The following is a 144,179-nucleotide window of genomic DNA, read 5'->3' as shown; positions in this document are numbered from 1 at the left end:
AAATCTTAGAAGCATGGTGTCTAACCAGATCGTTACTCTGGATGGCATTCCCTGATCTCTAGTAATACTGTGAGAAATCTTGGAGTCATTTTTGATCAGGATATGTCATTCAAAGTGCATATTAAACAATTATGTAGGACTGCCTTTTTGCATTTACGCAATATCTCTAAAATCAGAAAGGTCTTGTCTCAGAGTGATGCTGAAAAACTAATTCATGCATTTATTTCCTCTAGGCTGGACTATTGTAATTCATTATTATCAGGTTGTCCTAAAAGTTCCCTAAAAAGCCTTCAGTTGGTTCAGAATGCTGCAGCTAGAGTACTGACGGGGACTAGCAGGAGAGAGCATATCTCACCCGTGTTGGCCTCTCTTCATTGGCTTCCTGTTAATTCTAGAATAGAATTTAAAATTCTTCTTCTTACTTATAAGGTTTTGAATAATCAGGTCCCATCTTATCTTAGGGACCTCGTAGTACCATATTACCCCATTAGAGCGCTTCGCTCTCAGACTGCGGGCTTACTTGTGGTTCCTAGGGTTTGTAAGAGTAGAATGGGAGGCAGAGCCTTCAGCTTTCAGGCTCCTCTCCTGTGGAACCAGCTCCCAATTCAGATCAGGGAGACAGATACCCTCTCTACTTTTAAGATTAGGCTTAAAACTTTCCTTTTCGCTAAGGCTTATAGTTAGGGCTGGATCGGGTGACCCTGGACCATCCCTTGGTTATGTTGCTTTAGACGTAGACTGTGGGGGGGTTCCCATGATGCACTGTTTCTTTCTCTTTTTGCTCCGTATGCATCACTCTGCATTTAATCATTAGTGATCGATCTCTGCCCCCCTTCACGGCATGTCTTTTTCCTGGTTTTTTCCCTCAGCCCCAACCAGTCTCAGCAGAAGACTGCCCCTCCCTGAGCCTGGTTCTGCTGGAGGTTTCTTCCTGTTAAAAGGGAGTTTTTCCTTCCCACTGTTGCCAAGTGCTTGCTCATAGGGGGTCGTTTTGACCGTTGGGGTTTTTCATAATTATTGTATGGCCTTGCCTTACAATATGGAGTGCCTTGGGGCAACTGTTTCTTGTGATTTGGCGCTATATAAGAAAAAAGTTGATTAATTGATTGATTGAAGTCGATCACCATTTACTGGGGTTGAGACACAAGTGGTTGTGCTCACACCAGTCCAGAAAGTCTGTGATGACCGACCGGTACTCCAGCTCGTTCCCCTCTGACACACGACCCACAATGGCGGAGTCATCAGAGAACTTCTGGAGATGGCAGCTGTCCGTGTTGTAGGTGAAGTCCGACGTGTAAAGAGTGAAGAGGAAAGGCCCTGGGGGGCCCCAGTGCTGCACCTTACCACCTCAGACTGACAGCCACGCAGCCCCACGTACTGCGGGGCTGTCAGAGTCACAGCTCTTTTCAGGTTTGAACAGACCTTGATCGATCAGGGCGTTTGATGAGCGCACCAACATGCAGTGAGTGCGATTTTATTTTAAAGTCACAGGTCTGATCAGACACACACAGAGAGAGAGAAGAGAGAGAGAGAGAGAGAGAGAGAGAGAGAGAGAGAGAGAGAGAGAGAGAGAGAGAGAGTGAGGGAGCAACCGCCTTGCTGTTTCTGTTGTGTTTCTGGATTTCTGAGTTGAGGTTCGATTCCCTGTTCTGAACACACAGGTGCTGTGGGCTGTGCTCTCATGTTCTCCAGCTGACGCACTCAGTTTTTGGCTGTGTACAGAAGTGCAGTGTTCCACAGACTTGCATGCAGTAACGCTGTGCTGTGCAGACCTGCTTAAGACTGTCCAGCCCTCTACGCTGAATTAAACATGTTTAATTTCTTCCGTCCTACGCACGTAGCCCTCAACATACTGCTGCGCAGGGAGCAAAAACTCGACGTAGAGCTGCTGAAAGTGGGTGTAGAGCTGCTCAACTCAGTGTACGATACACTGCAATGAAAAGCTCTACGAATACGCCAATGTGAAAGGGGCTTAAGCCTCTCTCGCTCTCACTCGTAAAGTGCCATTTACACATATGAATGAAAGAAGGGGGAGGTGTGTTAACAGGGCCTCAAACTGTGAAGATAGGTTGTTTGCAGTGCAGGAACACATTCCAAGAGGGAGTCAAATCCATGGAAGTAAAAAGTTTGTGTTGTAAGCCTTTGTGTAATAGCAGACAGACATTGCTGTGAGATGTGGCATAAAGACAAACAAAACGCATAGACCATTTTGTATATATTGTTTAAAATGTGCATTTGTGTTTGTTAGAACCTTTATTTTGTACAAGAGCCCAAATTACCTTAATAAAGTGTCAAAATAGTTGTTTGTTATGGTTTGCTGTGTGTTTTGAATATATGTGTGAAAATTATTTTCCACTTTATTTTTTTCCTCATTTCTGGTTGTAAACCTTTATTACACTTATAAAACACCACTATAGCATATATATTCTGAAAGTACAGGTCGTCATGAAAAACGAGATATACCACTTGATTGTGGGATGCAGGGTGAGCTTGTAACAGCAATAATAAAACATTTATGCCAGGCGAGTGAACTGTCCAAAAAATGCCCTGGGACCCCAGAGGGTTAAAAAAAAAGCCATTTGCAAAAGTCAAGTTGTGATGAGACAACTGTCTGATATAACCGGAGAGAAAATACGATAACAGTTGTAAATGAACATTATACAACCAAAATGTACATTTTTATTTCTTTTCATCAGCTGCAGCAAGAGACTGCAACAAGTCTGTGGCGTGCAAAGGTATATGAGATATCTCAATACTTAGGGCAAATACTGCCATGAACACTACTGGCCAGTAGATGGCAGTAGAGACTGTGAAAACTTGCCAAAACAAATATTCCATATATATAATCGGTGTCTGCTACATTTAAGTTACGAGGAATTTAATAAACGCAAACTGAATATTAGACATCTTATATATATTACTCTGGAACAAAGACAACAGACAGTGTTTGATATAAGCAGGATGTTAAAGTGCAAACAGAAAGTGATTGCAGCTCACAATGATTCAAATTGAAAATAATGGAGAAGTAACCTAAGACAGTTTTAGGCACAATATACAAAGAGTTTAATGCTGTTGTCCGTGTGGAGCCTGATCAGAGCGTCTCAAATGCATTTCTCATGTCATGAATGTACTGAGATTACCCATAATGCACTTTGTGGAGACAGTATGTCCACACTAAAACCTTCAAAATTAATGCATTATTTTAAAACTAAAACATATATCTGATATTTTCACTTTATAAAACTTCAGATGTGACGTTAATTTAAATAACTTATCCGAAATTAGTTTGGTTAAAATTTTAACCATAACAATCTGTAACAATCTTTTTTTTTCTTTCTTTCTTTGCTTGTTTGTTTTTTAATTATATAATGTTATTTCAAACAGGTGATTGTAATAATGATTTGGTACAAAAGCAGTATTCAACAAAAGGATGGATCTACTGGGAGCAACTAGGGGATTAAGGACAATGCCCGTAGTGATTTTCCCGTCTGGCTGGGTTATGAACCAAAGATCCTCTGGTCTGAAATTTAACACTGAACCACTCGACCATCACTTCACCTTGACAAGAAGCAGAACGTTTGACCACATTACCCCAATCTTGACCTTGCTTCATTGCTTTCTGTCTCATTGAAGTCTGATTTTAAGGTTTTCTTGCTAAGTAGAGAAGCTTGAATATTCGACTGGACTGGGTTGCTTGACGCGAGGCCATTTCACTTCTAATCGCAGAAGCTTCCTCAGCTAAATTTCTTGTTGTGGTAGTCTGACTTCTGTCTTGACTCATCAGACAACAGCACACTTTTCCACTTTGCGTCCGTCCATTTCAAATAAGCTCGGGGCCAGAGAAGGCGGCAGCGTTTCTGGATGTTGTTGATGTATGGCTTTCGCTTTGCATGTAGAGTTTTAACTTGCACTTGTAGATGTAGCGACGAAATGTGTTAACTGACAATGGTTTTCTAAAGTGTTCTTGAGCCCATGCGGTAAGAACCTTTACACAACGATGTCGGTTTTTAATGCCGTGCTGCCTGAGGGATCGAAGGTCACGGGCATTCAATGTTGGTTTTTGGCCTTGCCACTTAAGTGTAGAACATTCTCCAGATTCTCTGAATCTTCTGATTATATTATGGACTGTAGATGATGGAATCCCTAAATTCCTTGCAACTGAACATTGAGAAACATTGTTTGTAAACTGTTAGACTATTTTTCAAGCAGTTGTTCACAAAGTGGTGATCCTCACCCCATCCTTGCTTGTGAATGGCTGAGCCTTTTGGGGATGTTCCTTTTATACCCAATCATGACACTCACAACTAGTGTCCTCAGTTCCCAAATGCTTGAGTGTTGTTAGAAGGAAAGGTGATGTGACACAGTGGTAAACATACCACTGTCCCAACTTTTTGGAAATGTGTTGCCAGCATCCATTTCAAAATGAGCAAATATTTGCACAAAAACAATAAAATGTATCAGTTTGAACATTAAATATCTTGTCTTTGTGGTGTATTCAAATGAATATAGGTTAAAGAGGATTTGCAAATCATTGTATTCTGTTTTTATTTACATTTCACACAACGTCCCAACTTCAGTGCAATTGGGGTTGTACACTAACCAACAGTTTTATAGTATCATCACCTGTGTGCGTTTGATACAGTGTTGATTTATAGACACTCTATTATACACTAACCAACAGTTTAATAGTATCATCACCTGTGTGCATTTGATAGTGTTGATTTACAGACACGCTGTTATACACATACCCACAGTTTAATAGTATCACTTGTGTGCGCTTGATAGTGTTGATTTACAGACATTCTATTATACACTAACCAACAGTTTAATAGTATCATCACCTGTGTGCATTTGATAAAGTATTGATTTCTAGACACTCTATTATACACTAACCAACAGTTTAATAGTATCATCACCTGCATGCGTTTTATAGAGTGTTGATTTACAGACACTCTATTATACACTATCCAACAGTTTAATAGTATCATCACCTGTGTGCGCTTAACAGAATGTTGATTTACAGACACTCTGTTATACACTAACCATCATTTGAGGCCGCCACCAAGCCTGTAGCAACAGCTAGCTCTTACTAGCCCCGCAGCTAGCACCTAGCCGATGGAGCTAGCCACAGACAAAATGCCACCCAAACAGAGAAATACTGAGGAGGAGTATGTATCTTTGACTCAGGTAAATGAGTTGCTGCATCAACAGAAGGACATGTTTACTGCTCTGTTACAGCAGCAGTAGCAAATTTTTAAATTGAATTAATTTAATTAAAGTTATCATGGACTCAACCAACACCAGAGTTGATGCTTTATCTAAATAAATTCAAGCTTTGAAAGCCAGCATCCAATACACTCAGAAATGGATGCCTGCAACACATTTCAAAAAAGCTGGGACAAAACGTTCATGGAATCTCCAGTCCATTATATAATCAGAAGATTCAGAGAATCTGGAAAACTTTGTACACATACAACCCCTGGCAATAATTATGGAATCACCGGCCTTGGAGGATGTTCATTCAGTTGTTTAATTTTGTAGAAAAAAAGCAGATCACAGACATCACACAAAACTAAAGTCATTTCAAATGGCAACTTTCTGGCTTTAAGAAACACTATAAGAAATCAGGAAAAATAATTGTGGCAATCAGTAACAGTTACTTTTTTAGACCAAGCAGAGGGAAAAAAATATGGACTCACTCAATTCTGAGGAATAAATTATGGAATCACCCTGTAAATTTTCATCCCCCAAACTAACACCTGCATCATCAGATCTGCTCATTAGTCTGCATCTAAAAAGGAGTGATCACACCTTGGAGAGCTGTTGCACCAAGTGGCCTGACATGAATCATGGCTCCAACACGAGAGATGTCAATTGAAACAAAGGAGAGGATTATCAAACGCTTAAAAGAGGGTAAATCATCACGCAATGTTGCAAAAGATGTTGGTTGTTCACAGTCAGCTGTGTCTAAACTCTGGACCAAATACAAACAACATGGGAAGGTTATTAAAGGCAAACATACTGGTAGGCCAAGGAAGACATGTCTTGTCTTGACAAAGCGTCAAGACAGAAAACTTAAAGCAATATGTCTCAAAAATCGAAAATGCACAACAAAACAAATGAGGAACGAATGGGAGGAAACTGGAGTCAACGTCTGTGACCGAACTGTAAGATACCGCCTAAAGGAAATGGGATTTACATACAGAAAAGCTAAACGAAAGCCATCATTAACACCTAAACAGAAAAAAACAAGGTTACAATGGGCTAAGGAAAAGCAATCGTGGACTGTGGATGACTGGATGAAAGTCATATACAGTGATGAATCTCGAATCTGCATTGGGCAAGGTGATGATGCTGGAACTTTTGTTTGGTGCCGTTCCAATGAGATTTATAAAGATGACTGCCTGAAGAGAACATGTAAATTTCCACAGTCATTGATGATATGGGGCTGCATGTCAGGTAAAGGCACTGGGGAGATGGCTGTCATTACATCATCAATAAATGCACAAGTTTACGTTGATATTTTGGACACTTTTCTTATCCCATCAATTGAAAGGATGTTTGGGGATGATGACATTTTTCAAGATGATAATGCATCTTGCCATAGAGCAAAAACTGTAAAAACATTCCTTGCAAAAAGACACATAGGGTCAATGTCATGGCCTGCAAAAAGTCCGGATCTTAATCCAATTGAAAATCTTTGGTGGAAGTTGAAGAAAATGGTCCATGACAAGGCTCCACCCTGCAAAGCTGATCTGGCAACAGCAACCAGAGAAAGTTGGAGCCAGATTGATGAAGAGTACTGTTTGTCACTCATGAAGTCCATGCCTCAGAGACTGCAAGCTGTTATAAAAGCCAGAGGTGGTGCAACAAAATACTAGTGATGTGTTGGAGCATTCCTTGGTTTTTCATGATTCCATAATTTTTTCCTCAGAATTGAGTGATTCCATATTTTTTCCCTCTGCTTCGTCTAAAAAAGTAACCGTTACTGACTGCCACAATTTTTTTTCCTGATTTCTTATAGTGTTTCTTAAAGCCAGAAAGTTGCCATTTGAAATGAGTTTAGTTTTGTGTCATGTCTGTGATTTGCTTTTTTTCTACAAAATTAAACAACTGAATGAACATCCTCCGAGGCTGGTGATTCCATAATTTTTGCCAGGGGTTGTAAGCGGCAAGGCCGAAAACCAGCACTGAATGCCCAGGACCTTCGACCCCTCAGGTGGCATGGCATTAAAAAACAAAATCTTACCATGTGGGCTCAGGAACACTTCAGAAAACCATTGTCAGTTAACACAGTTTGTCGCTACATTTACAAATGCAAGTTAAAACTCTATCATGCAAAGCGAAAGCCATACATCAACATCCAGAAACACCGCCGCCTTCTCTGGGCCCGAGCTCATTTGAAATGGACAGATGCAAAGTGGAAAAGTGTGCTGTGGTCTGAGTCCACATTTCAAATTGTTTTTGGAAATCATGGACGTCGTGTCCTCTGGACAAAAGAGGAAAAAGACCATCCAGACTGTTACCAGCGCAAAGTTCAAAAGCAAGCATCTGTGATGGTATGGGGGTGTGTTAGTGACCATATCATGGGCAACTTACACATCTGTGATGGAACCATCAATGCTGAAAGGTACATCCAGGTTTTGGAGCAACACATGCTGCCATCCAAGCAATGTCTGTTTCAGGGACGTCCCTGATTATTTCAGCAAGACAATGCCAAGCCACATTCTGCACATGTTACAACAGCATGGCTTCGTAGTAAAAGAGTGTGGGTACTAGACTGGCCTACCTGCAGTCCAGACCTGTCGCCCATTGAAAATTTGTGGCGCATTATGAAGCGCAAATTATGATGGACTGTTGAACAATTGAAGTCGTACATCAAGCAAGAATGGGAAAGAATTTGTGTCCTCAATTCCCAAATGCTTACTGAGTGTTGTTAGAAGGAAAGGTGATGTAACACAGTGGTAAACATACCGCTGTCCCAGCTTTTTTGAAACGTGTTACAGGCATCCATTTCAAAATGAGCAAATATTTGCACTAAAACAAGAAAGTTTCTCAGTTTGAACATGAAATATCTTGTGTTTGTGGTGTATTCAATTGAATATAGGTTGGAAAGGATTGGCAAACCATTGTATTCTGTTTTTATTTACATTTTACACAACGTCCCAACTTCATTGGAATTGGGGTTGTATTTGCCTCACTGTACTTGTGGTCAGTTATCCATAGGAATGGACAGTGTGGTAGAGGGTACAGGGCAGGATGGGGTAAGTAGATAAAGGTGGCAGGAGTGAACAATTCTTTCAATTCCAGTCCACAGCTTTGCACACTTCCAGGAGTGCTGCACAGTAGCACGATTCCACTGTGATCCACATCCCATTTGGTAATTCATTTCAATTTATTTAATTTATGTAGTGCCAAATCACAACAAAGCTGCCTCAAGGCGCTTCACACAAGTAAAGTCTAACCTTACCAACCCCCAGAGTAAGCAGACAGATGACAGTGGTAAGGAAAAACTCCCTCTGATCTGAGGAAGAAACCTCAAGCAGACCAAACTCAAAGGGGTGATCCTTTGCTTGGGCCATGCTACTGACACAATTGACAAAGTGAATATACAGGAAATTTTTGGAGTCCATGCACAGGATGGGAGGCTTGCAGAAGAAGACACCCTCCCATCTCTGGACGGAGCCGTACCTCAAACAGAGAGAAAAAAACTGAATCAAGCATCAGAAAGACAACAAGTACAGTATAACTTGTCAGCATTAAGCAACAAAAAAACAGAATAAATACTAAGGTGATAGTTGGCCACTAGCCCTAAGCTTCACTAAAAGACCCAGACTTTAGATAAATTTGAGGCTGTGGCCCACTCTGTTTACTAATAAAATGAACTGGTAAAAAGCATAGTAACATACTATTCCAGTATGCTAGCCATATGAAAGGGAAAATAAGTGTATCTTCAGTCTGGACTTAAAAGTCTCTACAGAATCTGACTGTTTTATTGATGCAGGGAGATAATTCCACAGAACAGGGGTATGATAAGGGAAAGCTCTGTGACCCACAGACTTTTTATTCACCCTAGGGACACAAAGTAGTCCTGTACCCTGAGAACGCAGAGCCCGGGCCGGTACATAGGGTTTAATTAGGTCAGCTAAATAGGGACGTGCTAGTCCATGAATAATTTTATAGGTTTGAAGCAGAACCTTAAAATCTGATCTCACAGGGACAGGAAGCCCGTGAAGAGACACCAAAATGGGTGTAATGTGGTCAAACCTTCTGCTTCATGTCAAAGGTCTGGCAGCAGCATTTTGAACCAATTGGAGACCCCTAATGCTGGACAGCGGTAAACCAGAAAACAGAACATTGCAGTATTCCAATCTAGAAGAAACAAATGCATGAATCAGAGTCTCAGCTTCAGCCATAGACAGGATGGGATGAATCTTCACTATATGTACGACAGCGTCAGCCCCAGAGGGTTAATTCACTTAAAATGTCTACTTCATTTCCATGCAAAGTTATATATAATAGTATAGTATATAATAGTTACAAGAAAGATTTATTTCACTTTTTAATTCACTCTCAAATTTTCAGTGGGTCAAAGGTTTGCATACACCAAGAAGAACAGCACTTCAAACTGCATAGAAGACTCCAGTAATTAACGGAATTACTTTCGTAAAAGCGTCTGAGTGGCTATTTGGTATAATTAGGAGTTAACTGGGTAACCTTTGGCTGCACTTACGTGCCGGGCTGTAGAACTCATCTGTGTCTGTGCGACTTCAAACAATGTCTTGGTGTTAGTCATCCTGTTTGACACGAGGCATTTTTACCCGAGGAAAACATATGGCCATCATGTATTGCGAAGACCTGGCATCCGTCTGTCTGTGTTCAGCATAAGTCCAGTTCTACTACTGCCACAGTCTTCAAATTCACAGGGAACATTGTTGGGACACAGACCTTGGACAAGTTAAAAAATGGCTAACCTTGACATATTTCAAGAGGTATTTTCAGATGTTAAACAGTCGCATTCTGTACCTAATTTTATGGCAACTGTGAAACTAAAATGATAAATATTGCTTTGCTTTTATGTTTTACTAAATGTTCTGTTTGACCGCCTGTAACCTTTCTGTTAGCTAAATGTTAAGACATGCTCAGTGTGAAAGGCACCTGATAAGCAGCCTTGTTGTAGCACATATGATAAAATCATCCCTTGAGGTCGCCTTATCACACAAATGATCTCTGAGTGACACTGCAAAAATCTGATCAATCACAATGCAAGAAAAAGACACTGTCTTAAATAGACAAGTGTCACAGTGGACGTTGTTCATAACCTCCAAGTGACCTCGGATCCTCGCCATGATAGAAAAGACAACCTCCCAGCCTCCCAGAGACACTGAAACCCCAGATGGCTGCTGTATTCGTGTAACCACTGGCCCATGCATTAAAAAAAAACAGTTATTTGACAAAGAGTCAATGTCTTGACTCATTCTTTCCACAGACAGCCTGAAAATCCTTCGGCCTCCACACATGATCTTGCAGACTTCAGTGTGGTGACGTCACATGCTTCTAGCTAGGTGGAAACTCCATTTCGTTTGAGTGTAAATATAACCACTTTGTCATAACTCAGTCACCTTAACCTTAACTCTGTCACTTTATCATTTTATCACAGGTCACTTTAGACAATGTACTTTGGTTTTAATTGCACTCCTCCCACTGCACTGTTCTGTTTTTCTGTTGCACACAGCCTTTCATATTTCATATGTCATTTTTTATCATATTTCGTCTTATTTTGGCACATATTGTATATTTTATCTTAGCATTTTATATTGCTCTCTGCTTAATGTTGCACCATTATATCGAAGCAAATTCCTAGTCTGTGAATCCTGTTCATTGGCAATGGCAATAAACTTCTTCTGATTCTGATTCTGATATATTATGTAAAAGCTAGTGAGAAATAAACACTTCCCAAACTGAAAATGCAGTTTTTAGAACCTAATAATACTTCTGAAGTGATTTAAAAGACATTTAGCAGATGTTAGAGTTCAGTTTAGTTTTTGAGTGGCGGGGGTGACAGCCAGTCAGAGTAGAGCTGCACCATGACGTCACAGTCTGGTTGAGAGCTGCAAACTCAGTTTTGTGTTGTGGTTGATTCTCTGAATTTGCTGCACTTTGGGTTCTCTGATTACTGAAAAATTTACCACACAAATTTGTTTCTCTGAACATTGTACCTGATGGACTATTTGAACCTCTGCGAAAATACATTTTCCCACCTTAGGCATGAAATCCCAAAGATTATTAGGAATTTCTTTGTCACTTAGCTTGCTTTACATTCAACCCTGTAAGAGGGCAATTTGATTCTTGTATAATTCTAAAACATATTCAAACTAATTCTTATAGCGCCTTGGTGATCACCTGTCCCTTGTGTAAAATAACTTATTGTAAGTATATTTTATTGCCATTAAATAATGATAATTTGACTGTCAGTTAGGATACAGAAACTTAATGTACAATCAGTCTTCATAAATCATGAAAATATACTTTAACATAAACATTAGATTATTCTTTCATATATTTTCTACTTTTCCTCTAAAGTGTGCATACAATTCAACAAACATTTATCAAATATTTTTTTATTATTATCAAAAATGTATGACAAAGTATCAAATTACAGGGCTGAATAAATGACACATTTAATCAAACTGGAATTGACTTTAATTATTTCATTAAAAATAAAGAACATAAATTCACCATTAGGCATGCAATATTTAACATTGACTAAAAATAACAACACATTTAGATTCAACGGATCTGGCCTATGAGAAAAACAAACAAACTGTTGTGTGTTGGGGGGGTGTGGCTGGACATTTTGGTGTTCTTTTCTTTTCTTTGCTCTCCAGGTGGTATGAAAACTGATTTGTCTGTGGAGAAGGTGCTGGCTGAAGAGTCCTTCACCCTCATCAACATTATGTGCAGCACCTGTGGATGGTGCTCACATGCAACCTTAAAGACTTTCAGCTGAAGCAGATAATTAGATGGCGTTCTGCATTTAAGCCATGTGTGATTCAAGCAGAATTGCCGGGAACTCGACCTTGTGATGTTCGTTTGTGAGACGCTGAGGACCGCGCCTGGGTTTGACACATCGTGCCTGTGAAGCAGGAAGGGTGAGGGACACATGCTGTCAGCACACATCAGAGGTGATTAATTGTTTGACTACTTGTTGATAGTAACTTGGTATTTTGTTACGCAGTATATTTAAATTGTGATGAGAATTGTGCAGCTCGCTTCTCACTGCTGTGGCGTGCGGACAACTGATCCTCCACCTGTTGTGAGAAGCTGCTCATTTACATAAAGCTTAAATACAAACCTGAATGTGTTGCTGATAGTGTGTGCCTTTTGAAGGATATTGCTTGTAACTGCTGACTTACCTCACCTCTTCTATCCTTCGTAGAGAGTCGGTTTGTCGTGTCCACCTGGGGGGTGTTTGGCGGTAAAGTGAGTCCAGAAGCGCCGGGCTTCAATCCTTTTAGGCGCTGGAGAGCGTGCCAGCCTTCACTCCACCAGACTGACGCATCTTTTGTTTATACACTTTGTTTTGCACCAGAGGTGAAAGAAATAAATTGTTTTGTTATTGGAACCGCTTTCTGGTTATTTTAGTGCTGGGTTCCGTCAGACGCAGGTCCGCTCCTCAACCCGCGTCGACACATAACAGTAGTTCCCGGCCATTCCATAATGGACCCAGTGGCAGAGGCGGTTCCTTTCACCGAAAAAGTTCAAGAACACTTGGAGAAAATATGGGAGCAATTACAGCATCTCGCAAACCAAATTAAACAAACAGACGCCCGTGTTACGGAGCTTGCAGCGCAAGCCGTTCCGCTTCCTGCTGCTCCAGCTGCGGCACCATCGATACCGGTGCAGATAACTCCGTCACCCAGAGATTCGGCGTCCGAACCGATTATTTGTCATCCGGAGCCTTATGCAGGAGACGTTGAAGCCTGTGCTTCGTTTTTGATGCAATGTTCTCTGGTTTTTGCTCAGCGACCGGCTTCCTTCTCTTCTGATGGGAGCCGTGTTTCATATGTGACAAATTTGCTCCGAGGTGACGCCTTAGCTTGGGTCACAGCGTTGTGGAGTAACAACTCGCCATTGTTAGGATCCTTTAAGGATTTCTCCCGGGAGTTCCGACTGGTTTTTGACCATCCGGTGAAAACGAATACCGTTGCCCAACGGTTGCTGAATCTCAGGCAGGGGAGGCGGAGTGCGGCGGAGTATTCCGTGGACTTCCGGATTTTTTCTGCTCAGTCAGGTTGGAACGCCGCAGCTTTACGAGGAGTGTTTGTAGATGGGTTAAATGAGTCATTAAAAGACGAGCTGGCAGTCCGTGACGAGCCAAACGATTTAGATGAGCTAATATCGTTGGTGATTCGTCTAGATGATCGGATGAAGGAGCGTGGACGCGAGAGAGGGCGGCCATCAGAGCGGGTTTTTTCGTCTCGGGGCTTTCCCCGACACAGATCTGGGCCGCCTCTTCTTCGCCCCACTGAGGCTCCTCCGACGGGACCTCTGGCTCCTCTTGCAGACGAGCCCATGCAGCTCGGACGAGCAGAGACCACTGTATTGCCCCGACATATAAGCGTCAAGAAAAATAATGGTGACGTATCTCCAGGTGTTCTGGGACAGGCGAAATAATACACACACACACAAAAAAAAAAAAACTTGTATGGGTTAATGTTTTGGTTTTTTTTGAATAGGGGTTATAATTTGTTTGGGGAGTCAGAGGCGTGTCTGGTGGAGTGAACGTTAGGCGGTTAGAAGCCCGTCTGGGCTCACTTGATCGTTATTTTTTATGTGTATTTAGGTATTTTCTGTTTGGGTTTTGGGGTCGTTTTGTTTTGTTGTTTTTTATTTCCCTACATCCCTAACCCCAACCTCACTTACCCCAAGACCGTTCGTCTTGTGGGTTGTGGGGTGGTGCAGGTTGGTCACGCTGAGCGTTCTCAGAAGACCTTTGCACCTGGGGGGGGGGGGGGTTGTTAGGGGCGTTTTCTTGGTTTGGTTAGGGCCCGGTTCCACTCCAGCCTCAGTGAGCCTTTGTACCGTTCGTCATTGGTGTTGCCGGGGTGTGGTGCAGCGGGAACATACCTCAGTCGGAGGGGTGGGCCGATCTGTTGCCGTTCGCCATTTCGGTAGTTCCACCCCTCCCGAGAGTCTGGGGTATGGTCGAGTTGGGGCACCGGACGTATTTCCGGTTTTCCGCTGCGCCTTGGGGTTGGGGCTGGGTTAGTTTTTCCTGTTCCCTTCCCCGGCTTAATGTTTTGAGCCGTTCGCCAAAATTGAGCCGCCGAGGGGCTCTGGGAGGGACCTGGGGTCTTTCGGGGTGCCGGGGAAGGTAACAGGGTTTACGGTTGTTTTATTTGCCCCTGGGGTTGTTTAAGGTAGTCCTCCGGGGGTTGGACTTTGATTTTGTTTTGTTTCCTTCCGGGTTCCACCTCCAGGGTTGATGGGACGGTCCTCTGGGGGGGAATTGGCTTGTGGGGCCGACTAGCCAGGTGTGGCCGGGTCTGGGGTTCCGGGGTTGTGGGGAGGGTGCCTACTGGGGTTTGATGGTACGGTCCTCTGGGGGGCGTCGTTTGCTCCATGTATACCTGGGGACCTTTGTGGGATTCCCGTTCTGGCTATTCCTCCTGGAACCGGCGGTAAAGGCCTTCTGGGGGGGGGGGGGGGGGGGTTGGGCTCTGCAGGTCGTTCTGGGGGGGTTGTTTGTTATTTTTCTTTTATGCATTTATGTTTGTATTGTGTTTGTGGGGCTGTGTTGGGTTTTTGCGTTTGGGAGTTTTTCTTTTCTTCCCGGGGTTGGATGGGACGGTCCCCTGGGGAGGTTTTGGGTGGGTTTTATGTTTTTTCTAGTGTGTTGGATTGTACTGGGGACTGTTTTGGGGTTTTTGTTGATGCCAGCCGGCCTTCCAGCTGCGGTGCCCTGTCCTGCTGTCTGTGGTGGACCTTGGGAGCGTTGTGCTGTCTGCTTCCTGACGAGGACCCCGGAGGGAGGTGCTGTTCTCGGGCCTGGTCTGTTCGGTCGCCGGGAGGCTTCCCGTTAAAGGGGGGGTACTGTTGTGTGTTGGGCGGGTGTGGCTGGACATTTTGGTGTTCTTTTCTTTTCTTTGCTCTCCAGGTGGTATGAAAACTGATTTGTCTGTGGAGAAGGTGCTGGCTGAAGAGTCCTTCACCCTCATCAACATTATGTGCAGCACCTGTGGATGGTGCTCACATGCAACCTTAAAGACTTTCAGCTGAAGCAGATAATTAGATGGCGTTCTGCATTTAAGCCATGTGTGATTCAAGCAGAATTGCCGGGAACTTGACCTTGTGATGTTCGTTTGTGAGACGCTGAGGACCACGCCTGGGTTTGACACATCGTGCCTGTGAAGCAGGAAGGGTGAGGGACACATGCTGTCAGCACACATCAGAGGTGATTAATTGTTTGACTACTTGTTGATAGTAACTTGGTATTTTGTTACACAGTATATTTGAATTGTGATGAGAATTGTGCAGCTCGCTTCTCACTGCTGTGGCGTGCGGACAACTGATCCTCCACCTGTTGTGAGAAGCTGCTCATTTACATAAAGCTTAAATACAGACCTGAATGTGTTGCTGATAGTGTGTGCCTTTTGAAGGATATTGCTTGTAACTGCTGACTTACCTCACCTCTTCTATCCTTCGCAGAGAGTCGGTTTGTTGTGTCCACCTGGGGGGTGTTTGGCGGTAAAGTGAGTCCCGAAGCGCCGGGCTTCGATCCTTTTAGGCGCTGGAGAGCGTGCCAGCCTTCACTCCACCAGACTGACGCATCTTTTGTTTATACACTTTGTTTTGCACCAGAGGTGAAAGAAATAAATTGTTTTGTTATTGGAACCGCTTTCTGGTTATTTTAGCGCTGGGTTCCGTCAGACGCAGGTCCGCTCCTCAACCCGCGTCGACACATAACACAAACAAACAAAAAAAAAAAAACAAGAATGACAGCATAGGCTGAGTGCTGGAAACAAAATCTATCTCACCAAAATCAGTTTCACAATGCAATAGCTGACATCGCAACAAAGTTACTCTTAATTATAGATATTAACATTAAAAGCATTTCGCATCTTCCTTACAAACTTTAACAGAATTATTGTGTCATCTGCCCTATTGGTAGTAAAAAAAACAATGACACATTGCTGTAAAAAATGCTCTAAATATAGTATTGAACGTTCTTAGAACTCTTAACTATTATGTTTGATCAAATCAAATCAATTTTATTTATATAGCGCCAAATCACAACAAACAGCTGCCCCAAGGCGCTTTATATTGTAAGGCAAGGCCATATGCCATGCTGTGCATTCTTTGATGAATGAATGTGAATAGGGATGGTCTCTTTTCTTATCCAGTATGGGTTTTTTTTTGTTTTGTTTTGTTTTGTTTTTTTGCTATTTATCATTCTTTCATCCTTTAGTCAGACAGTCTATCCTTCTCTTTATGAATTTACATGTGATGGAAATCATGTCTTGTCATGGGCTCAGGAGGCGAGATGAGCTTAAGCACATCATCAAATGGATACCACAGTACAGGAACCTGTTTTTGGTTATTCAGGCATGGTGCATGCATTTGATTTGAACATCATTTTCGTCTGTGGCATGGATTATTCCTGGGTACAATACTTTATCATAAATGAATACACACCACTCCCTTATTACCTCTGGGTCATCCCAGTTAAATTGTTACTGTCCTTGTGCTACAGCTTTCCTTTTCTGTCTTTCTTTAGCCTTCCACCTCTACTTGTGCTTATATCTTTGAGCTCTCTTACTTAGGTCATTCATTGATTTCTTTTTCCCTGCTTCTGTACCACTTTTCCATCGCTCACGCTCTTTCCTCAGGTATTCTTCCATCTCTGTGGATCTGCATTTCTTCTTGCCCTGTGTTCTCTTTGACTCTGCACATTTGATTTAGCCATCTGTTGCATCCTCTCTGGAAATAATGAACATGAAAAAAATATTTTAAGAAAAGGGTCTGTCTGGCTTTAAAACCAGTGCAACATTCAACCCATGAATCAAACCCATACCAGTGTTCTTTGTTATGGGGTTGAATGTTACAGGGTTGAAGAATTTAGCCACAAGTCCACATTTGCTAGGGTATGTAGCAGTATATGGCCTGAGTAAAACAAGAAATTAGTACATTTTCCCAAAACAATTATTTGCTTTTTCCCAAAACAATAGTCAATATAATTCATGCATGTAACAGTGTTGAAAGATTGAGCTTGGTGATGTTAATCTGACGATAAAAACAATGAAATATAGGTAAAAAATAAAAATAAAATACTAACACCTCTGTTTGTGTGGGAAAAGGCTTGCGTGATGTCACTTTCTGGATGCTGTGGAAGTTGGACTGAATCACTATTTTTTTAAAAACGGGAGATCAGTGTGCTGTTACGGGGTTGAACAAAACAGCACTATTTTATGAATAATTTATGTATTTTTCATATATTTCTTCTATTTATATTAAAGTAGACAGGCAAATGATTATAATCTTGGAAAATACTTGCGGTTACTGGCTATTTTTATTTGTTTTATATTAACTCAAATCAAATCAAATCAAATCAATTTTATTTATATAGCGCCAAATCACAACAAACAGCTGCCCCAAGGCACTTTATATTGTAAGGCAAGGCCATACAATAATTACGGAAAAACCCCAACGGTCAACACGACCCCCTGTGAGCAAGCACGTGGCAACAGTGGGAAGGAAAAACTCCCTTTTAACAGGAAGAAACCTCCAGCAGAACCAGGCTCAGGGAGAGGCAGTCTTCTGCTGGGACTGGTTGGGGCTGAGGAAGAGAACCAGGAAAAAGACATGCTGTGGAAGAGAGCAGAGATCAATCACTAATGATTAAATGCAGAGTGGTGCATACAGAGCAAAAAGAGAAAGAAACACTCAGTGCATCATGAGAACCCCCCAGCAGTCTAAGTCTATAGCAGCATAACTAAGGGATAGTTCAGGGTCACCTGATCCAGCCCTAACTATAAGCTTTAGCAAAAAGGAAAGTTTTAAGCCTAATCTTAAAAGTAGAGAGGGTGTCTGTCTCCCTGATCTGAATTGGGAGCTGGTTCCACAGGAGAGGAGCCTGAAAGCTGAAGGCTCTGCCTCCCATTCCACTCTTACAAACCCTAGGAACTACAAGTAAGGCTGCAGTCTGAGAGCGAAACGCTCTATTGGGGTGATATGGTACTATGAGGTCCCTAAGATAAGATAGGACCTGATTATTCAAAACCTTATAAGTAAGAAGAAGAATTTTAAATTCTATTCTAGAATAAACAGGAAGCCAATGAAGAGAGGCCAATATGGGTGAAATATGCTCTCTCCTTCTAGTCCCCGTCAGTACTCTAGCTGCAGCATTTTGAATTAATTGAAGGCTGTTCAGGGAACCTTTAGGACAACCTGATAATAATGAATTACAGTAGTCCAGCCTAGAGGAAATAAATGCATTAATTAGTTTTTCAGCATCACTCTGAGACAAGAACTTTCTAATTTTAGAGATATTGTGCAAATGCAAAAAAGCAGCCCTACATATTTGCTTAATATGCGCATTGAAGGACATATCCTGATCAAAAATGACTCCAAGATTTCTCAGAGTATTACTAGAGGTCAGGGTAATGCCATCCAGAGTAAGGATCTGGTTAGACACCATGTTTCTAAGATTTGTGGGGCCAAGTACAATAACTTCAGTTTTATCTGAGTTTAAAAGCAGGAAATTAGAGGTCATCCATGTCTTTATGTCTGTAAGACAATCCTGCAGTTTAGCTAATTGGTGTGTGTCCTCTGGCTTCATGGATAGATAAAGCTGGGTATCATCTGCGTAACAATGAAAATTTAAGCAATGCTGTCTAATAATACTGCCTAAGGGAAACATGTATAAAGTGAATAAAATTGGTCATAGCACAGAACCCTGGGGAACTCCATAATTAACCTTAGTCTGTGAAGAAGATTCCCCATTTACATGAACAAATTGTAATCTATTAGATAAATATGATTCAAACCACTGCAGTGCAGTGCCTTTAATACCTATGGCATGCTCTAATCTCTGTAATAAAATTTTATGGTCAACAGTATCAAAAGCAGCACTGAGGTCTAACAGAACAAGCACAGAGATGAGTCCACTGTCTGAGGCCATCAAGATCATTTGTAACCTTCACTAATGCTGTTTCTGTACTATGATGAATTCTAAAACCTGACTGAAACTCTTCAAATAGACCATTCCTCTGCAGATGATCAGTTAGCTGTTTTACAACTACCCTTTCAAGAATTTTTGAGAGAAAAGGAAGGTTGGAGATTGGCCTATAATTAGCTAAGATAGCTGGGTCAAGTGATGGCTTTTTAAGTAATGATTTAATTACTGCCACCTTAAAAGCCTGTGGTACATAGCCAACTAATAAAGATAGATTGATCATATTTAAGATCGAAGCATTAATTAATGGTAGGGCTTCCTTGAGCAGCCTGGTAGGAATGGGGTCTGTTGATGGTTTGGAGGAAGTAACTAATGAAAATAGACAGAACAATCAGAGAGAAAGAGTCTAACCAAATACCGGCATCACTGAAAGCAGCCAAAGATAACGATATGTCTTTGGGATGGTTATGAGTAATTTTTTCTCTAATAGTTAGAATTTTATTAGCAAAGAAAGTCATGAAGTCATTACTAGTTAAAGTTAAAGGAATAGTCGGCTCAATAGAGCTCTGACTCTTTGTCAGCCTGGCTACAGTGCTGAAAAGAAACCTGGGGTTCTTATTTTCTTCAATTACTGATGAGTAGTAAGATGTCCTAGCTTTACGGAGGGCTTTTTTTATAGAGCAAAAAGACTCTTTTTCCAGGCTAAGTGAAGATCTTCTAAATTAGTGAGATGCCATTTCCTCTCCAACTTACGGGTTATCTGCTTTAAGCTGCGAGTTTGTGAGTTATACCACGGAGTCAAGCACTTCTGATTTAAGGCTCTCTTTTTCAGAGGAGCTACAGCATCCAAAGTTGTCTTCAATGAGGATGTAAAACTATTGACGAGATACTGTTGTCAATAGTTACTGTTGTGTTGGTATATGGCATTAGAGAACATAAAGAAGGAATCATATCCTTAAACCTAGTTACAGTGCTTTCTGAAAGACTTCTAGTGTAATGAAACTTATTCCCCACTGCTGGGTAGTCCATCAGAGTAAATGTAAATGTTATTAAGAAATGATCAGACAGAAGGCAGTTTTCAGGGAATACTGTTAAGTCTTCAATTTCCATACCATAAGTCAGAACAAGATCTAAGATATGATTAAAGTGGTCGGTGGACTCATTTACATTTTGAGCAAAGCCAGTTGAGTCTAATAATAGATTAAATACAGTGTTGAGGCTGTCATTCTCAGCATCTGTGTGGATGTTAAAATCGCCCACTATAATTATCTTATCTGAGTTAAGCACTAAGTCAGACAAAAGGTCTGAAAATTCACAGAGAAACTCACAGTAACGACCAGGTGGACGATAGATAATAACAAATAAAACTGGTTTTTGGGACTTCCAATTTGGATGGACAAGACTAAGAGTCAAGCTTTCAAATGAATTAAAGCTCTGTCTGGGTTTTGGATTAATTAATAAGCTGGAATGGAAGATTGCTGCTAAACCTCCGCCTCGGCCCGTGCTACGAGCATTCTGGCAGTTAGTGTGACTCGGGGGTGTTGACTCATTTAAACTAACATATTCATCCTGCTGTAACCAGGTTTCTGTAAGGCAGAATAAATCAATATGTTGATCAATTATTATATCATTTACTAACAGGGACTTAGAAGAGAGAGACCTAATGTTTAATAGACCACATTTAACTGTTTTAGTCTGTGGTGCAGTTGAAGGTGCTATATTATTTTTTCTTTTTGAATTTTTATGCTTAAATAGATTAGTATTAGTGCAGAGGAATGGTCTATTTGAAGAGTTTCAGTCAGGTTTTAGAATTCATCATAGTACAGAAACAGCATTAGTGAAGGTTACAAATGATCTTCTTATGGCCTCAGACAGTGGACTCATCTCTGTGCTTGTTCTGTTAGACCTCAGTGCTGCTTTTGATACTGTTGACCATAAAATTTTATTACAGAGATTAGAGCATGCCATAGGTATTAAAGGCCCTGCGCTGCGGTGGTTTGAATCATATTTATCTAATAGATTACAATTTGTTCATGGAAATGGGGAATCTTCAACAATATGTAGGACTGCTTTTTTGCATTTGCGCAATATCTCTAAAATTAGAAAGGTCTTGTCTCAGAGTGATGCTGAAAAACTAATTCATGCATTTATTTCCTCTAGGCTGGACTATTGTAATTCATTATTATCAGGTTGTCCTAAAAGTTCCCTGAAAATCCTTCAGTTAATTCAAAATGCTGCAGCTAGAGTACTGATAGGGACTAGAAGGAGAGAGCATATCTCACCCATATTGGCCTCTCTTCATTGGCTTCCTGTTAATTCTAGAATAGAATTTAAAATTCTTCTTCTTACTTATAAGGTTTTGAATGATCAGGTCCCATCTTATCTTAGGGACCTCATAGTACCATATCACCCCAATAGCGTGCTTCACTCTCAGACTGCAGGCTTACTTGTAGTTCCTAGGGTTTGTAAGAGTAGAATGGGAGGCAGAGCCTTCAGCTTTCAGGCTCCTCTCCTGTGGAACCAGCTCCCAATTCAGATCAGGGAGACAGACACCCTCTCTACTTTTAAGATTAGGCTTAAAACTGTCCTTTTTGCTAAAGCTTATAGTTAGGGCTGGATCAGGTGACCCTGAACCATCCCTTAATTATGCTGCTATAGACTTAGACTGCTGGGGGGTTCCCATGATGCACTGAGTGTTTCTTTCTCTTTTTGCTCTGTATGCACCACTCTGCATTTAATCATTAGTGATTGATCTCTGCTCCCCTCCACAGCATGTCTTTTTCCTGGTTCTCTCCCTCAGCCCCAACCAGTCCCAGCAGAAGACTGCCTCTCCCTGAGCCTGGTTGTGCTGGAGGTTTCTTCCTGTTAAAAGGGAGTTTTTCCTTCCCACTGTTGCCAAGTGCTTGCTCACAGGGGGTCGTTTTGACCGTTGGGGTTTTTCCGTAATTATTGTATGGCCTTGCCTTACAATATAAAGCGCCTTGGGGCAACTGTTTATTGTGATTTGGCGCTATATAAATAAAATTGATTTGATTTGATTTAAGGACGAGCCGCGGGATTTAGACGGGCTTATCGACCTGGTCATATGATTAGACAATCGATTAAAAGAACGTTGTCGGGAGCGAGACGAAGGACGTGGCCGGGCACGAGCCGTCCCTCTCCCTTCCGGGTCCTAAAAGGCGCCACCGTCCCCACGCTCCACAGCCTCAGTGCTCCATGTGGTAACAGCTCCCCCTGCTGACTTTGCTAGGGAAACAAGCAGGGCCAAAATAAGATCAGATGACAGATTGAGGAGGCTGGCCCGCGGGGAGTATTTTCTCTGCAGTTCAAAGGAGCACATACAGAAAAACTGCCCCAAACGGCCAAAATGACAACACTCGCCTTTAGAGACTGGGCTAAGGTCACACGTATATCTGCATGCCTCCCAGTTAAGATCCTGAGTGGGGATCTAACCCTTCAAGCCCCAGCACTGGTGGACACGGGGTCGGAAGGGAATCTGCTGGACAGCAGATGGGCAAGGGAAGTAGGGCTCCCTCTAGTGGCGCTCCTTTCACCATTGAGGGTGCGGGCGCTAGATGGCACCCTTCTTCCATTAATCACACACAAGACACAACCAGTAACTCTGGTGGTGTCTGGGAATCATCGGGAGGAGATTGAGTTTTATGTAACTCCTTCTACCTCCCGTGTAATTTTGGGCTTCCCATGGATGATTAAACACAATCCCCGGATTGATTGGCCATCTGGGGTTGTGGCTCAGTGGAGCGAAACCTGCCACCGGGTGTGTTAAGGATCCTTGGTTCCCCCCGGTTTGACTGCTAACGAGGAGGAAAAAGTCCCCCCCAATCTGACGGCGGTGCCTGAGGAGTACCACGATCTTGCTGACATCTTCAGCAAAGATCTGGCACTCACTCTTCCCCCGCACCGGCCGTACGATTGCACCATTGATCTGATCCTGGGCGTTGAGTACCCGTCCAGTAGACTGTACAACCTCTCCCGTCCAGAGCACGAATCAATGGAGACCTACATCCGGGACTCGTCAGCTGCCGGGTTGATCCGTAACTCCACCTCCCCGATGGGTGCTGGTTTCTTTTTTGTGGGCAAGAAAGATGGCGGACTCCGTCCATGCATTGATTACAGAGGGCTGAACGAGATTACGGTTCACAATCGATACCCGTTGCCCCTGTTAGATTCAGTGTTCACGCCCCTGCATGGAGCCAAAATTTACACTAAACTGGATCTTAGGAATGCTTACCACCTGGTTCGGATCCGGAAGGGAGACGAGTGGAAGACGGTATTTAACACCCCATTAGGTCACTTTGAGTACCTGGTCATGCCGTTCGGCCTCACCAAAGCCCCCGCCACATTCCAAGCCTTGGTAAACGATGTTTTGCGAGACTTCCTGCACCGGTTCGTCTTCGTATACCTGGACGATATACTCATCTTTTCCCCGGATCCTGAGACTCATGTCCAGCATGTACGTCAGGTCCTGCAGCAGTTGTTGGAGAACCGGCTGTTTGTGAAGGGCGAGAAGTGCGAGTTCCACCGCACTTCTTTGTCTTTCCTGGGGTTCATAATCTCCTCCAACTCTGTCGCCCCTGATCCAGCTAAGGTTGTGGCGGTGAGAGATTGGCCCCAACCGACAAGCCGTAGGAAGCTGCAACAGTTCCTCAGCTTTGCAAATTTCTACAGGAGGTTCATTAAGGGCTACAGTCAGGTGGTTAGTCCCCTGACAGCCCTGACCTCCCCAAAAGTCCCCTTCACCTGGTCAGATCGGTGCGAAGCCGCGTTTAGGGAGTTGAAACGCCGGTTCTCGACTGCCCCAGTTCTGGTGCAGCCCGATCCTAGTCGCCAGTTCGTCATTGAAGTGGATGCCTCTGACTCAGGGATAGGAGCCGTGCTGTCCCAGAGCAGGGAGTCCGATAAGGTCCTCCACCCTTTTGCCTATTTTTCCCGTAGGTTGACCCCGGCAGAACGGAACTACGACATGGGCAATCGGGAACCCCTTGCGGTGAAGGAGGCTCTTGAGGAGTGGAGACACCTGTTGGAGGGAGCTGCGGTGCCATTCACGGTTTTCACGGACCATCGGAACCTGGAGTACATCCGGACCGCCAAGCGTCTGAACCCCAGGAAAGCCCGCTGGTCACTGTTCTTTGGGCGTTTTGACTTCTAGATCACCTACCGCCCCGGGACCAAGAACCAGAGATCTGACGCCTTGTCCCGGGTACATGAAGAGGAGGTCAAAACGGAGCTGTCACATCCTCCGGAACCAATCATCCCCGAGTCCACTATCGTGACCACCCTCACCTGGGACATGGAGAAGACCGTCCGGGAGGCCCTGGCACGGAGCCCAGACCCGGGGACCGGCCCAAAGAACCAACTGTACGTCCCACCAGAAGCCAGAGCTGCAGTCCTGGACTTCTGTCATGGTTCCAAGCTCTCCTGTCACCCAGGGGTGCGAAGAATCGTGGCAGTGGTCCGGCAGCGCTTCTGGTGGGCGTCCATGGAGGCCGACGTCCGGGAATACGTCCAGGCCTGTACCACCTGTGCCAGGGGCAAGGCGGACCACAAGAAGACTCAAGGACTCCTCCAGCCACTTCCGGTGCCTCATCGCCCCTGGTCGCACATCGGCCTGGACTTTGTCACGGGCCTCCCGCCATCCCAGGGCATGACGACCATTCTCATGGTAGTGGACCCATTCTCCAAGGTGGCCCACTTCGTGGCCCTCCCGAAGCTCCCAACAGCCCAGGAAACCGCAGACCTCCTGGTCCACCACGTTGTACGTCTGCATGGGATACCAACTGACATTGTCTCGGATCGTGGTCCTCAGTTCTCCTCTCACGTCTGGAGGAGTTTCTGCAGGGAACTGGGGGCCACCGTGAGCCTCTCGTCCGGGTATCATCCACAGACGAATGGACAGGCAGAGCAGGCGAACCAGGAACTTGAACAGGCCCTCCGCTGCGTGACCTCCGCGCACCCGGCGGCCTGGAGTGACCATCTGGCCTGGATCGAGTACGCTCATAACAGCCAGGTGTCCTCTGCCACCGGCCTCTCCCCATTTGAGGTGTGTTTGGGGGAGAGGTCAGTGCCCCCTCGGTCCAGGCCCACCTACGAAGATGCTGTCGGGTGTGGCGCACCGCCCGCTCTGCCCTGTTGAAGGCCCGGACGAGGGCCAAGGCCGATGCAGACCACCGGCGTTCCCCGGCCCCTGCATACCAGCCCGGGCAGGAGGTGTGGCTTTCAACAAAGGACATCCCCCTCCAAGTGGACTCCCCTAAGTTGAAGGACCGATACATTGGACCATTCAAGATCCTCAAGATCCTCAGCCCGGCCACAGTGAAGCTACAGCTCCCAGCATCACTGCGGATCCACCCGGTTTTTCATGTTTCACCTATCAAGCCACGCCTCACCTCACCCCTCTGCACCCCCGGACCGGCACCGCCTCCTGCCCAGATCATCGATGGGGGAGCCTGCTTGGACAGTTCACAGGCTCCTGGACGTCCGTCGAAAGGGCCGGGGGTTCCAGTATTTGGTGGACTGGGAGGGGTATGGACCCGAAGAATGGTCCTGGGTGAAGAGGAGCTTCATCCTGGACCCGGCCCTCCTGGCCGACTTCTACACCCGCCACCCGGACAAGCCTGGTTGGGCACCAGGAGGCGCCCGTTGAGGAGCGGGTCCTGTTGTGTGGGCCGCTGAAGAGGAGGTACTGCTGGCCCACCACCAGAGGGCGCCCTGCCTGAAGTGCGGGCTTCAGGCACGAGAGGGTGCTGCCGCCTCACGGGAGCAGCCGGGAATGACAGCTGTCCCTATCACCACCTGACAGCTGTCACTCATCACCACCTCATCACCATCTTCATAAAAGCCGGGCAGCAACTCCACCTCCCTGCCGAGATATCGTTCTACCTCTCAGGTAAACTGCTCAGCCGTTTTTTGAGTCTTTCACAGACAGTTTTTGCTTCTGTATTGTTTGCAGTCGTTTCTGTGAGTGCTTGCAGCTGGAGGCTGGGTTTGTGGTTCGTGGAGGGCTGACGTCTTCGCTCCCCACGCCAAACTTCGATAAGTACTCACTGATACTGCACGTGCCGGGTTTCTGGATTGGAGGTGGAGGTTTTCCCTCCGTTTGAAACTAAGGACTGTTTGCTGGGTGTGCACACACCCACCATTAAACTGTTTCTGCTTCCTGCCAGCAGTACCAGATCTGACAGCTGGAGACGGTGGCCACCTGGGAACTCAGGACTTGGCGGCTCCAGTGTGCTCCAGATCCGTGGGCAGTGGAAATTGTGTGGGACCCGGCTCTTCTCTGGACAGACGTCTTCTATCCCCGAGCCTGCCCACACGTCACCTTTGTATATTTGACTTGATTCTAAATCTGCTATTGTCTGTATTCCGTTGTGCACATTCACAACATTAAATTGTTGGGTTTTGGCTCATCTATTGTCCGTTCATTTATGCCCCCTGTTGTGGGTCCGTGTTACTACACCTTCACAACAGTACCAGTAATAAAATTATAAATATAAGTGAAGTTTTAAGAGTGGTCGTAATAAATATTTAGGAAACCTACATTTTTGGAGTATGGAGTTAAATTTGTCTCATTAATACTTGCAAATGCACAGAGGGTGATACACAAATATCTTTTGATTTGTACACATGGTTTGTGATCCACAAACACAAATTTCTGATTTGTAACTTGTGTGTGGGTTTTTACAAATAAATGTTTATTTGCAAAACTGAAGATTCTGTTTGTGAAGGGTGATTCAGCATTGGTGGATCACCGAACACATACATTCATCACTTTGCTCACCTTTTTGGAGTTGCACTCAAATCTGGTTGTAATGCAAATTACAATGACAATAAAGGCGATTCTGATTCTTACACAATATTGAGACATTCTAAGCGCAAAACTGCAGTTGAGATCCACAAATATGTCAGTCGCTATTCGCATTATTGGCAGAATTATTGGGCTTAAAGGCTGGATGATGTGGTGAGAGTAAATCAGGAAGTACAAGAGATTAGCAAGGAAGTAGTGAGGGCTGCTATGAAGAGGATGAAGAGTGGAAAGGCAGTCGGTCCAGATGACATTCCAGTGGAGGCATGGAAATGTCTAGGAGAGATGGCAGTAGAGTTTCTAACCAGATTGTTTAATAAAATCTTGGAAAGTGAGAGCATGCCTGAGGAGTGGAGATGAAGTGTGCTGGTTCCTATTTTCAAGAACAAGGGTGATGTGCAGAGCTGCAGTAACTACAGAGGCATAAAGCTGATCAGCCACAGCATGAAGTTATGGGAAAGAGTAGTAGAAGCTAGGCTTAGAAAACAGGTGAAGATCTGTGAGCAGCAATATGGTTTCATGCCAAGAAAGAGCACTACAGATGCAATGTTTGCTCTGAGAATACTGTTGGAAAAGTACAGAGAAGGACAGAAAGAGTTACATTGTGTGTTTGTGGACTTAGAAAAAGCTTATGATAGGGTGCCAAGAGAAGAGTTGTGGTATTGTATGGGGAAGTCTGGAGTGGCAGAGAAGTATGTTAGGGTAGTGCAGGACATATACAAGAATAGTGTGACAGCGGTGAGATGCGCAGTCGGAATGACAGACTCATTCAAGGTGGAGGTGGGATTACACCAAGGATCAGCTGAGTCCTTTCTTGTTTGCAGTGGTGATGGACAGGTTGACGGATGAAATCAGACAGGAGTCCCCATGGACTATGATGTTTGCAGATGACATTGTGATCTGTAGTGAGAGTAGAGAGCAAGTTGAGTCTAGTCTGGAGAAGTGGAGATATGCTTTGGAGAGAAGGGGAATGAAAGTCAGTAGAAGCAAGACTGAGTACATGTGTGTGAATGAGAGGGAGCCCAGTGGAATAGTGCAGTTACAAGGAGTAGAAGTGGTGAAAGTAGATGAGTTTAAATATTTGGGGTCAACTGTTCAAAGTAATGGAGAGTGTGGTAGAGAGGTGAAGAAGAGAGTGCAGGCAGGGTGGAGTGGGTGGAGAAAGGTGGCAGGAGTGATTTGTGACCGAAGAATATCAGCAAGGGTGAAGGGGAAAGTTTACAAAACAGTAGTGAGACCAGCTATGTTGTATGGTTTAGAGACAGTGGCACTAACAAAAAGACAGGAGGCAGAGCTGGAGGTGGCAGAGCTGAAGATGTTGAGATTCTCTTTGGAAGTGACAAGAATGGACAAGATTAGGAATGAACATATCAGAGGGACAGCTCAGGTGGGACGGTTTGGAGACAAAGTCAGAGAGGCGAGATTGAGATGGTTTGGACATGTGCAGAGGAGGGACCCAGGGTATATAGGGAGAAGGATGCTGAGGATGGATCCACTAGGCAGGAGGAGAAGAGGGAGGCCAAAGAGGAGGTTCATGGATGTGCTGAGAGAGGACATGCAGGTGGTTGGTGTGACAGAGGAAGATACAGAGGACAGCGTGAGATGGAAACGATTGATCTGCTGTGGCGACCCCTAACGGGAACAGCCGAAAGACAAAGAAGAAGAAATATTTAGTAAATAAAAACAACTTTATATAATTTTTTGCATATGCACTCATGTGAAATTATTTATCTTGCTAATGCTCACATAGGTGAAGAGTATATTATTTTAAGACCATGAAACAACTTTTCTACATGTTCCCAGTTACAGGTTTAGTCATTTCAAAGTATTAAGACAGCTACATGCAGTATATATCCAGGACATTCTGGGTGCTGGTCCGAAGTCCGGATAAATGAGAAGGGTCGCATCAGGAAGGGCATCAAAAAAACCAAACAAAAAAAAATTACCAAACCAAATATGCAGATCACAAATCAAATTTCAATGTTGGGTCCTTGAGGCCCCATTTAAAAACGTCAATGCCCGGTTAACAATAGGATACCAGAAGAAACTAGAATACTGTTAGTCAAAGAAGATGTGGAGAATGTGTCCAGGTGAGAAAAGTTAGAAATGTAGAAGTGAGAGTCAGGACTTTGAATGTTGGAAGTATGAGTGGCAAAGGGAGAGAGCTGGGTGATATGATGGAGAGGAGAAAGGTAGATATACTGTATGTACAAGAAACCACATGGAAGGCCAGGAGCATCAGAGGTGGTTTCAAGTTGTATAGTGAAGTGGATGTGAGGAGGAATGGTGTGAGGGTCATTCTAAAGTAAGTGTGTTAAAAGGGTGTGGAGGTTAAGCGAGTGTCTGACAGGGTGATGAGTATAAAGCTGGAAATTGAAGGGGTGAAGATGAATGTCATCAGTGCATATGCTCCACGGGTAGTTGGCAAAATGAAGGCAAAATAAGATTTCTGGTGTGAGTTAGGAGAAGTAGTGGAGAGTGTGCCCAAACATATAAGGGTGGGGATTGGAGCGGACTTCAGTGGGCATGTTGGTGAAGGGAACAGGGGTAATGACAAGGCAATGTGTAGATATGGTATTAGTACATTTTGAAAAAAAAAGGATGAAATGGCCTTTGTGAATACTTAGAGGAGCACAGGGTGATGTATAAGAGTTGAGGAACATGCACACAGGTGGACTACATTCTTTGTAGGAGATACACAGAGCTAGACTCTCTGGTGACGGTGGCATAGAAGAGAACACTGGACAAACTGCTGGACCTTATGGATGATGCCAGTCACCCTCTACACACCGTCATCAGCAACCAGAGGAGCCTCTTCAGCCACAGACTGCCCCTTCCCAAGTGCAGAACCCACATACTGAAAAAACCCTTTGTCCCTCAGGCCATCAGACTGTGCAACCCCTCACTCAGGGGGAGGAGGAGTAACAGGAAGACAGGAGATGGGAAAGAGAGGAACAGTAGTAGCTAGTAAACCAGTATGTCTTGTATTTATATTGTGTATTTATATTGCAAACCGTTTTTCTTTTTTACTTTCACTTTTGATACTCTGTGTGCTTCTTACCCTGTGTGCTGCTATACAATGCTGCTGGAACTTCAATTTCCCTTAGAGAGTCTTCCCAAGGGATCAATAAAGTTTTATCTAATCTAATTTAATCTACACCCTAAAATTGGAGACAAAGGCAGTGTACCTGACAGATCTGGTAGCTTGACATCAAATTCAGGGAGGAGGTAGAGATAGGCAGAGAATGGAGGTGAAGTGATTCTAGACAACTTGGAAAGCTACTGCAGATGTGGTGATGGGCACAGCTAGGAAGGTGCTGGGTATGGCATTTGGACAGTAGAAGGAAGACAAAGAGACTTGATGATGGAATGAAAAAGTACAGGAAGGTATACGGAGAAAGTGTTGTGAAAGTGTAGGAACACGGACCCACAACAGGGGGCGTAAAAAAACGGGCAATGGATAAGCCAAACAGTAACAATTTAATGCTGTAAAGTGTGCACAACGGAATACAGACAACAACAAGTTTTGAACTACATTCAATTACACGTTGGGTGACGTGTGGGCAGGCTTGAGGATAGGAGACGCCCGTCCAGAACCGAGCCGGATCCCACACGGCCCTCACCGCCAACGGATCTGAAGAACACCGGAGCCGCCAAGTTCTGAGTCCCCAGGTGGTCACCGTCTCCAGCTGTCAGACCTGGCACTGCTGGCAGAGAACAGAAACAGCACAGGTGAGTGTGAGTACGCACACTCAGTAATCCCACAGTCTGTGTTCTTTTGGGAGGGAGCACCTCCACCTCCAGTCACACACTCGTGCAGCTCCTGTCTAACCACTTATCTGGTTGGGGTGTGAAGCGAAGCCGTCGCTGATCACACCAAACGCCAATCCCACAGATAAGGCAACACCACAGGAAAACGGCTGCAAAGAAGTTCAGACTATTAGTCAGCATTAAATACAGCAGAGAATATTACCTCCAAGGTAGCTGATTTCTCGGCGGGGAGGTGGAGTTGCAGTCCGGCCTTTAAGGTGGTGGTGATGTGGATGAGTGACAGCTGGTGCTGATGACGAGTGACAGCTGTCACTCCTGGTTGCTATGACGCCCTCTCTGCTTGAAGCCCGCACTTCAAGCAGGGCGCCATCTGGTGGTGGTGGGCCAGCAGTACCTCCTCTTCAGCGGCCCACACAACAGAAAGATGTTGGCAAAACGAATTGAGACAGTTGGGGAGATGAAGAAAGTAGACAGGAGTTCAAAGAGATCCAGCATAAGGTGAAAAGAGAAGTGGCAAATTCTAAGCAAAAGGCCTACAATGGGCAGTACAAGAAGTTAAAGACTAAGGAAGGAGAAAAGAACTTGTGCCGATTGGCCAGACAAATGGACCGAGCTGGAAAAGATGTGCAGCAGGTTAGAGTGGTAAAGGATGCAGATGGTATGGTGCTGACAAGCGAGGAGAGTGTGTTGAGAAGGTGGAGGGAATATTTTGAGGAGCTGATGAATGATGGAAAATGAGTGAGAAGGCTGGATGATGTGGAGGGAATTAATCAGGAAGTGCAAGTCCTTATATAACATAAGGAAGAAGTGAGGGCAGCTATGAAGGGTGGAAAGGCAGTTGGTCGAGATGACATTCCATTGGAGGCATGGACATGGTTAGAAAAGATGGCAGTGGAGTTTTACCAGATTGTTTCATTAAAATCTTCTGAGAGGTTGAGAAGAAGGGTTTCAATCTGATTTTTATGAACAATTGTGATGCGCAGAGCTGCAGTAAATTAGCTACAGCCTGAATTTATGGCAAAGAGAAAGAAAAAGCAAAACTTTCCTCATATTTAAGAGGAAAGTTTATAAGAGCCATAGTGTTTCATAACAGCTGGTTCAGGATTGCTTGTGCTTCAGGTTCACACTAGTAGAGCAAAAATCCTTTTCTGTCATTATGGTCATTATGGTGTTATTTTGGCCTGCCTGCAGTCCAGACCTGTCGCCCATTGAAAATGTGTGCCACATTATGAAGCGCAAAATGTGAGAACGGAGACCCTGGACTGTTGAACAACTGAAGTCATACATCAAGCAAGAATGGGAAAGAATTCCACCTACAAAGCTTCGACAATTAGTGTCCTCAGTTCCCAAACGCTTATTGAGTGTTGTTAGAAGGAAAGGTGATGTAACACAGTGGTAAACATACCACTGTCCCAACTTTTGAAACGTGATGCAGACATCCATTTCAAAATGAGAAAATGTTCGCACAAAAACAATAAAGTTTATTCGTTTGAACATTAAATATCTTGTCTTTGTGGTGTATTCAACTGAATATAGGTTGAAGCGGATTTGCAAATATTCTGTTTTTATTTACATCTTACACAGCGTCCCAACTTCATTGGAATTGGGGTTGTACATAAACGTTATACATCAGAGAAAAGCATAATACGAGGTCTGTGTTGAAAAAAGCGGTCCTTTTTAATTTTTTTCAAAAAATAAATGGATTTGATTCATATGTTTTTACGTCAGACAAGCTTGAACCCTCGTGCGCATGCATGAGTTTTTTCACGCGTGTCGGTGACGTCATTTGCCTGTGGGCAGGCCTTGAGTGAGGAGTGCTCCACCCCACCCGCCGGAATCTCTTTGTCTGAATAGCCGCTGCGGACGGCGTGCGTTGCTTTATCAACATTTTTTCTGGACCTGTGAGGGATATCCGAGTGGACACTATTCGAGAAATTAAGCTGGTTTTCGGTGAAAAGTTTAACGGCTGATGAGAGATTATGGGGTGTTTCTGTCGGTGTAAGGACTTCCCACGGAGCGGGACATCGCGCAGCGCTTCCAGGCACCGTCGTCGGCCTGTTTCGACCTGAAAACATTCTAATTTAAGGCTTAATTCATCCAGGACGTCGTGAGAGAACAGAGAAGATTCAGAAGAGGCCGGCATGAGGACTTTATGCGGACATTCCACTGTTTAAGGATATTTTGTAATGAAAGACGTGCGTGCAAATTTGCCGAGTCGAATCTGTGTGCGCTGCGACAGGAAAAACACCTCCATGTTGAAAACCATTTGTAAAATTCAGGCGGCTTTTGATGGCTTTCAACAAGTGAGTAACTGAGAAATTGTTTAACAGCTTGGGCATGTTCCAACTTGCCCGTTAAGGTTTCCAACGGAGGTGTTTTTCCTGTCGCGACCCCCCGCGGTCGGGTCCGGCCCGACATGCGATTCTGCCCGCAAGTTCTTTCATTACAAAATGTCTGTTAACAATGGAATGTCCGAATAAACTCCTCATGCCGACTTCTTCTGAAAGTTCTCTGTTCTCTGACGACTTACTGGGTCAACAGAGCCTGAAATGTGGAAGTTTTCAACTTGAAAGGGCGAGACGCTGCCGCCTCGAAGCGCAGATCGCCGTCAGGCGCCGTGGGCCATACTTAAAGCGACACTACCAGACCAAAATCTCTCATCAGCCGTTAAAATTTTTACCAAAAACCAGCTGAATTTATCGAATGGTGTCCACTCAGTTGTGCCTTACAGTTTTGAAAAATTTTTTATCAAACAAAGCAGCAGTCTCTGAGCCATTCCTAAACAATGAAAAAAATCGACGAGAGGGTGGGCCACTCCTCACTCAACGACTGCCCACAGGCGAATGACGTAACCGACAGGTGTGAAAAAACTCTTGCATGCCCACGAGGGTTCAAGCATGTCTGATGTAATCACACGTGATTCAAATCCATATGGTTTTTGAAAAAAATAATAAGGTCCGTTACTTTTATCACAGACCTCGTATATACAAATCAGATATAGAGTATCAATATCATTGAATTCAGTTGTAGTTGAAGAGTTGATGTGTCGTTGAAATGATAAATAAGGTTCTTGTTCCAGTCAAGAACAAGCAATGAGACTGTAAACTTAATGAGTGATCGAAGACCACCGACACAAGAGGCATGATGTCAATATTTACGACAGCGATGCAGCGCATGAGGACCGGTTCCAGACTGGTACGAAGTTAGACAGTAACATAGTCAAGTGCAGGATGGGGCAAGTGTACCTGACAGATCTGGGCAGGTAACGCCAAAATTCACTTGCCCATGTAAAAGTTACACTCAACAAAAATATAAACGCAATACTTTTGGTTTTGCTCCCATTTTGTATGAGATGAACTCAAAGATCTAAAACTTTTTCCACATACACAATATCACCATTTTCCTCAAATATTGTTCACAAACCAGTCTAAATCTGTGATAGTGAGCACTTCTCCTTTGCTGAGATAATCCATCCCACCTCACAGGTGTGCCATACCAAGATGCTGATTAGACACCATGATTAGTGCACAGGTGTGCCTTAGACTGCCCACAATAAAAGGCCACTCTGAAAGGTGCAGTTTTGTTTTATTGGGGGGGATACCAGTCAGTATCTGGTGTGATCACCATTTGCCTCATGCAGTGCAACACATCTCCTTTGCATAGAGTTGATCAGGTTGTCAATTGTGGCCTGTGGAATGTTGGTCCACTCCTCTTCAATGGCTGTGTGAAGTTGCTGGATATTGGCAGGAACTGGTACATGCTGTCGTATACGCCGGTCCAGAGCATCCCAAACATGCTCAATGGGTGACATGTCCGGTGAGTATGCCGGCCATGCAAGAACTGGGACATTTTCAGCTTCCAAGAATTGTGTACAGATCCTTGCAACATGGGGCCGTGCATTATCCTGCTGCAACATGGTGATGTTCTTGGATGTTGGCACAACAGTGGGCCTCAGGATCTTGTCACGGTATCTCTGTGCATTCAAAATGCCATCAATAAAATGCACCTGTGTTCTTCGTCCATAACAGACGCCTGCCCATACCATAACCCCACCGCCACCATTGGGCCACTTGATCCACAACATTAACATCAGAAAACCGCTCACCCACACGACGCCACACACGCTGTCTGCCATCTGTCCTGGACAGTGTGAACTGGGATTCATCCGTGAAGAGAACACCTCTCCAACGTGCCAAACACCAGCGAATGTGAGCATTTTCCCACTCAAGTTGGTTACGACGATGAACTGGAGTCAGGTCGAGACCCCGATGAGGACGACGAGCATGTAGATGAGCTTCCCTGAGATGGTTTCTAACAGTTTGTGCAGAAATTCTTTGGTTATGCAAACTGATTGTTTCAGCAGCTGTCCCAGTGGCTGCTGAAATCGAAGCCACGCCCTCCCACGCCAGAACGGGGCCAAAAGTTTGAAACTGAAAAAATAAGATCTGAAAGTGAAAAAAAGATCTGAAGGTGAAAAAAAGAAATATGAATGAAAATAAATTATTTGATCAAAAAAAAAAATTACAGAGCTGAATCAAAAATTTATTTAAACTGAAAAATATATATCTTACACTTATTTTTATTTTGATAATACTTTTTAAATGATTATAAAATTCAAGAACAAATCTTTAATTTTCAGTTTCAAAATTAATGTTTTCAATCTTTTTTTATTTTCAGATTACAAAACTTTTGGCCTTGATTTAGCTCCATAAATTTCCACTAATGTGTGTCGAACCCTCAATGCATTAATCCTAATACATCCACAGTGTCCATGAATGGTTTGCAAAGGGGGTCAGGAGGCTTATTTAAATGAATGTTGAAGTCACCAACAATCAGAATGTTATCTGCACGGATTATTATTATTATTATTATTATTATTATTATTATTATTATTATTATTATTATTATTATTATTATTCCGTCGTGCTCAATTGATTGGCTCCCTTTCATTCATTCATTTACCCCGACGTGGTGACGTCACGTTGTTGGTAGGCGGTGATTATTTCGGTTGCGGAAAAACGATGTGGATGGTCATTTTTTAGTTGCGATAAAGTTGGGTGTGTTGTCATTTATTAAGCTCTAACAGGCGGAACAGTGCAGTCGATGACAGCTGACGTGAGAAACCAAGACCGGGACATGCTAACAGGTCAGCTAATCCAATGCTAATGCTCGCTCTTTGATGTTATCTTAGCGGCTAAACGTTACAGGCCTGTAAACTGTCAGAAGCAGATAAACTGTACGTTCCGACTGGGATATAATTAATTTAAATTAAATTATCTGAATAATCCTGATAAATCGGGGCTGGCTGAGCTCAGGACATAAAGATGTACTGCTAGCATCATGAAGCCCTGATCACACAAGCTGTCAATCAGTCATCTTTGTGAAAATACAGTCTGTCACTTTAAGTTATGATTGGAACAGATTATACGTCAGGGGTAGGCAACCTGTTCCAGAAAGAGCCATGAGGGTGCAGGTTTTCTTTGCAGCCACTGACTCCACCAGGTGATTTTACTGATTAATATTACTTTGAGCAGATGGAATCAGTTAATCAGTGAAATCACCTGGTGGAGTCAGTGGCTGCAAAGAAAACCTGCACCCTCATGGCTCTTTCTGGAACAGGTTGCCTACCCCTGTTATACGTCATGTTCAAGATACTTTGTTTTGTTTTGTTTTTGCTAGATTGCAAGCGAGGTTTCTTTTACTGTAGTTGATGAACTTTGCCAGGAGAAGCAACTGTCAAAACTTGTGTTCTTGGTGGCTTCCCTCACTTGTCATCTTCATTCCACTTTGACTCAGTTTTTTAGGATGACCTGGGGCTTGTTTCAGAAAGCAGATGTAGTGAAAGCTATGAGTTTGTCAAGCATAAAATGAGTAGAAACTGAGTTTTGGTTTCAGAAATGGGATTAATCAAACTCAAGAAAGAGGATCTACTAAAGCCTGTTTCAGAAAAGGAGATAAGTTAAAATCAGAGGCAGGTTTCTTCAGTAAACTGAATTTCTCCCAGTCTCCACCCTCTTATCACTGTTTCACTTCCTGTGAAGATCAGGACTATGTTTGAGTTCTTTAATCTACTTTTTGGCATAATCTTTGGAGTGACTACAGGTGAAACTGTTTGGACAGTTGAGAAATCCATGAAATAAATAAATATAAAAATCTCTCTCACCCCCTCTGGGGAGGATGGTATGTGTGTTTCTCAAGCTTGGGTCCTCTACTATATGTCTGGGAGTCTGAGGGTTCGGCACAGTATCTTAGCTGTTTCGATGACTGCACTCTTCTGGACAGAAACCCTGTGATATGTATGTATGTGTGTGTGTGTGTGTATATATATATATATATATATATATATGTGTATGTACACTCAACAAAAATATGAACGCAACACTTTTGGTTTTGCTCCCATTTTGTATGAGATGAACTCAAAGATCTAAAACTTTTTCCACATACACAATATCACCATTTCCCTCAAATATTGTTCACAAACCAGTCTAAATCTGTGATAGTGAGCACTTCTCCTTTGCTGAGATAATCCATCCCACCTCACAGGTGTGCCATATCAAGATGCTGATTAGACACCATGATTAGTGCACAGGTGTGCCTTAGACTGCCCACAATAAAAGGCCACTCTGAAAGGTGCAGTTTTGTTTTATTGGGGGAGGGGGGGATACCAGTCAGTATCTGGTGTGACCATTTGCCTCATGCAGTGCAACACATCTCCTTCGCATAGAGTTGATCAGGTTGTCAATTGTGGCCTGTGGAATGTTTGTCCACTCCTCTTCAATGGCTGTGCGAAGTTGCTGATATTGGCAGGAACTGGTACACGCTGTCGTATACGCCGGTCCAGAGCATCCCAAACATGGTCAATGGGTGACATGTCCGGTGAGTATGCCAGCCATGCAAGAACTGGGACATTTTCAGCTTCCAAGAATTGTGTACAGATCCTTGCGACATGGGGCCGTGCATTATCCTGCTGCAACATGAGGTGATGTTCTTGGATGTATGGCACAACAATGGGCCTCAGGATCTCGTCACGGTATCTCTGTGCATTCAAAATGCCATCAATAAAATGCACCTGTGTTCTTTGTCCATAACAGACGCCTGCCCATACAATAACCCCACCACCACCATGGGCCACTCGATCCACAACATTGACATCAGAAAACCGCTCACCCACACAACGCCACACATGCTGTCTGCCATCTGCCCTGAACAGTGTGAACCGGGATTCATTCATGAAGAGAACACCTCTCCAGTGTGCCAAACGCCAGCGAATGTGAGCATTTGCCCACTCAAGTCGGTTATGACGACGAACTGGAGTCAGGTCGAGACCCCTATGAGGACGACGAGCATGCAGATAAGCTTCCCTGAGACGGTTTCTGACAGTTTGTGCAGAAATTCTTTGGTTATGCAAACCGATTGTTTCAGCAGCTGTCCGAGTGGCTGGTCTCAGACGATCTTGGAGGTGAACATGCTGGATGTGGAGGTCCTGGGCTGGTGTGGTTACACGTGGTCTGCTGTTGTCAGGCTGGTTGGATGTACTGCCAAATTCTCTGAAACACCTTTGGAGATGGCTTATGGTAGAGAAATGAATATTCAATACGCGAGCAACAGCTCTGGTTGACATTCCTGCTGTCAGCATGCCAATTGCACGCTCCCTCAAATCTTGCAACATCTGTGGCATTGTGCTGTGTGATAAAACTGCACCTTTCAGAGTGGCCTTTTATTGTGGGCAGTCTAAGGCACACCTGTGCACTAATCATGGTGTCTAATCAGTATCTTGATATGGCACACCTGTGAGGTGGGATGGATTATCTCAGCAAAGGAGAAGTGCTCACTATCACAGATTTAGACTGGTTTGTGAACAATATTTGAGGGAAATGGTGATATTGTGTATGTGGAAAAAGTTTTAGATCTCTCATGACTCTCCAGATATCTGATGGCAGTCCATGTGTTACCTGAGGACCATCTAACCACAATTTACATATTCTGAAGGCAGCATAAACACAATCTGAAACAATTTGAGTGCGTATGAGGGAACTTGGAGATGGATCGGGCATGGCAAAGCCTGCCGGCATGACATGGCACTTACCCACTTATAATGTCCACCTTCACTGCCCCCCCACCCCCTTGCTCTCCCTCCGTCTCTCTCGTTTTCTTTCTCTCTCGCTATGTTCATGCTGTGCAAACTTTGAACATTTGAAAACACGAAGCCTTTGAACAGTTAAATAAATGTATCATCACCGACACTCACATACAGGATTTTAATGGAGACTTTTTTCCCTTTCAGCGGACAGAATTTGTGTTCAGCTCCTCCTCGTCGGCACGCTGAGCTGGCTTTTCATAGCATTTGACAGCCTCGGGACAGTGAAGCGCCTAACTTTTTAGCACATATTTTCAACAACAATTCAGTTCATTTTTCTGAAAATCCGTGCTTGACGAACAGACAGTTTAAATCTGAGAGCCGAGCAGAAATTTGTGGCTAACTGCAGCTAGAACACATCGGAAGAGAGCTCTATCAAACAGCCTGGCTTCAGAAAACCTCCCCCTCCTCCTCCCACTCAACAGTAAACAAGCAGAAAGCAAACAACAGCATTTGAGAGGATTCACAGTGGTTCTTCTCCGGTATTGGAAAATGTTGTGGGTTGGATCGGTATTTTCCGATACATGAATTACGTCAGTATCGGAACTCGATACTGATCCAAGATCGGATCGGTCCCATCCCTAGTGGTGCAGGATATGTATGAGGACAAGCAGGATTCTAGCTAGGATAAAATTTTAGCATAGTGGTAATGTCGAGGGAACGCAGCGACCGAGGGGGGCGATGGTGCGGAAGGGGGCAGCTTTTGAAAATTTAAGCTAAAAATTGGCCATTCTAGGGGTACCCAAAGGTGAAAAGCCAGGTACGACAGCCCAAGTCCCTTCATCAGGCTGGGGAAGTTTGTTGAGTGGGCAATCTCATTCTGGGTTAGCCAGTACATGGCCCTCAGTGAGGCAGTCGGAGTCTGTGGACATTTTTAAGTCAAGACTTAAAACCTGTTTTTATTCTCTTTCTTATGAGTAGTTTTTATTTTATGTTTTATTCTTTGACTTCTGTTTTTAATTAGGTAATTGAATTGTTTTATTTTTATTTATTTATTTTTATTTTTTTATGTTGAACTGTTCCCTGTGAGGCACCTTGACACAGCTTTTGTTGTAATTTGGCGCTTTATAAGCTGATTAACTTGAAATTGAACAACATTTTATTGAGTCTTAAAGTAAATAAATATGAAATTGGTTACTGGATCCTTGATCTCTGGACATAAACAGAAATAAAATGTTAGTTTTTGTCAAAAGCATTTCCTTTCAGGAATTATTGGCATGAATGTCTTTCCATACATATGAGCTGAGCTCTTGCAGCTGGCGGTGCAGGTCAGGTTTATAAAGAATGCAGGACATCTCATTTTGGGAGGAAAAAACGTTTTAGTCAATTGTAGTTTGTCTGTATTGCAACGTTTGTAAGAGGTGTCATTTTATTTAAAGTGGCGATTTGTTTTGTCGTTATTAATTCTGAGCGGGCTCTGTCTCAGCAGAGAGCCGCGCAGCGTTTAAAGCTGTGACAACGAAACGGAAGACGATTCTCGTTTCTCGACTGCAACGAGACAAGAGTCCCAGTTAGTGACTTTAATCCACACAAAAGTGACTCATGATATTTTAATGGCTTTCAGAGGGGTTAAGAAGCAGACTTACAGCTTCTGAAGAGCAGCGAATCAAAGAGCCATTGAATCGAAGTATTGCTTCGATTCACGCTTCAAACTGGAGTCGCTCTGCAGAAACGGTTGATTACAGACTGGAGAGAAGGGGAATGAAAGTCAGTAGGAGCAAGACTACATGTGTATGAATGAGAGGGAGCCCGGTGGAATAGTGCAGTTACAAGGCGTAGAGGTGGTGAATGTAGACAAAATTACTGTAAATACTAGGGTGTCTACTATCTAAAAGACTGGAGAGTGTGGTAGAGAAGAAGAGAGCGCAGAAGGATTCTGAGGATGGAGCCATCAGGCAGGAGAGGAAGGAGGCCAAAGAGGTGGTTTGTGGATGCGCTGATGACATGCAGGCAGTTGGTGTGACAGAGGAAGATGCAGAGGACATGGTGAGATGTAGACTGATGATCTGCTCTGGCGCTCCCTAACAGTATTGGCCAAAAGTAAAAGAAGTTCTTTGATACAGAGATGTAACAACTGAAGATTTAAACATCATTTATATTTCTATTTAACTGCATCTGCACCGTGTTTCACTTCTTTTCAATTTATTTATGTTTTCTGCAGCCTGCGAGCAGGACAACCTCAGATTTTAATTTATTTTTATTAATTTATTTTTTGTCTGCCCATATCTGACCACCACTTCTGGAATGGTGCTGCACTCTTCCTGTGTTGGAACACTCTCTAAATTTATCACCTTCACTGCCTAGTAACCTTTTAAAATATTTTATCTTAATGGTTTAAAGTTGCGAAAAAGAGACAAGTTTAATTTTTCTGAGTTTGACAAAAAGTTTTGAAGTTTGAACGACACTGCTTCTGGACCAAGGCTAAGAACCAGGCAGTATGAGGATGTAGCCATCTGTTAATTGCTTTTCTGTAATAAGCGCCGTCTCTAAATTAGAACTTTCCTGCTCACCCTGCAGCATGCCGAGACTGAGACTGGAGCCCGAAGGTTCGGCTGGTCCGGTGGGCGTCTCAGAGTTGGATGAAGGATGAAGAGTCCGGTGCACAGATGCAGAGATGTGGAGCACGGGCGCAGGCAGCCCATTGCCAACTGCCTTCAGCCAGAGCAGCGCATCCCAATCCCCAAAGATGTCATCACTTCCTCCTCCGCCTCCGCCATGTGGTTCATCAGGGATGCCTGCGGCATTGTGTGCGCTGTCATCACGTGGCTGCTGGTGTTGTACGCAGAGTTTGTGGTGCTGTTTGTAATGCTGCTGCCAACCAAGAATCTCCTGTACAGCATCGTGAACGGGACTGTGTTCAACAGTCTGGCCTTCCTGGCACTTGCCTCACACCTCAGGGCCATGTGCACGGACCCTGTAAGTGTTTTTCCGTGTCCATTAGTCATGGCACACACACACTTAATTGCTACTCTTGTTGGGCTTCATTCACAAGCTTATTTTTTCTCTTAAGTGCATTTAATAAAACTGAATAAAAGAGTCAGATCCCTGGGGTACTGTTCCCCAAAGTCTTTAGGTTAGGTGAAGCCAGTGTATGGCATGAAAACTGACAATGAAAGTTAACTTCCATCATCCTCTAAAACTGAGGAACTGAGGGTTATAGGTGTGCTCATACTTAGAACCGGATAACAAAATAAAGAGACAGAGGTCTTCTCAAGCATTTTTGAAAAATATTTGTTTGGCTGTGCACATAAACAGATTTTTGGCACTCGTTTAGCAACATAGAGTGTATCCAGGAAATAGTCACAGCATTGCATTTTTTTTCCCCTTTTTTATGTTACAGCCTTATTCCAAAATGGATGAAATTCATTTTTTTGCTCATTTTTTTTCCTATTTACGCACAATAATGACAAAAACTAAGAAATCACATGTACGTAAGTATGCACAGCCTTTGCCATAAAGCTCATAATTGAGCTCAGGTTCATCCTGTTTCCACTGATCTTCCTTGAGCTGTTTCTACAGCTTAATTGGAGTCCACCTGGGGTGAATTCAGTTGACTGGACATAATTTGGAAAGACTCACACCTGTCTACATATAAGGGCCCACAGTTGACAGTGCATATCAGAGCACAAACCAAGCATGAAGTCAAAGAAATTGTCTGCAGACCTCTGAGACAGGATTGTATTGAAGCACAAATCTGGGGAAGGGTACAGAAACATTTCTGTAGCCCGACAACCGGTGCGGCTGTGAATTGGGCCAGATACTGGCCTCCATTTTGGAGTGAGATTTCCCACTCGTAAATGACCAATAGGAGAGCAGCGCTTGCGCCACACCAACATGAGGCTGATGCATGGGCTGACGTCAGTGTCTCTGCCACCAGCCAATCACAGGCTAGGAGAGAGGCCAGTATCTGGCCCAATTCAGGGCCAGTTGTCAGGCTAACATTTCTGCCGCTTTGAAGGTCCCAATGAGTGCAGTGGCCTCCATCATCCATAAATGGAAGAAGTTCAGATCCACCAGGACTCTTCTTAGAGCTGGCCGTCCGTCTAAACTGAGCGATTGGGGGAGAATGGCCTTTGTCAGGGAGGTGACCAAGAACCCGATGGTCACTCTGTCAGAGCTCCAGCATTCCTCTGTGGAGAGAGAAGAACATTCCAGAAGGACAACCATCTCTGCAGCAATCCACCAATCAGGCTTGTATGGTAGAGTGGCCAGACGGAAGCCACTACTTAAGGCACCTTGACACTTGCACACATTTGAGCCCTGTAGTGGCACGCAATCTGGCGTGCTAGTCAATAAACTTGCCTTAATGTTGTGCGTGAACTGTGAGCGGCTGCGTGCCAGTGCACAAAGACTGTTTTGAAATGTTCAAAACTTCTGGCATTAATTTCATGAACAAGCTGTGAACATTGTGCAACCTATTTGAAAACACTGCGTGTCACGGCATGTCAATGTTTTATCAATTCATTACAATATATATTATAAATAATTACCTTTGAGACAAGATTTCAAATGTGTTTTCCACTGCACGAGACAACCTGCAGCTGTAGATAATTTCTGGTAGCAATGAGAGAACAGTTTCATCAGTCAAGTTCTGAGAGCAAATGCTTCATCGGCTCTGAAGTGATTATTTTATATAGTGTGGCGTCCAGCGGGACAAAGCGGGGCACATTGGCATGACGAATTGCACAGCAGTGTGGGGATCAGATTTGTGCAAGTGTCGAGGTGCCTTTAGTAAAAGGCACACGGCAGCCCGGCTGGAGTTTGCCAAAAGGCACCTGAAGGACTCTCAGACCATGAGAAACCAAATTCTCTGGTCTGATGAGACAAAGATTGAACTCTTTGGTGTGAATGCCAGGCATCATGTTTGGAGGAAACCAGGCACCATCCCTACAGTGAAGCACGGTGGTGGCATCATCATGCTGTGGGAATGTTTTTCAGCAGCAGGGACTGGGAGACTAGTCAGGATTGAGGGAAAGATGAATGCATCAATGTACAGAGACATCCTGGATGAAAACCTTCTCCAGAGCGCTCTCAACCTCAGACTATGGCGATGGTTCATCTTTCAGCAGGACAGTGACCCTAAACACACAGCCAAGATATCAAAGGAGTGACTTCAGGACAACTGTGAATGTCCTTGAGTGGTCCAGCCAGAGCTCAGACCTGAATCTGACTGAACATCTCTGGAGAGATCTGAAAATGTCTGTGCACCGACACTCCCCATCCAACCTGATGGAGCTTGAGGGGTGCTGCAAAGAGGAATGGGAAGAACTGCTCAAAGATAGGTGCACCAAGCTTGTGACATCATATTCAAGAAGACCTGAGGCTGTATTTGCTGACAAAGGTGCACCAATAAAATATTGAGCAAAGTGCGTGAGTACTTATGTATTTGTGATTTCTTAGTTTTTGATTTTTTAATAAATTTGCAAAAAAGGAAAAAAAAAAAACTTTTGACGTGTTGTCACTTGGGTATTGTGAGTAGAATTTTGAGGGAAAAAATGAATTTACTCCATTTTGGAATAAGGCTGTGGAAAAAGTGTAGAGCTGTGAATACTTTCCAGATGCACTGTACCTCTGATAAGCCCCACTTCTTTGGGGTTTCTTTTCTTCATACAAAGCCAGCCAGCTGCAGATTTCCTTCCTGTTGATTATAACAGCAATGGACTTCTGATTAAATACTCACTTAGTGTTAATTAATGATGTCACCTGATGGACTGTAGGTCCAACAATCACCTGCGTCTTCTTGGCTCTTATGGGACAGGATTGAGACCACTGATTGAACCCAACGGCGACATTTGTCCTTCACTATAAGACTATGAAATAAACCCATCCTGGATTCACACCTGCCTTGAAATCTGTTTCAGATGTCTTGTTGGCCAATGTAATTATGATGACAAATGTTGAAAATATGAACTATGTTTGATTTGCTTTAAATCTGTCAGTATGTGTAAGTTGAGAGCCCCAGTATTGTGTATATTGATGAAATCACAAACCTCTGCCTGATTCTTTATTATGGCCTTATTAATGAGCTGCAAATTAAACGCTGTAATATTATTTTGCTAGGGGGCGGTACCAAAAGGGAATGCTACGAAGGAGTATATAGAAAGCCTTCAGCTGAAGCCGGGACAGGTGGTCTACAAATGTCCCAAGTGCTGCAGCATCAAGCCGGACCGAGCGCACCACTGCAGGTTTGGACAGAAGGGACACGAAATCCTCAGCATTGTGTCACCTTTAAAACCACAGTCGCACAGAATGTCTGACTTTCTGTGAAATAAAGAATTAAATCCAAGCATGCTGCATTGGACCTAACAACAGTATTGCTATTTTATAGCCGTATTTCTATGCAACAACTCCATTGACACCACTGCTGTCCAAATGTCCAAACAGCTCAATCTTGAACATTTACTGATGTAACCCTTTTACAGGTCCAAAGTGCTTTACAATAAAATCAAGGAATAAAATCAAACATGCAGTAGAAATAAAAAGGAAACATCACAGCACCTCTCGGTGTTGAAAGCCATTTTAAATAAGAAAATGTTTCAGCTTTGATTTAAAAGTTTAGTCAGAAATAGTGCATAAAATAGGATGTAACTTGTTCCACAGTTTGGATTCAGCTACTGCAAAAGTACGATTACCCCAAAGGTTATATTTTGACCTCAGAACTTCTAAATAAAGTTGGCCAGACGACCACATTGTATGGATATTCAAGATTTCAAACAAGTAGGATGGTGCAAGGCCATTAATGGCTTTAAAAGCAAACATTAAAATCTTCAAATCAATTTTAAAATGCACTGGAAGCAAGTGGATTGAGTAAAGTACAGGGGTAATATGCTCACTTCTGGAAGCGTTTGTTGAAAGATGAGCAGCAGCATTTTGCACAAGCTGGAAACGTGCAAGAGAAGACTGATTAACACCAACATAAAGTGTATTACAGTCATTCATTCTGGAGCTGATGAAAGCATGAATGACCATCTGAAGATCACATCTACTGTGGAAAGACTTTACTTTAACCAGACGATGGAGCTGGTAAAACTTGTTTTGACGAGAATGTGTCAGATGTTGAGTAATTATCCACATTCCTGGGAGATTTCTCAAAGCTGTTATGAAGTAGGACTGGACAAAAAAATAAATAAATCAAAATCACAATTGTGTATTGTGACAATAATTAGCTATACAGATGATAAATTTAGGACATTTCTACTTTATATGCATGGATCTGCAGCCTATTTTACAGCAGAAATAAATGTACAAAGTGTTTTCCATAATAAAATACAATAAAAGTTAAAGGTCTAACAAACCCTGTAGTTTCTTCAAGTTTCAGTCAACATCGGTATAGTCTTCAAAGTGGCAGCATTATTAATTTATACTTCGTGATAAAGATCACTATAAAATAAGAATACTGTGATACCTTTTGCCATATTAGCCAGTCGCATTATGAAGTGTTAAATGACTTGACTAAAATTTGTAAATCGTAATTGTGCTAACAGAAAAAACAGTACCAACAGTCGCGTAATCTGTTTTAATAATTGTGAGTTTATGATGATGACACTTTCTTACAGCAGAGCAAAAACTATTTTCTCAATGCCCACATTTTTACATGATTTTCAACAGGCTCACAGTATTCCAATCAATTCCCAAACGCATATTTTCATGCTGACTGACATTAATGTTAGATTGAGCCCGACACATTAACATAAAGTCACACACCGTCATTAAGAAATAATGAGTTACTTATCACTACTCAAGACTTCTGCAGAGCAAAGATTGCAGTCCAGTCGGGGTAGAACAGTACATCAGTCTGATTCAACATGTTGATTCACCACTCAGCGATCCCGTATAATCAAGGAAAAACTGAAACCATCAGTCCATATCATCATGCCTTTATTTTGAATTTTTTTTTTTTAATCCATACACGCCTCTTTCCTAAACACTTGGACTGTGGTACTGGCGTAGTGCCATGTGGATAACTCGTATTGATCGCAGGTCTCTGAACTGAATCAAATGATATGGTTCCAATCGTATGGTTCAAACAATCAATGAAATAGCGTATCATGGTGAAACTTTTAATTTATGTCCCGGCAGTCCACTTTACTGTTGTTTTCCACATAGTTGACTTCTATCTTCTACTTTCCCGTCCATTAGCCGTGAGCTTAATTACTGTAAGTGATGCGAGGCCAGAATCCCTGACGCTGGCGTCTGTGCCTCCTGAATTCATTTAAGAACACTTGTGCTTTTTCTCTGTTGTCGCTCTCACAGTGTTTGCAAACGCTGCATCCGTAAGATGGATCATCACTGCCCCTGGGTCAACAACTGTGTCGGCGAGAACAACCAAAAGTACTTTGTTCTTTTCACTGTAAGTACTAGTGACAGTGTGGACATTGACCATGTCCATCAGTGGACACAAACCGCGTTCAGGGTGAGCGCTACGAACCTGACAGATAACAGTTTGCTGTGTTTTTATTGTGAAATCATGTATAAGATACAAGACAAATGTGAGGCATCAGTGTGCTTGTGAATGAGTGAATGTGAGCTGTGTTTGAATGAGTGAATGTGAGGCATTAGTGTGCTTGTGAACGAGTGAATGTGGTTTATTGGTGGTGAACTGGGGGAGGCTTGAGGAAGTATTTGAAAATGGATTAAAACTAAACACCAACTTAACATACGAGGGGGCCGTGTACCAGGCTTTGTGGTGTTCCTGTTGTATTTTTTTTTTTTTTTTTTTAACCTTTCGGCACGTTGAAGTGCTTCACCCTTTGCACGTTGTTGCAGTCTCACGTGGTAAACATGGTCTTTTTGGCTCTTTTCACCATCAGATGTACATCGCCCTGATCTCTCTCCACACTCTGGTTATGGTGGTTTTCCATTTCCTCTACTGCTTTGAAGATGATTGGACCAGTAAGTATTTTTATTGTCTGCACATAGTTAAGTGCTAAAGAACTACAGTTTGCTTGTTTTTGTTCAACAGTGCTGGTGAGAATTTTAAGTCCAGAATTGAAAAAGAATTGTTCAGAAAAAGTTGCAGAATCAGAATATTTCGTGAAATGTCCAAAATTATTTCACAACAAAATGCTTTTTATATCTTGAAGTAAAAAAAATTAAAAACTTTTACAGCCAATTTGCTTTTGACAAATCAGTGGATGGAAACATGATTTCATTCAGCATGCAAAGTGGATTTTATCTTCTGACCAGGATGGGAACTGAGCCACTTTGCAGGTAATTTCACTTTGACTTAAGAGCGTGAAGGAACTCATCACCTGTTTGACCTAGAAGGAAGTGGACGCCCCCCTCATGGACAGATGTGGGCAGGGAAAGTGTAGAATTGAACCTTCATTGTCAAAGTCATCAGCTGTTGGGGTGCGTGCGTGCGTGTGTATATGTGCGGGCGGGCGTGCGTGCGCAGGTGTGCACGCGTGCATATACGGGTGAAGGTGAGGCGTCACTGTTATGGAGTTTGGCGTCGTCTCCTTTTTTGGCCAATTCTGGTGTCGGGTTTTTTGCTCACAGACACTTGCTGGGGATTGAACCTGTAGCAAACACAAACACAAGCTGCTGTGGAAACGTTGTAGTAAATGGACAGAACAGAACGGTCACTGATCAGTCGAGTACTGCTTTGGATTCTTCATCTTTTTTTTCTTTTTTTTTTGGTAAATGGGCATGAACCAGAATGAATCGCAGCTCGCAGCCAGAAGCTGACACATGTTGCTGATGGACTTGGATCTGTGATTATTTCACAGTCTGTGATAGTTTGTTGTTGTGACTGGAGTTCTCTTTTTGTTTCCACAGTTAAATCCATTTTCAGCCGAATCGTCTCTTCTTGTGGTTTTATTTGTTTATTTCTGTTTACTTTGCCACAGAAGCAGGATTCCTTGAAATAATCCAACAGTTTTCACATAAACCTGTGGAACATGTGGTCTCAACAGAAATGGAAACCACTAAATGACATTTTGAATGAGCACGTTAATGGAAAAGTGGTGACTGAGATGTTGGGAGGTCCTGGAGGAGTTTTCACTCCTTTTTGGTTGCAGTTTGAATTTAGGATCTTGTTTAAAAAAAAATAATGGGCGTCATTCACAAAGAGTGTATAAACTGTTAACGATCTAGAACTTCCTCAGACCATCTGTATGCAGAAATAATGAAGGCCTGGTCATCTTCGGACATACAAAATCATTTTTAACTAAATGCAGAATTTATTAACACTTCATTTTTCAGAAGGGAGAAAAAGAAAAACAGCTTCTTTAATGATGTCATTTCATTAAATAATTTACTAATGCATTGACTGCATGCAGGCCGTAACCCTGAACGCCACACCCTTTCATCCTCATTTATTCAGCTCCTCTGGTTTAGTGAGTTGACTTGGTTAACAGCAGCGTACATGAGAATGTTCAGATTGCAATTTTGGCTTTCATTAAATAAGTTTATTGGTCTGTAGCTGAAGGACCACACCCAACAATTTTTACTGTTATTGAATTAGTATCTGTAGTTGATTTGATCTGAAGTGTGTTTGATGTGCTGAGTATTTAGGGACTTTAGGGTATATAAAATTATATTTTTTAATTAATTTACTTTTGCAAGCAGCAATGCTATTGTCATTTAAATAACATTATGTTCTGATTGAATTGCACTCGTTAATTACAGAGGACGCAAGCAGAAGCAAATATCTTAATTTGGAAATAAATTGCCTCTGAGTGACGGTTCTTGACTTTGGAACAAATTCCACTGAACGATGATGGTCCAATAACTGCTGCCAGATGCTGACATCCTCCTGCCTTATTCTGCTCTGTGATTGATTGATTTATTTTAAATAGCATCAACTATGATGTCAAACTGTTTTTTCTTTTTTTTGTAACACTTTCACCATGTACCAGTTGAACCTCAGGGCATCAGTCCTTGCAGCTCAGGCTTCATTTTGCTTTTCTTTCTTTTTGTTTTTTTTTGTTTTTTTACATTATCTCTGTGGAGGGCATGCTGTGGACAACTGCCTTTAGCTGTTCTTCATCTGCACAGTGTTCTCATCATGAAACACCAAATGGATATAAATGGGCTGGATTTATGTAGGTCAAAGGTCAATGCATTTTACAGTGATGCCTCACATTCACACACCCACAGTGATGTTCAGGTGCTGTTGTGCAAGGCGCTTAGATGCACAATGAGAGCAACTTGGGGATTAACGCATGATGGCCCTGAGTGATTTTCAGGTCTGACAGGGATTTGAACTGACAGTGCTTGAGTCACCAGCCCACCACTTTTACCACCTGACCGTCACCTCCCCATGTCCTTGTATAGAAGTCTTAAAATAGAGGTGTAGCTGTATGCAGACTGCAACGTGTAGAAACACACCTGTCAGTTTAGAATGTTTCTAATTGACGAACATGTACGGTGGCATGAACAGATTTGGCTGGTGTGCACGTGTCATGAATCCGGCGGTGATTTTGCACGGTGAGTCATTGTTTCTACGCACACTTTAGTGAATGAGCCCAGTCCATTGTAGGCTGCAGTAGAAAACAAGCACACAACATGTAACCCAGGCCATTAAGGTGAAAGGTCAAATCCCCCTGACTGATTCACATCATGTTGGTGGGTTAAATGGTAAATGGACTGCATTTATATAGCACTTTTCCATCTGTATCAGATGCTCAAAGCGCTTTACAAATAATGCCTCACATTCACCCCAGTGTCAGGGTGCTGCCGTACAAGGCGCTCACTACACACCAGGAGCAATAGGGGATTAAAGACCTTGCCCAAGGGCCCTTAGTGATTTTCCAGGCAGGCTGGGATTTGAACCGGGTTCCAGATTTTCCTGACGGGTTAACTTTTGGTAAATCTCAATCATTGGGATCAAGTGTCAGATGTTGACACACAGGTGGTTGTGTTCTGGAATTGCACCGTACACAGAGGTCAGTCACTGGGGTCAAGGTCATTGCTTTTTGTCTGTTTAGAGTCCTATCTCACTAAGCGCGACTGTTGGAGAGCAGTTGCAAACACGAATTAGTGGCCAAACACTCAAACAAGTGACAATGTCACAGTTTGTGTCTCACTGAAGTGGGCACTCGCAGGTGAAACAATGACACGGGTTTAGCTCTTATTATCCTGCTGTTATCCATTTGAATAGATCGTGGAAATTTCCCCCGACTGAACCCAGTGAAGACGATCTAAAATAAATAATAAACTGATAACAATAAAGTGCATACATTGCACTTGCCAACTTGCAGAATGATGTCCCTGCAGGATCTACTGTCCTATCGTCTGTGTCCAGTATGTAATCCACCACTTATATGATCCTTTTGTCCTCGGCTCTGATCGCCACGTGCAGTGCTCAGCCACACGCTGCAGCAGCCCCTTCTCCGTGATATAGTGATGTCCAGCAGTGCTTCAGGGGTCTGCGTCCTTTGATTCAATTAATTTGGCAATAACATATTACAGTGCACCTGGAAGTATTCACAGGGCTTCACTTTTTCTGTATTTTGTTATGTTACAACCTTATTCCAAAATGGATTAAATAAATTTTTTCCTGCAAAATTCTACACACAATGCCCCATAATGATGACATGAAAAAACTTATTTTTGTTCTATTTTTTGTTTTATTTATTTATTTATTGGATTTTTGCAAATTCACGCACTCATCTTCAACTGCTTACTCCAGATCAGGGTCACGGAGAGGTTGGCGTAAAGCTCAGCAGTCATATGGCATGAAGTGGGCTACACCTCAAACAGGACACCAGTCTGTTGCAAGGCCACATACAGACAAACAAACACGACACATTCACACCTGCATGCACATCTACAGACAAGTTGCCAAATTTCCAAGCCACCTAACCTGCATGTCTTTGGATGTGGAAGGAAGGTGGAGCACCCGGAGAGAACCCACACACAGGGAGAACACGCAAACTCCACACAGGAAGGACCAGGTGAAGAATTGATCGTTTTTGCTCTGAGGCAACAGTGCTAACCACTAAGCCACTGTAATCAATTTTTGCAAACTTATTCAAAATTAAAAAAAAGCCTCAGAGCCTTTGCCCTGATGCTAAAAATTGAACTCAGGTGCCTCATGTTTCCACTGATCATCCTTGAGATGTTGCTGCAGCTTAATTGGAGTCCACCTGGCATAAATTCAGTTGATTGGTCATGATTTGGAAAGGCATACACCTGCATACTTATAAGGTCCCACAGTTGACAGTGCATGGCAGAGCACAAACCAAGCCTGAAGTCAATGGACTTGTCTGTAGACCTCTGAGACAGGAATGTCTTGAGGCACAAATCTGGGAAAGGGTACAGAAACATTTCTGCTGCTTTGAAGGTCCCAATGAGCACAGTAGCCTCCATCATCCATAAGTGAAAGACGTTCAGATCCACCAGCACTCTTCATAGAGCTGGCCGCCTGTCTGAACTGAATGTGCGGGGGAGAAGAACCTCAGTCAGGGAGGTGATCAAGAACTCGATGGTCACTCTGTCAGAGCTCCAGCTTTCCTCTGTGGAGAGAGGAGAACCTGCCAGAAGGACAACCATCTCTTCAGCAATCTGCCAATCAGGCCTGTATGGTAGAGTGTAGACTGGCAGCCCAGAGCATTTTGGGCAAACAAAGCAGGTACCAATATCAAATTATATGAGCATTTGGTAGGGTGCCAGTCATGTGCAGATATGGATGTCAGCTGGGTTGCACCTGGTGCATGTGGCCCCAGGGACCCCCCAAGAGGCTGCAATTACGGGATAGATCCAACCTTGTTTATACCACATTTAACATTTTGGTTATGTATAAGGGTGATTCTTTAACTACGGGCACTATTGGCCTTGTAAATGTAATTTCCACCACACCATTGCCTTACAATATAAAGCGCCTTGGGGCAACTGCTTGTTGTGATTTGGCGCTATATACATGTGCTCTGATGTCACTGTTTATCTCCATAGAAACTACCCAAACAATCTTTCATACAAACTGTTTATGGACATTACAGTGTTGTGGTGGAAATTACGGCAATAGTGTGGGACAACTACATTTTGTTTAAAAAAAAATCACAACAGTTGTATGACATTGAATACCCCAATTACGTTTTGATTATTTTACTGATATTTTGTTCAGAGATATTTTAAAACATTAGAAAAAACGTTTCTTTACCATTCATTTTTATCATTGAAGATCAAAAGTCTGGTTGTGGGACAAGCACAAAATGGCAATATTTGCATATAATGATGCTGAAAAAGTCATCATAGACTACTAGAACAAATTTCTTAACACACTTTCATTGTAAAGATAACTATAAAAGTGTGAAATTTCCCCTTTTTTCTGTTTTTCATACAATATGATCAAAGGACATAATAAGTGCCCGTAGTCTAAGAATCACCCATAAGTTTATGATAAGGAGTGTGGAATTGCAACTGCCACAGAAAATGTCTGCTGCATATGGCCCGCCAGACAACCTCAAACCCCAACCCCAAAATGGACCCTTGTGACTAGTTCAGTAGAATTAGGCCAGAACAAAAGTCAAAAGTACTATACAAAACCAACTGTAAATGAACATAAACATCAAGTACATTACAGAATAGCTCCTACCAGACAAAATCTTTCCTGCTTTTGGCCCGCAGACCCCCCCCCCCCCCCCCCCCCCCAAAAAAAAAACAAAAAACAAAAAAAAAAACTTTGGCTCAGATAAAAATTAGTATTATTTTGACTCAGTTCTGTATAATGGCCAGGTAGCAACTCTTACCCTGACCTCTATAGACCTACATCTTATGACATTCCACATATGAAGAGTATGCAGGTCACGGGTACAGGAAGATCAGCACTGATATGGATTAGCACACTGCCATGACTGCATGAGTGTAGAGCAGAGTTGTTTTTCCTTTGTTTTTGAAATTTCAAGATATCTCTTTTGCTGAGATTTGAAGGTACAGTGGGGAAAATAAGTATTTGACCCCCTATCGGTTTTGCAGGTTTTCCCACCTACAGAGAATGGAGAGGTCTGTAATTTTTATCATAGGTACACTTCACCTGTGACAGACAGAATCTAAAAAAAAAAAAAAAATCCAGAAAATCACATTGTATGATTTTTAAATAATTAATTTGCATTTGTTGCATAAAATAAGTATTTGATCCCCTACCAACCAGCAATAATTCTGGCTCTCACAGACCTGTTAATTTTTCTTTAAGAAGCCCTCTTATTTTGCACTCTTTACCTTTATTAATTGCATCTGTTTGAACTTGTTACCTGTATAAAAGGCACCTGTTCACACACTCAATCAATCACACTCCAACCTGTCCACCATAGCCAAGACCAAAGAGCTGTCTAAGGACATCAGGGACAAAACTGTAGACCTGCACAAGGCTGGGATGGACTACAGGACAACAGGCAAGCAGCTTGGTAGAAGACAACAACTGTTATGATTATTTATTAGAAAGTGGAAGAAACACAAGATGACTGTCAATCTCCCTCGGTCTGGGATTCCATGCAAGATCTCAGTTTGTGGGGTAAGGATGATTCTGAGAAAGCTCAGAACTACACAGGAGGACCTGGTCAATGACCTGAAGAGAGCTGGGACCACAGTCATAAAGATTACATTAGTAACACATGATGCTGTCATGGTTTAAAATGCTGCAGGGCAGCAAGGTCCCCCTGCTCAAGCCAGTACATGTCCAGGCCCGTTTGAAGTTCACCAGTGACCATCTGGATGATCCAGAGGAGCCATGGGAGAAGGTCATGTGGTCAGATGAGACCAGAATAGAGCTTTTTGGAATCAACTCCACTTACCATGTTTAGAGGACGAGAACAACCTCAAGAAAACCATCCCAACCGTGAAGCATGGGGGTGGAAACATCATACTCTGGGGGTGCTCTTCTGCAAAGGGGACAGGACGACTGCACCATATTGAAGGGAGGATGGACGGGGTCATGTATTGTGAGATTTTGGCATACAACCTCCTTCCCTCAGTAAGAGCATTGAAGATGGGTCATAGCTGGGTCTTCCAGCATGACAATGACCCCAAACACATGGCCAGGGCAACTAAGGAGGGGCTCCGTAAGAAGCATTTCAAGGTGCTGGAGTGGCCTGGCCAGTCTCCAGACCTGAACTCGATAGAAAATCTTTGGAGGGAGCTGAAACTCCAAACCTGAAAGATTTGGAGAAGATCTGTATGGAGGAATGGACCAAAATTGTTGTGTGGGCCGCTGAAGAGGAGGTACTGCTGGCCCACCACCACCAGAGGGCACCCTGCCTGGAGTGCGGGCTCCAGGCACCAGAGGGCGCTGCCGCCTCACAGGAGCAGCCGGGGTGACAGCTGACACTCATCACCTGTGACAGCTGTCACCACTCATCTGATCTGCATCGGTATATCAGCAAGACGTCATCTCCACCTCTTTGCCGAGATATCGTTCTACCTGAAAGGTAATATCCTCAGCCTGACTGCTTGATAGAAAGCCCTTTTTGTGATTTTTGTGAGTGATAACAGACTTTTTCTCCAACGAGAGGTGGAGGTAGCTTCCCTGCCGTGCAGATTGCTGGGTGCAGACGCACCCACGTTTAATTGTGTTTTTGTTCCTCGCCAGCAGTACCAGGTCCGACACGCAGAGGCAGTGGCCACCTGGGAGTTCGGGACTTGGCGGCTCCAGTATTCCCGGGGTCTGGTGGCGGAGGAAATCGTGTGGTTCCGGTTCTGCTTTGGACAGGCGTCTCCTATCTTCGAGCCTGCCCACACGACACCTTGTAATTTGACCTCTGATCTATTGTGTAATCTGTTGTGTTTGTTGTGCACGTTCGCAACAGTAAAGTGTTGTTATTTGACCTATTCCATTGTCCGTTCATTTGCGCCCCCTGTTGTGGGTCCGTGTACTTACACTTTCCCAACAGGATATCTCGGCCAACGTCATGGATCCCGAGGGGCGTCAACCGGCTGTTGAACGGCCAATGGAAGAACAGGGTGCACAGGCGCCCGCAGGAGGAATGATCGGTGAGTTGCAGCGGATCCTCACCGTTTTCACGGCTCGGTTGGATTTAATGACCGAGCAGAACGTCCTCCTTAACCGCAGGGTGGAGGCTCTCGCCACGCAGGTGGAGGCGCGCCCTCAGGGCGCTGCTGCGGCTCTCCCTCCTGTCGACCCTGTGCGTAACAGTGACGTTCCACTGGTCGTTCAACGACCCCTCCCACCTTCCCCTGAAGCATACATAAGCCCTCCAGAGCCGTATGGAGGTTGTGTGGAGACGTGCGCGGACTTCCTTATGCAGTGTTCGCTCGTCTTCGCACAACGTCCTGTCATGTACGCGACTGATTCTAGCAAGATAGCTTATGTAATTAATCTGCTTCGCGGCAAGGCACGCGCTTGGGCTACAGCGCTTTGGGAGCAAAATTCACGGCTCCTTCTGACATATGATGGGTTTGTGAGGGAGTTCAGAACAGTGTTCGATCACCCAAATAGAGGAGAGACCGCTTCAGCCGTGCTGCTGTCAATGAGACAGGGGCGCCGGAGCGCAGCTGCTTATGCAGTCGACTTCCGCATCGCGGCTGCGAGGTCCGGCTGGAATAACACTGCCCTCCGTGCCACCTTCGTAAACGGACTGTCGTTGGTCCTGAAGGAGCTCCTGGTGGCTAAGGACGAACCGCGGGATTTAGACGGGCTTATTGATCTCGTTATACGGTTAGACAATCGGTTAGAGGAACGCCGAAGGACGTGACCTGATACGCGCCGCCCCTCTCCCTTCCGGGTTCGAAAAGGGGCCGCCCTCCCCACGCTCCACAGCCGCAGCGCTTTGTGGGGCAACAGCTCCCCCTGGTGACGTTGTTAGGGAGACGCACAGGGCCAAAATGGGAAGGCTGATCCGTGGAGAGTGTTTTCTCTGCAGCTCAACAGAGCACACACAGAGAGACTGCCCCAAACGGCCAAAACGTCAACACTCGTCCTTAGAGACTGGGCTAAGGGGGGGTCAAGACATTCAAGTGAGACACACACAAATTGCCACACGACTCCCAGTCACAATCCTGAGCGGGGATTTAACCCTTCAAGCCCGAGCACTGGTGGACACGGGGTCAGAAGGGAATCTGCTAGACAGCAGATGGGCAAAGGAGGTAGGGCTCCCTCTGGTGGCGCTTCCTATGCCATTGCAGGTGCGGGCACTAGATGGCACTCTCCTCCCTTTACTCACACACAAGACACCACCAGTAACTCTGGTGGTGTCTGGAAACCACCGGGAGGAGATTGAGTTTTTCGTAACTCCTGCCACCTCCCGCGTGATTTTGGGCATCCCATGGATGTTAAAGCACAATCCCCGGATCGATTGGCCGTCTGGGGTGGTGGTTCAGTGGAGTGAAACCTGCCATCGGGTGTGTTTAGGATCCTCGGTTCCTCCCGGTTCCCAGGCTAAGGAGGAGGTCAAAGTCCCGCCCAATTTGACGGCAGTGCCAGTTGAGTACCGCGACCTTGCTGACGTCTTCAGCAAGGATCTGGCACTCACCCTTCCCCCGCACCGTCCGTACGATTGCGCCATTGATTTGGTTCCAGGCGCTGAGTTCCCGTCCAGCAGGCTGTACAACCTCTCACGACCTGAGCGCGAATCAATGGAGACCTACATCCGGGACTCATTAGCTGCCGGGCTGATCCGGAACTCCACCTCCCCGATGGGGGCAGGTTTCTTTTTTGTGGGCAGGAAAGATGGCGGACTTCGTCCATGTATTGATTACAGGGGGCTGAATGAGATTACGGTTCGCAACCGATACCCGTTGCCATTATTAGATTCCGTGTTCACCCCCCTGCATGGAGCCAAAATCTTTACTAAACTGGATCTTAGAAATGCGTATCACCTGGTTCGGATCCGGAAGGGAGACGAATGGAAGACGGCATTCAACACCCCATTAGGTCACTTTGAGTACCTGGTCATGCCGTTCGGCCTCACAAACGCCCCCGCGACGTTCCAAGCATTAGTTAATGATGTCTTGCGGGATTTCCTGCACCGATTCGTCTTCGTATATCTAGACGATATACTCATCTTTTCTCCGGATCCTGAGACTCATGTCCGGCATGTATGTCAGGTCCTGCAGCGGTTGTTGGAGAACCGGCTGTTTGTGAAGGGCGAGAAGTGTGAGTTCCACCGCACCTCTTTGTCCTTCCTGGGGTTTATCATCTCCCCCAACTCCGTCGCTCCTGATCCGGCCAAGGTTGCGGCGGTGAGAGACTGGCCCCAACCCACTAGCCGTAGGAAGCTGCAACAGTTCCTCGGCTTTGCTAATTTCTACAGGTGGTTCATTAAGGGCTACAGTCAGGTAGTTAGCCCCCTGACAGCCCTGACCTCACCAAAAGTTCCCTTCACCTGGTCGGATCGTTGCGATGCCGCGTTCAAGGAGTTGAAACGGCGCTTCTCGTCTGCACCCGTTCTGGTGCAGCCCGATCCTAGTCGCCAGTTAGTGGTTGAAGTGGACGCCTCGGACTCAGGGATAGGAGCTGTGCTTTCCCAGAGCGGGAAGACCGATAAGGTCCTTCACCCGTGTGCCTATTTTTCCCGCAGGTTGACCCCGGCCGAACGGAACTATGACGTCGGCAATCGAGAACTCCTTGCGGTGAAAGAGGCTCTTGAAGAGTGGAGACATCTGTTGGAGGGAACGTCCGTGCCATTCACGGTTTTCACTGACCACCGGAACCTGGAGTATATCAGGACCGCCAAGCGGCTGAATCCCAGGCAAGCCCGCTGGTCACTGTTCTTCGGCCGTTTTGACTTCCGGATCACCTACCGTCCCGGGACCAAGAACCAGAGATCGGATGCCTTGTCCTGGGTACATGAAGATGAAGTCAAAACGGAGTTGTCGGATCCACCGGAACCCATCATCCCGGAGTCCACTATCGTGGCCACCCTCACCTGGGACGTAGAGAGAACCGTCCGGGAGGCCCTGGCACGAAGCCTGGACCCCGGAAGTGGGCCGAAGAACAGACTTTACGTCCCACCAGAAGCTAGGGCTGCAGTCCTGGACTTCTGTCACGGCTCTAAGCTCTCCTGTCATCCAGGGGTGCGAAGAACCGTGGCAGTTGTCCGGCAGCGCTTCTGGTGGGCGTCCCTAGAGGCCGCCGTCCGGGATTATATCCAGGCCTGCACCACCTGCGCCAGGGGCAAGGCTGACCATCGTAGGGCTTCGGGTCTGCTCCAGCCGCTGCCCGTGCCCCATCGCCTCTGGTCCCACATCGGCCTGGATTTTGTCACGGGTCTCCCGCCGTCCCAGGGCAACACCACCATCTTCACGATAGTGGACCGATTCTCCAAGGCGGCCCACTTCGTGGCCCTCCCGAAGCTCCCGACGGCCCAGGAGACAGCGGACCTCCTGGTTCACCACGTCGTCCGGCTGCATGGGATCCCAACAGACATTGTCTCAGATCGCGGTCCCCAGTTCTCCTCGCACGTCTGGAGGAGCTTCTGCCGGGAACTGGGGGCCACGGTGAGTCTCTCATCCGGGTACCATCCCCAGACCAACGGGCAAGCAGAACGGGCCAATCAGGAGATGGAGCAGGCCCTGCGTTGCGTGACAGCCGCGCACCCGGCGGCCTGGAGTACCCATCTGGCCTGGATCGAGTATGCCCATAACAGCCAGGTGTCGTCAGCCACCGGCCTCTCCCCTTTCGAGGTATGTCTGGGGTACCAACCGCCTTTGTTTCCAGTGGTTGAGGGAGAGGTCGGTGTGCCCTCGGTCCAGGCCCACCTACGGAAGTGCCGTCGGATGTGGCATGCCGCCCGTTCTGCCTTGCTGAGGGCCCGGATGAGGTCAAAGGCCCATGCAGACCATCGGCGGACCCCGGCCCCTGCGTATCGGCCAGGGCAGGAGGTATGGTTGTCGACAAAGGACATCCCCCTCAAAGTGGACTCCCCCAAGTTACAGGACCGTTACATCGGTCCCTTCAAAATCCAGAAGGTCATCAGTCCAGCCGCAGTGAGGCTTCAGCTGCCGGCCTCACTGCGGATCCATCCTGTATTTCACGTGTCCCGAATCAAACCACATCACACCTCACCCCTCTGTACTCCGGGTCCGGCACCGCCTCCTGCCCGGATCATCGATGGCGAGCCGGCTTGGACTGTGCGCCGGCTTTTGGATGTCCGTAGGATGGGCCGGGGCTTCCAGTATTTGGTGGACTGGGAGGGGTACGGACCTGAAGAACGCTCCTGGGTGAAGAGGAGCTTCATTCTGGACCCGGCCCTCCTGGCCGATTTCTACCGCCGCCACCCGGACAAGCCTGGTCGGGCGCCAGGAGGCGCCCGTTGAGGGGGGGGTCCTGTTGTGTGGGCCGCTGAAGAGGAGGTACTGCTGGCCCACCACCACCAGAGGGCACCCTGCCTGGAGTGCGGGCTCCAGGCACCAGAGGGCGCTGCCGCCTCACAGGAGCAGCCGGGGTGACAGCTGACACTCATCACCTGTGACAGCTGTCACCACTCATCTGATCTGCATCGGTATATCAGCAAGACGTCATCTCCACCTCTTTGCCGAGATATCGTTCTACCTGAAAGGTAATATCCTCAGCCTGACTGCTTGATAGAAAGCCCTTTTTGTGATTTTTGTGAGTGATAACAGACTTTTTCTCCAACGAGAGGTGGAGGTAGCTTCCCTGCCGTGCAGGTTGCTGGGTGCAGACGCACCCACGTTTAATTGTGTTTTTGTTCCTCGCCAGCAGTACCAGGTCCGACACGCAGAGGCAGTGGCCACCTGGGAGTTCGGGACTTGGCGGCTCCAGTATTCCCGGGGTCTGGTGGCGGAGGAAATCGTGTGGTTCCGGTTCTGCTTTGGACAGGCGTCTCCTATCTTCGAGCCTGCCCACAGGACACCTTGTAATTTGACCTCTGATCTATTGTGTAATCTGTTGTGTTTGTTGTGCACGTTCGCAACAGTAAAGTGTTGTTATTTGACCTATTCCATTGTCCGTTCATTTGCGCCCCTTGTTGTGGGTCCGTGTACTTACACTTTCCCAACAAAAATCCCTGCTGCAGTGTGTGAAAACGTGGTCAAGAACTACAGGAAACGTCTGACCTCTGTAATGGCAGACAAATGTTTCTGTACCAATTGTTAAGCTCTGTTTTTCTAGGGGGATCAAATACTTATTTCATGCAATAAAATGCAAATTAATTATTTATAAATCATACAATGTGATTTTCTGGAATTTTTTTTAGATTCTGTCTGTCACAAGTGAAGTGTACCTATGATTAAAAATTAAATCAAATCAAAATCAAATCAATTTTATTTGATTTTATCTGAACACAACCTTCACTAATGCTGTTTCTGTACTATGATGAATTCTAAAACCTGACTGAAACTCTTCAAATAGACCATTCCTCTGCAGATGATCAGTTAGCTGTTTTACAACTACCCTTTCAAGAATTTTTGAGAGAAAAGGAAGGTTGGAGATTGGCCTATAATTAGCTAAGATAGCTGGATCAAGTGATGGCTTTTTAAGTAATGGTTTAATTACTGCCACCTTAAAAGCCTGTGGTACATAGCCAACTAATAAAGATAGATTGATCATATTTAAGACGAAGCATTAATTAATGGTAGGGCTTCCTTGAGCAGCCTGGTAGGAATGGGGTCTAATAGACATGTTGATGGTTTGGAGGAAGTAACTAATGAAAATAACTCAGACAGAACAATTGGAGAGAAAGAGTCTAACCAAATACCAGCATTACTGAAAGCAGCCAAAGATAACTATATGTCTTTGGGATGGTTATGAGTAATTTTTTCTCTAATAGTTAAAATTTTATTAGCAAAGAAAGTCATGAAGTCATTACTAGTTAAAGTTAATGGAATACTCAGCTCAATAGAGCTCTGACTCTTTGTCAGCCTGGCTACAGTGCTGAAAAGAAACCTGGGGTTGTTCTTATTTTCTTCAATTAGTGATTAGTAGTAAGATGTCCTAGCTTTACGGAGGGCTTTTTTATAGAGCAAAAGACTCTTTTCCCAGGCTAAGTGAAGATCTTCTAAATTAGTGAGACGCCATTTCCTCTCCAACTTACGGGTTATCTGCTTTAAGCTGTGAGTTTGTGAGTTATACCATGGAGTCAGGCACTTCTGATTTAAGGCTCTCTTTTGCAGAGGAGCTACAGCATCCAAAGTTGTGCTCAGTGAGGATGTAAAACTATTGACGAGATAATCTATCTCACTCACAGTTTAGGTAACTACTCTGCACTGTGTTGGTATATGGCACTGGAGAACATAACAAAGAAGGAATCATATCCTTAAACCTAGTTACCGCGCTTTTCGAAAGACTTCTACTGTAATGAAACTTATTCCCCACTGCTGGGTAGTCCATTAAAGTAAATGTAAATGTTATTAAGAAATGATCAGACAGAAGGGGGTTTTCAGGGAATACTGTTAAGTCTTCAATTTCCATACCATAAGTCAGAACAAGATCTAAAGTATGGTTGAAGTGGTGGGTGGACTCATTTACATTTTGAGCGAAGCCAATTGAGTCTAATAATAGATTAAATACAGTGTTGAGGCTGTCATTCTCAGCATCTATATGGATGTTAAAATCGCTCACTATAATTATCTTATCTGAGCTAAGCACTAAGTCAGACAAAAGGTCTGAAAATTCACAGAGAAACTCACAGTAACGACCAGATGGACGATAGATAACAACAAATAAAACTGGTTTTTGGGACTTCCAATTTGGATGGACAAGACTAAGAGTCAAGCTTTCAAATGAATTAAAGCTCTGTCTGAGCTTTTGATTAATTAATAAGCTGGAGTGGAAGATTGCTGCTAATCCCCCTCGGCCTGTGCTACGAGCATTCTGACAGTTAGTGTGACTCGGGGGTGTTGACTCATTTAAACTAACATATTCATCCTGCTGTAACCAGGTTTCTGTAAGGCAGAATAAATCAATATGTTGATCAATTATTATATCATTTACTAACAGGGACTTAGAAGAGAGAGACCTAATGTTTAATAGACCACATTTAACTGTTTTAGTCTGTGGTGTAGTTGAAGGTGCTATATTATTTTTTCTTTTTGAATTTTTATGCTTAAATAGATTTTTACTGGTTGTTGGTGGTCTGGGAGCAGGCACCGTCTCTACGGGGATGGGGTATTGGGGGGATGGCAGGGGGAGAGAAGCTGCAGAGAGGTGTGTAAGACTACAACTCTGCTTCCTGGTCCAAACCCTGGATAGTCACGGTTTGGAGGGTTTAATAAAATTGGCCAGATTTCTAGAAATGAGAGCTGCTCCATCCAAAGTGTCGTCTCTCCTAACAAGACCAGGTTTTCCCCAGAAGCTTTGCCAATTATCTATGAAGCCCACCTCATTTTTTGGACACCACTCAGACAGCCAGCAATTCAAGGAGAACATGCGGCTAAACATGTCACTCCCGGTCCGATTGGGGAGGGGCCCAGAGAAAACTACAGAGTCCGACATTATTTTTGCAAAGTTACACACCGATTCAATGTTACTTTTAGTGACCTCCGACTGGCGTAACCGGGTGTCATTACTGCCGACGTGAATTACAATTTTACCAAATTTATGCTTAGCCTTAGCCAGCAGTTTCAAATTTCCTTCAATGTCACCTGCTCTGGCCCCCGGAAGACAATTGACTATGGTTGCTGGTGTCGCTAACTTCACATTTCTCAAAACAGAGTCGCCAATAACCAGAGTTTGTTCCTCGGTGGGTGTGTCACCGAGTGGGGCAAAACGGTTAGAGATGTGAATGGGTTGGTGGTGTACAGGGGCCTTCTGTTTAGGACTACGCTTCTTCCTCACAGTCACCCAGCCGGCCTGCTTTCCCGGCTGCTCGGGATCTGCTGGGGGACAGCTAACGGCGGCTAAGCTACCTTGGTCCGCACCAACTACAGGGGCCTGGCTAGCTGTAGGATTTTCCAAGGTGCGGAGCCCAGTCTCCAATTCACCCAGCCTGGCCTCCAAAGCTACGAATAAGCTACACTTACTATAAGTACCATTACTGCTAAAGAAGGCAGAGGAATAACTAAACATTTCACACCCAGAGCAGAAAAGTGCAGGAGAGACAGGAGAAGCCGCCATGCTAAACCGGCTAAGAGCTAGTAGATGCGCTAAGCTAGCGGATTCCTAAAAACACACAAAGTGAATAATGTGTAAATAATTTAGAGGTGATTCAGCAGAGGGAGTGCTTTAGTTAAGGCAGGTGAAGATTACACTGTGAAACAAATCGTTATCTAGTTATCTAGATCAATCTAACTACGCAGATTAAACAGCTAACAGATACAGCAAAACACCGCTGTGCTCCGGAACAGGAAGTGATACAATACCGCAGTGAGAGCCAACCACCAGACCACCACCACCAAATTACAGACCTCTCCATTCTCTGTAGGTGGGAAAACCTGCAAAACTGACAAGGGGTCAAATACTTATTTTCCCCACTGTAAGTACTGCTCTTCAGAGCAGAACTGATAGGATAAATAAGATATTTGGCAAAAACAAAGTTTGTCAGAGGATGGTTTGATCTTAGAAAATAATCAATTGCGCCATTGCAATGCTAGGACTGTCCAACATATACATAATGGAATGAGGAATGAGATTCATGTATTGTTCGATGCGTATTGTCCAATGTCCCTGAAAGCAGATGAGAGAAGGTTATGTGGAGCTGAAGATCGCCCTTTTGTCATAACTGGTCCACAGCAATCCCCACAAACAACAAAATGGGATATTCAAGGATCAGCTGGCAGGGTTTCTGCTCAGAGAATGGCAAGAAGATCACTATGGACATATCATTGGTATGAAGACATTGGTGTTGTCTCATGGAAGCAACTGTGTGCGTCTCACATTTGATCAGAATGAGTCCAGGATGAATATTGAGTATCCAGGCCATCTCCAGGGGATTCATGAGGAGGCCAACACTCTCATCACATACCATCTGTCCATCACCAAGGGAAGCGTGATGATCAGACCATCTGACACTGATGTCATGGTAATCATCATTGGAATGCTAGGAAGAGACCTGTCCAATCAGAGGCCCACCTCATATGATCACACCATCATGGACTGTAGCACCGGGAATACTTGTCGCTGTATTGATATCAGCAGCATCACAACCACCTTGGAGCCCAAGCAGAAGGGACTTGCAGCAGCATTGCCAGGGCTTCATGCATGCATGTTGCGACTACACCAGAGCATTCTACCAGAAGGGTAAATTCAAGCCGCTGGAAATTCTTGAGAGAGACACAGATGGAAACATCATCCAGTTCTTCACCAGTTTGGCCACTGAAGACCAGCCTGACCAGGAGAAAGCTGAAGAGTTCATCTGTGCTTTGTATGGCATGAAGGGTGATGTAAAGAAGGTCAGCGAGGCCTGATATGTGAAGCTTTGTCAGGTGACTGGAAAAATGAATAAGGTACTATGGCTTACACTTGCTTTGGGAATTGAATTTATATTTATAATTATGGGCAAAAATATAGAATAGAGCAAGCACAACTGAAAAATTGCTTCTGAGATGGCGACTTTATCAGAATAAAATCCAGGTGGCTCCTGGAAAATTTAATTGGCTCCAACTTTCTTACAAAAACACCTTCTTTATTGTCAGTTCTTCTTGTCCCATTGTTGGCTCCAACCATTTTTGGTCCAGCTGGAGGCCGGAATCTGTGATATAGATGATCACTTGAATTGCTAGTTGTCGCATTTCAGGACAACCCTGTGGCAAACATCAAGAAAGTCGATTGTGCAATACTACCACCATGTGCCAACACCCTCAAAAAGAAATTGCAATGGGCAAAACTGATCATCATCATATGGGGAAAAGCTGACTCACCACAGCCGGTAAATGACTTGGATCCCCTGGACTATGGATGGAAAGAGAAGAATGGGTGCTATGTTCCTATTTGGTTTGAGGGACCAGACCTGCCTGATGATCTTTTTAAGGAAGTGGAACAAGAAGATGACAGAACTACTGTAGATCCTGGGAATGACCAGCAAGAACAGGATACTGAATATGATGAAGCAGAGGATTCTATGTCAGAGCCGTCTTGGAGTGATGACAGTGACAGTGAAATAGACGTGTAGACGAGACGTTGCGGTACTGAGAGTTGACGTAATTTCTCAATCCAGAAGAACTGTTAAGGATGTGAAAAATGTTATTGTTTTAAAAAAAAAAAGTGAACATGAATAACATTTAATACTTTTAAAACCTGTTTCAGTTTTGCATTATGCACAATAAATGTTTGAGTGGGCCAATTTTACATGAATATTCATGTAGCTTTAAATAGTTGTGTGGCTCACCACTCGGCAGAAGGTCAGCACTCATGAAGAACATACCCGTACTTCTGATTGATTGAGAAGATGGCAAAGGGTCTGACTTAAGTCCAAAAAACTAAATATGTTGAATTTTATCTATTTGATATGCATGTTCATTTCTAATTGGTTTCAAACTAGTCCATGACATGACTTTTGTCCTAGCACAGTTGTAAATGAGCAATTCTCTCTGTTTGATATACAATGTACATGATCATTTTTAAGGTGGTTATTGGCTTTATAGACAATTGTTCGGGCTAGGTTGCAAGGATCTATTGTCTGTGGGATGTACTTGTTAATTTTAAATTTGATTGATGTGGTATCTCCAGTGTTTGATCTGGGCCAAATTTTTGGACCTTATTTGTGGGGGTTTGGCGGGCCAGAACTCTTGACTTCAGACTGGGGTGAAGGTTCGTCTTTCTGCAGGACAATGACCCTAAGCACACAGCCAAGATATCAAAGGAGTGGCTTCAGGACAACTCTGTGAATGTCCTTGAGTGGTCCGGCCAGAGCCCAGACCTGGATCCGAGTGAACATCTCTGAAGAGATCTGAAAATGACACCGGCGCTTCCCATCCAAAACCTGATGGAGCTTGAGAGGTGCTGAAAAGAGGAATGGACAAAACTGCCCAAAGATAGGTGCACCAAGCGTATGGCATCATATTCATGAAGATTTGAGGCTGTAATGGCTACCAAAAGTGCATCAACAAAGTATTGCGCAAAGGATGTGAATACGTACGTACACGTGATTTCTTAGTTTTTTATAAATTTGCAAAAAAACAACTTTTTTTTTTCATCTTGTCATTATGGGGTTGTTTTAAGTAGAATTTTGAGGGGGAAAAATGAATTTACTTTGGTTTGGAATAAGGCTGTAACACAACAAAATGTGGAAAATGTGAGGTGCTGTGAATACATTCCAGATGCACTGTAAGTCCCTTTTGGCTGTTCCCTTGTTTTTTCGTTTTTTTCCACTCGGGGTCTCCACAGCAGATCCGAGGTGAATCTGCATGTTGATTTGACGCAGATATGTCCTCCTCCGTCCTCCTGCATTTTGGCTATGATGGACAGATGCCATCACATTTCCACAGCATTTAGCAGAAAGATTTTACCGGTTGATATGTATACGCGGTGGAGGAGAGCTGGATATGAGCAGTGTGCCGTTTAATGAAACATGATGCCATATCTCCTAACTCATCGTGCTCCCTCACAACGAGCAAAAAAAAAAGACCTTCCACCGCATCCTCAGAGGTGTGTGTGTGGGGGGGAGCAGAGAAACCCAGAGAGAGGGTGCTCCAGATAAAAAAAACATAACGCCACAGCACTGTGTGCACCGCTCCCGCAATTGTGCTCCTCAATCAAAACAAAACAAAACACAAAAAGATTCCAAGGAAATGCGTAAGTCCAGAAAGCTCAAACGGTAGTCCTGATGCCCGCAGCAGCTGTGGCCAGACTGGCAGCAGCTTGGGCAATTTCAGAAGCAGCTCTTCTTCTGCAATCACCTTCGTTATTTTAGCGTGCTCCCATGGCTGCTTGTGTGTGTGGCCCAACCCCCTCCCCCCCACCACCACTACCCCTCTCACAGTTCTCACATGTTAGGAGTCCCAGCAAGTACATTCAGAGGGCTGCACAACAGCAGCGACGACTCCGGGAGCATACTGGGAGGAGCCTTGTCTCCACGCCAACTTTAAACAGTTCAAAATCCAGGCACAATGCTGGCGACGTCCTGCAAGGGAAGAGTGCCACCCAGCAAACACATGAAATCAAGCGATTTCCCTTACAGTTGCCGTTCGCAGACTGTCACAGCCCAGTGAGATAGGACCCTTACTGTTGAACGCAGACCCCAGGGTCAAGAACATTGGGGTCAACGGTCAGATATCCATCAGGCAATGAATTGTGTTTAACTTGAAGTTCTCACATACTTACCCTCTCTACCTGCTCTAGCACTTAGCCGACGAATTTGTCAGTGAGCACCTTGTAGAAGAGTGCCTCGGTGACGGTATTGGGGAGGGGCAAATGTTCCTCATTCACTTTCCCTCAGATTCATTGTGCCAGCCTGTAAGTCCACCTCTTAACCTTTAGGCCTCCACAAGTCACGTAGTTTAAGTTAGTGCGTAGAAAATCCTCATACGATCCTCTGCTTTCCCATCCTTCTGCCCCCACCCCCCTTCCCAGAGTGCAGCACCTTCTCTCCTCCAGCAACAGTCATCCTCCTCATTCTGCTGTGCTTTGAGGGCCTCCTCTTCCTCATCTTCACCTCTGTGATGTTCGGCACCCAGGTCCACTCCATCTGTACCGACGAGACCGTAAGTCACCTGTTTAGTCACCAGCTCCCCACTTCCTCCTCCTTCCTGCTTCCTTCTAGTCTTCACACCTTCTTCCTGCTGCAGCCAACATTTTGCTTTTTTTTTAAATATTGCATCTCTGGAAGACTGCTTATCCTGTCCTCAGCTCAGTGGTTCCTCTCTCTTCCAGCCTGAGGTGGTAGATAAACCATAGTTTTCACTGAAAAAAAATTCTTAAATGTGGAGAATCGGAGGAAAGACGTGCAGTGTTCATGATCACAGCACAGCAAGAACATTTGTCTTCTCTTCCTGAGTCTCTCTGTTTTTGTATATTGGTCACAATTCTTTCAAATGTTCATACAAGGGCCTGGCTGAGGTCTTTGTAGACTCAGTGATTGCACCACTTGAGAAGCTGAATGGGGGATTGTGATGGTCCTGGACCAGACCCCTGAAAATAGGCGTGTCACTGTCACTTGGGGTGGCAAAACTTCCCACCCATAATTTATTAGGGAGTAACCCGGAGTAGGCAATCCATCGGTTTCCTGCTGAGAACGACGGCCTCAGAGTCAGAGGTGCTGATCCTCATCCCAGCCGCTTCACACTCGGCTGTGAACCGACCCCGTGTGTGCTGGAGGTCACAGGCCGATGAAGTCAACAGGACCACATCTTCTGCAAAAAGCAGTGATGAGACCCTCTAAAATATTTAGTCACAAATAGTCCAAACTATATATTTTGGAATTTATGTGATCAGACAAGTAATGTGGTATACATTTCAATGTGATTGGAGAATTTTTATATGTTGACCAATGCGTCATTGGCAGCTACCCAGCTTTAACTGCCACCACACATTGTTGAAGTCCCTATAGATACAAGATAAAACTGCCATATCAAAAGTTGTGCCACCCTGGGAGGTAGTGACCAACTTATCTGCCCTACGGACTACAGGGATAAGATCCAGACTTTCAGTGACTTCCTGGACTTGGTCATCAGAAGTGTATCTGTCTGTGGTGAAAGTGTTGAAATTGTGGAGACATTCACTTATCTCAGCAGTGACGTTCATGTTTTTGAGCAGTAAACCTTTGAGATCCAGTCACCTTGGAAGACCTTATGGAGTCATGAGGTCTCTGGACAAGTTGTTTGGTGATGGTGATATATTTACAAGAGAACAAAGTTCTAAGTCTTTAGAGTCCTCCTGATGCCTCCTCTCTTACTGAATAATTGTGAGACTTGGACATTGACTAGTAGAGCAGCAGCCCAGAGCATTTTGGGCAAATGATCAAGGTACTAATACCTGAGTGCTGGAAGCTTCTAAAGAATGCTGATCAAGTGAGCCCTTTGCAGCTTGTTGTGTACAGTTTTTGCACAGAGTGGAAGACGTGCACAGTCAACCTCCTTCACATTTGACATTGATTTGTCCTGAAACGTGAGATAATAATAATAACAATAATAATAAAGGCATTTTATTTGTAGGTGCCTTTCTAGACAGCCAAGTGACACAGCATAACGAGAAAAAAAAACAAAATAAAACAACAATCAGGGGTGCCAGTTTCCCACAAATCAGTGGTTTCCCATATTTTTGTCTCACCAGGAGATCATTGTAAATGTGTTGTAAAATTGTGACAAACCCCCCCGTGTGGTGTTTTAGGAACTGGGACCACACAGGAGGTCATCCACAGGGTGGGGACCGCCCCCAGGCTGAGGCTCTTGTTGAAGATGTGGCTGAGGACCTCACAGAGCTCATCTGCACAGGTCCTCAGCAGCCTCGGGGAGATCCCATCAGGGCCTGCTGCTTTCCTCTGCTTCAGTTGCAGGAACTGGCCTCTCACCTCGGTTGGAGTTACAGTGAGGGGGGAGGGGGAGCTGATGTGTGAGCTAAGGTGGGCTGGTGCTGAATACAGTCCGGGGGGAGGAGGGACAAGTCCGGGGTGCAGTGGAGGTGGCCAGGGGGAAGAAGGTGGGGGGGTCAAAGGGACTGGAGGGACATGTGGAAAGCCGGGAGCAGCCCGGTGTGGAGGTGTGGAGGAGCCAAAATGGTTAAAGTAACTGTTTAGCTCCTCTGCGAACCGAGAATCTCCATCTGCAGTCCTGCTGGCACCCTGCCCAAATCTGGAGGCGGTCTTGAGGCCCATCCACACGTCCCTGACATTGTTCTGGGCCAGCTGCTACTCCATCTTCCTTCCGTACTCCTTCTTGGCTGCCCGGATCTTCCACTGAAGTTCCTGTTGGACTCTACGCTGTTCCTCTCTATCTCCCGAGTTGAAAGCCCTCTTCTTTTGGTTCATCAGGACCTTCAGCTCGCGGGTCACCCAGGGGTGGTTGTTGGAAAAGCACTGTACCCTCTGGGTAGGCACAGTGCTCTCCACACAGAAGTTGAAACATACTCCAGTCTGTGGTTCTGAAACAGTCCCTCAGCCTCTCAGTGGCTTCTTCAGTCCAGAGTTTCACTGACCTTTTCTGCACTGGCTCTCTTCTCACCCTGGGTGTGTATTGGGGGAGCAGGTAGACAAGTTTGTGATCCGAGCGTCCAAGTAGGGAGGTGTAAGCGTCCTCCACATTAGTGTAAAAAAGGTCCAGTATTCTATTCTATTGTATGGTTTTACACGTGACGTACTGGGTGAACGTGGGGAGGGTGGCGGAGAGGGGGGCGTGGTTAAAGTCCCCTGTGATGAGGAGGTGCACGCGGGGGTGTTGTGTCTGCAGCCGTGTGACTATGCTGTGGATCCGCTCACAGGCAGCGGTGGCGTCTGCAGAGGGAGGAATATACGCGCAGAGCACAATCATACTTCCAAACTCCCCCAACGTCCTGTCCGCGCGGATGAGTGTGAAGCCGTAAGAGCTAATTAAAGAGCTCCCCGGTCTTGTTGCGGAGAGATCTTACATTCCCCATGACCACAGACGGAATATAAGTCCTTCTCCACTTCGTCCATCCACCTCTGCAGCCTCTCCGTCTCCTTCGTATACCTGCAGGTATGTCCAGGTGCTCAGCATAGTGGGGACCCGGCCCACTGCACATTAGAGTCTCTTAGTGCAAGCAGCTGAGCCTGGCTGTAAACAATGGGACGTCCGGAGCTGGAAACAAAGGGATTTCCCCGCGCTTGCAAGAGTTACAAAAATGGGCTTCCCATGTGCAGACTTGCACAGGGTACCACCCACTGCAAATAAAAACAATAAAGCACTATTAAAGATATTAACAATAGCGAAAGTAGGAAAAGAGGGGCAGAGCTGAAGTAACAAGCAGCTGCATCGACAGCGCCATCTGCGATTAAATAGCAAATCCATAACAGAACAACGATATACGAGGTCTGTTAGAAAAGTATCGGACCTTTTTATTTTTTTCAAAAACCATATGGATTTGAATCACGTGTGATTGCATCAGCCAAGCTTGAACCTTCGTGCGCATGCGTGAGTTTTTTCACACCTGTCTGTTGTGTCATTCGCCTGTGAGCAGGCTTTGAGTGAGCACTGAGTGAGCACCCCTCTCGTCGTTAAGGAAATCGGCGTCGCTTTGCGCCATGCGACTCCGCCGCGACGCGCGGTATTCCTCCGCACGTCTGTCTCAATGTGCCGAAAAAGTGCTGATGTCCACGTCTTCCGCAATTCCTGTGGTAGTCAGACGACATACCGGATCAAGACAGCATCCAGTTTAGAAATGAACGGCACATTCCACTGTTACAGGAGTTTTTGTCATGGAAAGAGGAGTGGAATCCCGCACGTCGCGGCGGAGCCACATGGCACAAAGCAACGCCGTGATGAAGCCTCACAGGACATGTTGGGGCATGTCCAGCTCATGCGCAATTTCTCGGATATTCACACGACTGAAAAGCAACCGGAAGCCGTCTGAAAGCCACCTGAAAGCCATCATGTGAGACCAACACGGAGGTGGTTTTGTCCCGCGCCATGAGTGGCACGGTGGCGCATTCATCCGCTTCTTTTTCCATGAAAAAAACTCCTGTAACAGTGGAATGTTTTTTTTTTTTTGCAATTCATGCCATAAATTAGTGATTTGCTGCGATGAAAAAGCAATAAAATAATCAAACCTATGCCATATCTCAGAATAAAACAAGTTACCTATATTTACTGGCTTGTTTACTTCAGTTTGTTCATGTTCTCCAGTTATGAAAAAAAAAAATCTCCAAAAAAAAGTGTCCCAAAAATCTAATTCTTACTTTTGCAATTTTGCGTCAGATATGCCCAGATTTTCTCCTAAAACCTCCTATTTTATAAAATTCCAGCTTTTTCCATTATAACCTGTTGGCACTCCTGAACAATAAAACAAATTATAAAAATACATAAGAAGTAAAAACAGATTAAAATTAGGCAGTGCAGTTGGTCAGGTAGAGAAAGCCGTCTGAAACAGATTGGACTGGAGTTCAGATTTGAAGAGTGGGAGAGAGTTTATATGTCTGTGGATGAGTTCCAGAGCTGGGGAGCAGAGTGGCTGAATGTGTTTGCGGAATGTGTTTGGAGTGGCAGCATGGAGGAGATCAGACAGATAGGCTTGCCTCTACTGGTGGTTGGCTCTCACTGCGGTATTGTATCACTTCCTGTTCCGGAGCACAGCGGTGTTTTTCTGTATCTGTTAGCTGTTTAATCTGCGCAGTTAGATTGATCTAGTTATCTAGATTACGATTTGTTTCCCAGTGTAATCTTTACGTGCCTTAACTAAAGCACTCCTTCTGCTGAATCACCTCTAAATTATTTACACATTATTCACTTTGCGTGTTTTTAGGAATCCGCTAGCTTAGCGTAGCTACTAGCTCTTAGCCGATTTAGCATGGCGGCTTCTCCTGTCTCTCCCGCACTTTTCTGCTCTGGGTGTGAAATGTTTAGTTATTCCTCGGCCTCCTTTAGCAGTAACGGTACTTGTAATAAGTGTAGCTTATTCGTAGCTTTGGAGGCCAGGCTGGGCGAATTGGAGACTCGGCTCCGCACCGTGGAAAATTCTACAGCTAGCCAGGCCCCTGTAGTCGGTGCGGACCAAGGTAGCTTAGCCGCCGTTAGTTACCCCCTGGCAGATCCCGAGCAGCCGGGAAAGCAGGCTGACTGGGTGACTGTGAGGAGGAAGCGTAGCCCTAAACAGAAGTCCCGTGTACACCGCCAACCCGTTCACATCTCTAACCGTTTTTCCCCACTCGGCGACACACCCGCCGAGGATCAAACTCTGGTTATTGGCGACTCTGTTTTGCGAAATGTGAAGTTAGCGACACCAGCAACCATAGTCAATTGTCTTCCGGGGGCCAGAGCAGGCGACATTGAAGGAAATTTGAAACTGCTGGCTAAGGCTAAGCGTAAATTTGGTAAGATTGTAATTCACGTCGGCAGTAATGACACCCGGTTACGCCAATCGGAGGTCACTAAAATTAACATTAAATCGGTGTGTAACTTTGCAAAAACAATGTCGGACTCTGTAGTTTTCTCTGGGCCCCTCCCCAATCAGACCGGGAGTGACATGTTTAGCCGCATGTTCTCCTTGAATTGCTGGCTGTCTGAGTGGTGTCCAAAAAATGAGGTGGGCTTCATAGATAATTGGAAAAGCTTCTGGGGAAAACCTGGTCTTGTTAGGAGAGACGGCATCCATCCCACTTTGGATGGAGCAGCTCTCATTTCTAGAAATCTGGCCAATTTTCTTAAATCCTCCAAACCGTGACTATCCAGGGTTGGGACCAGGAAGCAGAGTTGTAGTCTTACACACCTCTCTGCAGCTTCTCTCCCCCTGCCATCCCCTCATTATCCCATCCCCGTAGAGACGGTGCCTGCTCCCAGACTACCAATAACCAGCAAAAATCTATTTAAGCATAAAAATTCAAAAAGAAAAAAATAATATAGCACCTTCAACTGCACCACAGACTAAAACAGTTAAATGTGGTCTATTAAACATTAGGTCTCTCTCTTCTAAGTCCCTGTTGGTAAATGATATAATAATTGATCAACATATTGATTTATTCTGCCTTACAGAAACCTGGTTACAGCAGGATGAATATGTTAGTTTAAATGAGTCAACACCCCCGAGTCACACTAACTGTCAGAATGCTCGTAGCACGGGCCGGGGCGGAGGATTAGCAGCAATCTTCCATTCCAGCTTATTAATTAATCAAAAACCCAGACAGAGCTTTAATTCATTTGAAAGCTTGACTCTTAGTCTTGTCCATCCAAATTGGAAGTCCCAAAAACCAGTTTTATTTGTTATTATCTATCGTCCACCTGATCGTTACTGTGAGTTTCTCTGTGAATTTTCAGACCTTTTGTCTGACTTAGTGCTTAGCTCAGATAAGATAATTATAGTGGGCGATTTTAACATCCACACAGATGCTGAGAATGACAGCCTCAACACTGCATTTAATCTATTATTAGACTCTATTGGCTTTGCTCAAAAAGTAAATGAGTCCACCCACCACTTTAATCATATCTTAGATCTTGTTCTGACTTATGGTATGGAAATAGAAGACTTGACAGTATTCCCTGAAAACTCCCTTCTGTCTGATCATTTCTTAATAACATTTACATTTACTCTGATGGACTACCCAGCAGTGGGGAATAAGTTTCATTACACTAGAAGTCTTTCAGAAAGCGCTGTAACTAGGTTTAAGGATATGATTCCTTCTTTATGTTCTCTAATGCCATATACCAACACAGTGCAGAGTAGCTACCTAAACTCTGTAAGTGAGATAGAGTATCTCGTCAATAGTTTTACATCCTCATTGAAGACAACTTTGGATGCTGTAGCTCCTCTAAAAAAAGAGAGCTTTAAATCAGAAGTGCCTGACTCCGTGGTATAACTCACAAACTCGTAGCTTAAAGCAGATAACCCGTAAGTTGGAGAGGAAATGGCGTCTCACTAATTTAGAAGATCTTCACTTAGCCTGGAAAAAGAGTCTGTTGCTCTATAAAAAAGCCCTCCGTAAAGCTAGGACATCTTTCTACTCATCACTAATTGAAGAAAATAAGAACAACCCCAGGTTTCTTTTCAGCACTGTAGCCAGGCTGACAAAGAGTCAGAGCTCTATTGAGCTGAGTATTCCATTAACTTTAACTAGTAATGACTTCATGACTTTCTTTGCTAACAAAATTTTAACTATTAGAGAAAAAATTACTCATAACCATCCCAAAGACGTATCGTTATCTTTGGCTGCTTTCAGTGATGCCGGTATTTGGTTAGACTCTTTCTCTCCGATTGTTCTGTCTGAGTTATTTTCATTAGTTACTTCATCCAAACCATCAACATGTTTATTAGACCCCATTCCTACCAGGCTGCTCAAGGAAGCCCTACCATTATTTAATGCTTCGATCTTAAATATGATCAATCTATCTTTGTTAGTTGGCTATGTACCACAGGCTTTTAAGGTGGCAGTAATTAAACCATTACTTAAAAAGCCATCACTTGACCCAGCTATCTTAGCTAATTATAGGCCAATCTCCAACCTTCCTTTTCTCTCAAAAATTCTTGAAAGGGTAGTTGTAAAACAGCTAACTGATCATCTGCAGAGGAATGGTCTATTTGAAGAGTTTCAGTCAGGTTTTAGAATTCATCATAGTACAGAAACAGCATTAGTGAAGGTTACAAATGATCTTGATGGGGACTAGAAGGAGAGAGCATATCTCACCCATATTGGCCTCTCTTCATTGGCTTCCTGTTAATTCTAGAATAGAATTTAAAATTCTTCTTCTTACTTATAAGGTTTTGAATAATCAGGTCCCATCTTATCTTAGGGACCTCGTAGTACCATATCACCCCAATAGAGCGCTTCGCTCTCAGACTGCAGGCTTACTTGTAGTTCCTAGGGTTTGTAAGAGTAGAATGGGAGGCAGAGCCTTCAGCTTTCAGGCTCCTCTCCTGTGGAACCAGCTCCCAGTTCAGATCAGGGAGACAGACACCCTCTCTACTTTTAAGATTAGGCTTAAAACTTTCCTTTTTCAATCAATCAATCAATCAATCAATTTTTTTATATAGCGCCAAATCACAACAAACAGTTGCCCCAAGGCGCTTTATATTGTAAGGCAAGGCCATACAATAATTATGTAAAACCCCAACGGTCAAAACGACCCCCTGTGAGCAAGCACTTGGCTACAGTGGGAAGGAAAAACTCCCTTTTAACAGGAAGAAACCTCCAGCAGAACCAGGCTCAGGCAGGGGCAGTCTTCTGCTGGGACTGGTTGGGGCTGAGGGAGAGAACCAGGAAAAAGACATGCTGTGGAGGGGAGCAGAGATCGATCACTAATGATTAAATGCAGAGTGGTGCATACAGAGCAAAAAGAGAAAGAAACAGTGCATCATTTGCTAAAGCTTATAGTTAGGGCTGGATCAGGTGACCCTGAACCATCCCTTAGTTATGCTGCTATAGACGTAGACTGCTGGGGGTTCCCATGATGCACTGTTTCTTTCTCTTTTTGCTCTGTATGCACCACTCTGCATTTAATCATTAGTGATCGATCTCTGCTCCCCTCCACAGCATGTCTTTTTCCTGGTTCTCTCCCTCAGCCCCAACCAGTCCCAGCAGAAGACTGCCCCTCCCTGAGCCTGGTTCTGCTGGAGGTTTCTTCCTGTTAAAAGGGAGTTTTTCCTTCCCACTGTAGCCAAGTGCTTGCTCACAGGGGGTCGTTTTGACCGTTGGGGTTTTACATAATTATTGTATGGCCTTGCCTTACAATATAAAGCGCCTTGGGGCAACTGTTTGTTGTGATTTGGCGCTATATAAAAAAATTGATTGATTGATTGATCTTCTTATGGCCTCGGACAGTGGACTCATCTCTGTGCTTGTTCTGTTAGACCTCAGTGCTGCTTTTGATACTGTTGACAATAAAATTTTATTACAGAGATTAGAGCATGCCATAGGTATTAAAGGCACTGCGCTGCGGTGGTTTGAATCATATTTGTCTAATAGATTACAATTTGTTCATGTAAATGGGGAATCTTCTTCACAGACTAAAGTTAATTATGGAGTTCCACAAGGTTCTGTGCTAGGACCAATTTTATTCACTTTATACATGCTTCCCTTAGGCAGTATTATTAGACGGTATTGCTTAAATTTTCATTGTTACGCAGATGATACCCAGCTTTATCTATCCATGAAGCCAGAGGAGACACACCAATTAGCTAAACTGCAGGATTGTCTTACAGACATAAAGACATGGATGACCTCTAATTTCCTGCTTTTAAACTCAGATAAAACTGAAGTTATTGTACTTGGCCCCACAAATCTTAGAAACATGGTGTCTAACCAGATCCTTACTCTGGATGGCATTACCCTGACCTCTAGTAATACTGTGAGAAATCTTGGAGTCATTTTTGATCAGGATATGTCATTCAAAGCGCATATTAAACAAATATGTAGGACTGCTTTTTTGCATTTACGCAATATCTCTAAAATCAGAAAGGTCTTGTCTCAGAGTGATGCTGAAAAACTAATTCATGCATTTATTTCCTCTAGGCTGGACTATTGTAATTCATTATTATCAGGTTGTCCTAAAAGTTCCCTAAAAAGCCTTCAGTTAATTCAAAATGCTGCAGCTAGAGTACTGACGGGGACTAGAAGGAGAGAGCATATCTCACCCATATTGGTCTCTCTTCATTGGCTTCCTGTTAATTCTAGAATAGAATTTAAAATTCTTCTTCTTACTTATAAGGTTTTGAATAATCAGGTCCCATCTTATCTTAGGGACCTCGTAGTACCATATCACCCCAATAGAGCGCTTCGCTCTCAGACTGCAGGCTTACTTGTAGTTCCTAGGGTTTGTAAGAGTAGAATGGGAGGCAGAGCCTTCAGCTTTCAGGCTCCTCTCCTGTGGAACCAGCTCCCAATTCAGATCAGGGAGACAGACACCCTCTCTACTTTTAAGATTAGGCTTAAAACTTTCCTTTTTGCTAAAGCTTATAGTTAGGGCTGGATCAGGTGACCCTGAACCATCCCTTAGTTATGCTGCTATAGACGTAGACTGCTGGGGGGTTCCCATGATGCACTGTTTCTTTCTCTTTTTGCTCTGTATGCACCACTCTGCATTTAATCATTAGTGATCGATCTCTGCTCCCCTCCACAGCATGTCTTTTTCCTGGTTCTCTCCCTCAGCCCCAACCAGTCCCAGCAGAAGACTGCCCCTCCCTGAGCCTGGTTCTGCTGGAGGTTTCTTCCTGTTAAAAGGGAGTTTTTCCTTCCCACTGTAGCCAAGTGCTTGCTCACAGGGGGTCGTTTTGACCGTTGGGGTTTTACATAATTATTGTATGGCCTTGCCTTACAATATAAAGCGCCTTGGGGCAACTGTTTGTTGTGATTTGGCGCTATATAAAAAAATTGATTGATTGATTGATTGATATGGAGGTGCGAGGTTGTGGATGGCCTTGAATGTTAAGAGAATTTAGAACTCAATACTTAACTGGGAGCCAGTGAAGTTGTTGCAGAACCAGGAGGTTCTGGTGATGATACGGACAGCTGAATTCTGAACCACCTGAAGCTTATGGATGTATTTGTGGTGGGAGACCATAGACGAGGGAATTAGTCTAGGGGAGAGGTGACAAGGGTGTGAACAAGGATAGCAGTGGTATGGGGGGTGATGGTTAATATTACGGCAGGTGGAAGTATGCAGACCAGGCGACGTTATTGAAATGGGATTGGAAAAATGGCGTCCTGTCGAGGATGACGCACAGACTCTTAACCTGTTTATCTGGACATGATCCAGCACACAGATGGCTCACTGTTTAAGACCCCAGCGGCTGAAGAAGATCAAGGACACGCCCACGTTTTGCCTGATGGCAGCAGATAGGCGAGAGGTGGGGGATTAACTAGTTGTCTGCCTGGGTGGTTGCCATCCAGGACCCAAGATGGCACATCCACCGTACTGCACAAAACAGCAGTTTGTGGCTGTTCTGTTTGACTTTTATTAAAATGTGTATGAACGTGTCAGATAATTGTGACAAATATACAAAATACATCAAATCTGGAAGAACAACATGGTTCACTGCAGTAGTTTGGACTCATCACTACACGGTACCAGTACTGGAACTGTTATCTGTGTGTCTTTGTCCAAGTTGCGTGATGTAATTAAAGTATGTTTCAGAGTCAATAACCCAAAATTAATTTTGTAAAGTTGTGTAATGTTGTATATTTCATCGACTGATTAATTTATTCATGTAACAAATCACGTCGGGAAATTTTCACATTCTACTGCAAATGTTGCTCTGAAGGTTTTTTGTTGGATTGATTTTATTTTGAAGTCTTCCTGGGTGGTTTTTGGCTCCTGGTCATTAAACCTGTGTCTGAACTCCACCTGTTGGATCTTTAGTTTTTTGGCGCCTGCGTTAATGTTTGGTTCTTTCATGAAGTGATTCGGTCCTTTTAATGCTCAGAAAACCAACCTGAGATTACTCCTTTTCCTGTTTTTAACTTCTTTTTGTCTGCAACTCAAGAACACAATTAAAGTTACGGGAACATTTTGACAATATGACAAAGTGAGAATTTGTGACATCATAAATTTGGAGAAAATCATCTGGAGGCAGAAACAGTGAGTTTGTCAACCAGGAATATTTCTTATTTAATCCATTCATACATTATTTTATTTTAATGTTTTTTATTTTGTTAAATGAACTGAAAAAAAGCGGTTATGTGTTTTGAAAATGTCCCTTTAGAATACACTTGCTTTTAATTTGGCGAACAGTTTGCAGGGATGTTTATTACCGTTCTCTGATCCTGATCCTTTTGCTCGTGATGTAATGGTGACGAGCAGCGAAGAGCCACTTAATACTCAGTTCTCAAGTGCTGTAGCTCCAAAGACGTGTTGCTGGAGGTCTTCAGGTTATTTGGCCTCAACGTGGAAACTGCAGCAGATCCAGGATTTGAATAATTCCTAGTTTTGAGTCAGTCGGCCGTTATGACGGGTTCTGCCTCAACACTAACTGAAACTTTTGTTTTTATGCTTTGAAATAAACTCAACACTTTTGTGTCCTCACATGTTTCTGGAGTTTGTGAGGATGGTGGTGAAAAGCCTAGTCACGTACTCTGTAAAATACAGTGAGTCAGTAACGAAAATGAATGAGCGCCCCCTCCAGGTTGTTAACATGATGACTCAAAAACAGTCATCTTGACACTAGCACAAAGTGAATAAAATCTCTTTTAATCACATCAACAGCACAAGCAATTTACTCATGTAATACACCAGGCACATACAGCTGAACACTGCCACCTGGTGGCCATGTCTGAGCTCGCTGCACCAAATACATGAACATTAGGAGCGGGTGTTGTTTTGAAGTTGCATGTAATTTGAAATGAGCCTGTTTGTGGATTTATTTAATTTCTAAAGCTAAACTCTAGTGGCCACTGAGGCCAACTACTTGAATAATAATAGAATAATTAAAATTAAAGACAACGCTAAGGGACATCAGTGGCTTCTAATTAAAGAGGGTCTCTCTGGCTTCATTAGTTTAAAGAAATAAATTTCTAACTCAAAAACCAAATGACAGAAATCATGAACAGTTTGGCAGAAACTCAAAGTTAAAGCTAAAGTGTCTGATCTGCCCCCTAGTGGCTATATGGTAATCATACAAGTGCTCTCAGCAGACGCCACATCCACGCGTTGTTAAAAGCAAATGTATTCCAGGACTGAGGGGGTTGGATTTGGACTTTGATGACTGTCTGGGACACCGGCTGAAGTTTGGATGTCTCTTGTTTTCAGGGCATAGAGCAGTTGAAAAAGGAAGAGAGAAGATGGGCTAAAAAAACTAAGTGGATGAACATGAGGACGGTGTTCGGACACACGTTCTCCTTATTGTGGTTTAGCCCCTTCTCCACGCCTGACCACGGGAAGGCTGAGACCTATCAGTACGTGGTGTGACAGCTCAGCCCCACGGGACAAAACCAAATTGGGAAGGGCGAGAGGAGCGGGGCCCGTCCCGACGCCACGGCCCAGCGATGACGGCCGATGCTGAACGTGACTTCTGTGGACGGCGCCTCGGCTGCCTTCTGTCTGTGTTGGCCGTTACAGGAACTACACGTTTATTTTCACTTTGCTTTCGATAAGCCGTCGAGTTGCAGAGAAAAAGAAACAGCTTGTGAATCCTGTTTGCAACCACTGTGAGCGACCTTTAGTTTAATTTCCTGTCATGAGCTTCTCTCCTTCCTTTATCTGTCTGAACTCTTGCTTTCCTTTGTGGCATGTGGACACGATCCCTCTGAGTCGAGCTTAATTTGTTTAGCGTATTTTTGTCCTGTTCAAAAATAAATAAAATGCGCATTTCATCATCTAATACCAGACTATTAGGGGGAACCGGGATGATTTCAGAACTTCTGTCAAGTCATGGGTCCCAATCCTGATCCTCAGGGACCTTTGGCCTGCACATTTTCCATCTCTTTTTGGAGAAAAAGTCTTTTTTGTGTGTGTGTGTGTGTTTAACTAGTTTGGGAGGTCTGCCAAACTTGTATGTTTTTTCTTTGTCAAGTAAATTTTTTTTACTTTATTTAGCACCATCTGTACGTGGACATGGATGGGGAATTGAACAGTGGATTTTTGCTGGATGCCCTCAGCCTGTGGTGTGTACCTAAAGGACTTTTAAATTCCAAAAATAAGTGAGATGGACAAATAAAGGTGTGTTGGATAACATTAATACAATAACATGCTTTTGGAGGGCGGTATGCATTTTCTGAGTCCCTCCGTCCATGCCGTCGCCCAAAATGACAGATATTCGCCCGAATATCTGTCATTTTGGGCATGGACGGAGGGACTCAGAAAATGCATACCGCATGACAAATGCATGTTATTTGCATTATTATCACTTACTGAGATACACAACACGTAACGCGTACATAAAAAGTTGGCTCACTTTAACTTTTGTCGTGTCGGCTGGAGCGCGCTGCTCTCCAAATTCGACAGTGCGTCGTCATCGAGCTGGCTGCTTTAGCTGCTGTTCATTGTCGTACTATTCATGAGAAAATCATCCGGAATATCCATATTGGGACCAACACACACTTCTCGCCTTTTCAGCTTTTCCTCTGCGTACAGCTCTTGGGCTGCGCACGCTATGATGTCATCAGTTTACGCACAGCGGGCAGGTATCCGGATACCCGTCCAATGTGGGCAGCTGCGGGCAAGTATAGCCAGGTAGTGTGAATTTAAATCTACGTTGCCGTCCCAGCAACGCCTCAGTAAGTGATAATAATGGATGTTATTTGATGCAAAGGGAAGTACTACAATAAAAACACAAGTAAAATGTCCCCGAGTGCTTTATTTTGGGATTTTTGTGCATTGATGTAGTGTAATTTTATTATTGTGATTATTTTATTTGTGTTCATTTCATTCTGTGTTGTTGAGTATTGCAAATAGTTTTTTGTTTTTTCTTTACTAATTTGGAAGGTCCTGCAACATACTCTTGTGTGACTTACAACCCCAATTCCAATGAAGTTGGGACGTTGTGTAAAATGTAAATAAAAACAGAATACAATGATTTGCAAATCCTCTTCAACCTATGTTCAATTGAATACACCACAAAGACAAGATATTTAATGTTCAAACTGATAAACTTTATTGTTTTTGTGCAAATATTTGCTCATTTTGAAATGGATGCCTGCAACACATTTCAAAAATGCTGGGACAGTGGTATCTTTACCACTGTGTTACATCACCTTTCCTTCTAACAACACTCAATAAGCTTTTGGGAACTGAGGACACTAATTGTTGAAGTTTTGTAGGTGGAATTCTTTCCCATTCTTGCTTGATGTACAACTTCAATTGTTCAACAGTCTGGGGTCGTAGTTTGTGCTTCATAATGCGCCACACATTTCCAATGGGCGACAGGTCTGGACTGCAGGCAGGCCAATCTAGTACCCGCACTCTTTTACTGCGAAGTCACGCTGTTGTAACACGTGCAGAATGTGGCTTGGCATTGTCTTGCTGAAATAAGCAGGGACGTCCCTGAAAAAGACGTTGCTTGGATGGCAGCATGTGTTGCTCCAAAACCTGGATGTACCTTTCAGCATAGTTGGTGCCATCACAGATGTGTAAGTTGCCCATGCCACTAACACACCCCCATACCATCACAGATGCTGGCCTTTGAACTTTGCGCTGGTAACAATCTGGATGGTCTTTTTCCTCTTTTGTCCAGAGGACACGACGTCCATGATTTCCAAAAACAATTTGAAATGTGGACTCATCAGACCACAGCACACTTTTCCACTTTGTGTCTGTCCATTTCAGATGAGCTCGGGCCCAGAGAAGGCGGCAGCGTTTCTGGATGTTGTTGTTGTATGGCTTTCGCTTTGCATGGTAGAGTTTTAACTTGCACTTGTAGATGTAGCGACGAACTGTGTTAACTGACAATGGTTTTCTGAAGTGTTCCTGAGCCCACACGGTAAGATCCTTTACACAATGATGTTGGTTTTTAATGCAGTGCTGCCTGAGGGATCGAAGGTCACGGGCATTCAATGTTGGTTTTCGGCCTTGCCGCTTATGTGTAGAAAGTTCTCCAGATTGTCTGAATGTTCTGATTATATTATGGACTGTAGATGCTGGAATCTCTACATTCCTTGCAATTGAAAGGTGAGGAACATTGTTCTTAAATTGTTGGACTTTTTTTTTTTTTCTTCATGCAGTTGTTCACAAAGTGGTGATCCTCACCCCATCTTTGCTTTTGAACAGCTGAGCCTGTTGGGGATGTTCCTTTTATACCCAATCATGACACTCACCTGTTTCCAATTAGGTGTTCTTTGAGCATTCATCAACTTTCCCAGTCTTTTGTGGCCCCGTCCCAACTTTTTTGAAATGTGTTGCAGGCATCCATTTCAAAATGAGGAAATATTTGCACAAAAACAATAAAGTTTATCAGTTTGAACATTAAATATCTTGTCTTTGTGGTGTATTAAATTGAATATAGGTTGAAGAGGATTTGCAAATCACTGTATTCTGTTTTTATTTACATTTTACACAACGTCCCAACTTCATTGGCATTGGAGTTGTATATTCCAAAAAAAAAAAAAAAACCCATACACATTCATTACTACAAATAATATTATAAATATTTATATTAAGAGTTTCCCAGGAATCAGAACACTAAACAAAATAAATTCCAGCAATAACATAAATCGTAAAAGTAAACAACAACATTGCACAAAAATCCCAAATTAAAAAGATCAAATCAAATCAATTTTATTTATATAGCGCCAAATCACAACAAACAGTTGCCCCAAGGCACTTTATATTGTAAGGCAAAAGCCATACAATAATTACAGGAAAAACCCCAACGGTCAAAACGACCCCCTGTGAGCAAGCACTTGGCGACAGTGGGAAGGAAAAACTCCCTTTTAACAGGAAGAAACCTCCAGCATAACCAGGCTCAGGGAGGGGCAGTCTTCTGCTGGGACTGGTTGGGGCTGAGGGAGAGAACCAGGAAACAGACATGCTGTGGAAGAGAGCAGAGATCAATCACTAATGATTAAATGCAGAGTGGTGCATAGAGAGCAAAAAGAGAAAGAAACACTCAGTGCATCATGGGAACCCCCCAGCAGTCTAAGTCTATAGCAGCATAACTAAGGGATGGTTCAGGATCAAGATGACATTTATACTCCAGAAAATACAGTAATCACCTTTTGGTAGAGCAGGTAGAAATGGAAAATGTGCAGGTTTGTGGATCCCTGAGGACCAGGGTTTGGAACCACCGTGTAATCAGCCCTGGAATGACTTTGGCAAAAATCCAACCATCTCCAAAACTGCCTAAACCTCTGATCTATCAGCATTTTCACTTTTTCAAACATGTTTCTTTGTATTCCAGCCTGCAAACTGTGTGCTGCTGTTTGTGGCTCTCAACACGATGGTAAAAGCTGCTTCAGTCACTGACCTCCTGTGATGGCATTCAGATATTAATAATAATCAGGTTTAATGTCAAGCAGAGTTATTCAGATGCTCGTTCAGAGATGTGTCGGACGAACTTCAGACTGATTTCTTCTTCTCAGGTGGCTTTAAGGTTGGGTTTTAGCGTTGGCTGTGATGAACATCTGCACGTCAACACCAGAAATGCTGAGTGTGCTGGAACACAACACTGCTCACAAACTCACCCAGAAATCAGAGAAAGAACCTTGGAACTTTCTGACCACAGGGGGCACTCAAACTAACGTGGCCACCAGGGTGCACTGCAGTCTACAGCTACCTGGTTACACAGCATTATCGCTCATCTTCAGCAACAACTGGAATTTTTAAAGTTGTTTTTGTTTTAAATTATGTTATTCAACGATTGGCCAAAATAAGCTCCGCCTCCCAGGCTGCCTTGCTGGTGTATCAACTAGGTTGCAATAATGACGTAAGACCTCTCAGCCAATCATTGCTCAGATTTAGAAGTCCATGCCGAGAAAGGGTGGGGCCAGAGGATGGAGATCAGCCTTCTGGTTTTAGAATCTTGTTTTTGGGTGTGTCTCAGACAAACTCGCTCCTGAGCGTGTTCTCAAACAGGAAGTCAAACACAGACGATGTTGTAACTTCCTGCTCCTCGTCTTCATTTGACCAATCACTGAGCGGCTGCCACATGTGACGGTTGCTGCTCGTCTGTGACAGAATTACAGCCAAACAAAATCCAACCTTAAAAAAACCCACCATGATGACCCAGTTAGCAGAAAGGTTTCTCTCACTTCAAATGTAGTAAAATGTGGAAGTGATAAATGACCACAGTTTTCTCTAAAAGGTTTTTATTGTGATGGGAATAAATCATCTGTTCCGCTGAAAACAAAAGTCAGGTTCAAACTGTTGGAAGCTGAGACTCGTACAATATGTTTTTATTTTTGTTTTTTCACTTGTGTCTTGTTTTGTCCGGCAGCTTCATATTTGTCTTTTAGTCTCATATTAAAGATTATGTTTCTGGTGCACATGGCTGTTATTTGATATTTCTGTTCATTCAAACCGAGTCACGTTTAAATTACATCTTGTGTCAAATTCTGCAAAATTACTGTTGCCACACTTAAAGTGGTTTTTAATGGTTTGAGTCAGGAGTTTGAGCAATAAAATGAATTTTGAACATTTTGTTCAACAGCAAAAAAAAAAAAGAAAAAAAAGCTATTTTTCCCAACTTTAATGACAGACTCTAATCTGTATTTGTGACCCAGTCACTTTAAGTTGTTCCATGTTGTTGCCATGTTCCAGATTCTACAAACTCCACAAATGTGTGTTAGTCTGAGAAGTGGTTTAAATAAAAATCCTCAAAGCATCACAGGTTTGGCATTAAAGTGAGTCTGAACACATCCAGCTGTGCCACAGGTTATGAAGAGACAAGATCTGCACCAGTTCCTCACTAATCAAAGCATTTAACCAAAACAACCATTTACACACTAGAGATCGAACGCTCAAAACCACAAACCTGCAGCTCCTTTCAGACGTACAGTCAGCTGTTAGTTTTATAGAAATACTCTATGAAATGTCAGAAAATAGTTTGTACAACATTTACTGCTAAAATTATTAATAAATAACAGTTATACATTTTAAAACATAGTTTTGAAACAGTTTAAAACCACATTGTTGATCAATTACTCAAATGGAAGACAGTTTAAACAGGAGCAGTCAGAGATTTCCAATGTCCAAAAATCTGGATCCGAATCACCTCCAAAATTCAGTGGAGTGTTCCATGCCCAATATTTGTCTGTGGTGCAAATTTGGTGAGAATCCGGGAAGTAGTTTTGACGTAATCCTTCAAAGTGTATATAAAGTGAAATGTTGATCCAGAATCTGGATTCGGATCGAGATCACCTCCAAAATTTAATGGCGTCTTCCATGGCCCAATATGTATCTGTGTTAAAAATTACATCAAAATCCATGCAGTAGTTTTGAAGTACTCTTGCTAACAGTAATCGTTCAAAGCATATATAAAGTGAAACGATCCAAAATCCAGATCACCTCATAAATTTCATGGGTTCTTCAAAGGCCTAATATGTATATTTCATGTAACCTTTATTTAACCAGGTTTGTCCCATTGAGATCAAGACCTCTTTTGCAAGGGAGACCTGGACAATTAAATCCATCTAACCTGCATGTCTTTAAATGTTGGAGGAAACCGGAGCACCCAGAGGAAACCCACGCAAACACGGGGAGAATATGCAAACTCCACACACAGAGGCCACAGGTGGGAATCAAACCCATCTGGATTGATCTGGAATGACGCTCTTATTGAATCTTATCTTATTGAATGACGCTCTTACTGTGAGGCAACAGTGCTAACCACTAATCCACCGTATATGTGGTGAAAATTGTCAAAATCAATGCAGTAGTTTCAACATAATCCTGCTAACACACAGACAGACAAATAAATAAATGCAGATGATTTTATTGCATCCTTGGCAGACGTAACAACTGTAAAATATTTAAAGTAGTTTAAAAGCAGTTGATCTCAAATACAATGGGTGAGGCAAAACAGAAACCTGATCAGAAAATGGACGGGGCATAGCGAGACAAACCACTTAGAAAATGGATGTGGTGTGGCGAAACAGAAATCTGGTTAGAAAATGGACAAGATGTGGTGAAACAGAAAACAGACAGGGCGCAGCAAAACAGAAACCTGACAGGGTGTGGCGAGACAAGATTTGGTCAGAAAATGGACAGGACATGGTGAAACAGAAACCAATCAGAAAACAGACGGAGGCTTCCGGTCTCCTCTGACCTGAATACTGAAACGCCCTGCTAACTAGAGAATAACCACAAAAATATATCAGAAACAACTGGATAGCGGGGTAACCATGAAGATGAGGATGAAAAGCAAGAAAAACGCAGCGGACTTAAATGAAAATGATGAGGAACGACAAGCTACAGAAGCAGGGCTAATGCTAAAGATGGCGGACGGCAGAGAAGCACTGAAAGACCAAAGGTAAATATGGAATGTATTCTGCAGGAAATACTCGAATTCCGAAAAGAGAACAGTCAGCAATTGGAGGATATAAAAGATGAGATTAACAAAACAAATCAGAGGATTGAGGAAGGAGAGGAGCACATTGACAGCACCAAAGCTGGGCTGCTAACAGTCGAGCAGGTGATAAGAATTATGTTTAAGATTCAGCGGCAACATGAAGAGAAGTTAATCGGGCCAGGAGGCTGAACACCACACACTGTACGACCAGACCTGTTAGATCTATGATTTTTTTATCTTCACGTGTGTGGTCTCTCAGGTTTTGGAAACCTAAAGATAATTTTAAAATCCTGTTGTTTGAACCAGGCTTAAGAGAGCATCGTGCCACGCGAGGTGGAATACTTCTAATTTTGGACTACGCCATTTTCGTTCTAGCCTATGGCTAGAGGACATGCAAGTAATCACTGAACCAAGGTGAACCAAGGGGGGGGGGGCGGGTTAATATAAGTGGGGCAACCATGTCGAGTGTAGTTTTGAGCACTGAGTTTAAATTATCCACAAGACGGTCTACTGATTGGGCATTTTTCAAACATGGAGCTAAGATATCAGGCAGTCTAGCTTCGAGTTCAGTCGTTGTTGAGGAGTTGATGCGTCGCCGCAGTGATAAATAAGGTTGTTGTTCCACTAAACACTGTCAACCTAATAAGTGAGTGATCAGAGACCAATGATGACAACAATACCACATGCAAGAACCAAATCCAGGGTATTTCCGCTAATGTGCATCAAATCCTGAATGCATTGCTGAAATCCTAATGCATCCACAATTTCCATAAATGATTTGCAGAGGGGATCAGAAGACTTATTTATATGAATGTTGAAGTCACCAATAATCAGAATGTTATCAGTAGTAGTTGACAAGTTAGAGATCAACTCACCAAATTCATCTAAGAATTCAGAGTATGGGCCAGGGGGCCCATATACAGTGACAAAGTATTTCAGCTGATTTTTGTTCTTCTGACCTTGGCAATACATAGCATTGTGGGCAGGGTGGAGAATCAGATGTTCAAATGAGTTATATTTGTGACCCCCAACAGCTAATAAACTAAACTTAGATTTATAAATAAGAGCAACACCCCCACTTTGCTTCGCATCACGAGGGATGTGACTAAATGTGTACACCGGTGGGCAGGCCTAATTTAAGGGGAGGACAGCTGTAGGCTTAAGCAGGTTTCACATAACCCAATCATATCTAAGTGATGATCCATAATTAGATCATTAATCAGCAATGATTTTGAGGACAGTGATCTTATGTTAATGAGACCCAGACTAAGGACCTTATTGGGGTTGACAGTTGGACTGTTTAGATTTAGGAGTGGTTCCAGAGTAGCATGTATAAGATGCCTGGAAGTAGGTTTAGGTTTGAGACATTCCACGCAGGTTGTAGGTAGCAGACACAAAATATTTGATATTGCTGGAACAGCCAATGGGCCACCCTCAATTTCAACGTCATCCAATGTAGTAATGGGTATTAAGTTTGCAAAGCATATACCTCTATGATTTTTATGGACACATCTGCGGAAACAGGCTACAGTCTCAACAGGACGAATTTCCCTTCCTGCCACATAATAAACTGCACTATCACCATAGTGGATTTTCTGCACTAATTTCCCCGTTAAGCCAATGGATTCCACACCCACATTTGTCATAAGCCTTGCAGGGTCTCTAAAAATTTCACAGATATAAAGCAAAAGAAGAAGTCCTTCGCAGAGCCTGAGAAAAGAAGGAAATCCTCCTCAAAGATCATAGAATATATTATGATCACGACTACCCTTCCGCCGTCCTGAATAAGAGGAAGGAATACAACGAGGTGAAACGAATGTTAAAGGTGAGGAACATCCACTTCCAGACGCCGTATCCAGCCAGACTGCGGGTTTTCTACGAGGACGGGACATGACTCCATCACACGATCAGCGAAGCCACAAGAGACATGAAGGCCAGGGGTCTCCCAGCTAAAGCTGTTCCCCCACCGGAGGACCCACTCCAGAAACTGAACCAGGACCCCTGGCGCATGGCGGACCACAGAGCACTGACCTCAGAGAAAAGCTGCAGATGTTCAGACGACAAACTTCTACTTAAAAAGTAGTGAAAATGGCCAAAAGGAAAAGAAAGAGAAAAAAGAGAGACGGGAAAAAGCAAGCTAACACACTCAATTCTACTCTAGTTCAAATTTCAAAACAAGACTGGTAAGGAGTAAAAGACAATGCTATAAATAATAGTGTATAATTAATCAAGACAAAGAACATATTTTCCTCAATACAGATGTATATGGTAGAGAGACAGGTTTCTGGCCTGGCCCCCCGCCCCGCCCCCCCCCCCCCCCCTTTTTCTTTTTACTCCAAATCTACTCAAAATAAATAGATAATAAAATTAGTTGGAGGTTGACAACAATAACCATTTAATGCAATGGATGGTTTATGGTCTAAACTGCTGCGGAGCACCCTCTACCTGCAGGTGCCTAAAGAGGCAAAGCCAAAGATATTCTGGCTATTTAATGGATCATTTGATGAATTCCCTTTTTTAAAGCTAATGTTTTGTACTTGTTCAGCTTGTTTAATGTTAATAGCTGCTTTGTTCATGTGTTCACTTGTTTGCACTTCAGTATGTCACAAGAGGGAAGATCTGTAGCAGATAGTTCTGATACTCTGAGCCTGCTTAAAAAAACGAGATGGCTCATCAAAAACACACATTTGTTTCCTTCAACGTGAATGGAATGTTCAATGCAGTAAAACACAGTAAGATAGTTTTGAAAATGAAAAAAGAAAAGGCACAAGTTGTGCATCTACAAGAAACACACTTAAATGATGCAGAACATGAGAAATTTTAAAAAATGGCTTCTCAAACCTTTTCTTTTCATCATATAAAGCTAAGCACAAGAGAGGTGTAGCTATTTTACTTTCCAACAAACTGGCTTTCCTATGTTCAGAAAGATAAAGAAGGAAGATTTATCCTGGTTAGAGGTATACTAGAAGGGACAGATGTCACACACACACACACACACACACACACACACACACCCCCCCGCCGGAAGTCGTCTTTCGTTCTATAAGAAAATCTTTGATAGGATAGTGAGTCATTTTGATGGGGTCTTAATCTGCATTTGCAACCAAAGCGAGATGTGTCAAACCCCTCACATGCCTCTAAAGCAATAAGTAAAAAATTTTAAGAATTGATGAATGAAGTAGTATTAATTGATATATGGAGAGAAATGTTCCCTGCTGCTAGACAATACACATTATTCCACTGCCCATTCAGTGTACACTAGAAATGATTACTTCATCATTGTTGGCTGAGATAAGTCAAAGATTGTGGACTCAGAAATTGGCACAATGGACCTAAGTGATCATGCCCTGATATACCTCACTCTCAATTTGGAAAGCTACAGGAGGAATACAGCATGGCAGTTTAACTCCAGCCTCCTCAATGACCCACTGTTCAAGAAGCAAATGGCAAATGAAATTCAAATGTACATAGAGGAAAATGCTAATGGAGAAACCTCACCACTTATGATATGGGATGCAGCAAAGGCTGTCCTACGGGCGGGATCATGGCTATGCCCTCGCTCAAAAAGAAATTATGCCAAAGATAACAGCTTGAACTACAAAAACAATTCAAGCAATTGGAAAGCTTCCATGCACTAAATCAAGATTCAGATACACTGCAAAAAATAAAAACGTTAGAAATGAAATGAACCTAATTTCTAATCCAATTACATTTGTTACGCAAATCTGATTGGTTAATCGTGTGAGATTTCAGACCATAAAATATCACCTTGACAGTGGCAAAATGTTCAACCATTTCACATTTGATGTATTACGCTGCGCCCTGACCATGTTGTTACGCAGGTGTCAATAACGGGGCTGTCAACTGAGAGCAAGAGAAACTAGTGCTGTGATGACGATGGCAAAATGCGTGGCTTTAAGTTACCATACTAAAGTATTGATGTGGATTCTGATACAGAATTACTCAATGCAGCTGACAAGATGGAAGAATCTGTGGGTCTGCTCACAGGATTTCTAGTTTGACATGAAGACGTTGTTGCTACGAGCCGAACCCACCCTTTGACAACTTACAGAAAAATAAACCCTGCAAATGATGGAATTGGATAAGAATGACAATACGTCCCTTGTGTCTGATGATTTGTGGACGTTAATGCTGGATTATGGTTGCAAAAATCCGTTTTAGTGGTAAAACTCCTTTTTAAAACTTGATTTGTGACCATAAAATCCAGCATTAATGTCCGCAAATCATCAGACACAACAGAGTTGTTCCCTAAGTATACGCAGGAAATTGAGAAGAAAGTGCTCTTTACTAGACAAAGATATTATGAAAATGGTTCTAAATTTACAAAATTACTAGCTTGAAAACTGAAAACGCAATATGCAAATAATACGATAAATAAAATATGAAACCTGAAAAAATAGCATGGAAAGCAAGCAAGAGCAGATTGAAGTGGCTCTATTCTAGGACAACAGAAGCTGAAGGGAATCAAACTGACTCATTTCTGGAAACTCTAGATTTGCCAGTTATGACAGAGGAACAAAACAAAGCTCCAAGTGCAGAAATAACCCCAAAATAATTAGTAGATGCAATAAACAGCCTAAAAATTGCAAGAATTGAAACAATGAAAACTAATATATTACCGAGGCTCCTTTATCTATTTCAAATGTTACCAATCCTAATTACAAAAAAAAAATTGGTGAGTCAGATAAAATAATACCAAGATTTATATGGCAAGGGAAGAAACCCAGAATTAAAACACTACAGCTACTTAAACAGAAGGGGGGATGGGGTCTACCATGCTTGGAAAACTACTATATCTCAGCACAGATGACATTTCTGCTCTGCTGGTGCAATCCCTCAAACAACGCACGAAGATATTGAACGCAGTTTGATACCTGATTTACATACGCAGGCTGTATTACCGGATAAAAATCTACAACAGTACATAGATAGAATCAAGAATCTGTGGGTGAAATCTTCTCTCAAGGTTTGGAGATCACTAATAGAATTCATCATAGTACAGAAACAGCATTAGTGAAGGTTACAAATGATCTTCTTATGGCCTCAGACAGTGGACTCATCTCTGTGCTTGTTCTGTTAGACCTCAGTGCTGCTTTTGATACTGTTGACCATAAAATTTTATTACAGAGATTAGAGCATGCCATAGGTATTAAAGGCACTGCGCTGCGGTGGTTTGAATCATATTTATCTAATAGATTACAATTTGTTCATGTAAATGGGGAATCTTCTTCACAGACTAAGGTTAATTATGGAGTTCCACAAGGTTCTGTGCTAGGACCAATTTTATTCACTTTATACATGTTTCTCTTAGGCAGTATTATTAGACAGCATTGCTTAAATTTTCATTGTTAGGCAGATGATACCCAGCTTTATCTATCCATGAAGCCAGAAGACACACACCAATTAGCTAAACTGCAGGATTGTCTTACAGACATAAGGACATGGATGACCTCTAATTTCCTGCTTTTAAACTCAGATAAAACTGAAGTTATTGTACTTGGCCCCACAAATCTTAGAAACATGGTGTCTAACCAGATCCTTACTCTGGATGGCATTACCCTGACCTCTAGTAATACTGTGAGAAATCTTGGAGTCATTTTTGATCAGGATATGTCATTCAAAGCGCATATTAAACAAATATGTAAGACTGCTTTTTTGCATTTACGCAATATCTCTAAAATTAGAAAGGTTTTGTCTCAGAGTGATGCTGAAAAACTAATTCAGGGCTTGACAATAAGGCAATTTATGCACTGGCCCACAGGGCCAGTAGAATCTGAAAGTTACTGGCCCGGATGAAAATATCACTGGCCCATACTTTCACGCCTGTGCCGAACCGGGGGGTAACTGATAAGAATTTTTTAAATCAACACTCAGACATTAGAATTGGGTTTCCTTAATGTAAAAACACTTGAAAACAAATACAAAATTCTTATACTACATGATAAAAACCTTAAAGTGAGTAAACTTTGAAAAAAATGTTGATAGGTAACTGATAGGAATTTTTTCAACACTCAGACATTAATACAAAAATAAATTTATTTCTTGATCATTTACAAAATTAATATGTTAAATTTCATAAACCAAGTTCCCTTGCTAATGTTGTCACCGTGGGGTTCCCACAAGGGCATACTGATTAGACTTTTAAACTGGCGTATGAAATCATACCACATTGTCTACCAGGACATGGTATATTTATACTTACTTGTTAGCATATTCTGGCATGGCCCTACAAGTTCCACAGAAGACAACCTCACTCTCCTCATCACGCTCCAGCTATGGCCGTCTTTTCTTCCAGGAAGTTTGCCAAGTTTTCCTCACCCTTTTCTTCTCATATTCAGCATCAGCAGCCTTCCTCTTCTGTGCTTGTTTTGAGGGTGATAGCTGTTCTTTCCTTTGCTTTCCTGGTTTCTGCCCAGGGGCAGGAGGTTTCAAGAAATTCATAATATTCACTGCGCTCGATCTTGCTTAAGCGAAAATGACGCGTCGATGTTGAAGCGAAATTTGCGCCACATCAGAAGATGCGCCTGCAGACGAAGTTTGTCTGTACTTCGGCAATGTTCCCAACATTGCGAAGTGGTGCAACATGTCCTGTCTCTGGTAGCAGCCTGTGAGCAGGACGTATGTCTCTTTTGTCCTTTATTTCACAACTATGACAAGAGTTTTTGGAGGAGCAGCAGCCCCACAGCAGCGGGAGTGGAGTTTCTTTTTCTTTTTTTTCTTTTTTTTTTATTGTTTACATGTGCGCGCGTGAACGGGACAGTTGGTCCTCAAGTTGGGTCCTGCAGAGGCAGAAGGACCGCTGAAAGCAGCCATCATCCAGACGCAGCTCCTGCAGCAAATAATGATACTGCCTGAATTGGGAACGTCTCATGACGTTTGTCAGCTTTCCACAACAACTCGCTCCGTGTGATCAAGGTCCGTCTGTTGGGAAAGTGTAGTGACACGGACCCACAACAGGGGGCGCAAATGAACGGTCAATAGATGAGCCAAAATATAACAATTTAATGTTGTGAATGTGCACAACGAACATACAGACAATCTCAGAATATCATAACAGTCAATATACAAAGGTGACGTGTGGGCAGGCTCGAGGATAGAAGACGTCTGTCCTGAGAAGAGCCGGAACCACACGATTTCCGCCGCCCCAGAACCTGGTGAATACTGGAGCCACCAAGTCCCGAATTCCCAGGTGATCACCGTCCCCGACTGTCGGATCTGGTACTGCTGGCGAAGAACAAAGACAGTCAAGTGTGGGTGTGTGTACACCCAGTAACAACAACGGTGGGAATGCCACCTCCACCTCTCACTCAATAACTTGCAGAGTACTGAAGATTCCTCAGGGAAAAGAGTGCCTTCTAGCGCACTCTCAGCTTCCACTGACAGCGGTACCGGTACTCCTGCAAACACTCACAATATACAAACAATATTGCAAAACGGCTGAGGATATTACCTCCAATGAAGTATGATATCTCTGCAACGAGGTGGAGATGACGTCTGGTCTTTATGGAGTGAGATGATGTTGAGTAGATGGGTGACAGCTGTCAAGAGGTAATGAGCGACAGCTGTCACCCCCGGCTGTGTCCATGGCGGCAGCGCCCTCTCGTGCCTGAAGCCCGCACTTCAGGCAGGGCGCCCACTGGTGGTGGGCCAGCAGTACCTCCTCTTCTGGCGGCCCACACACAACACCGTCATGTTAACTTGACTGACAACCGGAGCCGGCGAGCTGAATGGAAGCTCCTCCTATTTGATGATGCACCGGGGAGAATTTTCGCAGCAAAAGCAGAGCGACACACCGGGTGAAGGAGGCGCGTCCGTTGCCACGCGACCCCCGCGAATTTGTAGCATCTGATCGCGCTCGGTGTGAACGCAGCATTAGACTAATAAATCTGCCCAAAGCGATTTTAATTCTTACTGGCCCATACGGACCAGTGAAATATGAACTTCACTGGCCCGTGGTGGCCCGGAACATGTAAAAAAGGCAGCCGGGCCATCGTACCAGTGCTATTGTCGAGCCCAGTAATTCATGCATTTATTTCCTCTAGGCTGGACTATTGTAATTCATTATTATCAGGTTGTCCTAAAAGTTCCCTGAAAAGCCTTCAGTTAATTCAAAATGCTGCAGCTAGAGTACTGACGGGGACTAGAAGGAGAGAGCATATCTCACCCATATTGGCCTCTCTTCATTGGCTTCCTGTGAATTCTAGAATAGAATTTAAAATTCTTCTTCTTACTTATAAGGTTTTGAATAATCAGGTCCCTTCTTATCTTAGGGACCTCATAGTACCATATCACCCCAATAGAGCGCTTCGCTCTCAGACTGCAGGCTTACTTGTAGTTCCTAGGGTTTGTAAGAGTAGAATGGGAGACAGAGCCTTCAGCTTTCAGGCTCCTCTCCTGTGGAACCAGCTCCCAATTCGGATCAGGGAGACAGACACCCTCTCTACTTTTAAGATTAGGCTTAAAACTTTCCTTTTTGCTAAAGCTTATAGTTAGGGCTGGATCAGGTGACCCTGAACCATCCCTTAGTTATATGCTGCTATAGACTTAGACTGCTGGGGGGTTCCCATAATGCACTGAGTGTTTCTTTCTCTTTTTGCTCTGTATGCACCACTCTGCAGTTAATCATTAGTGATTGATCTCTGCTCCCCTCCACAGCATGTCTTTTTCCTGGTTCTCTCCCTCAGCCCCAACCAGTCCCAGCAGAAGACTGCCCCTCCCTGAGCCTGATTCTGCTGGAGGTTTCTTCCTGTTAAAAGGGAGTTTTTCCTTCCCACTGTCGCCAAGTGCTTGCTCACAGGGGGTCGTTTTGACCATTGGGGTTTTTACGTAATTATTGTATGGCCTTGCCTTACAATATAAAGCGCCTTGAGGTAACTGTTTGTTGTGATTTGGCGCTATATAAATAAACTTGATTGATTGATTGACTAATTAGAAAATATAAACTGGACGTGGATGTTAGAATTTTAAGTTGGTGTGCCTGTGATTCGGATTTCATACCAAACAAATTTGATGATAGATTCAAAGCTTGGTTCGAAAAAGGCATCACATCAATGTGCAGCATTATACAGGATACAATTATGAGTTTTCAAAGTCTAAAGGATCATTTTTCATTACAAAAACAAGATTTCTATAGATATCTTTAGCTACGACATTATTATAATCATAAAATAAAAACAGGGACGGTAGAGAGGCCAGTAAACCCTTTGTCCAATTATTTATTGATGTATATGAATTGAGAGAGGGATTATGTTCCGGTTGTGTAAGTCTGCAGAATTTAGAAACTAATTCAACAAAATATATACAAGTTAAATGGGAAAGGGAAGGAAGCATGACAATAACAGACAAAGAATGGGAAGACATCTGGATATTTCAATGGAAAATGACAAAATCTCATGCATGGAAGGAATTCTGCTGGAAAAATGTAGCCCGATAACTTCATGTCATCTCCTGATGACTCTTTTCTTATTCTTCTTTGTTGGATGTGTTGTGTTCTGACTGCGCCGTGTGAACCGTTAACTTCCTGTTGTGACACAATGCAGCTATGATGTTCTGAGTTTGGCGGATGAAAGTGACATTTTAAACCTTTTTTAATTTTTAAGTAAAATTTTTAATATTTTGGAAGTGTTTGAGCACATGTGCACAGAATAAATTCTTCTCCGTTGCAATGCAAACAGCCTGCTTGTTTTTTATTTTATTTTTGGATGTGGTTTATTGACTTTACAGTCGGCTCTGAATTTAATCTGAAAATTAATCTGAATCTGAAATTTTTATGTTTTTAAGTCCCTTTGTTTTTCCTCTTCCATCGCCTGACCTTTGACCTTCCTTCTGCCCGTTTCCGGTCTTGGTCTCTCTCTCTCTCGTGCATTCATGCATTTGATTTGGTTGATCAGTCGCTCTGCCAGAAGAAGCTTCTGATGCAGAACTCTGTAGGTCTGACAGAGGTAAGATCGCCACGTCAGCTCTTCTGCTTCAGACGTCACCCGCATGCTGAGTCCCATCTGACACAGTGTTCACTGTTTCAGATTCAACCAAACATCAAGGAATGAGTGAACCCCATGTGCAGAAAAAAAACAGTGCATGAAGCATCACCCCCCCCATTTGACTTTGTGTGTGTGTGTGTGTTTTAAAGCCCCTCTGTGTAAAAGCTTCCTAAAATTATTGCGCTTCCTTAAAGTTTGTTTGGAGGAAAATGAATCTCTGACATCTGCAAAAAGCTGCAGGTGACACAGAAAAACACGGTTGTGCTCCGATTTATCACCACCTTCGCTTTAAGACGTTTTAAAATATGTTTAGAAACAAATACAAATTAACTCATGTTGTACAATCACAATATTTAAGAAAATGTTCTGTAATTGCATAGTTGCTTTTGTACAGTGAAGTGAAAAGACACAGTTTTTTATTTCACTGTATGAAAACATAAATTTTGACATTTTATTAAAATCTCTGATTATAGAAAAAATGCTTCATTTCTGAGCCGTCAGAAGACATCGGGACTGTATGAAACAGTGATGAAGCTCACTGACGATCACAAAGCTTTACAAACCATCTTCACTCAGCTATGCTTTATTCACAAAGATGAATCAGATCAAGTATTTTCACTTCACTTTTTGTGGAGAAGAGTCTGTTTATTTCTTGATCAGTCTTGTTCCATCATCTCCCACTGCGAGTTGTAAACTCGAATCGTGTTTCGTGACAGGTCAGACCCCTGCTTCAGGCATTTTACGCTCACAGTGACAATAATAAGGCCTCCACGTAAATGTGTTCATGTTGTGCCGAGGTGGTGAAGCGGTTTACAGCGCAACATTTTCAACCACCACTAGGAGGTGCTAAAATCCTACACAGAGGGGCTTTAAACAGTGCATGTTCTCAGAAACGGGAATTATATTGGACTAAAATAAATTTGAAGTTGCAGTGAAATGGAAAACATATTCTTGCACACGTGCATAAACTGCACTGCAGGTTTGCAGATTTTTTTTTATAAAAAGTTGCAGCAGTTTTAGAACAAATAAATATTCAGTTGCACACATAAAAAAATGCAGTTTTAATTTTCAGTATTGCAGCATGCACTGAAGTGTTTTTACAGGTAGAATTGACTCGTCTGTGAACCAGAAGTAGAAACCAAAGTCTGATTTAATCTCATTATTTCTGTTAATGGTTCAACGTTTGCACCACTGAAGACAATCTGACGTCTATTTCACTGTCTCTAACTCAAAGGTTAAAGCTGGAACGTCTTTTTCTGAGACTCAAGTCTAAAGCGTTCTTGTGCTGTCTTGTTTGTGCTGTCATCGTCTTTGCTGTAATGCATGACAGCCGGTGAACTTAGTTTATGCTAAAACGACTTTCACACTCGTTCTGTTCTGTCTCCTTTAGGGAATCGAACGTCTGAAAGGCGAGGCGGGGAAATGGGGGAAGACGCCGTGCTGGGAGGCCATGCAGGTGGCGTTTGGTGGCCCGTTTTCTCTGTCGTGGTGTAGCCCCTTCTCAGGACTGAGCTGCAAGAAGAACTCTGCAGAAGGTGAAATCGTCCCACAGGGGGAGATCATCGAGGAGGATGTCATCGAGATACCGCTGAGCGTCAGCAGCAAGGCTCCGCGGCTCAACTCTGGACAACATCCGAGTGATGCCAAAAACTCTCTGCAACTTTGATTTATGAGTCTGAGCTCATACTTTTTTTGGGCAGCACGGTGGATTAGTGGTTAGCACTGCTGCCTCACAGCAAGAAGGTCATGGGATCAATTCCCACCTGTGGCCTTTCTGTGTGGAGTGTACATGTTCTCCCTGTGTTTGTGTGGGTTCCCTCCGGGTGCGCCAGCGTCCTGCACATCCAAAGACATGCAAGTTAGGTGGACTGGACACCACTAACAATTGTCCGTAGGTGTGTCTGTGTTTGTTTGTTTGTCTGTCTGTGTCAGACTGGTGTTCTGTCCAGGATGTACCCTGCCTCATGCCCTTTTACTGCTGGGATTGGCTCCAGCCCCCTGTGACCCTTTATTGGAGTAAGTGGTTGAAGATGAGTGAGTGAGCTCGTATGGTTTTTAAACATTTATTTATCATTTTGTCATCAAATAATAAAACACCTGCGCATCACTTACAAAGTGCAAACATAAAGTGCAATCAAAATACATAAATGTGTCACAACCCGAACCTTCACAAATACCCAGCACCAACATACCAACCACAGGTCTTCCAGAATAAGTTGTACCAAGTTGCATCAGGATCTTTTAACCAGTAAATGTATTTTTTTATGTTAGCTGCCAAATAATAATGCATCAGATTACGTAAAGACAGGAAATCATTTGATCAATAGATTTTAAAAAAGGCTTTGGCTAAGAACAGAGGAATACACTGAAAAAAGCGCAAGAACTTGGGTAAAACATAAATTTTCACTATATTAAGGTGCGTTTACACATAACCAAGACGTGTTACGAATGTCATTTTTCTGTCATTCGTGACACATTCTTGACATTCTTAATGTGACTTAACGCAATAGGTTGAATGAATAGGTTTCTTAATAGTGCGTGTTGGTGCGTGATATTCTTGATATTCGTGGAGCATGTTTTTTGCTTGTCAAAAAATCTTCCACGAATGTCACACACCACCCTCATTTCGTCTCACGTCGTGGAGGTCGCAAGTGAGCGTGTTGATCCGTCTTGATGAGTAGTGATCCTTAATAGAACGTGACAACGTTCATAGTGGTTCCTGTGATGGTTCTTGGAGCCCAAACTGACACACGTTATTACGAAGTGACACGGAAACTGTCAAGTTTTGACACGACTTGTAACGCGACGTCACATTTCACTGCATGCCACGAATTAGTTTTCTGTCACGTGCGCACAATTAAACTCAGCTCCAAATGTCGTTTCACAGTTCCTGCTGAAGCTCCTCAGGACGCTCCTGCAGGTGTTCCACCTGCTGTTGTAACCGATGAGCGGGAGAACGAGTCTGAGCAACCAGAGGAGCGAGAGGAGACTCACGTGCAGCCAGACATCTCTGCACCTCCTCCAGTCTGGCGGAGGAAGAAGCGCGCGCACAATTAAACCCTGCTGCACCGCATTCAGTTTGATTGCTGACACCAAGTCGGCTAAAAGTCTAATTTCAGTGCTCTTCAGCGCACTCCTGCAGGTGTTCCACCTGCTGCATGTGCCTGATGTTGGGAAAATGCGCGAGACAAGAGCCGCATGAAGCCGCCACATCTGGCTCTGTCCTCCTCCTCCTCTGCGCCACTCCATGGCACAGAGCCCAACTACGCATGCAGTCACAAAGTTCTTCTGAAAAACTGGACCGATCTCAATTCGGTTGGATGAATATGGGTGTGTGTGTGTGTGTGTGTGTGTGTGTGTGTGTGTGTGTGTGTGTGTGTGTGTGTGTGTGTGTGTGTGTGTGTGTGTGTGTGTGTGTGTGTGGAGACAGTTCACCTCATTCACAACGTGACAGAACTTAACGATGCGCTGTTATGCGCAACAGCACGGAACACTATTTTTGACCGTGCGTAATGGTTCCTGATAATTCTCCAGCAACATGTGCCATTAATCGTAACGTGTGGTAACAGGTTGCAGCAGTTCCTGAGGACACCTGACACCTCTGCCCCGAATAATCACATTCGTGATCAGCGGCCAAGAATGTGCACTTTGTGGCATTCGTGACTTGTCGTCGTTATGCGTAAACGCAGCATTAATCCTACTAAAAGAAATACTGGTAAATTAGCCCATCTTTGGAAAGCTGACCTTATATTTAGGGATGAGAATTTTCCGTAGATCCGCAGATTTCCGACTTTTTCTGGACTTCTGGGCCATTGCTGAGATCAGCGTAAATCCGTTGAGAAAAATTGGGGGGAGGGAGGGAGGTGCAGCTGTGCTCGTTTAACCTTTCCTCATATGCACAGGAACCGCATTCTTTTTCTACAACAACAAACTTTCAGCCAATCAGAATCTGTAATATTACAAGTCACCCGGGCGGGGACATTTATGTCATGCGGCCTCTCCCCTCCACACAGAGGCAAAAGAGTAATTTTATTTTATTTTTGTCTTTGTGGTCATGGGATTTATTTTCATCACATGCAGAATGCTGAAGAGGCGACTGATGACTGTAGTAAACGCTGACATCAGTCAATGAGATGTTTTAACTCCTTAAACTTTTGAAGCACCGTTCGCGGTCTGATTGGTCCCCCGTGCGGGTACCGATCAGTTGAAAGTTGAAAGAGTCGCAGCTCCAATCAAATAAAGATACCCGCATCCCCAGGCTGAGTTTATTTTCAAAAGAAGTTAATTGTCTTGTTGTGGCACAAAGAGCTGGTGTTCTCTGGTTGAGGCTGAGAGAGGCAACAGGGGGCAGACAAACACAGAGGGACGTGCTTTAAAACGATGTTTCTTCAGCCACAACAAGGAACTAAAGTATTTTCAGAAGTTGTCTTCCAAAATCAAGCTGCTTTATGTGGCTACATTCTCATCAGGCTGTGATGATGAATCTGACTTTGCATGAGGACTGCAGCTTTCATTTGTTCAGCCAATCAATGGACAGCAACAATGGACGTATTTGGACTTATGAGTAACTTACAAGAAACATGTCAACAATTGCATAACTTACCTACAACTTATGGCCCGCATATACGGAAGGTATGACACATATGCTGGTATACGTCGAAAATATTGTACATGCCCAAAGTTTTTTGAGGTACTCGCCATATTGCGATATAGATCAGTGTGCTTCAATGTGCTCTTAACTTATACAAAATGTACCCATAACTTATTAGACATACGCCCCTGTTTGCCAGTGTTTTTAATACACTCGCTGGCTAGATCATCAAAGTGTGACAGGGGTATTAAGCATCAAAAGCAGGAAACAGATAAAACACAAATCAAATAGTATAAGAAAAATGAGATGGAAATAACTAAAGCATCGCGCTCGTAGAGCACAAACCTCCACCAACACTAGTTTACAATTCTACAAATTTTTACCTTGGAAAAAAGTGGCTTTTCATAAGCTAAAATGTAATATAAAGTACAGATCAAAAGGGCTTTCCAATGTTAAAATCAAATATCCGCTAAATCCACAATACGGATCAGATGGGGAACAAACGTAGTCTGTTCATTGAGAATGACAGTTTGCACCTCATTGTCACAAATGAGAGTGACTGAGGCACTTTTGATTGAGATATAATGCAAAATATACACCAAATGGGCTTTTTACTATTAAATTCAAATGTCCACAAAATCCACAATCCAGATCAGATCTGGATCAAATGTTGTCAGGTGATGGTGAGTGCCAGTCTGTACCTCACTTTCAAATATGAGAGCGATTGTGGCACTTTTGATTAACATATAATGTACACAGTAAATTTTGCTGAGTAAAATATACTCTGCCAGGATAACATTTGGTCCCAGTCTAAATAGCGTAAAATACACTATTATAGAGTGAAATCAGCTCTACCCTCTTGTCAAATCAAATGTTTGTACTCCAGTAAGAGTTTATTTTACACTGTGATAGAGTATATTGAACTAAATTCAGACAGGGACCAAATGTTATCCCAGCAGAGTAAATTTTACTCTGCAAAATATACATTAAATGGGATTTTCAATGTTAAATATAAATGGCCACAAAACCTGTAATCTGGATCAGATCCGGATCAAACTTTGTCAGTCGATAAAGGATAGCATCCGGCACAACACTTAAATATGAAAGACATTTGATCCTTTTTGACAGAGTTATGAATTTTTGAAAATTCGTTCAATATTAAAGACAGGGACTTTTCCAATTTTACGAAAAATTTTCCTGACTTTGCTCTTTGGCCTATAATCTTGAAAATTACTGTCAGGATATGAGTCTTCGGTAAAAATTTATGTTTATGAAATTAATGATATATGAAAGATTGTGGGCTCCAGGCTGTTCAAACAGACAGACAAACACAGGCGAAAACATTGGTAACAAACATACATACATACAAGCCAGAACACCCCCACCCTCTTGGTTCCCTTCTCCAAACGAAGAAGACTGCAGCTTAAACCAAACATCTATGTCTTCCTACTGCAGGCTCCAACCACCCTAATGACTTTATAACAACAGAAAATAAAATATAACCTCCGATGATAAAGGTCTCAATACAGATAATAAATTCTTCAAAATCACGTACATGTATTTTATTAATTCAGTGACACATGGAAGTAAGCACTGGAAATCATGAAAATTTATATATACACACACAGATGTACTTACAGTGCAACCAGAGAACATTCACAGCGCTTCACTTTTTCCACATTTTATGTTACAGCCTTATTCCAAAATGGAGTAAATTCATTTTTTCCCCCCCTCAAACTTCTACTCACAGCAACATACGTGCCAGTGTGTTTTGTTTTTTTAGATTTTGGACTATTGTAATTCATTATTATCAGGTTGTCCTAAAAGTTCCCTGAAAAGCCTTCAGTTAATTCAAAATGCTGCAGCTAGAGTACTGACGGGGACTAGAAGGAGAGAGCATATCTCACCCATATTGGCCTCTCTTCATTTGCTTCCTGTTAATTCTAGAATAGAATTTAAAATTCTTCTTCTTACTTATAAGGTTTTGAATAATCAGGTCCCATCTTATCTTAGGGACCTCATAGTACCGTATCACCCCAACAGAGCGCTTCGCTCTCAGACTGCAGGCTTACTTGTAGTTCCTAGGGTTTTTAAGAGTAGAATGGGAGGCAGAGCCTTCAGCTTTCAGGCTCCTCTCCTCTGGAACCAGCTCCCAATTCAGATCAGGGAGACAGACACCCTCTCTACTTTTAAGATTAGGCTTAAAACTTTACTTTTTGCTAAAGCTTATAGTTGGGGCTGGATCAGGTGACCCTGAACCATCCCTTAGTTATGCTGCTATAGACTTGACTGCTGGGGGGTTCCCATGATGCACTGAGTGTTTCTTTTTGCTCTGTATTAACCACTCTGCATTTAATCATTAGTGATTGATCTCTGCTCCCCTCCACAGCATGTCTTTTTCCTGGTTGTCTCCCTCAGCCCCAACCAGTCCCAGCAGAAGACAGCCCCTCCCTGAGCCTGGTTCTGCTGGAGGTTTCTTCCTGTTAAAAGGGAGTTTTTCCTTCCCACTGTCGCCAAGTGCTTGCTCACAGGGGGTCGTTTTGACCATTGGGGTTTTTCCGTAATTATTGTACGGCCTTGCCATACAAACCCTTACAAACCCTAGGAACTACAAGTAAGCCTGCAGTCTGAGAGCGAAGCGCTCTATTGGGGTGATATGGTACTATGAGGTCCCTAAGATAAGATGGGACCTGATTATTCAAAACCTTATAAGTAAGAAGAAGAATTTTAAATTCTGTTCTAGAATTAACAGGAAGCCAATGAAGAGAGGCCAATATGGGTGAGATATGCGCTCTCCTTCTAGTCCCCGTTAGTACTCTAGCTGCAGCATTTTGAATTAACTGAAGGCTTTTCAGGGAACTTTTAGGACAACCTGATAATAACGAATTACAATAGTCCAGCCTAGAGGAAATAAATGCATGAATTAGTTTTTCAGCATCACTCTGAGACAAGACCTTTCTAATTTTAGAGATATTGCGTAAATGCAAAAAAGCAGTCCTACATATTTGTTTAATATGACATGATATGAATTGAATGACATATCCTTATCAAAAATGACTCCAAGATTTCTCACAGTATTACTAGAGGTCAGGGTAATGCCATCCAGAGTAAGGATCTGGTTAGACACCATGTTTCTAAAATTTGTGGGGCCAAGTACAATAACTTCAGTTTTATCTGAGGTTAAAAGCAGGAAATTAGAGGTCATCCATGTCTTTATGTCTGTAAGACAATCCTGCAGTTTAGCTAATTGGTGTGTGTCCTCTGGCTTCATGGATAGATAAAGCTGGGTATCATCTGCGTAACAATCCAGCACATAGCATCTGAACGTTGAGGAACCTGGTGGCTGGAGAAGGCCCAGGGAACACCCATTCTTTACCTGGCTGCAGCAGATACATTAGAGATGTGAGGATGTAATGTCAGGGTGGCTTCCATCCAGGACCCAAGCCATGTCCGTGGTGTTGTGGATACGGTGAAGTGCTGTACCAGCACATGCTCCCAGATTTTACTTGACATGTTTGACACTTCAAGTCACAAAAACCTGTTACCTCTGTGGCCACTTCTGAGCCACCATTCCATCACTGATAACGTATAAAGGGCAGTATGTGGATTTTAGCCATAATTTAACCTAATTTGTGCACAGAGTAAGAGAGAGGCTAACTAAGACACTTTTTTCCCCCACATTTTGAAGTCGGCACAGCCAGAGACTTCCGAGTACAAAGGAGATGGATTTGAACCGTCTCACGAGAACACAGGCTGTTTCCGTGCTTTGTTCTTTATTCACTCAGTGCCTTAATACCTACAAAGACAAATGTCTTTCCTGACACATTTGTGAGTTTGTCACTAAAGCACTAACACTAAACTGAATTTATTTCTTAAAACTGAAACGGTAATTATTGTCCCATTACATCTTTAATATTCTGAAAATGTTACAAATGTAACCCAGAAGCAGAAACTGTTACAGTAAACGAGGTGTTCTTTAAAGTGGTTCCTAACACCTGAACCGCTGCCAAGCCGCTGTTCATGTCGTTGAGTTTGTGATGTTTTTTTTTTTTTTGATCTGATGTGTGTTTACCATCAAACCCACTTTGATGTGATATTGTTTACTTTAAATGGATGATGAAGCGTAACTACGGAAACGAGAGCACGGCTGCTGGTTCAGGGCTTTTAACTCTTCCAATAGGACCATTTATTATTTATGTTATTATTTTTACTGTTTCATAGGAGATTTAAATTTTTTAAGTGTAAAAACATTTTTGTGCACTACCAAGGGCTTTAGCTGCATTAATAACAATAATGGCAAAATAAACAGGAAGTGGGCTGCATTATATATTTTTTTAAACCCTGTTGTGCATGGCTGTACAATTTATTGAGAATACAATTAAACTTTTAACACAAACCTTTGTTTGACTGCTCTGAATTCCTTACTTTACTTTTTATGCAACTTATTTTTATTAGCTATTATTAGTTTTTTCCATCCTTTATAAAATGTCAAAATACCGGAAATAAAAACAAACGAGATTTTACCAAAACCAAAAGTTACATTTTGCTTTACAGTCATTTCCAAACAGAGAAAAGCAGCAAATGTCAAATTTAACCAAAACAGTCACTGAAATAAATACAAGTCTTATCTTTTTCTGCTGAAGGACAAATCGAACAGGGCGACACACAGGAGCAACAATCCACCAAACAAACAGCAGGAGGACAAACAGACCTGGAATTTATCTAGTGAATGCAGACAAAAATTTTAAACCAGAGCACCGCACTCATAGAGCGCAAACCTCTACCAACACTAGTTTCCAATTACAAAATTTTTACCTTGGAAAAATGTTCAAGGTCAAAGTCCTGTTAGAAGTGGCTTCTCATAAGCTAAAATATAATACAAAATATAGATCAAACAGGCTTTTCAATCAATCAAATATCCGCTAAATCCATAATATGGGTGATGCAGATCAAACTTAGTCTGTTCATTGAGAGTGACATTTTGCAGCACATTGTCCCAAATGAGAGTAATTGCGGCACTTTTGGTTGAGATATAATGTAAAATGTACATTAAATGGGGTTTTCAATATTAAATTCAAATGTTCACAAAATCCACAATCTGGATCAGATCCGGATGAAACTTTGCCAGGTGATAGTGAGAGTCACTTTCAAATATAAGAGTGATAGGGGCACGTTTGATTAAGATATAATGTAAAATACACATTAAATGGGGTTTTCAATGTTAAATTTAAATGTTCACAAAATCTGTAACGTGAATCAGATCCAGATCAAACTTTATCGGTCAATAAAGGATACCATAACACTGTCAAATATGAAAGAAATTTGATTTTTTTTTTTTGTGAGTGTGACATTTGTTTTTGAAAACCTGGGATTTTTTTTCAGTTTTGCAAGATTTTTCTTGACTTTCAGCTTTAACTTGAAAACTGAATCAGTTTTTGCTTATCAGGATATGAATCCTCTGAAAAAAAAAAAAGGATATATGAAAAACTGGGTTACAAGCTGTTGACAAACAGTAATAAAAGGTTCTGTTCCTTACTGTCAAACAGATGAAGAGAAAAATTAAATTTGAGGCAGTTTGATGGGAGAAGGAGGTGAAAAGTAACAGTTTCTTCTTTAATTTGTAGAGTTTAAGAACAGTTTTATATTCATTTGTCACAGAAAGTTATGTGCAGTTTTTGTGCACGGTGTCAGAACTTTACACTTCCAGGCCAGCACCTGCAGGCTGGAACACAGGTTCTGTTACTCCCGCAGACCTTGTAGCGGGTGTCATGATGTGTGCACTGCGGGGCTACTTTTCCTTTTTATCCATTTCCCATGGGAGGCTCTGAGGCATGGACGTGTGAAGGACCATCAGTCCACACAGCGTCAGAGAGATTCCCACCCACCAGAGAGCTGCATGACTCTCTCCGAAAATCAGCCTGCCGAGGAAAGCCTACGCACACACACACACACACACACACAAAGTTAGCTGATGCAAAACAAATAAAACAGTCGTAATGTTTGAAGACCAGAGGCCTCATGTACAAAGACTTGCGTGGATTTCTTACTGAATCATGTCACAAACTAAACCCCAGAAACTGGTGAAAGCACAAAAATATCCAGATGTATCAAAGTGTGCCTACACATGGATCAAAGCACGTTCTGTTTGTACATCCCAGTGAACGTGGAATTAAGCGCACATGCAGATGTACCAAACTCCTCCCTTTCAACACCCCTCTTTAATTACGCAAATAGACCCTGGGAGCTGAGATTCCCCCTCCATCAGATCAGTCAACATGAACACAGAAAATAAATTATACAGAGTGCGAGCTACAGATGATGATGTGGAGACACACAGAGATAGTTTATTTGGTTCCCTGTCAAACGGAATAAACAGGAAACTGGGAAAAATGTGTTTGTGAGGCTGTAAGCGCTGTGAGCTCAGAGCAGTGCACACATTGAAGTTAAAAAAATGAGGTGCGCTGCAGCTGACAGTGTGTTACATTCACAACATTACACACATTTATTGACAAATACTGGACACAGGGAGACAATCGGGGGCCTGCAGCTCTTGTTTCACCATCAAGAAAACGAAAACAATAATGAGCAATCAGAGATTTCTGACGTCTGCACATCTGGATCCGGATCACCTCCAAAATTCAGTGGGAGTCTTCCATGCCCTAATATCTATCTGTGTTGCAAATTTGGTGAGAATCCATGAATTAGTTTTAACGTAATCCCTCAAAGCCAATATAAAGTGAAAGCTTGATCCAGAATTCGGATCACCTCCAAAAATCAATGGAGTCCTCGATGGCCTAATATCTATCTGTGGTGAAACGTTTGTCAAAGTCCGTGTACTAGTTTCGGCGTAATACACTAACAGACAGACAAATAAATAAATAATAAACGCTGATGATTATATTACATCCTTGGTGGATGTAATAATAACAAAAACATATTTGAATGCACAGATGCCCAAATGTGCCTGCGCTGATTTTTGTTCGTAACAATTACACAAATAAACTATTTCCTCACTAAACAGCCACCCATTGCGCACCGTCCAACTCAATGCATTTGTGCAACACATATGATTTGAACATTGATGGAATGAAAATGTTTCCTATTAACAAAAACAAATTCATCATATGTTGGCGCCTTTATGTGTGCAGTCAATAGCTTCAATTACATTAGGGAAACCGGCTCTCCCTGCAAACTGCACTTTATTGCTGGCATGTAATGTACCTGGATGACATTCAGATGACTGTGTTCCACACAGCTGGCATGGCTCAGCTCAAGGTTGACTGGCACACTCATGACGCATCGGCGAGCTCCCGCTTGAGCTCACGGATGGGCCATGAGTGTGTTCCCTGTTGCCGGGAAGTTTGTTCCAAGTTCGTTCCCTGTTGCCGGGAATCGCTGCGTGGTCACCACCTGTGCGGGAACAGACAACCCCTGGCTCCTCGCCGTATTGCGCTCTGGGCCACCCGCAGTTCTGCGCAACTCCAGTAACAGTGGCCTTGTTAATCAAAATCGGCTTATGAGCCAATTATCATCATTTGCAAGTAAATCCTTCCGTTCCCTGAATACTCGCTCATGTCAGAGTGCACCACTTGCAAGGTCCTCTAACAACGCTAAAAGAGCCATTGTTAGTGCCATTTTCCTCATCCCTTTCTGCATGCTTTTATGTCCACCCATATAACTGCAAACACGTGGGTGTGTTATTTGTTCATCAGTGTGTCTCTGATGCGCACATCACTCTGACAACTTCATGTTTTCACACTATTAACGGTTCCCAGCATCGCCTCTACATGTCGGCAGTGGAACAATAGCTGCAGAAATGTGCGTACACCAGCCAGGATTTTTGCGTGATGCAACACACATTTCCAGGGCCATTTCACCTTTGATACATCTGAATGTTATAGGCCCGGTCACACGGCACTTAATGAAGGACAACAAAGCCCAAACGAAACAAGAAACCTGGACTTTCATTGACTTTCACTGGCATCGTTTAACCTTCACACAGTTTCGTTCCTGCAGCTGGTGCTTTCTCAGGATTTTTAAACTGTTGAAAAATTTGAACGAATGCCACCAAAAACCTCAATTCCTCCGTATTTTGTTTTGCTGTAGTTCTTGACGTTTTTTATCGTTTGCTTAGTTTTTGTAATGTTAGCGTTAAGTTCAACTTTGTTCGACCAGCTGAATGTTTTCATACAGTGCAGAAGCCATTTTTGAGCGCTGCTACTCCCACTGCGTTCATGTACCGTCGGAAACTACAGGGCAAACTCAGCCTGTTTGCTTGGATTTTTTTTATCTGGGTGGGAGGTCAGCTTCACTGGGCTCAGGCACCTTATATAGGCCAGAATTAATTTTTTTGTCTGGATCTAATGAATTATTTTTACCAAAAATAAAATGAAAACCACGCTCCTGCCACAAGCAACTGCTGAATTTGAAACATCAAAAAAAGTTGTGTAATTTCCGACGGTACTTGAAAGCAGCATCAGCAGCAGCAGCCATCGCCTCCTGCATGCACTTGTTATTTTTTTTATTAAATATAACAATATGAGTGTAGGAATGACAATCCAGCCCTTATGTACATGTGGCAACAGGTAAATGATTCAGATGATTATATAAGAGTTGTTCTGGAAGCCAGAATTCACGTTGTGGATCCGTGGCAGCTGGTGTAAATAACCGCACACGGGGAGTCAATGTGCGGCGTTCACATGGACGGATTAATTTATTGCTCTGATGATAAATTCAATCATCTTTACACTTATATCTATTCCCCCTTTTGACAGTTTTCTGTTATAAATCAATATATGGCTTAGTAACATAATACAGTGATACAGCAGGAACACAGAGCAGAATGCAGACACACACTGCTCCAACAGTGGCTCCAGACACGTTTCGTTTAAACCATGGAGATCAACATTAGCGTTGGTTTCATTTTGTTCCTCTTTTGTTCCTTTTGCGCTCTTGATTCGCAGGCTATTCCGTGATGGGAAAAGTCAAAAGCTCATTTGTCCACCTTTTCTCAACAATTGGTGACTTTTTTCCCCTTCGTTCAGGAATCGTCGTATGTGACCGGGCCATTAGCGTGGAGACGGACGTACACCAGGTTTTTGTGTGTGCAGCCTTTGTACATGAGGCCCCTGAGCTGTGCTTGCTGAAGTTAAAGAGCAACCTGCTGGTTTCTTCAAGTAGAACCCAGTGCAGTCTGTGGTGTGAAAGCACACCAGATCCACCAGAAGATTTAGAGACAATCAACAAATGCATGAATTCACCTTGAATTAAAATGTCGAACCAATGAGATATTGTAACCATGCAAATGATTCAAGATTCAAACAACTTTACTGAGTCCTAAAAGGACAGTTCATATCACATCCAATTACCTCAGACAAAAATACAGCAATTAATCGACAATTATTACTAGTTGAACAAAATAATGACACACATCAGAATTAAAACAACCACATATATACATCTGGTTGTTTACGTACGCTAAACTTTGAAACAGTCCATCAGCCAAATTGAGCCATTGTGAGTGTGGGCTGCAGCAGCTTTGTGCTGTGCAACTGAGCCTGGGGGGTGGAGGTGGGAGGTTGCTGCAGCCATGCCACGTGGTCTCCCAGAGGGGGAAGGGAGTGGCAAGTGCAGAGGCCGGGGTGGGGGGACAGAAACACAAGGACGGGTGGGGGGTGTGCGTCCCTGTGTGCAGGAGGTTCATATCAGTCCCTGTCTGTGTGTGCGTAGAGTCTGTGGGGGAGGGCAGATAAGAAAGGGAGCTGTGCGCATCACCAGGGCTGCTGAAATCTTTTGGAGGAAAAACAAGCGGGGCATTTTGACCTTTGGTAGCTGATAAGGCTGCCGTGTTTGGGTTAGGCAGAGAAGCACAGAGCCAAATGCGGCTTCTCTTAACTGTACAGATCCAACTGTGTAAATGAATATTCACTGGTCTCCAACATCAATACCTTTGCAGGGCAGACAGCTGCTCCAACATGCATTCAAACTTGCGTTTCAGTTCAAGAGTTAACGCAGTCTGAGACTGTACAGCCTTGCCAACCTCGATAATCATGATGGACAGACATGGGGTTATGGTTTTGGTGGCACCCATCTTGCCAATTTTCTGGTAGATCAGAGGAGCGCATAATCCTGACAGCAGAAGCCCAACTACCATAAAGACAAATAAGAATAAATCCTTGACGTCTTCCACGGACAGTGGTGCCAAGCACGCCACGCGCCACTCCTTCCAAGCATCGAGAACATAGCCCACGGGATAGGTTCCTTCTGGGCATGCAGGGTCCCCCAGCCCTGATTTCCTTGTTGAACAGATGGTGTCAATAGCGTTGACAGACCAGCTGATCAATTCAATGGTATTCCGAATGCAATTCGAAGAATTCACAGTCTGGTGAAGTCGAGACTTTGAAGGTTGGAGACAGAGATAGAGACAACAGGAGGAGAGGAGAGAGGAGGAGATGCAACCGCCCTCGCCGGAGTCCCAAGCTTGTTGACTGTCCAAACCCTGAGACACCAGCATATTTTTTTTGCAACCTATTTAATGGATTTAGAGGCTCTCTCATTTAAAGTAAGTATAGAAACTACTTTGTAAATAAAAGTAATGGCCTTAACTGCAGCCATCTTGTAAAAAACAACTTTTGAATAAACATCTGCGGGTGTCAAAAAAACTGTAATTTAATAATAAATGCAGGGTTTCATTACACACGTGTGCTTTGTTGAAGTTCCAATCACATGTGAAATTCAGTCTGCTTGTGCAGTTTCTGTCCAGGTAAAAGTAAGTCCCTTCGGCTGCTCCCTTGTTTGCACTTGGGGTCGCCACAGCAAATCCAAGGTGGATCTGCATGTTGAATTGGCACAGGTTTTACGCCGGATGCCCTTCCTGACGCAACTCCACATTACATGGAGAAATGTGGTAGGGGTGGGATTTGAACCCGGAACCTTCTGAACTGAAACCAAGCGCATTAACCACTTGGCCACCACCCCTAAGGTGCATTTACACATAATGACGACAAGTCATGAATGCCACAAAGTATACACTCTCGGCTGCTGATCACGAATGTGATTATTCGGGGCAGAGGCGTCAGGTGTTCTGAGAAACTGCTGCCACACATTACGATTAATGGCACGTGTTGCTGGAGAATTATCAGGAACCATTATGCATGGTCAAGAATAAGTTAAGATCTGTCACATTGTGAATGAGATGAATTGTCTCCACACACACACACACACACACACACACACACACACACACACACACACACACACACACACACACACACACACACACACACACACACACACACACAGCCATATTCATCCATCAGCTGCTGAACAATTCAGATCACTCCAGTTTGCTCCACAGAAGAACTTTGTGGCTGCATGCTTAGTTGGGCTCTGTGCCATGGAGTGGTACCACCTGAGCGCCACCTGGTGGAACCCACTGGGTTAGTCCATTTTCTGTCTTAAGGATATTATAATTATTTAGCAACATAAAAAAGCATTATTTTTCCACCTGTTTCTTTGAATGCTTTGTCAAAATGTAATGATAAAGCTGTGATTTATGACATGCTTTTAATTATAATTATCAGATTAATGTAAGGCAGAGAATAAACACCTCACTGGAAAGGAATTCAAAATAAATAAAAGCCATTATGTAGCAGTTATTAATTAAAAAAAAATTAAGATGCACATGGGTTCTTTACTACATCCATGTTGGATAATTATTCTTTCCAAGCTAATAATAAAGCAGATGAATGTGAAAGAATGCATTAATACACCACCTGGAAATGCACAAGGACAGCTCACTCTACAGGTTTAAGTGGCATGAAACTCTAAAAGGATATCACATGGAATAAAACTCCAACTAATCTCTTATTATTAAAGGATCAAATGCTTTGTAATGGTGTCGCAGGCAGAAGTGCACCCACTCAGATTCAAAGCAAAAAAAAAAAAAAAAATCTGTTGTACTTTTTGGAAATGGTCCATAATACAACCCCTGGCAATAATTATGGAATCACCGGCCTCGGAGGATGTTCATTCAGTTGTTTAATTTTGTAGAAAAAAAGCAGATCACAGACATGACACAAAACTAAAGTCATTTCAAATGGCAACTTTCTGGCTTTAAGAAACACTATAAGAAATCAGGAAAAATAATTGTGGCAGTCAGTAATGGTTACTTTTTTAGACCAAGCAGAGGGAAAAAATATGGACTCACTCAATTCTGAGGAATAAATTATGGAATCACCCTGTAAATTTTCATCCCCAAAACTAACACCTGCATCAAATCAGATCTGCTCATTATATAATTCTACACATTGCTGTGAAACGTGACAGTGGACACTCACTGAGAAGACGAAGTTGGACGCTGTGGTGGTGACGGTGGCTTTGGCAGAGGACGAGCTGTGGCGAAGAGCTTTGGAGAAAACCGTCCACATGACAGCATTACAGGTGAACAGCAGAACGCCACACAGCAGCCGCAGAGGGAGGCGGAGCTAAAACACACAGGAGAAATACACTTATCGACATACTGCTGTATAATTATTTATTTTCTGCAATTCTGAAGTGTAATAACCACATAAGTTACAGAATCAGAGCCACATTAAGGTGGTTTCATTGCTCTGAAGCCTTAAATGTATTATTCGTATGGTGGCCCTGAGAGCTCAATAAACTGCAAAATAAATAAATAAAAATAGAAAACATTGTCATAACCGGCACCGGAACAGAATTTACAAAATGTGCTGCCAAATTCAGATTGCGCAACACATTACGGAACTGCACTGTAAACAAAAGCCATCAGAGGTTTCTGACGCCCGCCAATCCATATAAGGATCGCCTTCAAAATTTAGTGGACTCTTCTATGCCCTAATATCTATCTGTGGTGCAAACTTGGTCAGAATCTGTGAAGTTGTTTTGAAGTAATCCTTCAAAGCCTATATAAAGAGAACTCTTGATCCAGAATCCGGATCATCTCCAAAATTTAGAGGAGTCTTCCATGGCCTAATATCTATCTGTGGTGAAACTTGGTGAGAATCTGTGTTAAAGGATATGTCTTCGATGTTAATGCATTAGACATCGGATCGGGGCTTTAAAGTTCAGGTGACACCAAAAAAATGTGCACAAATAATCACTAAAAATGATGAACTGTTGACATTTAAAAAAAATCCTGAACAATAAAAGTCGATAAGTGCGCAGGTGAAGGATAAACAGCTGTCTGAAGCCTGCACTCTATTTCAGCCCTCAGCCGTGACCATATTGTTGCTATGTCATCACGACAAGAGCACCTGCTGATTTAATGCCAAATCAATTGTAAACACAGCGGAGGTTGAGCTGTTTTTGGACAGCGTGAAAGGGGTTTTAGGGTTTATCCATTAGAAATGAGGGGCCAGTCATCAGAGGATATGCGTTTGAGATGAGGGGCCAGTCATCAGAGGTTATGCGTTTGAGATGAGGGGCCAGTCATCAGAGGTTATGCCTTAGAGATGAGGGGTCAATCATCAGAGGTTATGCGTTAGAGATCAGAGGTTAGTCATCAGGGGTTATGTGTTACAGATCAGGGTCAGTCATCAGAGGTTATGCGTTCTAGCTGAGGGTTCCGTCATCAAAGGCTATGAGTTCGAGATCAGAGGTTAGTCATCAGAGGTTATGCATTAGAGATCAGGGGTCAGTCAGACGTTATGCATTAGAGATCAGAGGTTAGTCATCAGGAGTTATGCGTTAGAGATCAGAGGTTAGTCATCAGGGGTTATGCGTTCTAGCTGAGGGTTCAGTCATCAGAGGCTATGCGTTCGAGATGAGGGGTCAGTCATCAGAGGTTATGTGATAGAGATCAGGGATCAGTCATCAGAGGTTATGTGATAGAGATCAGGGATCAGTCATCAGAGGTTATGTGTTAGAGATCAGAGGTTAGTCATCAGAGGTTATGCATTAGGGGTTACGACAGAGTTGCTGTACTTTCAACTGGTTAGTTTTGGTGGCGTCACCTGTAAGACTGGATCGTTCTGTACACACCTTATATTTCACACAGGGGAACCCCCACCCCATAGCTCCGTGCCTGTCGAACAGATTCACGTGTACAACCCCTGGCAAAAATTATGGAATCACCGGCCTCGGAGGATGTTCATTCAGTTGTTTAATTTTGTAGAAAAAAAGCAGATCACAGACATGACACAAAACTAAAGTCATGTCAAATGGCAACTTTCTGGCTTTAAGAAACACTATAAGAAATCAGGAAAAAAAATTGTGGCAGTCAGTAACAGTTACTTTTTTAGACCAAGCAGAGGGAAAAAAATATGGAATCACTCAATTCTGAGGAAAAAATTATGGAATCATGAAAAACAAAAGAACGCTCCAACACATCACTAGTATTTTGTTGCACCACCTCTGGCTTTTATAACAGCTTGCAGTCTCTGAGGCATGGACTTAATGAGTGACAAACAGTACTCTTCATCAATCTGACTCCAACTTTCTCTGATTGCTGTTGCCAGATCAGCTTTGCAGGTTGGAGCCTTGTCATGGACCATTTTCTTCAACTTCCACCAAAGATTTTCAATTGGATTAAGATCCGGACTATTTGCAGGCCATGACATTGACCCTATGTGTCTTTTTGCAAGGAATGTTTTCACAGTTTTTGCTCTATGGCAAGATGCATTATCATCTTGAAAAATGATTTCATCATCCCCAAACATCCTTTCAATTGATGGGATAAGAAAAGTGTCCAAAATATCAACGTAAACTTGTGCATTTATTGATGATGTAATGACAGCCATCTCCCCAGTGCCTTTACCTGACATGCAGCCCCATATCATCAATGACTGTGGAAATTTACATGTTCTCTACAGGCAGTCATCTTAATAAATCTCATTGGAACGGCACCAAACAAAAGTTCCAGCATCATCACCTTGTCCAATACAGATTCGAGATTCATCACTGAATATGACTTTCATCCAGTCATCCACAGTCCATGATTGCTTTTCCTTAGCCCATTGTAACCTTGTTTTTTTCTGTTTAGGTGTTAATGATGGCTTTCGTTTAGCTTTTCTGTATGTAAATCCCATTTCCTTTAGGCGGTTTCTTACAGTTCGGTCACAGACGTTGACTCCAGTTTCCTCCCATTCGTTCCTCATTTGTTTTGTTGTGCATTTTCGATTTTTGAGACACATTGCTTTAAGTTTTCTGTCTTGACGCTTTGATGTCTTCCTTGGTCTACCAGTATGTTTGCCTTTAACAACCTTCCCATGTTGTTTGTATTTGGTCCAGAGTTTAGACACAGCTGACTGTGAACAACCAACATCTTTTGCAACACTGCATGATGATTTACCCTCTTTTAAGAGTTTGATAATCCTCTCTTTTGTTTCAAACTGACATCTCTCGTGTTGGAGCCATGATTCCAGTCAGTCCACTTGGTGCAACAGCTCTCCAAGGTGTGATCACTCCTTTTACGAGGTCTGTCCATAAAGTATAGGTCCTTTTTATTTTTTTCAAAAACAATATGGATTTCATTCATATGTTTGTACGTCAGACATGCTTGAACCCTTGTGCGCATGCGTGAGTTTTTCCACGCCTGTCGGTGACGTCATTCGCCTGTGAGCACGCCTTGTGGGAGGTGTGGTCCAGCCCCCTTGTTGGAATTCCTTTGTCTGAAAAGTTGCTGAGAGACTGGCGCTTTGTTTGATCAAAATTTTTTCAAAACCTGTGAGGCACATCGAAGTGGACACAGTTCGAAAAATTCAGCTGGTTTTCTGTGAAAATTTTAATGGCTGATGAGACATTTTGAAGTGATTCTGTCGCTTTAAGGACTTCCCACGGAGCGGAGCGCTCCCAGGCACCATCGTCAACCTGCAAGCCGACGTGCGAATCCGCCCGCACGTCTTTCATTAAAAAAAATCTCCTTTAACAGTGGAATATCCGGATAAAATGCTAAAACTGACTTCTTCTGAAACTTCTCTGTTCTCTCACGACGTCCCGGGTCAACAGAGGCTTAAATGTGGAGGTTTTCAGCTTGAAACAGGCTGACGATGGCGCCTGGGAGCGCTGCGCGATGTCCTGCTCCGTGGGAAGTCCTTAAAGTGACAGAATCACTTCAAAATCTCTCATCAGCCGTTAAAATTTTCACCGAAAACCAGCTGAATTTTTCGAACTGTGTCCACTTTGATGTGCCTCACAGGTTTTGAAAAAATTTTGATCAAACAAAGCGCCAGTCTCTCAGCAACTTTTCAGACAAAGGAATTCCAACGAGGGGGCTGGACCACACCTCCCACAAGGCGTGCTCACAGGCGAATGACGTCACCGACAGGCGTGGAAAAACTCACGCATGCGCACAAGGGTTCAAGCATGTCTGACGTACAAACATATGAATGAAATCCATATAGTTTTTGAAAAAAATAAAAAGGACCTATACTTTATGGACAGACCTCGTAAAAAGGAGTGATCACACCTTGGAGAGCTGTTGCACCAAGTGGACTGACTTGAATCATGGCTCCAACACGAGAGATGTCAGTTTGAAACAAAAGAGAGGATTATCAAACTCTTAAAAGAGGGTAAATCATCATGCAGTGTTGCAAAAGATGTTGGTTGTTCACAGTCAGCTGTGTCTAAACTCTGGACCAAATACAAACAACATGGGAAGGTTGTTAAAGGCAAACATACTGGTAGACCAAGGAAGACATCAAAGCGTCAAGACAGAAAACTTAAAGCAATGTGTCTCAAAAATCGAAAATGCACAACAAAACAAATGAGGAACGAATGGGAGGAAACTGGAGTCAACGTCTGTGACCGAACTGTAAGAAACCACCTAAAGGAAATGGGATTTACATACAGAAAAGCTAAACGAAAGCCATCATTAACACCTAAACAGAAAAAAACAAGGTTACAATGGGCTAAGGAAAAGCAATCATGGACTGTGGATGACTGGATGAAAGTCATATTCAGTGATGAATCTCAAATCTGCATTGGGCAAGGTGATGATGCTGGAACTTTTGTTTGGTGCCGTTCCAATGAGATTTATAAAGATGACTGCCTGAAGAGAACATGTAAATTTCCACAGTCATTGATGATATGGGGCTGCATGTCAGGTAAAGGCACTGGGGAGATGGCTGTCATTACATCATCAATAAATGCACAAGTTTACGTTGATATTTTGGACACTTTTCTTATCCCATCAATTGAAAGGATGTTTGGGGATGATGAAATCATTTTTCAAGATGATAATGCATCTTGCCATAGAGCAAAAACTGTGAAAACATTCCTTGCAAAAAGACACATAGGGTCAATGTCATGGCCTGCAAATAGTCCGGATCTTAATCCAATTGAAAATCTTTGGTGGAAGTTGAAGAAAATGGTCCATGACAAGGCTCCAACCTGCAAAGCTGATCTGGCAACAGCAATCAGAGAAAGTTGGAGCCAGATTGATGAAGAGTACTGTTTGTCACTCATTAAGTCCATGCCTCAGAGACTGCAAGCTGTTATAAAAGCCAGAGGTGGTACAACAAAATACTAGTGATGTGTTGGAGCGTTCTTTTCTTTTTCATGATTCCATAATTTTTTCCTCAGAATTGAGTGATTCCATATTTTTTTCCCTCTGCTTGGTCTAAAAAAGTAACTGTTACTGACTGCCACAATTTTTTTTTCTTGATTTCTTATAGTGTTTCTTAAAGCCAGAAAGTTGCCATTTGAAATGACTTTAGTTTTGTGTCATGTCTGTGATCTGCTTTTTTTCTACAAAATTAACTGAATGAACATCCTCGAGGCCGGTGATTCCATAATTATTGCCAGGGGTTGTACATGAAGGTGTCTCACCCAGTCACAGACGTGGTGTCCTTCGTGTGTCAGTCCGGATTCACACAGGTCCTTCAGGTAATCCGCTCCCAGAGCCAGTTTAGCGCATAATGACGCAGAAGCTCCCAAAAAACCCGCAAACAGCGCAAAAAAAGACCCCGAACACAATGAGACGGTTTGGCCCATCAGGCTCGCCATACTTAGGTCGACAATACAGTGTTAAAAAAAAGAAAAAGTTATTTACAGAAAAACGGCCCTTGACAAGAGCTAATAAAGTAGTAAACAACTTTGAAGACTTCCTGTTCGGCTCCTTCTTCTTGTTCTCGTTGGCAAGTCACTAAATCAAGCTTGTAAGAAGCATTACCGCCACCTAGCGTCACATCTCCATGGTGGAAAACCAGAAACGATGGAGTAAGGAAATGTTGGAAAATCATACCTGTGATTTCTCCTCTGATTTTTCCCATCCACGCTGACATTCTAAAGCTGAATATGGTCTGATGGATGATTTGGTAATATTTATGGAACAGGTACAATCACATATTTCAAATACACAAATAAACTGTTCAAGTTTGATCAATTTGAAGAGAAAAAAAAAATTTGGACAAAAAAAAAAAAAACTCTTACAAATAAGTACACATCGTTAAAAACAATATTCACAGGCAACGAAAAGTATATCAATTAAAATTATAATCACTTATCAATTACAATGAAGACATCTGACTGTTTAGCTTTTTATTCTGTTGACCGTTTGGTTGTCATGTTGACACTTTGTGGCCTGAGGAGTTCGAACCTACTCAAATTGTAATTTGTTTTGATTCTATGGCATCATTACTGCCTAATTTGCAAATCTGTGCTTGATTTTTTTTTAATGACATTTGTTAATATTTATATGGACAACAACACTTTAATACAATGGCTTACTTTATGTGGGTAGACAGAAAGGTAGATGTGTATAAATGACAAAAACGGGTGATTTCAAGGAGGCAGAGTACTTAGAGATGAAGTAACTATCACTTAACTTGGTATCCCACATGCCAGTCTAAATTATAATCCTCTACTATAAGAAACAGGTTTGTCATTGTTGTAATGTAAGGTTCTTGAAATGGAGCAATATCTCCACCTGGTGGGCATTTATCATTATTGGAGGTCCAACAAAATTGCTGCCGGTGAAATAGAATTTTAAGAACTCCAGTAATCCTAAATTGATAAGCATTTAACAAGAGAATGTTTATGTGGTTGCACAGGGACTGTAGAACATGTTTTCTGAGAATGTGTAGCATAACAGAGGAAATTTATTTTTATGAAAGCTAGAGAGTTAGAGCATACTGGTTTAGCATTAGAGGGTCAACTTGTTTTTACACTCGTGAGTCTTCAGTGTAGAAATACTGGAACTAGATCACTACATACAGTGAGGAAAATATGTATTTGAACACCCTGCGGAGGTTGTTTGCCAAAATCTTGCAATACATGACCCCGTTCATCCTCCCTTCAATACGGTGCAGTCGTTCTGTCCCCTTTGCAGAAGAGCACCCCCAGAGTATGACGTTTCCACACCCATGCTTCACGGTTGGGATAGTTTTCTTGGGGTTGTTCTCATCCTCTAAACATGGTAAGTGGAGTTGATTCCAAAAAGCTCTATTCTGGTCTCATCTGACCACATGACCTTCTCTCATGTCTCATCTGGATCATCCAGATGGTCACTGGTGAACTTCAAACGGGCCTGGACATGTGCTGCCTTGAGCAGGGGGACCTTGCTGCCCTGCAGGATTTTAAACCATGACAGCATCATGTGTTACTAATGTAATCTTTGTGACTGTGGTCCCAGCTCTCTTCAGGTCATTGACCAGGTCCTCCTGTGTAGTTCTGAGCTTTCTCAGAATCATCCTTACCCCACAAAGTGAGATCTTGCATGGAATCCCAGACCGAGGTCATCTTGTGTTTCCTCCACTTTCTAATAAATAATCATAACAGTTGTTGTCTTCTACCAAGCTGCTTGCCTGTTGTCCTGTAGTCCATTCCAGCCTTGTGCAGGTCTACAGTTTTGTCCCTGGTGTCCTTAGACAGCTCTTTGGTCTTGGCTATGGTGGACAGGTTGGAGTGTGATTGACTGAGTGTGTGAACAGGTGTCTTTTATACAGGCAACAAGTTCAAACAGGTGCAATTAATACAGGTAAAGAGTGCAGAATAAGAGGGCTTCTTAAAGAAAAATGAACAGGTCTGTGAGAGCCAGAATTCTTGCTAGTTGTTCAAATACTTATTTGCAGCAGTAACATACAAATAAATTATTTTAAAAATCATACATTGTGATTTCTGGATTTTTTTAGATTATGTCTCTCACAGTGGACATGCACCTGAGATGAAAATTTCAGACCCCTCCATGATTTCTAAGTGGGAGAACTTGCAAAATTGCAGGGTGTTCAAATACTTATTTTCCTCACTGTAAGTGAGTTGACAACATCAATACGAAATGCTCCCTACCTGTGTTGGAAAAAGTGTAATCATCTTCCCTAAGTGTTGTCTGGCATTCCACATTAAACTGTCCTTGGACTGTTATTTTTCATCTTTTCTTAATGCACCACTAAGAATACATATGATCTTAAGTTAGACTTTTGGCAGATGATTGCATTCTGTGTTGTCGGATAGCTTCTGATGAGGACGAGTAGAATAAACACCCTCTGAAACTGGGAGGTTCTGTTGGCAAATTAAATTTATACCATGGGTAGAACCTAAGAGTAATAATATAAATAATATAACCTCTAAACAAATAAACTTTGATTGATTGATTTATTTAGAAATTCCATATAGAACATACAACAAAATAACATGTTAAAACGTTCCTGATACATTTTATGGAATTTCAAGGATAGCAGCACAAAGTCATATGACTTATTTCCACTGTGGTCCTTACCTAAAACAATACAATAGGCCATAAAGATAAAATCCAGATAAATAAATAATAAAAACACACAAAAAAATAAAAAAGCAGATAAAATAATACACAACTATACAAACTGACTTGACTGACTTTCTAAAACACTTTTGAGCAGAAATGCCTTGAGCTTTCTCTTAAAACAGCTAAGATTCTCGCAAGTTTGAACATCATATGCCAACTGATTCCATCTACAAGCACCAATATATTTAAAATAATTTTTACCAACATTTGTGGTGAATCTTGAAATGAATAGTGATGAGTGTCTAGATCTAGTTCTGTTGTTGTGTACTTCCGAGACATAACAAAAATGATTCTGGAAATATTTGGGATAGTTACCATGAACAATTTGATGACCCTTACGTAAATTAAACTGAGTTATACGTTCTCTACTGGTAACCAATTAAGTTGAGCAAAGTACAAGTAATCGAAATGGGTTCTAGCTGGAAGATGAAGAACAGTTCTAATAAGTTTGTTTTGACATATTTGTAGTTTGCTCTTGCTAGCCCGTGACAAATTGGTATACCACGAAGTACAAGCGTAGTCTACATGACTCTGGACCAACACTGCTGCAAGCAGTTTCATTGTATCCATGTCCAAATATTTGGATTTCCTAACCAGAAATTAAATCCTTGAACTGACCTTTTTTTTTTGTTTGTTTTTATTACTTTAAAGGCCATGACCTCTCCAGGCACAGACTGATCAATTTCCACAACTAGATATTTAACAGATTTTTTGTTTTGAATAGAGGTACCATTATATTCAACCTTAAGCTCACTGACTTTGTTCATTTTACTTTTTGACCCAAACAATATAGACTCAGTTTTCCCGAGATGAAGCGATAATGTGTTATCCACCAACCATCTTTTTACATTTTGGAGTTCCTTGCGCAGCTGCAATTCAATATCAAGAACACCTTTCCCACTCACCAGTAATACTGAATCATCAGCATATAAAAACAGTTTACACTTAACTGCTACTTCCATGTCGCTTACATACAACAGAAATAGTAGAGACCCCGAGATACTTCCTTGGGGAACTCCGCACATTACTCTAGCAGGTTCAGACATGACACCACTCACATTAACCATTTGGTTTCCAATTGACAAATAAGAGTTGAACCATTTCACATTATCTGATCAGATGTAAAACCCAGAACATGTAATTTGTAAATCAATGTCATGATTAACCATGTCAACAGCCTTCTGAAGCTCAAGTAAGACCAACTTTTCGGCCTTCTTCGTGAAAATCTATACAGCTGCTCGCCATCCTTTAAAGAAACTCTATAAACCCCAAACCCTAGAGTATGGGAGTATCCGCATTGAAGTTTCACACTCCAAACACGTGGTGGCGGTAATGCACAAAATTGGAGGAAGAACCGCCCGTAATTGAAAAGAAGAAGAATCGGCGCTCGTCGCTATAATGACTGTGTTTTGCTAATCGAAAGGTCTGTTTGTTTCTTTTGAAATGAGTAAGAAGGAGAAGAGCGGCGTGTCGTGGGTGAAACCAGCAGAACCTTCGTTTCTGAAGAAGTTTAAAAGTGATGTCGGGTACAAAGAAGGACCCACTGTTGATTCGAAGGTAAGGGCGAGCTTTTGGCAACGCTACATCCTGGACGGAATGAATTTATGTTTATGATTTATTTGGCAACAAAATGCATGCAGAGAAACAAAAAAATGCAGTATATAAAATTGCCGAGGATAACAAAGCATTCCACTTATTTCCATCGAGTCTCACGCCGCTATGACCTGCAAGAGGTGGAAAATAACTCGAACATCTCTCTCTCTCTCTCATTAAAGGAAATGGATAAAATCAAATCAGTTTTATTTATATAGCGCCAAATCACAACAAACAGTTGCCCAAGGCGCTTTATATTGTAAGGCAAGGCCATACAATAATTACGGAAAAACCCCAACGGTCAAAACGACCCCCTGTGAGCAAGCACTTGGCGACAGTGGGAAGGAAAAACTCCCTTTTAACAGGAAGAAACCTCCAGCAGAACCAGGCTCAGGGAGGGGCTGTCTTCTGCTGGGACTGGTTGGGGCTGAGGGAGAGAACCAGGAAAAAGACATGCTGTGGAGGGGAGCAGAGATCAATCACTAATGATTAAATGCAGAGTGGTGCATACAGAGCAAAAAGAGAAAGAAACACTCAGTGCATCATGGGAACCCCCCAGCAGTCTAAGTCTATAGCAGCATAACTAAGGGATGGTTCAGGGTCACCTGATCCAGCCCTAACTATAAGCTTTAGCAAAAAGGAAAGTTTTAAGCCTAATCTTAAAAGTAGACAGGGTGTCTGTCTCCCTGATCCGAATTGGGAGCTGGTTCCAGAGGAGAGGAGCCTGAAAGCTGAAGGCTCTGCCTCCCATTCTACTCTTACAAACCCTAGGAACTACAAGTAAGCCTGCAGTCTGAGAGCGAAGCGCTCTATTGGGGTGATATGGTACTATGAGGTCCCTAAGATAAGATGGGACCTGATTATTCAAAACCTTATAAGTAAGAAGAATAATTTTAAATTCTATAAAAGAATTAACAGGAAGCCAATGAAGATAATCCAATATGGCTGAGATATGCTCTCTCCTTCTAGTCCCTGTCAGTACTCTAGCTGCAGCATTTTGAATTAACTCAAGGCTTTTCAGGGAACTTTTAGGACAACCTGATAATAATGAATTACAGTAGTCCAGCCTAGAGGAAATAAATGCATGAATTAGTTTTTCAGCATCACTCTGAGACAAGACCTTTCAAATTTTAGAGATATTGCGCAAATGCAAAAAAGCAGTCCTACATATTTGTTTAATATGCGCATTGAATGATATATCCTGATTAACAATGATTCCAAGATTTCTCACAGTATTACTACAGGTCAGGGTAATGCCATCCAGAGTAAGGATCTGGTTAGACACCATGTTTCTAAGATTTGCGGGGCCAAGTACAATAACTTCAGTTTTATCTGAGTTTAAAAGCAGGAAATTAGAGGTCATCCATGTCTTTGTCTGTAAGACAATCCTGCAGTTTAGCTAATTGGTGTGTGTCCTCTGGCTTCATGGATAGATAAAGCTGGGTATCATCTGCGTAACAATGAAAATTTAAACAATGCTGTCTAATAATACTGCCTAAGGGAAGCATGTATAAAGTGAATAAAATTGGTCCTAGCACAGAACCTTGTGGAACTCCATAATTAACCTTAGTCTGTGAAGAAGATTCCCCTTTTACATGAACAAATTGTAATCTATTAGATAGATATGATTCAAACCACTGCAGCGCAGTGCCTTTAATACCTATGGCATGCTCTAATCTCTGTAATAAAATTTTATGGTCAGCAGTATCAAAAACAGCACTGAAGTCTAACAGAACAAGTACAGAGATGAGTCCACTGTCTGAGGCCATAAGATCATTTGTAACCTTCACTAATGCTGTTTCTGTACTATGATGAATTCTAAACCCTGACTGAAACTCTTCAAATAGACCATTCCTCTGCAGATGATCAGTTAGCTGTTTTACAACTACCCTTTCAAGAATTTTTGAGAGAAAAGGAAGGTTGGAGATTGGCCTATAATTAGCTAAGATAGCTGGGTCAAGTGATGGCTTTTTAAGTAATGGTTTAATTACTGCCACCTTAAAAGCCTGTGGTACATAGCCAACTAATATAGATTGATCATATTTAAGACAAGAAGCATTAATTAATGGTAGGGCTTCCTTGAGCAGCCTGGTAGGAATGGGGTCTAAGAGACATGTTGATGGTTTGGAGGAAGTGACTAATGAAAATAACTCAGAACAATCGGAGAGAAAGAGTCTAACCAAATACCAGCATTACTGAAAGCAGCCAAAGATAACGATATGTCTTTGGGATGGTTATGAGTAATTTTTTCTCTAATAGTTAAAATTTTATTAGCAAAGAAAGTCATGAAGTCATTACTAGTTAAAGTTAAAGGAATACTCGGCTCAGTAGAGCTCTGACTCTTTGTCAGCCTGGCTACAGTGCTGAAAAGAAACCTGGGGTTGTTCTTATTTTCTTCAATTAGTGATGAGTAGTAAGATGTCCTAGCTTTACGGAGGGCTTTTTTATAGAGCAACAGACTCTTATTCCAGGCTAAGTGAAGATCTTCTAAATTAGTGAGACGCCATTTCTTCTCCAGCTTACGGGTTATCTGCTTTAAGCTGTGAGTTTGTGAGTTATACCACGGAGTCAGGCACTTCTGATTTAAGGCTCTCTTTTTCAGAGGAGCTACAGCATCCAAAGTTGTCCTCAAAGAGGATATAAAACTATTGACGAGATTATCTATCTCACTCTGTGAGTGAGAGATTAAGTGTAAACACTTATTTCCAATATAGGTGTCATTTAGATTCTGGATGCTGATCTAGGATCAAAGGCTTTTTGTTTTGCTTTTTCAGCCAATAATGCACATCGTACAAACATGTAAATACGTATGATATTAAAAAAAAGCCCCACATGAAAGCAAGAAAAAAAAGGGCACTTATTTACAATGTGGTCCTTAGATCACCGCTGGGTTCCATCTTTTCCCAAGAATTAAAATTTTGTAATGGCTGTTTTACAAAAACTCCCACTTCCCCTGGACAATGGGTCACAACAGAAATAAGTCACTCATTTTCAAATGCTTGTCCGGAATCGGGTCGCAGGGGCGACGTCTCCAGCAGGGCATCCTTTCCCGGGTCACATTACCCACCTGTGACTGGACGATCCAGAGGTTTTCCCAGGCCAGTGTGGAGATATAATCTCTCCACTGAGTCCTGGGTCTGCCCAGGGGTCTCCTCCCAGATCGACGTGCCTGGAACACCTCCCTCAGGAGGCATCCTTACCAGGTGGGCAGACCACCTCGTGCTCTGCACGAATGACCAAGCTTCTCACCTTATCTCTAAGGGAGACACCAACCATCCTCCAATGGAAGCCCATTTCAGCCGCGTGTACCCGCAGTCTAGTTCTTTCGATTACAAACCAACCCTCATGACCATAGGTGAGAGTAGGAACAAAGATTGGCAGGTAAAATCGAGAGCTTTGCCTTTTGGCTCAGCTCCCCAACAGTACGACAGAGTGAATGCTGCATCGTCCCTGCTCCGTCAATTTTCCAGGCAAATAAGAAATGTGTTTTCTTATGATGATTGTTTTTAAAATTTAAACTGTGATTTGTTTTTTACTAAATAAACTGAGTCCACTTTGAATTGTGAGTACTTTCAGTATAAGCAAATGTCACGTGACGAGCTGTAAACCTCACTTATTAATAATTGATTACCTTCATCCATTCATCTGCACGAAGGGAGCAACTTTGGGATTAAGAACCTTGCTCAAGGGCACCTTAATGAGTTCCCTGTCTGATGACAAATCAAAATGAGGATCCTCTGGTCACAAGCCTGCCTCTTGAATCTCAAGGCCCTTGGCAGTGTGTCCTGTAAAGAAATTCCAGAGTCTGTCAGGAAACTTCCAGACCAGTCAAGTCATAAGAGTTGCATTTCGACAAAATGACATCCGCGTTTCAGACTTTGCAAGCTGTGCTGCTGACAGATGAACCGATGCAGAGACGGAAGGTGGTGAGCGTAATTTAAAAATAAATTTATCTATTTTCAGTGCCAGGTGCTGCCAGCTTTGGACGATGACAGCGGGAGTGACCGTGAGGACGAGTTACCTCAAGTCGTGGTTCTGCAAAGTGGTGACCTGACTGCGGACGAAGTCAAGCAGATCAAAGAAAAACTGAGTAGTGGAGCCGCTACAGACAAAGGTATTGCTTACATCATCATGCCCTTCAGGCGGCGTTAACGATAAGACAAGTGGTGGAGCTGAAGGTGCTGTGACCAAGAGAACAAAGCTAATGGAAATTTTCTGAGCACTCTTTAATTTTTTTGTAACCTTAATTTTGGGGTGAAACAATCATTTAAACATGTTTGAGCTGTACAGTAGGGCAGATCTTTGTAAAATAACAATTGTGCATTTTATGACAAGCACAAAATTTTGCACACACGAGATTTTTAAAAAAATTGATGTCAAGCTCCATTTTTTATATATTGATTTTAAAAAAAGCTTGGCATGATATGCAGAACGTGGTGCCTTTACCATAAAACAATCGTTTCACATACATGTTGAGACATTTAAACTAGAAGTCATGTGACCACTCCCCCCACCCCCACCTCCATAAAGGTGACTTTGATCTACTTTGTGTATATTTATACAGTTATTAATGAAGTAGACCTGAAGATCTTTTGAACGTGGTTACCTTTTTGACATTTTGAGAGGGTGATCGTTGACCTGGATCACTAACCTGTAGGTGAAGCTCGACTTATTCCAAATAAATGTATGTTTGTTGCAGATGGTTTGGCAAATACTGAGACCAGTAAGTCAGATCTGCCAACATTGTTTGGGAGGGAGATGTACGTATGTTGCAATTAAATATCATGCCTATAGAGGGTGTGTGTGTGTGTGTGGGGGGGGCACAGTTTTACTGGACACTGTGAATCTGTTTGTCTCCAGGTGGCAAATCTCCAGCGGATGGTAAAATCCTTTTCAAGAAACCAGAGAAGCGCTCATCCTCAGACAGATTCCAGGGAATCACAGCGAGCTCCAGCAAGAAGAAGAAGAGCGACGAGCAGGTGGAAAAGGAGGCGACACCTGTAAAGAAAATAAAAAACAGCCTCTTGTCGTTTGGAGGGGACGAGGAGGAAGAAGAGGACTAACGATGAACGTCACCACGAGTCCGAGTCGGATTCATTACGGATCCGTGGAATCGGAATAAAGACACTGAACTGCCATCAGCCACTGTAACTCCACTCAGGAGGTCATGTGATCGATCGCCAGCATGTATCAGAAGAGATTTTGTTTCAGTGGGAGGGGTCTCAGGGAACATCGAGGAAGATTCTGAGGACGATCTGGGAGGCCCCCCCCCCCCCCTTTTTTTTTGAAGTGTTGGCTTGTTCTGAATACATTCAGTCACATTATCATTGTTTTCGTTTTCTCGCTGCATTTAGTGTTTTGAACAAATGGGCGTGGCTACTTTATAAAGTTTGGACAAATTTTGTAGGTGATTCACACGTCTTAACATGCGACAAACTGCCGTAAATCTGACAACAGAACTGAGCTTCAGGTTTTTATTTTTTATTTAAACAACCAAAAATGACTGCAGGTGTTGTCATGGCAATTACAGTTGTGATGTGACACCATTCAAGCTGTTCAATGAACCGTTCTGGGGGGGGGACGACTTCAATCTCACACCTGCATCGGTTTCATTACAATTGATGGAAGAAACCTAGACTGAAAAAGAAACAAAAACAGAACCCCACAAGTTTGTTCTCCAGCAGGAAGTTGTGGTTGTTTTTGTCACCGCCATAAATCCACATACTGACTGATATGATTTATTATTATCCAGGTGTTTTAAAGCTAATCTGTCCTCACCATCTTCACATCAGAAACACAAAGGACAAATTGTAGGAGAATTTTGTTTAGAGTGAACAAAATGGCAAAAAAAAAGGGACCCATGTATGTCAATGTCATATTTTAACTTCTAAACATGGTGCTGTTGGAGGGCGAAACAAGAAGAAGAAAAAAAAAAGCTTTGATTTTGTGATTCTTAATGTGGTTAAGGACAAGATTTTGATTTTAATTGGGGGGGCAGGGGGAGCTTCGTGTTAACAAGGATGTGGTCATGGTTACGGGGGGGAAGCCTGTTGCAAGATGAGAATTGGACTACCAACCTATAGTGGTGTAAGATGTAGTTTTGCAAAGCAGAATAAAAGGTTTTGGGATTTTACAGTGAGATGTACTTAAGTGTTATAACTTCATTTGTAAAACAGTTTGGCTTTTTTTGTAACATTCTCATTAAAATCTCCTGAATTCAGTGATAAACGTGTTTCCAAAAACACACCATTAGTTGTTTTCTGTTTGACGGGTTTTCTTGCTGTGACGTTGGTGCACGGTTAAAGGACGCAGTGAGACGTCTTGATATCGTGAACAGTGCATTAGTCTTTATCAGGTCTTCAGAGTGACATCTCATATTTGGCCTTTTTAGAGAATTCAAAAACAAACACCTAAGTTCTAGTTTTCAGCCCGTTTCCCTGAAGCATCTTACAGCTGCTGATCTGCACCCACAGTGTTTGAGAAGCTCCACGTTATCAATCAAGGTCAATAAAGGCAAAAAAAAAAAGTTTTAAGAAATCCACACAAAATACAAAGCATTTCATGGAGATGAACTCTGGGAACAGACAATAAGCGAAAATAACGACCGACGGATTTGTATCAGAGGCTGTAGAAACACAAAAATATTCAAAAAATGTTGTAATTACATTTCTGACATGTAAAGAAGTGCTTTTTTTTAATTTATTTTTTAAATGATTTATAATAAGCCTGTTTTCACAAATTTAGATATGTTAAGCAAAATCATTTAAATCTGAAACTTATTCTGAACCAGTTTTACAGTGAGAATCGGTAAAGGAAAACCAAAAGGTGATGGATCACGACCACAGTAACATCCTACTGGTTTCTCTGCCATGTTTTGACCCAGTGATCGGTTTTGACAGATCTCAGTAATACTCAGGCTGAACAAATACGTTTCAGCAAACTGCTTTTATGAATGATTTTAAACTGTTACTTCCAAGTGGAGGAAGAGTTAAAAAAAAGAAAAGAAATCCACCTGCTTAACGTTTAAATCAATTATCAATATGGACAGTCTGTGGTTCCTGTTTCCTGTTGTCACTGTAATGTGATGATCTCTTTTTTAATAAATTAAGGATTAAGAATCCAATGTGCATTTTTCAATCATTTTTTGCTGAGAAAAAAAATCTGATTAATCAATAACTCCCAGCCATGGTGTTAAATTTCAAACACAATCTTCCAGATACATTTTGAGTACAAACTGATTTTGGCTTCTGAAGCTGGAAATCTTCAGTTTTCCAAAACCTTGAACCTGAATTGGGTTCAGACTAATGCCTGGTTTACACAGCAAGATTTTAAACTTGTCCATAGGATTTCAGTACCTGAGAGACCAAACACGGCCATAAAATAATCAGATATAGAAGAGTTTTGGTTGTGTGCGGTGTGCAGCCACATGGGAGAGACAACACACACCAACAGATTTCACTCACCAACATTACCAAGTCAGACGGGAAATCTCGCAAAACCTCTTGAGATCAAACGTGACTTCCCCTCCCTGTTTCAGTCACCTTGCTTTCTGATTGGCTTCAGGTCACATTCAACAGGCTGTGTGCTCATTTGTGCATGTGGCACACCCACGCTGGGATATCAGGCCAAGAAAATCCAACATGTTGAACATTCACAATTTGAGGTCTGAGCGGTCCCGACATCTTTCCGAGCAGACACAGCAGGAATATCTAATAAGCTCATCTTTCGAGCATCACGATAGTCAGGGTGCCCTTAAGCTTGTCGAGAGGAGAAGATCGGGTCATAAATAAGCTTAATTATCTTGCTGTGTAAACGGGGCATTAATTTCACTTTCAAATCAAGCCAGATTTTATGTTTGTTTTTTTCCTAACTTTCTCTCCAGTTTCATTCTTAGAACTTTTGAGAGTTTTTGTGTATTTATAGATTTTAGAGGATTCATTAAACAGTCTGAGTTACCTGTAGCCCCAATCAAAGTGTTTAATTGATCAGATTTGGTTGGTTTATCATTGTGGTCACAGAAGAGCGAAAACGCCCATCAGAGGTCATGTGATTGAAGCCCTGAGCGGCTCTTCATGAGCACTGCCAGAATTCTCGTTCCTGCCCGGAGGATCTGGCTCCAGATCTGGTAGAATCCACTTTTGGTGACATAATTAAGCATTTTTCAGAATTTGAGCTCCAAACATACACTGAAGTTAATCCTGTAATTCTGGGACTTTAGAGCCCTTTTGATCACTAACTGAACGGCACGTTGAATCAGAAGACTGAAAGTTAAACAGGCAGATGAGGGTCAGCTTTTATTTTTCATTCAAATTAATGTTCAGATGTCAAAAAAAAAAAAAAGAGGCCGGGCTTTGAACATGTGATTTGTTTGGAGACCGCATGACGGCAGCGTCCCAAAATCACCTCCCAGATTAACAAATCGCTGCCTTCTCTCACTCACCGGCACATTCAAGTACAAAAAGAAATATAAGTCAAAGGTCGCAGTTTCTCAGGTTCAAACCAGTGTGCAGAGGATTAGCCGCCATTGCTCCATCTCCTGTTTCAGGCCAAAGGTCGGCTAGGGTTCTGTACATACAGCCCTTTCCTGGATGATGTCACATGTCCAGCCTGGAGCTCCAGGTGAAGACGCTCAGGATGAAAAGAACCTCAGGTTCCCGTTTCTTCTTGACTGGTTAATTTATAGCGTGTTGTTGTTGGAAGTTAGATTTTTAGTTTTGTCCACAATGTGCCTCCGTAGATGCTGGACGTCGCCCTATAAAGACTTCTTGGTCAGTTTCTTTCCCTTCTTGAGGGTCAGCTTGTTTTTGATGAAGCCCCGCTTCCTCTTGGATGTCTGCAAAAATAAATAAATAAGTTGAACTTGTCATGTTAGATTGCAAAACAGTTTTAAAATTTCATCACTGAGTTGATTTAAGCCTGTGACACTTTAAAAGTATGTGAGTTTTAATTACTGTAAAAAAAAAATAAAAATTTCTATTCTTAAATGCAGGTTTCTCAAAGTCCCTGAATCCTTTGTGGAAAAATGAAAAGCGCTCGTATCCGGAGTGTCGGCTCATACCTTTTTGGAGGTGTACTTCTGTTTCGTGGAGTTGGTGTTTCTCAGCTTGTGCTCCACGCAGTCCCTGTTCTCCAGCTTTCTGACCTTGTAAATCCGGACCAGCCAGTGCTCTGATGTAAACGCTTCCTCCAGGTACTTCAGCTTGATGTCCTTGTTGCCAATCTCAGCGTTACGCGTCCGGTCAAAACCCGGTGGTGTCCGAAAATCCAACTACAACAGAAAACACAAAAAATTGAAGTCAAAAACTATTTTATACAGTGCATTCAGAAAGTATTCACAGTGCTTCACTTTCCCACATTTTGTTAAGTTACAGCCTTATTCCAAAATGGAGGAAATAACTTTTCTACCTTAAATTCGACTCAACACCCCATAATGAAAACATGAAAAAAAATTTTTTTTGCAAGTTTATTAAAAACAAACAAACAACAACAACAAAAAACAAAACTAAGAAATCACATGTACATAAGTCCGGGCTGTACGGTATGAATCTTTTTTCCCTTAACATTTTATCGGTGCGCTCTTTCTTCACATTTTTTCCCCCATCATTTACTATCTAGTTTTTAAAAGAATTTTGTTGTATGTCTGTATCACGGAGGGACTTCGTACAGAGAGACAGCAGTGAGAAAAACTGTCAAAAAGTTGGATAACAGAATCAAGAATCTGGAATTGGCGCTGGCTTGAATTTAAAGTCAGCAATGAATATCTTCGTGAACACATCCGAAAGATAAAAGAACAGGGAAAAGGAAACGGCATCTTGTGCCATCAGGATGTTAAACATGGTAAGAATTTCTCTCTCATTGGAAAATAGATATTGTGCTGTTCAAACAGGATTTCACACAAGAATGTCACTTTTTTTTTTTTTTTTACTGTAAGATATGTTATTGATATTTTACCATGCTTTTCAAAATATTCTACAAGCTTTAGCTGTGTTTTTTGAAATGCTTCAACAGTTTTTCAGTTTTCATGAATTTCATGCAGTTTAATGTTCTGAGTTTTAATGCATAATGTGTGCTGAATAAACTCATTCATTCATTCAAAATTAATTTGGCTATAAAAACATGACTGTAAACTGTGTTCTGCGCCCTTTTTCGGATGGAGTTCCTGCAAGCTCTGTCCATTGAGAACCCAGATCTGACTATCTTTCCATGAATGCAAAAGTAAATTGTATTTTTTGTACTTACAGAGTTGTTCTTTACTAGTCAGGACCATAATATTTAAGAGTTCTTAATTCAGAACCCAACAGAACAGAAGAGAACAGAAACAGACGAGTTCAAAATTCTGATAACACTGGGGAGAACTGATATTTGCTGTTTGGTATGCTTATGTATTTTGGTTCAAGGATGAACCATGCAAAAAGGGGAAGTTGATAGGACTAATATTTTTGGAGAAATTAGGGATATTAGCTAACAACAGTGAACGATAGACACAAAATTAGAAGAATACCTTTCCCACTCACCAGTAATACTGAATCATCAGCATATAAAAACAGTTTACACTTAACTGCTACTTCCATGTCGCTTACATACAACAGAAATAGTAGAGACCCCGAGATACTTCCTTGGGGAACTCCGCACATTACTCTAGCAGGTTCAGACATGACACCACTCACATTAACCATTTGGTTTCCAATTGACAAATAAGAGTTGAACCATTTCACATTATCTGATCAGATGTAAAACCCAGAACATGTAATTTGTAAATCAATGTCATGATTAACCATGTCAACAGCCTTCTGAAGCTCAAGTAAGACCAACTTTTCGGCCTTCTTCGTGAAAATCTATACAGCTGCTCGCCATCCTTTAAAGAAACTCTATAAACCCCAAACCCTAGAGTATGGGAGTATCCGCATTGAAGTTTCACACTCCAAACACGTGGTGGCGGTAATGCACAAAATTGGAGGAAGAACCGCCCGTAATTGAAAAGAAGAAGAATCGGCGCTCGTCGCTATAATGACTGTGTTTTGCTAATCGAAAGGTCTGTTTGTTTCTTTTGAAATGAGTAAGAAGGAGAAGAGCGGCGTGTCGTGGGTGAAACCAGCAGAACCTTCGTTTCTGAAGAAGTTTAAAAGTGATGTCGGGTACAAAGAAGGACCCACTGTTGATTCGAAGGTAAGGGCGAGCTTTTGGCAACGCTACATCCTGGACGGAATGAATTTATGTTTATGATTTATTTGGCAACAAAATGCATGCAGAGAAACAAAAAAATGCAGTATATAAAATTGCCGAGGATAACAAAGCATTCCACTTATTTCCATCGAGTCTCACGCCGCTATGACCTGCAAGAGGTGGAAAATAACTCGAACATCTCTCTCTCTCTCTCATTAAAGGAAATGGATAAAATCAAATCAGTTTTATTTATATAGCGCCAAATCACAACAAACAGTTGCCCAAGGCGCTTTATATTGTAAGGCAAGGCCATACAATAATTACGGAAAAACCCCAACGGTCAAAACGACCCCCTGTGAGCAAGCACTTGGCGACAGTGGGAAGGAAAAACTCCCTTTTAACAGGAAGAAACCTCCAGCAGAACCAGGCTCAGGGAGGGGCAGTCTTCTGCTGGGACTGGTTGGGGCTGAGGGAGAGAACCAGGAAAAAGACATGCTGTGGAGGGGAGCAGAGATCAATCACTAATGATTAAATGCAGAGTGGTGCATACAGAGCAAAAAGAGAAACACTCAGTGCATCATGGGAACCCCCCAGCAGTCTAAGTCTATAGCAGCATAACTAAGGGATGGTTCAGGGTCACCTGATCCAGCCCTAACTATAAGCTTTAGCAAAAAGGAAAGTTTTAAGCCTAATCTTAAAAGTAGACAGGGTGTCTGTCTCCCTGATCCGAATTGGGAGCTGGTTCCACAGGAGAGGAGCCTGAAAGCTGAAGGCTCTGCCTCCCATTCTACTCTTAAAAACCCTAGGAACTACAAGTAAGCCTGCAGTCTGAGAGCGAAGCGCTCTATTGGGGTGATATGGTACTATGAGGTCCCTAAGATAAGATGGGACCTGATTATTCAAAACCTTATAAGTAAGAAGAATAATTTTAAATTCTATTCAAGAATTAACAGGAAGCCAATGAAGATAATCCAATATGGCTGAGATATGCTCTCTCCTTCTAGTCCCTGTCAGTACTCTAGCTGCAGCATTTTGAATTAACTCAAGGCTTTTCAGGGAACTTTTAGGACAACCTGATAATGAATTACAGTAGTCCAGCCTAGAGGAAATAAATGCATGAATTAGTTTTTCAGCATCACTCTGAGACAAGACCTTTCAAATTTTAGAGATATTGCGCAAATGCAAAAAAGCAGTCCTACATATTTGTTTAATATGCGCATTGAATGATATATCCTGATCAACAATGATTCCAAGATTTCTCACAGTATTACTACAGGTCAGGGTAATGCCATCCAGAGTAAGGATCTGGTTAGACACCATGTTTCTAAGATTTGTGGGGCCAAGTACAATAACTTCAGTTTTATCTGAGTTTAAAAGCAGGAAATTAGAGGTCATCCATGTCTTTGTCTGTAAGACAATCCTGCAGTTTAGCTAATTGGTGTGTGTCCTCTGGCTTCATGGATAGATAAAGCTGGGTATCATCTGCGTAACAATGAAAATTTAAACAATGCTGTCTAATAATACTGCCTAAGGGAAGCATGTATAAAGTGAATAAAATTGGTCCTAGCACAGAACCTTGTGGAACTCCATAATTAACCTTAGTCTGTGAAGAAGATTCCCCTTTTACATGAACAAATTGTAATCTATTAGATAGATATGATTCAAACCACTGCAGCGCAGTGCCTTTAATACCTATGGCATGCTCTAATCTCTGTAATAAAATTTTATGGTCAGCAGTATCAAAAACAGCACTGAAGTCTAACAGAACAAGTACAGAGATGAGTCCACTGTCTGAGGCCATAAGATCATTTGTAACCTTCACTAATGCTGTTTCTGTACTATGATGAATTCTAAACCCTGACTGAAACTCTTCAAATAGACCATTCCTCTGCAGATGATCAGTTAGCTGTTTTACAACTACCCTTTCAAGAATTTTTGAGAGAAAAGGAAGGTTGGAGATTGGCCTATAATTAGCTAAGATAGCTGGGTCAAGTGATGGCTTTTTAAGTAATGGTTTAATTACTGCCACCTTAAAAGCCTGTGGTACATAGCCAACTAATATAGATTGATCATATTTAAGACAAGAAGCATTAATTAATGGTAGGGCTTCCTTGAGCAGCCTGGTAGGAATGGGGTCTAAGAGACATGTTGATGGTTTGGAGGAAGTGACTAATGAAAATAACTCAGAACAATCGGAGAGAAAGAGTCTAACCAAATACCAGTATTACTGAAAGCAGCCAAAGATAACGATATGTCTTTGGGATGGTTATGAGTAATTTTTTCTCTAATAGTTAAAATTTTATTAGCAAAGAAAGTCATGAAGTCATTACTAGTTAAAGTTAAAGGAATACTCGGCTCAGTAGAGCTCTGACTCTTTGTCAGCCTGGCTACAGTGCTGAAAAGAAACCTGGGGTTGTTCTTATTTTCTTCAATTAGTGATGAGTAGTAAGATGTCCTAGCTTTACGGAGGGCTTTTTTATAGAGCAACAGACTCTTATTCCAGGCTAAGTGAAGATCTTCTAAATTAGTGAGACGCCATTTCTTCTCCAGCTTACGGGTTATCTGCTTTAAGCTGTGAGTTTGTGAGTTATACCACGGAGTCAGGCACTTCTGATTTAAGGCTCTCTTTTTCAGAGGAGCTACAGCATCCAAAGTTGTCCTCAAAGAGGATATAAAACTATTGACGAGATTATCTATCTCACTCTGTGAGTGAGAGATTAAGTGTAAACACTTATTTCCAATATAGGTGTCATTTAGATTCTGGATGCTGATCTAGGATCAAAGGCTTTTTGTTTTGCTTTTTCAGCCAATAATGCACATCGTACAAACATGTAAATACGTATGATATTAAAAAAAAGCCCCACATGAAAGCAAGAAAAAAAAGGGCACTTATTTACAATGTGGTCCTTAGATCACCGCTGGGTTCCATCTTTTCCCAAGAATTAAAATTTTGTAATGGCTGTTTTACAAAAACTCCCACTTCCCCTGGACAATGGGTCACAACAGAAATAAGTCACTCATTTTCAAATGCTTGTCCGGAATCGGGTCGCAGGGGCGACGTCTCCAGCAGGGCATCCTTTCCCGGGTCACATTACCCACCTGTGACTGGACGATCCAGAGGTTTTCCCAGGCCAGTGTGGAGATATAATCTCTCCACTGAGTCCTGGGTCTGCCCAGGGGTCTCCTCCCAGATCGACGTGCCTGGAACACCTCCCTCAGGAGGCATCCTTACCAGGTGGGCAGACCACCTCGTGCTCTGCACGAATGACCAAGCTTCTCACCTTATCTCTAAGGGAGACACCAACCATCCTCCAATGGAAGCCCATTTCAGCCGCGTGTACCCGCAGTCTAGTTCTTTCGATTACAAACCAACCCTCATGACCATAGGTGAGAGTAGGAACAAAGATTGGCAGGTAAAATCGAGAGCTTTGCCTTTTGGCTCAGCTCCCCAACAGTACGACAGAGTGAATGCTGCATCGTCCCTGCTCCGTCAATTTTCCAGGCAAATAAGAAATGTGTTTTCTTATGATGATTGTTTTTAAAATTTAAACTGTGATTTGTTTTTTACTAAATAAACTGAGTCCACTTTGAATTGTGAGTACTTTCAGTATAAGCAAATGTCACGTGACGAGCTGTAAACCTCACTTATTAATAATTGATTACCTTCATCCATTCATCTGCACGAAGGGAGCAACTTTGGGATTAAGAACCTTGCTCAAGGGCACCTTAATGAGTTCCCTGTCTGATGACAAATCAAAATGAGGATCCTCTGGTCACAAGCCTGCCTCTTGAATCTCAAGGCCCTTGGCAGTGTGTCCTGTAAAGAAATTCCAGAGTCTGTCAGGAAACTTCCAGACCAGTCAAGTCATAAGAGTTGCATTTCGACAAAATGACATCCGCGTTTCAGACTTTGCAAGCTGTGCTGCTGACAGATGAACCGATGCAGAGACGGAAGGTGGTGAGCGTAATTTAAAAATAAATTTATCTATTTTCAGTGCCAGGTGCTGCCAGCTTTGGACGATGACAGCGGGAGTGACCGTGAGGACGAGTTACCTCAAGTCGTGGTTCTGCAAAGTGGTGACCTGACTGCGGACGAAGTCAAGCAGATCAAAGAAAAACTGAGTAGTGGAGCCGCTACAGACAAAGGTATTGCTTACATCATCATGCCCTTCAGGCGGCGTTAACGATAAGACAAGTGGTGGAGCTGAAGGTGCTGTGACCAAGAGAACAAAGCTAATGGAAATTTTCTGAGCACTCTTTAATTTTTTTGTAACCTTAATTTTGGGGTGAAACAATCATTTAAACATGTTTGAGCTGTACAGTAGGGCAGATCTTTGTAAAATAACAATTGTGCATTTTATGACAAGCACAAAATTTTGCACACACGAGATTTTTAAAAAAATTGATGTCAAGCTCCATTTTTTATATATTGATTTTAAAAAAAGCTTGGCATGATATGCAGAACGTGGTGCCTTTACCATAAAACAATCGTTTCACATACATGTTGAGACATTTAAACTAGAAGTCATGTGACCACTCCCCCCACCCCCACCTCCATAAAGGTGACTTTGATCTACTTTGTGTATATTTATACAGTTATTAATGAAGTAGACCTGAAGATCTTTTGAACGTGGTTACCTTTTTGACATTTTGAGAGGGTGATCGTTGACCTGGATCACTAACCTGTAGGTGAAGCTCGACTTATTCCAAATAAATGTATGTTTGTTGCAGATGGTTTGGCAAATACTGAGACCAGTAAGTCAGATCTGCCAACATTGTTTGGGAGGGAGATGTACGTATGTTGCAATTAAATATCATGCCTATAGAGGGTGTGTGTGTGTGTGTGGGGGGGGCACAGTTTTACTGGACACTGTGAATCTGTTTGTCTCCAGGTGGCAAATCTCCAGCGGATGGTAAAATCCTTTTCAAGAAACCAGAGAAGCGCTCATCCTCAGACAGATTCCAGGGAATCACAGCGAGCTCCAGCAAGAAGAAGAAGAGCGACGAGCAGGTGGAAAAGGAGGCGACACCTGTAAAGAAAATAAAAAACAGCCTCTTGTCGTTTGGAGGGGACGAGGAGGAAGAAGAGGACTAACGATGAACGTCACCACGAGTCCGAGTCGGATTCATTACGGATCCGTGGAATCGGAATAAAGACACTGAACTGCCATCAGCCACTGTAACTCCACTCAGGAGGTCATGTGATCGATCGCCAGCATGTATCAGAAGAGATTTTGTTTCAGTGGGAGGGGTCTCAGGGAACATCGAGGTAGATTCTGAGGACGATCTGGGAGGCCCCCCCCCCCCTTTTTTTTTGAAGTGTTGGCTTGTTCTGAATACATTCAGTCACATTATCATTGTTTTCGTTTTCTCGCTGCATTTAGTGTTTTGAACAAATGGGCGTGGCTACTTTATAAAGTTTGGACAAATTTTGTAGGTGATTCACACGTCTTAACATGCGACAAACTGCCGTAAATCTGACAACAGAACTGAGCTTCAGGTTTTTATTTTTTATTTAAACAACCAAAAATGACTGCAGGTGTTGTCATGGCAATTACAGTTGTGATGTGACACCATTCAAGCTGTTCAATGAACCGTTCTGGGGGGGGGACGACTTCAATCTCACACCTGCATCGGTTTCATTACAATTGATGGAAGAAACCTAGACTGAAAAAGAAACAAAAACAGAACCCCACAAGTTTGTTCTCCAGCAGGAAGTTGTGGTTGTTTTTGTCACCGCCATAAATCCACATACTGACTGATATGATTTATTATTATCCAGGTGTTTTAAAGCTAATCTGTCCTCACCATCTTCACATCAGAAACACAAAGGACAAATTGTAGGAGAATTTTGTTTAGAGTGAACAAAATGGCAAAAAAAAAGGGACCCATGTATGTCAATGTCATATTTTAACTTCTAAACATGGTGCTGTTGGAGGGCGAAACAAGAAGAAGAAAAAAAAAAGCTTTGATTTTGTGATTCTTAATGTGGTTAAGGACAAGATTTTGATTTTAATTGGGGGGGCAGGGGGAGCTTCGTGTTAACAAGGATGTGGTCATGGTTACGGGGGGGAAGCCTGTTGCAAGATGAGAATTGGACTACCAACCTATAGTGGTGTAAGATGTAGTTTTGCAAAGCAGAATAAAAGGTTTTGGGATTTTACAGTGAGATGTACTTAAGTGTTATAACTTCATTTGTAAAACAGTTTGGCTTTTTTTGTAACATTCTCATTAAAATCTCCTGAATTCAGTGATAAACGTGTTTCCAAAAACACACCATTAGTTGTTTTCTGTTTGACGGGTTTTCTTGCTGTGACGTTGGTGCACGGTTAAAGGACGCAGTGAGACGTCTTGATATCGTGAACAGTGCATTAGTCTTTATCAGGTCTTCAGAGTGACATCTCATATTTGGCCTTTTTAGAGAATTCAAAAACAAACACCTAAGTTCTAGTTTTCAGCCCGTTTCCCTGAAGCATCTTACAGCTGCTGATCTGCACCCACAGTGTTTGAGAAGCTCCACGTTATCAATCAAGGTCAATAAAGGCAAAAAAAAAAAGTTTTAAGAAATCCACACAAAATACAAAGCATTTCATGGAGATGAACTCTGGGAACAGACAATAAGCGAAAATAACGACCGACGGATTTGTATCAGAGGCTGTAGAAACACAAAAATATTCAAAAAATGTTGTAATTACATTTCTGACATGTAAAGAAGTGCTTTTTTTTTATTTATTTTTTAAATGATTTATAATAAGCCTGTTTTCACAAATTTAGATATGTTAAGCAAAATCATTTAAATCTGAAACTTATTCTGAACCAGTTTTACAGTGAGAATCGGTAAAGGAAAACCAAAAGGTGATGGATCACGACCACAGTAACATCCTACTGGTTTCTCTGCCATGTTTTGACCCAGTGATCGGTTTTGACAGATCTCAGTAATACTCAGGCTGAACAAATACGTTTCAGCAAACTGCTTTTATGAATGATTTTAAACTGTTACTTCCAAGTGGAGGAAGAGTTAAAAAAAAAGAGAAACCCACCTGCTTAAAGTTTAAATCAATTATCAATATGGACAGTCTGTGGTTCCTGTTTCCTGTTGTCACTGTAATGTGATGATCTCTTTTTTAATAAATTAAGGATTAAGAATCCAATGTGCATTTTTCAATCATTTTTTGCTGAGAAAAAAAATCTGATTAATCAATAACTCCCAGCCATGGTGTTAAATTTCAAACACAATCTTCCAGATACATTTTGAGTACAAACTGATTTTGGCTTCTGAAGCTGGAAATCTTCAGTTTTCCAAAACCTTGAACCTGAATTGGGTTCAGACTAATGCCTGGTTTACACAGCAAGATTTTAAACTTGTCCATAGGATTTCAGTACCTGAGAGACCAAACACGGCCATAAAATAATCAGATATAGAAGAGTTTTGGTTGTGTGCGGTGTGCAGCCACATGGGAGAGACAACACACACCAACAGATTTCACTCACCAACATTACCAAGTCAGACGGGAAATCTCGCAAAACCTCTTGAGATCAAACGTGACTTCCCCTCCCTGTTTCAGTCACCTTGCTTTCTGATTGGCTTCAGGTCACATTCAACAGGCTGTGTGCTCATTTGTGCATGTGGCACACCCACGCTGGGATATCAGGCCAAGAAAATCCAACATGTTGAACATTCACAATTTGAGGTCTGAGCGGTCCCGACATCTTTCCGAGCAGACACAGCAGGAATATCTAATAAGCTCATCTTTCGAGCATCACGATAGTCAGGGTGCCCTTAAGCTTGTCGAGAGGAGAAGATCGGGTCATAAATAAGCTTAATTATCTTGCTGTGTAAACGGGGCATTAATTTCACTTTCAAATCAAGCCAGATTTTAT

General features: G+C 42.8%; 4 protein-coding genes and 2 long non-coding RNA genes across 11 annotated transcripts in view; 3 read left to right on the top strand and 3 right to left on the bottom strand.

Annotated features, from left to right (window-relative positions):
- The first annotated feature begins 35,774 nt into the window (after window positions 1-35,774).
- On the top strand, window positions 35,775-99,953 carry LOC117513652 (palmitoyltransferase ZDHHC3-like). 3 transcript variants are annotated; one of them, XM_034173884.1, is made up of 7 exons: window positions 35,775-35,916; window positions 41,425-41,823; window positions 44,968-45,092; window positions 47,161-47,257; window positions 47,718-47,799; window positions 68,273-68,403; window positions 99,623-99,953. In XM_034173884.1, exons 2-7 carry the CDS (start codon window positions 41,494-41,496, stop codon window positions 99,896-99,898), a joined length of 1,041 nt encoding a protein of 346 aa, XP_034029775.1. In that variant the 5' UTR covers window positions 35,775-35,916; window positions 41,425-41,493; the 3' UTR covers window positions 99,899-99,953. The 3 variants fall into 3 exon arrangements, with proteins under 3 accessions (XP_034029775.1, XP_034029774.1, XP_034029776.1); XM_034173883.1 differs by having other exon boundaries at window positions 35,803-35,916; window positions 41,434-41,823; window positions 99,623-99,952; XM_034173885.1 differs by lacking the exon at window positions 99,623-99,953 and adding an exon at window positions 81,040-81,436 and having other exon boundaries at window positions 35,824-35,916; window positions 41,434-41,823.
- Window positions 99,954-108,273: 8,320 nt separating this feature from the next.
- Window positions 108,274-120,880, bottom strand: LOC117513653 (transmembrane protein 42-like). The gene is made up of 3 exons (XM_034173886.1): window positions 120,611-120,880; window positions 115,162-115,308; window positions 108,274-108,755 (listed from the first exon to the last, which is right to left on the bottom strand). Exons 1-3 carry the CDS (start codon window positions 120,785-120,787, stop codon window positions 108,612-108,614), a joined length of 468 nt encoding a protein of 155 aa, XP_034029777.1. The 5' UTR covers window positions 120,788-120,880; the 3' UTR covers window positions 108,274-108,611.
- Window positions 120,881-124,896: 4,016 nt separating this feature from the next.
- LOC117513649 (uncharacterized protein KIAA1143 homolog) lies at window positions 124,897-130,334 on the top strand. The gene is made up of 3 exons (XM_034173881.1): window positions 124,897-125,099; window positions 129,099-129,249; window positions 129,996-130,334. Exons 1-3 carry the CDS (start codon window positions 124,986-124,988, stop codon window positions 130,196-130,198), a joined length of 468 nt encoding a protein of 155 aa, XP_034029772.1. The 5' UTR covers window positions 124,897-124,985; the 3' UTR covers window positions 130,199-130,334.
- Window positions 128,802-134,443, bottom strand: LOC117513651. Of its 3 annotated transcripts, XR_004561662.1 has the most exons (4): window positions 134,194-134,442; window positions 133,552-133,968; window positions 132,367-132,369; window positions 128,802-128,813 (listed from the first exon to the last, which is right to left on the bottom strand). It is a non-coding gene; the product is annotated as an uncharacterized LOC117513651 (long non-coding RNA). The 3 variants fall into 3 exon arrangements; XR_004561664.1 differs by lacking the exon at window positions 132,367-132,369 and having other exon boundaries at window positions 128,803-128,813; window positions 134,194-134,443; XR_004561663.1 differs by lacking the exons at window positions 128,802-128,813; window positions 132,367-132,369 and having other exon boundaries at window positions 133,443-133,968; window positions 134,194-134,437.
- A 1,654-nt stretch (window positions 134,444-136,097) lies between these two features.
- Window positions 136,098-141,529, top strand: LOC117513648 (uncharacterized protein KIAA1143 homolog). The gene is made up of 3 exons (XM_034173880.1): window positions 136,098-136,301; window positions 140,294-140,444; window positions 141,191-141,529. The coding sequence occupies exons 1-3, from the start codon at window positions 136,188-136,190 to the stop codon at window positions 141,391-141,393; spliced, it is 468 nt and encodes a 155-aa protein (XP_034029771.1). The 5' UTR covers window positions 136,098-136,187; the 3' UTR covers window positions 141,394-141,529.
- The window catches only part of LOC117513650, a 5,639-nt gene continuing 1,456 nt past the window's right edge, over window positions 139,997-144,179 (bottom strand). The window contains exons 3-4 of one of the 2 annotated variants that reach the window (XR_004561659.1): window positions 143,558-143,560; window positions 139,997-140,008 (exon numbers count right to left, since the gene is read on the bottom strand). This is a non-coding gene — a long non-coding RNA (uncharacterized LOC117513650). The remainder of the gene's footprint in view (window positions 140,009-143,557; window positions 143,561-144,179) is intronic. The other variant, XR_004561661.1, reaches the window with a different exon arrangement.

The sequence above is a fragment of the Thalassophryne amazonica genome, chromosome 7 (assembly GCF_902500255.1).
Source record: "Thalassophryne amazonica chromosome 7, fThaAma1.1, whole genome shotgun sequence".
Taxonomy (NCBI): Eukaryota; Metazoa; Chordata; class Actinopteri; order Batrachoidiformes; family Batrachoididae; genus Thalassophryne; species Thalassophryne amazonica.
Note: the sequence above shows the minus strand (reverse complement) of the source record. Positions and strands in the feature narration are given on the sequence as shown.

What these genes read in the sequence shown, in the direction of transcription:
- LOC117513649 (XM_034173881.1), top strand. Translation starts at nt 124,986, where the DNA reads ATGAGTAAGAAGGAGAAGAGCGGCGTGTCGTGGGTGAAACCAGCAGAA. An exon ending in GACCCACTGTTGATTCGAAG is followed by an intron (nt 125,100 to 129,098) that starts GTAAGGGCGAGC and finishes ATCTATTTTCAG; the next exon opens with TGCCAGGTGCTGCCAGCTTT. An exon ending in TGGAGCCGCTACAGACAAAG is followed by an intron (nt 129,250 to 129,995) that starts GTATTGCTTACA and finishes GTTTGTCTCCAG; the next exon opens with GTGGCAAATCTCCAGCGGAT.
- LOC117513652 (XM_034173884.1), top strand. Translation starts at nt 41,494, where the DNA reads ATGAAGAGTCCGGTGCACAGATGCAGAGATGTGGAGCACGGGCGCAGG. An exon ending in AGTACTTTGTTCTTTTCACT is followed by an intron (nt 47,258 to 47,717) that starts GTAAGTACTAGT and finishes TTTCACCATCAG; the next exon opens with ATGTACATCGCCCTGATCTC. An exon ending in CCATCTGTACCGACGAGACC is followed by an intron (nt 68,404 to 99,622) that starts GTAAGTCACCTG and finishes TGTCTCCTTTAG; the next exon opens with GGAATCGAACGTCTGAAAGG.
- LOC117513653 (XM_034173886.1), bottom strand. Translation starts at nt 120,787, where the DNA reads ATGGCGAGCCTGATGGGCCAAACCGTCTCATTGTGTTCGGGGTCTTTT. An exon ending in GACACCACGTCTGTGACTGG is followed by an intron (nt 115,309 to 120,610) that starts GTGAGACACCTT and finishes TGTGTGTTTTAG; the next exon opens with CTCCGCCTCCCTCTGCGGCT. An exon ending in CGTCCAACTTCGTCTTCTCA is followed by an intron (nt 108,756 to 115,161) that starts GTGAGTGTCCAC and finishes GTGTGTGCGTAG; the next exon opens with GCTTTCCTCGGCAGGCTGAT.
- LOC117513648 (XM_034173880.1), top strand. Translation starts at nt 136,188, where the DNA reads ATGAGTAAGAAGGAGAAGAGCGGCGTGTCGTGGGTGAAACCAGCAGAA. An exon ending in GACCCACTGTTGATTCGAAG is followed by an intron (nt 136,302 to 140,293) that starts GTAAGGGCGAGC and finishes ATCTATTTTCAG; the next exon opens with TGCCAGGTGCTGCCAGCTTT. An exon ending in TGGAGCCGCTACAGACAAAG is followed by an intron (nt 140,445 to 141,190) that starts GTATTGCTTACA and finishes GTTTGTCTCCAG; the next exon opens with GTGGCAAATCTCCAGCGGAT.